Below are 144,179 nucleotides of genomic sequence, written 5' to 3'. Positions count from 1 at the left end.
CGAAGGCGAATTTCATAGGTTATATCCTGAGCTCCGTAGAGACGAAAATCGATTCTATACTTACTTTAGAATGAATTTTGAATGTTTTGATGAAATAATAAATCTTATCAAGGACGATATTACAAAACAAGAAACTACATTTAGAGAACCGATTGGCGCAACAGAACGATTAGCCGTCACATTAAGGTAAGTCATAAACATTTTGTAAGTTTATTATTCCAAAGTAATATAAAGAAATTAAAGAAAAAAACACATTTTATGGAGTTAGATGGTGGTTTTACACAGATCCTCATACCAAGTTGCACCGGAAGAATTCAGGTCATTAGAACTTCCAGGTAGATTGCTTGGGTTTCATAATTCGTGATAGGAAGATTCATTGTCAAATGGAGATCGCAAATCCATTTCGTAAGATGAAGAAGCGGAAGCCCTTGAATAACTTGTCCCTGGCCGGCTTTGCTCCTGAGCTTCCGCCTCCTGTGCGAGTTCTTCTTCCATAATTAATTTAGCAATTTTAAATTTAATTACAGTCTGCCGTCGATTCGATAGTCTCTTCACGCTTGCAGTATATCCTTGAAATGTTTGATCTATGCTGTTGCAGTTACTTTTGATGCCAGAGTGCCTTTCATTTAAGTACTTAATAACTTTATCAGCAGATGATGAATTGTTGGGTGCTGGAAGTTCCATCCATTCTCCTCAAAATTCCTTTTTTTCTCTGGTCTTCGATTATGACATGAAATTTGCTTCGATGTTTCTTGGTCAGTACTTGCTTCGCTTAGTATGTTTTCAGTCATTTGTGTAGCTTCATTTTGAAAGTCAGATGCTTCAATTTCTTCACTTACTCCTATGTTGGTATCAGCAATATTAGAATCTGTTACAGCAAATTGTAAGAAAGGTCGAAAACTTTCCATATGCTGTGCCCAAGGCCAGGCTTTATAGCGAGAGATCGACTTAGCTGCTTTTCCAGTTCGGGTTTTCTCGGAGCGTAAGTGTTTTGAGAAACAATCCTTCAAATTTTTCCAGCGCTTCTTTAAATCGTCGCCTACAAATAAAAATAGTACACCATTAAAATATGCCCGTTTAAATAAATCTAAATTAACAATGAAATATTTTTTGCTAATACCTTTTGCTAAAATATTTTTTATGTCCTACTCGTATAATATTATTTTATAACATCATAGTTACCAGACATATTAAATGCTATATAATACCCTAGGGCATTAACAGAAATAACTAATTAATAAATCATTCTAAAACCTCTTAAATTCTTTATTGTATAAGTCTTTTGACTGCTTGGGAATGAGATTTGCCACAGCTTTGGCAGCATTTAGGGAGGTTTTATTCGATATTTATGAAAAATTTATGATTTTATATGAAATTAATTAAGTTTTGACTTTGTTTTCACTTAACAATAATGAACACACTTTGTTTATTTAGCAACTATGTAGGTAAAAATTTCGTGATTTTAATTTTTCTTTTAATTTAACTTGGAATTTTATGAAGTAGGACATAAAATATGGTATGTACCACGGGCATTACTTGATGTCTATATCCTCGGGCAACTCATAAATCGGGCCAAAGGCCCTCTGCTTTGTAAGATTGATGCCTTCGGGGGCATAAACATCTTCATAATACCCTTATAACATAAATAACTATTGGTATCAGAAAGAGAGATTTAAGACACCATATTTTTTCTAGATTTTTGGCAACCGGCGACTCTTACAAAACAATCGGTCACAATTTTCGATTGGGATTTTCAACAGTTGCTATAATTGTTGAAGAGGTTTGCAGTGTTATATGGAGTAAACTGCAGCCAATTTATATGCCAGAGCCCACACAAGAGCTATGGGAAAAATCAGTTTTGGGCTATGAAAACTTATGGCAGTTTCCCAACTGTTTAGGAAGCATAGACGGGAAGCACGTGACAATCAGGTGTCCCCGAAATAGTGGATCAAATTATTTTTCCTACTTAAAAAAATTTTCTATTGTTCTCATGGCGATTGTTGACACTGAATATAAATTTATTTGTGTAGATGTTGGTGCCTATGGTAAAAATAGTGATGGAGGTATCTTCGAGCAATCTGCTATGGGAAGAAGATTTGAAAATGGCACATTTAATATTCCTCCTAACAGGCCATTTGCCGGTAAAGATGATGAGGTTCCATGTGTTTTGATAGGCGATGAAGCTTTTACCTTAAGTACTTACTTAATGAGACCATTTCCCTACAGACAAGCGAGATATGACCGTAATAAAGAAAAATTTAATTACCATCTATGTAAAGCTCGTCGCGTTGTGGAAAACGCTTTTGGCATACTGGCACACAAATGGAGATTTTTTTTTAGACCCTTAGAAGTAAAAGTTAGCACGGCTACGAAGCTTGTAAAAACAGCCTGTGTATTACACAACTTTTTACGGGAAAAAAATATTGACCAAAAATATCTTAATCTACAAGAACACAATGATATGCCAGTACAGGTATTCCATCCCTTGCCAGTTGATAGAAGAAGAGCGGTAAACCTAGCGTTTGGGATACGTGAAAAATTTGTTTCCCATTTCAGTAATTTGTAAAAGTATGTCACTCATAATAAACTTACACATATTATGTCCAAAAGTATGGAATTGTTAAGTATTTTTCTTGATATTTAGGATTTTACTTCTTGGTTTATTTAAACATACTTTAATTACTTTACAACACGACTTGAACAGTGTACAGGATGCCTCCAATTCGTGCCTCAACATGGGGAACTCCGTAACTATGGGTGATCTCCATAACAGGATTAGTTAAATTAGACAAAAGTTGCGCATTTTTAGGCCTAACTATCGTTAGGCATATTGCCATTGCCGGCATATTTGCCATTTAAAAGATTAATAAAACCCGAACGGTCCCGAAGATAAAAAGAAAAAAAAACAAAATGTTGAAAACTTGATTTAATGTTTTTCTAAGCTTCTTTGTGATCTAATTTTAAAATACGACGATAGTTTTTTCAATTATCTTCGGAACCGTTCGGGTTTTATTAATTTTTTAAATGTCATATTATTAGCCTCAAAATTTCGCAACTTTTCTATAATTTAACCAACCTCCCATAGTTACGGAGTTCCCCATGTTGAGCCACGAATTTGAGACACCCTGTACAATAAATTAATTTATTTATTTATATGTGTAGCTAAGTATAAATTAACAAATATATTATGTGTATACAAAACAATAGTTTATTACTTACCAGTATGATGATTTCCCATATCCTTGGCAATGTCGTCCCATACTTTATTTTTAATACAAACATTCTTATAATCACGATGTGCCATATCGAATAAAACATCATGTTTCTTTACATGTTCAATAAATTCTTCCGTGAAATCGGCCATTTTTTAACTTACGACCCGCGATCAACGTAACCTGCTGTGTTTGATCGCCGCTGCTCGCTTTCTGGCGAGGAACGCGCGATCGAACGCTGCAGAACGCCACCGTATCGCTAACAGGTCGCGACAAGTATGTGCGGCTACATTTCTTTACTTTGGACGCGTCTGATCGCCATCGTGATCGTGATCGCGATCGTGGTCGTGATCGCGATCGTGGTCGTGATTGCGTATATGTGTTCTCCGCTTAATGCGATAACAATGGCAACACCGGCACGGTTTTTACGTGCCATGAGTCTGCGTCGTTACAGGTGGGATAATACATGCAGTGTTGTTTTGCTTTTCTCTCACCATTATTGATTTTTTACTATCTCTCTTATACATTTCCTCAGGTTTGCAATACTGATAGCTTCGTATTATTTTATAAATTAGTCGTCGTTCAAACATTAACCTCAAAAAAATTGCATTGGTTTTACTGACGGCTTCGTCATTTTCATTATCAATACTCAATACTCAAATATTTATTTTCATAGACTCATACAAATAAGTATCGGATAATGCCAAAAAATAAAATTATAAGACCTAAACATACCACTTAAGGCTAAAAGGAAAAACAATAAAAAATCTACAGTTCACTAAAGACTAAGAATATAAGTAAACTACAGCCTTTAACAAACAAATAAATACGAATTATGGGAGTAAGGATGAGACGCTGCAATTTAAATATTCAGTTACCGTATGAAAAGAAATTTTTAATTAAAATTCTTTTCAATGAAGCTTTGAAATTATTAACCTTCTCAATTTTTTTTATTTCAATGGGAAGATTATTGTATAATTGAATGGGTAAAACTACTGGGCTGTTTGCCACTTTGGTTAATTTATGTTTGGGTAAATTCAAATTTAAGTTAACCCTCAGTTCATAGTGGGTACCTTTAGACAAAGAATAATCAGACAGGTTACGCTTTATATGCATGATCGAGTTGAAAATAAATAGGCCTGGAAAGAGTGTTCTACAAGAAAATGTATAAGTCTTAAATAAAATAGTTCTAATTATTTTTTTTCTGGGTCGTAAGAACCTCACCACTTCTAGAACAGTTACCCCAACACATTCTGCCATATGACAAACATGACTGGACATAGCCATAGTAATAAAGAAGTATCAGATCCAAAATTCTCATCCATTATTCTCTAAGAGACCAACATAGAAAATTAACGAAGAACAAAGAAAAACACAAAGTCACGGTCTCACAACATGTAATTGAACGGGCTACACGTGTTTCGCTCTAGTTAAAGCATCATCAGGCCTAAAATAAAAATACTACTTAAACAAAACTAAAAACTTACATAAAACAATAAAAATTTAAATTTAAATTATAAGAAGTATTAGGCCAATATCGATTTTATTACATAACTGCCAATCACATAGGCATAAATTGATAAATTTTTTAAAACCATATCTACATGATAAAACCAACTAAGATGTTCATCGATTATTCCTAAGTACTTGACAACCTTATTTTGTTCTATGGTTTTGTTATGCATTTTAACAAGCAAGCTTTTATTCAAATCGGTAATTCTAAAAAATATCATTTCAGTTTTTCACTCATTAAGCACTAGGCTGTTCCTACTACTGATACTTATCATTCGGTCAACTACCCCGGGTGAACCTTTAGATAGTTCTTCTAAGTCACCACTCGACGTTGATATAACAACATCATCTGCAAACGCAGCTATATGGTTGCCAGGAAATCGTCCAAGATGTTACCAAAAAATATAAAAATAACCGTGGCCCCAAAATGTGGGACACCACTAACAACTGGTAGGGACTCAGACGGAATTGAAACATTTCCATTCTTTAATATCGTTTTTTGATATCTACCGGTCAGGTAGGATTTAATCCATTTATGGGCAAGACCACGCATACCACTGTCATTAAATCTATCCAACATTAGGTTACTATTTATTACATCAAACGCCTTTTTTAAATCAAAAAATAGGCTTACACATTTATTGTTTAATTCCAAATTAGACAAAACATATGAATATAGGGACAAAATTGCATCTTGGTCGCTCTACCGTCTGAAACCAAACTGGTATTTACTAAAAAAAATGTCTTTGAGTAGAAAAGACTCCAAGCGTTTAGAGAAACACTTTTCAGAAACTTTCGAAAACACCGATAAGAGTGAAATTCCTCAATAATTGGATATCAGATGCTTATCACCTCCTTTATGGATAGCGACAACAAGAGAATTCTTCAGAGCCGATGGAAATGACCCTTCCTGAAATGACAGATTAACAAGATATGTAATCGGTGTCACCAAAAATTTAAGGACGTGCTTCCTGCATATCGCTAAAATTAGAACCGTTTTCGTTAATAAAATATTCCGGTTGTTTGGAATATTCCGAATTGTTGGTATTATTATCTTAATAATACTTATTCACTTGCCATGCTGTCTTCGAGATATTATTAAACTTAGCAAAAAGTTCATTATAATAGGTACGTTTGGCTATTTTGGTTTATAAAAAATTTTGTTTTTTTAATATATTATATTTCTTTAAAATATTTTCATTGTGTGTGTTATATTTATAGCTCTTAAGCAAATCTCTTAAAAATTGACCTTCATTAATCAAATCTTCTGTCATCCACGGCCTGCGGGTGATTCGACTTAGGATAGCACCTTTCCAAAGAAAAGGAATCATATACAGCAAACTGAAAAGTGTTAAAAAAACTGTCAAACTCAGAATCTAAGGAGTATCCATTACAAAAAATTGAATTTCAATTTATATTTGACACCATAGAATAGAACTTTTTAATAATATATTCCCGTGTAAAGAACCTTTTTTCATAAGAAGATGATATATTAATAAGTAGTAAGGGCACTGAAATAAGCTGGATGAAGTGATCAGAAAGATCACAGTGTACAACGCGAGCGCAAATGTCATCGTTATTAACAGATGTAAATATATTGTCAATAGTAGATTTCAATTGATTCTCTATAATTCATGTATGCTCAATAATAGTTTTATGCAACCCGAAATTCGAGAAAACATTTAAAATCTTTAAGGAATTTTTACAGGACGAATCTTCAAAATGTACATTAAAGTCGCCACATATAATAGCTAAAGTGGTGGGCTTAATAACTTCATTTAATAATCCCTCCAAAATATTTACATAATTATCAATACTCTCAGAGGGTGATCGATATATACAACCAATAAGATATTTCTGATCATTAATTTTTAAATTACAAAACGTAAATTCAATAGTCTTTTCTACACAATCTAAGGAAACTTCATATGCATTAAAACTGAGATCCTTGCGGATATAAATTGCAACGCCCCCATCTCTCATACCAAAACGTGAAAAGTAAGAGGCTAAAAAATAACCTTCAATACAAAGTAAATTTATATCTACATAAAAAGTTTGAGATTTATTTGAGCTACAGCAGGTTTCAAAAAGACAAACTGCGTGAGGAATATTTAATGAATTTAGGATATTTTCAAGTTCTAATACCTTATTTCTTAAACTTCGAATGTTAATATTGTAACGAAATTCGGGAACACACTTTTATTGTCAACGTCAAAAAAAACACTAACCTAACTCGCCTTGACTGTCGTTTAATTGTTTCCAAGGTAAAAACTGACTAAACAATTAAAACTGAATGATTTGTCACGAAGCGCGTCCTTTTTAAAACCCGATGGAACAGTTTCGAAATATTTAGAATTATCTTCATTGTTTTTGCCCAAAGAGACCAATAATTTTAGGAGAATACTGACAGTCAAAGCAAGCAAGTATACAAATTCTAGAAAATTAGAACTACAGGGATTTACAATAATATAACCTAAATAACCTAAATTGGGGCCAAAATGGGGCTCTCAAACAAGATGAACTACTTAAAAACTAAACACTATAGATGAAAATAATAAACCAAACGTAAGTAGAACCCTAAAGAAACCCTACGAATCAACTTTAACTACAGAATACTAATAAAATTGTACAAAAACTAGCAGAATAATTAACGTATTTACATTTTCATAATACTGCTCCCCTCTCAAGTTTGATCGTCCCGATCAAACATGAGACCACCTGAGTCATGATAGGGCGCTAGCCGGACGATGTTTACAATTTTCATCTTCGCTGTCGGATGTCGTTGGATACGGTACACCACGTCGTTGATTCTGGTGACCACAGTGAAGGGACCTTCCCAATCCTTCTGGAGCTTTGGTGACTTGCCATTCGTCCTCCGTGGATTGTATAACCAGACCTTATCCCCAGGATTAAAACCGGTAGAATTTGCCTTTATGTCATAACGTGATTTCATTCTGTTACTTTCTAGATGAAGTTTATCCCGTGCTTGTTCGTGAACAATTTGTAAACGCTCTTGTAAATGGTCGACGTACTCCTCCAGGGTTTCAGACTTATGGGGTCTTCCAGTAATAATGTCCAAAGGTAAACGAAGTTCATCACCGTAGACAACTTTTGCCGGGCTTTTTCCAGTTGACTTGTGGATAGAAGAACGATATGCCAATAGAAATGGTTGTATACAGGTATCCCAGTCGGTTTGCTTAGAGTTTACTACCATCCTTAAATAGGTTTCAAATGTGCGGTTAAATCTTTCAACCATTCCATCAGACTGAGGGTATAGTGGGGTTGTACGGGTCTTATTGATTCCCAGCAACTGGCATACTTGTTGGAATATTTGTGACTCAAAGTTCCTTCCTTGGTCTGAATGTATCTCTCTGGGTACACCAAATCGACAAATCCAGTTCTGGAACAGCACTTCAGCTACTGTCGTTGCTTCTTAGTTTGGAATCGGATAAACCTCGGGCCACTTATTAAAGTAATCCATAGCAACAAGAGCATATCGGTTTCCGGAGCTACTAGTAGGAAAGGGTCCTGCTACGTCTATGGCAATTCGTTCAAAGGGTGCACCAACAAGATACTGCATCATCTTTCCTCTTGTCCGGGTTTTTGGGCCCTTGCTTGACGAACACTGCTCACACTGTCGGCACCAGCGTTCAACATCTTGATGACTGTTCAGCCAGTAAAACCGTTCTCTCACTTTTGCCAAGGTCTTACTAACTCCAAAATGTCCTCCGCCGACACCGCCATGAACAGCGTCAAGGACTTCCGAAATACGTTTTCGAGGAAGGACTGTCAGATATGTCTTTTCTTTTCCATCTACGCTCTCCCAGACTCTTTTTAATAATCCATCTTTTATAACCAATGAATTCCATTGAGACTAATAAGCTTTAAGTTCTGGAGATTTGTCAGAAATGTCTTTCCATTCTGGTTTTGAAATTTCTCGAGATTTCAGTTCGTAAATAAGACCAAATACTGGGTCATCACACTGATCTTGGATTAAACTAGCTACATCCCACTCTTTAGAACTGTGAAGGCCAATACGATTACAAGTAAATATCTCTGGATGCTGTTTTGATTCCTTTTTAAAACAATGTTGACATGTTTCAATACAGGGTCTTCTCGATAAAGCATCGGCATTTTGGTGATATGCGCCTTTCCTATGTTCTATTGTAAAGTCATACTCTTGTAATCGTTGAAGCCACCTTGCTATTTGTCCTTCGGGATTTTTAAACTGAAACAGCCATTTCAACGAAGCATGGTCGGTTCTAAGGATAAATCGTTGACCATACAAATATTTATGGAAATGTTCAGTAGCTTTCACTGCTGACAATAGCTCTCGTCTGGTGACACAATAGTTTCTTTCTGGTTTTGATAACGTTTTACTGAAATAAGCTATCACGTGCTCGCCATCTTCATATTTTTGTGATAGAACGGCCCTAATTCCAACATTACTCGCATCGGTATCCAAAATAAAAGGTTGTCCAGGAATCGGATATGTTAAAATTGGAGATGTGCATAGTGCTCTTTTTAACCGTTGAAATGCTTCTTCACAGTCTGTTGACCAACTAAATACCATTTTGTCCTCCGTGAGCTTATGTAGAGGCTTTGCGATTAGCGAAATTTCCTACAAATCTTCTGTAATAGGTACAAAGGCCCAGAAAGCTTCTTAACTGGTGTTTGTCAGTGGGTCGTGGCCAATTTTCGATTGCCTCTACTTTATCTGGATCAGTCTTGACACCTTTTTCTGATATTACATGGCCAAGGTATCGAACTTCTTTTTGAAATAAGCAACATTTTTTAGGACTTAGCTTCAGGTTGGCCTCTCGCAGTTTAACAAATACCTCTTGAATATTCTTTAAATGATCTTCAAATGTTTTTCCCAGTATGATGACGTCATCCAGATAAACTAAACATGATTCCCAAGTCATTCCACGTAAAACTGTTTCCATAAGTCTCTCAAAGGTAGCTGGAGCATTGCAGAGTCCAAAGGGCATTACTGTAAACTGCCAAAGTCCCGTTCCAGTCGAGAATGCGGTCTTTTCCTTATCTTCTGGATGCATCTTTACCTGCCAGTATCCACTCTTTAGATCGAGTGTTGAGAACCATTGTGAACCTGATAACGTGTCCAGGGTGTCGTCAATTCTTGGTAGGGGATAACTGTCTTTCTTGGTAATGTCATTCAGTCGCCGATAGTCTACACAAAATCTAGTGGATCCATCCTTTTTCTTTACTAGCACAACTGGAGATGTCCAAGGACTCTGAGAAGGTTGTATCACTCCTTGTGTCCTCATTTCTTGAAGCATTGAGGAAACTTCTCCTTGTTTAGCTATCGGAATTCTTCGAGGTGCTTGTTTAATCGGAGCATTGTCTCCAGTGTTAATTCGATGCTGCACCAAATCAGTTCTTCCCAGGTCATTATCGTGCAAGGAAAACACATCTTGATTTTCTTCAAGAAGACGTCGCAATTTACTACACTGGTCCATGGTTAAATTGGCAGATGATTCTTCAAATAGGTTTTGTAAACATACAGGAAAAGGTCTGTTTGAATAACGACTTCTATCAGCATTTTTCATGACTGCCACTACTTCAGAGCATACGCCAATGTTCTCTCCTTGTTTCAGGTGTTGATCATATTCTTTTAAATTTACCATTCAAACCAAAACAGTAGATTTCTTCTGCGTAGATAAAGTCTTGGCTGGAAAAATTCCTTTACCATATAGTTTGCAGTTTTCCATGGGCTCAATCAAAATAGTTTCTCCCTCTTTTCCTCCAGTTGTAGCATTAATCACCACCTCTGAATTTGCTGGTATGGTAATATCCTTGAATAACTTAACGACTCTGGTATTTACTTTATCTTCATATAGGTGGTGCATAAAAATTTCTTCATTTCTCGTCGTCAATATCCGGTTATATACATCCATTTTAAACTGCTGAGCATTCATAACATCTAATCCTAATATGACATCATCCATGATTTCTGCCACTAATACTGGCTGTTGGAATGTTGTTAAGCCAATGGTGACTGTAGCTTCATGCAATCCAAGAATCGGGATCCTTTTTCCATTTGCAGACTCCAGAATTAAATTGGGTGGTGCTGAAAGCCTACAGTGTGCTACGATGTTCGGCTTCACGATAGTATGACTTGATCCTGTATCCACTACCATCTCACATTCACGGCCGCATATTTTTCCCGGTACTACCAAGCTCTCTCCAGGATGTGGCAGCCGGTTTAGTCTTATACGTGGGGCTTGGTAGCACCCAGCCAGCTTGCGCCCCATAAAGCTGACGAAGTTTGCCTGGTTCCTTGGATCTCTTAAAGGCTTGGGGCATTGACGTTTAAGGTGCCCCTCCTCATTGCAATTCCAGCATTGCAATGGTCTTTTAGGTTTCCTCGCTAATAATGATTCAATCTTCTTTAGGCGATCTTCGAGATCACTTTCCGGAGTTCTGATTTGTCTTATTCGTGTCTGCCTTCTAGTTGCTTGAAAAGCTGCCTCATACTCTAGTCCATGGGCCAAAGCTTCTGAAATATTTTTATGATGAGCCATCCTTAGAGCGTGGTTAGTATCTGGATCTCGAACTCCGTCAATAAAATAATTTATAGAAATTTGTTCTCGGAACTCTGTTGGGGCTGAAGGGTAAGCCAGATTTACTAATCGAGCAACATCGGCCTCAAACTGTTGAAGTCCTTCCTCGGGTTGTTGTCTTCTAGATTTCAATTGAGCCTGGTACACTTGTTGTAGATGGGCTTCACCGTATCTCATCTCTAAGGTACGCACCAGTACGTCGAAATTGAGCTGATCCTCAGATGGCACCATTCTTAATATTTCTGTAGCTTCTCCTCTAAGGCTTAGCTTAAGATTGATTGCCTTTTCTTCGTTATCCCAGCGATTTCCCCTAGCAGCGGCCTCAAATTGATTCAAATAGGTACTCCATGCTTCTTTGCCGTCGAACTTTGGTGGCTTTACTTTCATCATTGTTTGCATTCTAGGATCGGGATAAAGAGGGGTCTGTTTTACTTTCATCTCTAGTTCTTGGATCTTTTTTTGTACTTGTCCCAATTCTTCTTCTACTGTTGCTTCAAAGTTAGTCATTAATTGTTTCTGATTCTTCTCCAGATCTTCTTTAAGTTGTAAAACTCGTTCCTCTTGTTTTCTGTCTCGTTCTTCCTGCTCCTTTTTAAGATTATCTTTTAAATTCAGTAAGTCATCTTTCATGGTTCGAATCAGGTCTTCATTTTCTTTCTTCAGGTCAGATTTAATTGTCTTAAGTAAATCTTTCTGTTTCTTGTCTCGCTCTTCCTGTTCTTCCCTCTGTTTACGGTCTCGTTCTTCTTGTTTACGGTCTCGTTCTTCTTGTTCTTCCTTTTGTTTACGGTCTCTTTCTTCTTGTTTGCGGTCTCGTTCTTCTTGTTCTTCCTTCTGTTTACGGTCTCGTTCTTCTTGCTTGCGGTCTCGTTCTTCTTGTTCTTTCCTCTGCTTACGCTCTCGTTCTTCTTGTTCTACTTTTTGCTCGTCAAACTTCCTCAATAGCAGCTCCATCAATTTCTCGGTCTCCATCTTGGCCTGAGTTCTTGTTAAAGGCATCCACTAAAATGAGCTTCCAAATATCCTTTACTTCTGACACCAATTGTAACGAAATTCGGGAACACACTTTTATTGTCAACGTCAAAAAAACACTAACCTAACTCGCCTTGACTGTCGTTTAATTGTTTCCAAGGTAAAAACTGACTAAACAATTAAAACTGAATGATTTGTCACGAAGCACGTCCTTTTTAAAACCCGATGGAACAGTTGTCGTCGAAATATTTAGAATTATCTTCATTGTTTTTGCCCAAAGAGACCAATAATTTTAGGAGAATACTGACAGTCAAAGCAAGCAAGTATACAAATTCTAGAAAACTAGAACTACAGGGATTTACAATAATATAACCTAAATAACCTAAATTGGGGCCAAAATGGGGCTCTCAAACAAGATGAACTACTTAAAAACTTAACACTATAGATGAAAATAATAAACCAAACGTAAGTAGAACCCTAAAGAAACCCTACGAATCAACTTTAACTACAGAATACTAATAAAATTGTACAAAAACTAGCAGAATAATTAACGTATTTACATTTTCATAATAATATGATAAACTAATAGGCGATTTTTGTCGCTATTATTTTTATCAATAGAGGAATTTACTTATTTCTTTGGTGCGAGGCTTCCCTGAAAAAATGTGCCTGCCCATTACGAGCAGAAATAATCTTTGGAAAACGATATCTGTTAATACAAGCTCCAGCAGGCCAAAGTGATGGTTGGTAAACCTGATTAACCTGGTGTAATGGAAATGATGCAATAAAAGATATTCCCCTCTCCGTTTCATTCAGTTCTTTAAATTTAAAAGCTATCTCAGGTGCTGTAACTTTTAGTAGGTTTGCTAGTCCCTCTACAGATGTACTTGGATGAAGCCAATATACATGTAGGTACCCAAGTTTAGGCATTGATTGAACATCGGAGCTTGTATTAGTTCCCACGACGGGCTTGCGGCGTCGTCGAATGGTAGACGGTGAAATAGATTTACCCGTATTACCTAAATCCATGCAAGGCTTCGCAACCGTATGAGTGACTGCATTTTCAACGGCGGTGCTTACTTGGGATAGCGTGACCTTTGGTTGCTTGGGATTAACGCTGGGTTCGCTGGAAGTAGTACTGGCAGAAACGACACCCGTTGGCGTTGGCGTCGACGAGGTTCCTTGGCTGTTCAGGCGTGGATGTAGGCTTCTCCTTGATGATCTTGTCATCTCCCATTTATTACTGTCGAATGCTTTGCTGTCGAATTAATTTGATGCGAAGTAAACTGTGGAGTGTCAATAGGTTTATAGGTTTTGTTGTTCATTGAATTATTAATAGATGACATTGATGGTAACTGATCTGTGGATTTGTTAATGATTTATAACATTGAAATAAATTGTTTTTGTTCCAAAATTCTATCTTCTAGGTGAGAGATTAATTTACAAAGATCACTCACCTTAGAGCTTGTATATTTTAAATCCATTCTTGTTTTTGAGCAATCTTGTTTGATCACACATTGTTTTGATCTGAGTTAACCTCAAAGCGACGGTTATTGTCGGAAAATACATTTTCTCGCATAGAAAAAACTGCAACCAGCCTTTCTTTTAATTCAAAAAGCACTTCACTATTAGCAAAAGTTGATGTTAATTTTTGAAGAAAAATTAAGTCAATTATTTCATCTTTTTTAACTTTTTTAATTCAGCTGATAGAACAACGTCTGTTATGTGAGCCATCTTGTTCTGGCATTATCCACCGAAGAGTGATTAGTGAAGCAATGTAGTAAATTTGGTTGATCCACGATTTTTAATTTAAATTAATGTAAGATAAAAATATGTTAGTCCCTTTAAAAAAACTTCTTCAATAATACTATTACTGCTAGTTAGTTTTAATCTGTATACCCCCATAGAAGAAAAGAAATATAAGGATATGTATCATAAGCATGTTGAAGTACCTTGTAGAACCTTATGGAAATTAGCCAGGTTATTAATGTAAATATTAAAGAGTAAAGGGTACAAAATTGAGCCTTGTGGAACGCCAAAACTCATCTTGCCTTATCTAATGTTGCAACAAATTGAAATCTATTAGAAAGATAATCCATTAAAAGTATAATTGCGTGCTCTGAAAACCCAACAAAATTTGAGATTGAGAAAAAGAGTGTCTGGCTTAAAGTGTCAAAATCTTGAACAATTCTAATAGAATTAAAGCTGTGCACTTGCACTTATCTGCAGCTCTAATTATATCATCAGTTATGTTTAATAATGCGGTTGCACATTCAAAACCAGACTGATACGAAGAAAGAATTTTATACAGATTAAGGTGCTGAGATATTTGTGTAAGCATTATTTTTTCAAAAACCTTTAAACATGCTTATGAGGATACTTATCTCTGTAAATTAGCAAGTTTTAAAACAACTTTTTTGGGAAGAGGAATAATTTGGGAAATTTGTCAACATTCTGTAAAAATAGAATCTAATAAGCAGGAATTTATTAATTCGGTTAGGTATGGCAATATCACTGGACCACACAAATGCAGCATTTCAAGGTAGTCATTAGTTTTACTTTAAACAGATATTTTTTGACTTTTGATAATATAGTGACTATCTTAAAGGTAAAGAATGATTCGAAGCAACTTTTCCTATTATTTTTGTAGTAATTAAACTTTTAATCTAAAGGCCTTCTGAAATCGATATTACATCTAACAAGTTAATAGATGTAAAAGCTACTCAAGTAGGGTTATTAATAACTTGGCTTAAATTAAAATTTACTATCAATCCTGACAACGTATCCTCGAAAACATGTATAAAGATCACACAAGTAATTATGTGGTGGCCTGTATAAGGAACCTTAGGCGTATCTTGTCTTATTGAGGTCTGCTTTAATCCAGATCTATTCAAAACTGTCGTGTAACCTTGTAGATAAATGTAGTAATTGTAGATTTAAGGAAAGAGTTGCTTCAAAAGCATTTAATTCCCAAAAATTGCAAGACTTTAAGTGCTTCTATTTTAAATGAAGAACTTAAACCCATACTTTCATCTCATACCTTGAAAAATGATAATTTTCTATCAGGCATACAGTCTCAAGTAGGCATTGGGCTGTCGATACTGGGTACAGTAATTTCAAAGAAAATAGAAAAACCTGATCAAGAGCGTGCCACAAATATGATTGAACAGTTAATAGAGGTCGGTCAGTTATTCGAAAATGTACATCATGCCATGTCCTTAAAAAGAAGGTTCGAAATCAACCCCTTCATCAATGAAGAGGGAAGATTAGCAGCCAGCCAAATTGCGATAGATGAATATCTTTTCGGAAAAGAATATATTCTAAGGTAAAATCTTGCCAGGCAATGAAAAAAGCTGGTAAAGATCTTTCAATCTCCAAGAAAGTGGATTTATCAAGACCTGGAACTTCCAAGGCATCATCAGCTAATTTAAACTACCAGCGCACCTATCCCAAGACCAAGATGAGAGAAGAGAGGAGGGGGAAGAGAAGGATGGACCGTCAATGGAGGCGATACCAAGGACCGAGCCAGGGACAAAAGAGGGAATACAGGAAAGCGGAAAAGAACACACGCCCATACACCAGCAAAGCAAATCGCGATCGTTAGAGGTAAAAACAAATTTAAAATATACATAGAGTATTAAAGATAGGTTAGATGAATGGACAAAAATTAAAGTCAATAATCAAATTTTACAGTGGGTTAAGGGAATCAGAATAACTTTTAATTCTAAACCAAAACAGTCTAACATACCAGTTCCTTTTATCTCCAGAAAGAACTTAAAAATATATAAAGAAGTATTTCACCAATTATTAAAATTGAAAATTATATCTAAATGTCACACAAAAAAGGGACAATTCTTATCATCATATTTTTTGATAAGAAAACCAAATGGTTCTCATAGATTTATCCTCAATCTGAAAAAACTAAATTCTTTTGTTTTTAATCGCCATTTTAAGATGGAGGATTACAGTAATGCTTTAAGACTCATTTCATTTCGAAAGGATGTTACATGACTAGGATAGACCTCAAAGATGCCTATTACCTCCTATCTATCGACAAGAGAGATAGAAAATACCTACGTTTTTGTTTTGAAAATGAGTTGTATCAATTCAACTGCTTACCTTTTGGATTAAGTATCCAATATCCTCCTCTTGTATTTACGAAGTTATAAAAAACAGTGACTAAACATTTGAGAGAGAGTGGTTGTAAGATAATAAATCGCAACCTAGGTCTTGTCATTAATTATGATAAAAGTTTACTTTGCCCTGTTCAAGAAATAACATTTTTAGGTTTAATTTCTAATTCAAATCAAATGTTTTTTACATTACTTCAAAATAAGATATTTATAATTAAAAAACTATTAAAACAAACTAAGAAAAAAAATAAATTACAGATTCAAAATTTCGCTTCATTAATAGGAAAACTAGTCGCAGTTTCGCCTACTTTAGATTATAGTTGGTTGCATTTAAAACCACTCGAGATTGCGAAGCAGAAAGCTCTTAAGTTAAATCATTACAATTTTAATAAATGTATGTACCGGGTATACAAATAAGATTGTGGCGTAAACTTTACAATGTTACTATTTTGCCAAGAGTTTGCAGACGGTAGCTCAGAATTATCGGAGGCTTGGGATTGTTCGAAGGTTCACTTATGACTGATTATTAAAGAATATAATCTTGTTTATAACTATTAAATAAGAGGGCGCCACTTAGTTTTTTATTTTATAAATGAAAGAAAACTAAGAAAAACACTTCTATAACGGTATATAGGTTTCAATTAACAATTAAACGACCCTGGATAAAGTAGATTTAAAGAGAAAAAAAAAATATCTTAACAATACAACTAAATTATATTTACATCAAAGATAATATACACCTCATGTTCTAATCTGTTAAATGTTAATAATTTATTACGAATTAAAACATGAATAATGTTGATATGATTAAAATAAGTTTGTCAAAAGTAACATTTAAATTATGATTCCACTATTAGGTAGATTTCAGCACTTGAAAAATAAATTGCAATTATTAAAGTTTTTTAGTAAATATTTGTATTACGCAGGGGAAAGTTCATGAACCTTTTTACCTCAGGCATATCAGCCTTAACCGAGTTATATCTACTTAACTACCAAAAAAGGTACTGAAAAATACTGAACAAAAAAATAACTAAAATTATAGATAAGAAATTGACATATTAAATTATGATGTTGATTAAATATTTGTAGCAATAAATTGATTTTAAAGATATATTAATAAAAATGTAAATAAGTGAGACAAATCTATGGTTAGTAATATTTAAATAAATGGAATAGACTGGCCTGTATATTCCTCCAAGAAATGAACAGCTGGCCTTCAAAATCGAGGCTGTGAATGTATGCCATTTGTAGCTTAGCTATCTGGACTGGGAATCTCTAATATTACTATACTCTATAATATACTCTAACTCTAACTCCAGCTCCACTACTTTCAGCAATTTCTCGGGGAAATCAAAATCCTGCAGCCATCAAAACAACGGTTGCCATTGTATTCACTGTCGGTAAAAAAATGAATGGCGTTAAAAATGTGACACACTCACCTTGCTAAGTTTCATTATCTATCCATCAAAATCTCGGGCATCCTGCACCAGAATTATGAAATAAACAGTTCCCTAAAGGAACAAGATTAAGGACTATAAATTATAAACCATATTGGCCACTTCCTGCTTCACAAACTTCGGAAATAAAAAAACTGGCCTTTTACGTGTGCTTCTACCTGCAACCCGGGAACAAGTCCTCGAAAAATGGATGCAGTACCGACTAAATAATCAACGACCCCACCTCTCGCCTGAGCTGTCAATGTCAATCCAATTAGAGAAAACATTAATTAAGACCAACCAGAAGAGTGACAGAAAGCATGAATAATAAAACCAGGAGAGTGATGCGTTACAGTAGTAATGTGTCATTGACAGTGTGAATTTAAAAAAATATCGATAAAAGAAGTTGACTGAAATTATTAATATAATTATTGAAATTAATGAAATATCAATGGAGCGTTGATGAACATAAGAAATAGAAAAATAAAACGCTACATTTACCCCCTTCCTTGAAGAAAAAAAATTAGCTATGAAATAGTTGATTTTTTTTTCAACATCAAAAGTCTTTTAACAAAAAAGTTTAACTATACTAGTTACCAATATCTAATAATACCAACGAAAAATTCCCTGATAATTATTATCCCTTACTAAATAACAAACAATTCTGTTAATTATCTGTTCCTCAATTTATATATACAAATTGTTTCTAAAAATGGCATCTTCTCATATTAACTCAATTCAGGATAACTACGTGTATCACCCGTTCCTAAAGGAAGACACAATCAGTATGGACATAAATTAGGAAACTCTTAATATCGAGGAAGGACACAAGTTGGTAAGACAATAGTGATCTTGAGAATACAGAAGTACTATAAAACTAACTTAAAGTAAACTTAAATTAAAACTTAAGCTAAAATTATGTACACTCACGACATTTAACTCTACCATAAAAATCAGTTACTTTAGAACTCCAACCTAGGGGAACACTCATGGAAGTTGCAATCAACTTCTCACCAAGAGATGGTGTTGTGTGTAACAAAAAAAACTACCCTTTTTAGATGGCGGATTCCAGCAACTAGAAAGAAAACTGGCTGAAATAACTCAAGCACCAGATAATAAACACATGGGCAAAATTCATAACAGCAATATCGATTGCCACATTAGTTACCCACTACAAAATTCCATGTGCCCCCAAATCCATTTCTGAACAGCACTAGAATATATCTTACAGCATATACAGCCATAATCTAAAGTTTTGATAGGATTTTTTTTTCAATTGACTCACCCACATAAATATCCAAATTAATTTGAGGTGAGGAAGGATACCTTCGAATAGTCCTCTAATAATCCGACGATGGTCGAGACCACACCAACAAAAAAACAAATCTACTATTGGTTTTTCATCACAGCATTCTGTGATAAAAAAAAATTTGGACAAAATCCAATAATAAACAGACTGAACAGTATAGTTCATCCTCTGTCAGGTTCACTGACCCCGATAAAGTAAATAGGCCAAAAATATAACCTCAAACAGTCAAAATTGACAATGGGTTTATAACCACCACTAGGTTATAACAACCCACAAAATACGGCCAAAAAAAAATAGCCAAAACTGACATAAAGTGTATACTCATTTATGGAGTATGACAACCATCAATTGTTGGCCTTCTAAATAACGTATGGTGTATAACCATATACAGTTTATAACAACCATCAAAACATAGCCTTTGGCTATAAAAATTAAAACGTCAAGTTTATGACATACTGTACATAACCACTAATAGGTTATACCAAAAAAATAAAATATGGCCCAAATGACTAGATTATAACATCAAAAAAATAACAAAGGAAATTCCAGAATGATGTCAATACTAGAAGCAGGAATCTAAGTGAAGATAACAATATATACATAATTTCCAAATACAACTATTCCAAAGAATTGGAATCATCATCAAGACCATTATTAAAAGGCTTTAAATCTTTAATATGCCATTTACCGGCATTAGAACCATCTTCATTAGACAAAATATAAACCAGATTTGACAACTTTTTGCGGACAATACTGTGCACATACTTGGGAACTAGTTTAGAAGTAAACTTATCAACAGCGCTAGATAAAACTTTATTCTTACGCCAAACATGATCACCTACATTAAATGAGACATCTCTCTTACGCAAGTTGTAAGCTTTAGAGTTTCTCTCATAGGCAGTATGAAGTTTATTTTTTACCTCTATAAATATCTCTTTCAAACCTTTCAGGTTTTCAGCATAAGTATTCCTATCTCCTGGGCAAATTTCCTGATCAATCTGAATATCCAAATTAACATTCTTATAATAATTTCCTGATAAAGGAATATGCCTCCCATAAACTAAAAATGAAGGGGTAAAGCCAGTTACTTCATGCTTTGAAGTATTTATTGCCTGTTGAATTCTTGGTATATGTTTGTCCCAATTATCATGTGAATCTATATAATTACGTATAGCAGTTCCAATTGTACGATTAGTTCTTTCAACAAAGTTACATTGTGGTGAATAAAAAGGATTAAACCTGATATTCAAATTATACATTCTATTAAGATTTGTAAAACTTTTAGATGTAAACTGACTGCCATTATCGCAAATTAGTAAAGATGGAGGACCATGCACTGAAAATACTCTATCTTCCAATATCTGTTCAATATATTGTGATTTAGAACTTCGCAAAGGAAAAATCATAGTATATTTTGAAAACCAACAGGAAACCACAAAAATCCACTTATTCCCTTTCTTAGATCTGGGAAAAGGTCCCATAAGATCTACAGCAATAACCTGAAACGGATATGAAACATTTTTCTCTTTACCCATCAAACCCATGGTAGCAGTATTACTAGTCTTTTGAGCACCACAAACCAAACAATTTTTAACGAATTTCAAAACATCCTGGCGCATTTTTGGCCAATAATAATATCCCTGGATTCGATTTAGGGTTTTTAGAAAACCAAAGTGTCCACATTCAGGGGGACTATGACAAGAATTTATTACCTCAGTCCTTTGAGGTTTTAGTACAAACATTTTCCATTCAGGAAGATTTACCTTCATAGGGAGTCGATTTGGAATAAACTTAAAAACATAGCCTTTTTCAACCTTCCATTGGGGATAATTTTCTGGCAGAGCTACAATCTTTTGATGCAAGTTATCAAAATAAATATCTATTCTGTCTATATCAACCTCTCCAATCACCATTTCATTACTTAAAGAGTTATGATCATCCTCTATTTCTTGAGAGTTATGTAATCGAGACAATGCGTCTGGGATAACATTCTGAGAACCTTTTCTATGAACCAAATCAAATGTGTGTTGTCTCATACGAATAGACCAACGAGCCAATTTACCACTGGGATTCTTTAACGAACTTAACCACAACAAGCTATAGTGATCAGTGATAACTGAAAACTCGACTCCTTTAATATACGGACGAAACTTTTCAATATTAAAAAGGACAGCCAAGCACTCTCGCTCAACAACAGAATAATTTCTCTCAGTTTTAGTGAGAGACCTGCTTGCATAAGCAATAACCTTTTCTTCCCCATCTATCATCTGAGTCAATACTCCTCCTAAGCCTGTATCACTGGCATCACTCTGAATAACAAATCTTTTTGAAAAATCTGGTTGTGAAAGGATTGGTGACGAAACTAACAACTGCTTTATTTTGATAAATGAAACCTCTGCGTCATCATTCCATATAATTGATTGACCCTTTTTCCGTCCTTTAAGTAGATCATTAATAGGAGCCATCAAAGTAGAAAAATCTTTGATAAAACGGCAATACCAGGAGCAAAGTCCTACAAAACGCTTAATTTCCGTAGTCGTCTTTGGACGAGGATAATTGACCATAGCAGAGACCTTATCTGGATCAGTCCTAAGAGAATTCGAACCCACGATATAACCTAGGAATTTTAAAGAGGTTTTAAAAAATCACATTTTTCTAAATTGACCGTAAGTCCAGCCTCTTGCAATTTTTGCTTAATTTCACATAAAAGATTAATATGAGACTCAAAATCACTGCTAATGGCAAGAATATCATCAAGATATGTAAAAATACTCCCATTTTTGTTTCCTCCACCTGGTTCATATTGAGGACCAAAAATAGCATCCACAAGACGCTGTTGAGTTTGAGCAGCATTCTTAAGTCCAAAGGGCATAGTAACAAACTGGAAAAGACCCCTACCAATCACTGCAAATGCTGTTTTTTCCTTAGAAGCCTCATCAAGAGGAATTTGCCAGAATGCTTTCCTGAGATCTATTGATGTAATATATTTGGCATTTCGAAGTGAGGTTAAAATTCTATCTATATTAGGCAATGGATAACTATCAGATTTTGTAATTTCATTAAGAGGACGACCATCAAAACAAAACCGCATTTCTCCATTTGGTTTTTTGACTAGAAGCACTGGTGAACACCAAGAACTTTTAGAAGGTTCCACAACACCCAGTTTTAACATTTCATCCAGCTCTGCATTTAAAATCTTGGACATATATGGGGACATAACATATGGTCTTCTCCCAAATGAAGGGGAATCGTCTGTGTCAATCATACAGGTAATGAGATTAGTTCGGCCAAGCTTATCCTTGCTACTAATTTCACGAGATGAGACAACTTGATCAGCAACAGTTTGCTGTTCTTCAGAAAGCTCTTCCAATGAAAACAAATCAGGACAACCACCTGTAAAATCCAAAGAGGAACTCTCCAAGACAATAAGGTGATGACCACAAAAATCACTTCTAATATGCCACGAGCTATCATGAAAGTCGACTAAAATTCCAAACTTTTGGGCAAAATCACAACCAAAAATAAATGCTTGGGACAGAGAAGGTACAACTAAAGCATTCACAATCTCACAATGATTATTAATATAGACAGGTAAATCCACAGTTCCTTTTACCACCTGCCTTCTACCATCAGCAGTACAAACATTTTTAAGCTCTGTCTTGTTAATTTCTAGTCCCAATTTATTTGAAATATCTATACCGTTAGAGCCTACAACTGAAGAGGTAGCTCCAGAATCAAGCAAAACTGTAATGGGCACATCAAACAACTTTACAAGTATATATGGTCTATTATCTAAAGGTTTATTGATGAATAGTAGTGAAATTTGTTCTTGAGGGCAAACTTTATTTTCTATAATAGTAGTTTTCATGAAATCAGAAACCTTAGCAAGCCAATGTTCCCAGCTCAATTTGTTAAAATAGTTTTAAAATTTAAGTTTTTAAAAGATGTGTTTAATTTACATTTTTTACAATCTTTTACTTTAACATTTGGTTCTCCACATTTAAAACAAAAAACAGTCCTTGGACCCTTACAGTCATAATAAGAATGGTTAGCCAAATGCCAATTCCAACATATTAACTCTTTCTTTATTTTTTTCATGATTTTTGGAGCATTGCTGTATAGCATGAAAAGTACTAGGTTTATTCGCAAATTCTTCCACTGACTTTTTATTTTTATTATTATTTTGAAAGAAAGGTTTTCTATTAGAATAATTTTTAAAAACTTCATTTTAGAAAATTTATTAGTAGATACTTCTGAAACATTATTAATTTTGTTTTTATTCTTTAAATAATCAGATTCTTCAAGTTTCCTACAAAGCTCAGAAAGTTGAGAAATGGAATTAATTTCTGTTAAAGCCAATCTATCAATGAAGTAAGGCAACAAATTATTTTTAACAAACTTAATCTTAGTACATTCTGCTGGCGCACGAGAAAGCCTAGCAAAAAGAACCTCCAAATGAGCAATGAAAACTACAGTATTTTCTTCCTTCTTTTGCTTTCTTTTCTTAATTTGATCCCAAATTTTATCATCTATATCATCATGTAAAAAATCTCTTTTTAAGTTATTAACTAGGGAACACCAATCACCAACAGTTGATTTGACACTCCTATACCACACAAATGCATCACCAATAAAAAATTCTGCTGCAGACTGAAATAATGTATCCTCAGATACATTACACTTAACTTGCCATTCACTAATAGGAACATTTCGAGTAGCACAATGGACTATTGGAGCAGCTACATTCACAACTGGAGCAGAGGAATGAGTTACTGGTTCTGAATCAGCATTGGGAAAAATTTTGTCAAAAAGATCAGCTTCAAGAGCTAGATAAGTTGCTATAATTTCCTGACTATAAGCTTGAATTCCTTCAGCTTTTTCTTCAAACATAGGAATTCTTTTAGCCCTACCAGCTACATGAGACAAACGAGATTTCATTCGAGCAACAGTTGAATCAGAAGCTACACCCTCAAATTTTTCAATGACACTTGCAATGGAATCTAAACTCTTTTTAATGTCAGCTCTTTCCCTATCATAATCTAATTTAACTTTCTGTAAGGTTATGCTAGATCCCGGAGAAGTTTGTTCCTTTTTCAGAATTCTCAATAAAATCCTTCTTTTATCAGCAACATTTCGAACAGTAGCAACTAAACGAATTTTCAATTCGTAATCTAGTTCATGTTCTAACAAATGATTAGGTTGGAAATTATACAAATCCACGGTGTCAAAAAATATTGTTCCAAAGAATTCAAGAATAAAATTAAATCCAAAAAAAAATTAAATGTCTGAAATGACCTCACCTAAGAAACTTGATGGAATGAAATGAAATTGATCTAGGTTGACTTTATATGACAAAACAATATGAGACCACAATATCTCTCAAAAATTGTAGAATTAAAACAATGTCAGTAGCACAATGATGCATAAACCTTGGTTTAAGGGATGACTGTAAAAAAAAATCTGTACAGAAGTATTTAAGCTTTTAGTGATCCAAAACTAATGTTTTTTTCCAAATATGAAATTGCTTAATTGTTCAAATCAAACACAATTGTAAATAGTATGGGTTGGTTCTACCCTGTAGATTTGAAAAATTGCAGTATTAAATGTTACTGTATGTAATAGCACTCATTAGTTTTGGGTATATCAAAATTGAAGAATAATAGTTTTAAAACAATTTATTAATCTGTATCACCTTGTATAACACATGCTTATGTTACTCATAAATTATGTTCCTTCCAAAAACTATAAGTCAGAATAGCATTTCAAATCCTAAATACATTTGCCATATAGAAACCTAAATGAAGTGGTGACACCATGTATATGTATAATTAAAATGTGAATTTCCACAACTATCCAAAAAATTTTACATTTACTCAGCAATACTTCGAGAATCCAGAATAATAAAGGAAGTGAAATGTTTACAAGTATAAACTTCTCAAAGTTTAATTTAAAGATATTTATAATAAATATTTTACTTTTCTAATTGTGATCCATTACAATTCGAACATTAAAGATATCTTGTCCCTAAAAAATTATTAAAACCCTCTTAATGTCCCTGAACACTATGCAAGTAAGTACATACTTTGTTATACACCCAGCATATACTAAACACACTGTATTGTCGCAGATTGTCAAATCATAGTCCTTAACAAGGATACCTCAAAAAACAATAAATATCAAAAATATCATATATAAACACTTTCCTAGCAAGGGTTTTCCTTCAAATTGTATACACTCTGTATACCAACAATTACTAATAAAATTATGGCCAATAAATTATAACCAAATTTGATATTTGCTTTACTCAAAAAAAATAAGCATTACTTGAGATTCAAAGCACTCTAAAACTCCACCCATCCAAGGTATTATCAATATTTTGAAAAAATTAAAAGATTATTAAAATAGTTCAATAAAAATAGCCAATCTGGGCTCCACGTTTATGGGCGTCATTTTCTGTGGCGTAAACTTTACAGTGTTACTATTTTGCCAAGAGTTTGCAGACGGTAGCTCAGAATTATTGGAGGCTTGGGATTGTTCGAAGGTTCACTTATGACTGATTATTAAAGAATATAATCTTGTTTATAACTATTAAATAAGAGGGCGCCACTTAGTTTTTTTTTTAATAAATGAAAGAAAACTAAGAAAAACACTTCTATAACGGTATATAGGTTTCAATTAACAATTAAACGACCCTGGATAAAGTAGATTTAAAGAGGCAAAAAAATATATCTTAACAATACAACCAAATTATATTTACATCAAAGATAATATACACCTTATGTTCTAATCTGTTAAATGTTAATAATTTATTACGAATTAAAACATGAATAATGTTGATATGATTAAAATAAGTTTGTCAAAAGTAACATTTAAATTATGATTCCACTATTAGGTAGATTTCAGCACTTGAAAAATAAATTGCAATTATTAAAGTTTTTTAGTAAATATTTGTATTACGCAGGGGAAAGTTCATAAACCTTTTTACCTTAGGCATATCAGCCTTAACCGAGTTATATCTACTTAACTACCAAAAAAGGTACTGAAAAATACTGAACAAAAAAAATAACTAAAATTATAAATAAGAAATCTCTTGATCTGACTTGCCTAGATTTTTATTTGTGGGGCAGACTAAAGAATATCGTTTACCAAACCAGACCTACAATACGAGATGATATGATAGCCAGGATTAGAAATGCGGTAACAAGCACAACAGTTGCCAAAGTGGAGGCTGCAGTTCACGCGACTATATTAGTAACGATGATGGACACTTCGAACATCTTGAAAGAAATTGATTTAGTTATATATTTTATTTATTTTATATTTAGTATTAATTTGCGCTACTTGTTATAATTGTTTAGTCAGAAGGATTTTGAAGATTCAATAAGAGGTAAACGGATATTGCCATTTTCTGCTAACCGAGTAGCTAATCTTGCAAATGTCCTTTTCGTATAATGTCTTTATTCTGGATACCGCAAAGCAAATATATTATTCTAGAGGCATCCGTTGAGTTCTGATTGCATTTAAAATAAACTGTTATTAAGTCGGAAGAGTTTAATTTTTGTAACGTTTTTTTTTCAGATTGATCGGCATTGCCATTCGCCTAAAACGTCTAATAGGCCATCTACCGTGAATCCCCGGTATATTAATGCAACTCAATATATGTAAAAACGCTGAGACAAACTTATTCCGACTTATCTAATCTGTCAATTCCTGCTAATTCCGAATCATTTGTTAAATTAATTATAGGTACTTATATTTAAAATTTGAAAAATAGGTTATTTTAAAATTACTCGAAAACAAATGGAGATATCAAAACGCGGTTTTTACTGGTTTATTAGTATGTTTAAAGTCTTCGAAACCCCAGTAAAAAAATTATATCATTGCATTTAACTTTTTAGAGAAAATCTCTAAAAACCCAGCCTCTGTTAAACAACGCCCTCTGACGACTTCACTGAAAACAAAGTGACATTGACAGGTGCCTATTTTGAAAGCCCTTTGAATTTTTCCTTTTAAACGAGTACCCACTTGAATTACTTTTAATAAAGAATCTGAGTACAGGCTGATTAAAAAGTTGCATTATTTATAATCTTCCCCCACCCTTCTCATTGGAGATATGAAGAAAATTCTTTAGCCAAATTAAGGCAAAATTAATGAAGATTGTTCTGATGTTTTCAAAATGGTACCTAATACTGGCTATTTTAAACGAAATTTGATTTTTTTTGAAATTACTGTGCAGTTACGCTCTCTTGTGGTAGTCTTAGGAACTTGTAAATATTTTCCAGCCATTTTTTTTGGCCACTTTTCTTAAGAAAATTTTTTTTCAGCGCTGTGCGATGAATAGTTTCCGAGATACAGCTGGCGTCCTTTCTTATTTGGACACCCCATACATTTCAGAAAACATAATCCCGGAAATCGATTGGTGGCTGGCAAAAATTTCTAGAGCTATAAAACCAATAAAACCACCAGCCTTTCGTTTTGAAATTTATTCTGATGCATCAGAAACAGGTTGGGGCGCATGGTGTGGTGATATAGAAGCAAAAGGTTTTTGGTGAAAAGACGAAGTAGGGAGACATATAAATAAACTGGTTGGAATTATGCGCTGCATATTACGGTCTTAAATCTTTGGCAAGAGAATACTTAAATTGCAGAATTTTGCTTCGAATTGACAACGTTACGGCAATTGCGTGTATAAATCGGATGGGTAGTATTCGACATCCTCATTTAAACAAAATAACAGGCCTCATCTGGGAATGGTGTGAATCAAAGAATATTGTTATATCGGCTTCATATATTAACACTTCTCGAAATACTAAAGCGGATATTTTATCTCGAAATAAAACTCACAATACCGAATTTCAGTTAAATGATGTTGTAATTTCAAAAATTATAAAAACATTCGGGTAACCAGAAGTTGATCTATTTGCCTCAAAGCAAAATATAAAATGTGAGAATTATATTTCTTAGGGCCCCGATCCAGACTGCCTTTGTGTGGATGCATTTACTATAAGTTGGCATCCATATTATTTTTATGCATTTCCCCCTTTTTTATTAATTGATAGAGTTATACAAAAAATTATTTATGAAAAAGCCACTGGTATTTTAATTGCTCCAAATTGGACTATGCAGCTATAGTATCCCGTATTTTTAGAACTTCTAATTGAAGAACCTATACATATTGCTCCCGATAAATATTTAGTATTTTCTCCTTTCAGAGGAACTCACCCCCTTTATTAGAACCTTTCCCTGGTAGCAGAGAAGTTGTCAGGGAATCGTTAAAAAGAAAAGGGATTACGGATACTGCTCTTCCAATTATGTTGTAGCATTTTTTTTTGTTCCCTTAGCATCATGTTAAAAAAATACTGCATACTTTCTTTTTATTTAGTTTACTTTAATTTGGAAAGAATATTGTTTATTAATTATTCTAATTTATTTATGTTAATCTCGGCAACATCGCTTTCGGAGGTATCCGTAATTTAAACAAAGTATGTACTGTGTGTTGCCTAAAAGTTCAAGGGACTTTTAAATAATTAAATAGACTCTTGAAGTACTTTTAATTTATTTCGACATCATTAAACCTGTTTTTTATATTGTGTTACATATTTTATTATTAACAACACAGTTTACGTTTGTATTTAAGTATTTTATCATCAAAAAATGCATAAACAAAATCCAATCTAACTTGACCTTGCTTTAAACAATCAGCGCATATCGATCTTCGGGTTAAGGTTCAGAGTTGCCATATTGTGCTGGAACGGAAAAGCGGCTGATCTTATTATTTTCATTATTCAAAATGAATTAAAATCATTATCATTATTGATTGAGAATCATATCATTATTTGATTTGGATTTTGATAGGTACTGGTTTATGTTCTTCAGTTAATAATTATTTATGTAGATTTCCTAGTAGCTCTATTCCTTTTCCTGGTAAAAGGTACGTTGGCAACAACGGCAATGGTTCGGTGGTGGGAGGTCACTAAGCACCAAGATGAACCTTGATGCCCATCCATCTTTTTTTTTGGCGTGCGACCAAAGATCTGACAAGTCGTTCTAATTTTGCCTAGAAAAAAGGGCGAATCAAGTAAAGTTTTCCATTTCGGGATGTGTTAGTATTTTAAACTTACTTATTTTTCGCACTGCATCTACCGATGTAGTTTTCCTTTTGCTGACGGGCGTGGTTTATCTGATTTTGTGATTTTTGAGTTTTTCCATGACATCACGTAAGTAGCACGTAGTTCCTTTGTAAGTGTCTTTAAATCAGGTATTCGTTCCTTTATTTAGAGATTCCTTCGTCCTGCGTTGCTGCCCAATCAACTTTAACGAAGGTTGATAATTCTACGCCACAAAATATCTTTGATTGATATTTTTGGGGGGTCCTTCTTACTTATTGCTTAGTCCTTAGTCCTTATGTCATTCTGTCTACTTTTACCTGCCCCAACCACGTGATTGCTGCCATACTGCCTGACGCCATTTTCAACGCCGAGCCCTGCCTTCAACCCTTACTGCTTCCAGACTGCTGACCTTCATCCTCATCCACCTAAGGCCATGCCTTCAGGCCTGTCAATCGCTGGATAATGCTTCCCTAGCATTCCTACGCAGTAACGCCGAGCAGGAAGTGTTTAAGCTGCGTGGCGGAGTTGGTAAAATTTCATCATACTTATATGAACTTGGTTTAATGATTTATTTATTCTATTTTGATTGATTGTGGTATTTATTTTTGTGGTACACATATTTTGATTTATAACTAGCCCTGTGCGTACTGTCTATTTAATCCTTTTTTCCTGCGCAGAGAATTCATGAATTTTCCCCAGGTTTAACGTCATATAATTAATGTCATATTCCCATTTTAATTTAATATAAACCCATAGAGCTACACGTTCTCTTTGTGATATTTGAGTGTTACTATCACTATTTTCAGTATCTTTTTTATCCATTTTTTTTTATCATTATCACACCACCATTTGTAAATAGTTGTAAGTATTTTATTGACCGCACGGAATGCAATGTTTCAGTTGACATCTAGGGTATAAAATAAATTTTGTTAAAAAATTAAAATAAACCGTTTCACTTGAAGTTGATACCAGTCCAGACTATTGCTTTAAAAAAAAAACATAATTAAGTTTCTTGATTTACTTAATTATAAACAACATCTTTAATTATAAAATTTAAATAAACTTTAATTAAATTAAGTGGCGTCCAAAGATGAAATCAGTAAGTATAAAAAGGGAGGGATGATCTGCCCACCACCACGCTCACCAGACTAAATGTTGCCGTGCATTTATAAGGCAAAAAAAAATATCCATAGGGTAGAAAAATTGCCACAATGTTAGCTTCAGTAGCAGACGATACCTTAAAACAATACAACATTTGATACAAAAGATGGTGGAACTTTTGCTCAGAAAAACAATTAGATCCCTAAAACTTTAATACTAATTTAATTTTGGAATTTCTTCTTGAGAATTTCAATAGAGGAGACCTGCTTTTTCTTTAATATTTTCATTTTAAAAGTGAAGAGGAAAGTGTTTTAAAACGATTTTTTAAAGGAATTTACAATAAAAAGCCCAGTTCTCCTCGTTATTCGACTACATGGGATCCTAGCCCCGTTTTAGGATACTTGGCCTCGTTAGTTCCTTTACAACAATTAACAATAAAAGATTTAACATTAAAACTGGTTACACTACTATTATTAACATCTGGTCAACGAGTGTAAACAATATCAAAAATTGAAATAGGTAATATTTTCCGTAGTTCCGAAAAAATTCAGATCAGAATACCCGCTAAATTAAAAACTTCAGGTATTGGCAAGAAACAACCATATTTGGTTTACTCATTCTTTAACGATAAACCAGAACTTTGTGTAGCTACCACCTTAAAACATTATTTAGAAATTACTTCTCAGTATCGCCTTCAAGAGGAGGCACTTATATTAACTTTTAAAAAACCTTTTCATCCTGCCTCTACACAATCTATAAGTAGGTGGGTAAAAGAAGTTCTTGGGAAGAGTAATATTAATACCAAAATATTGAAAGGGTATAGCATAAGGCCTACCTCGACTTCTTCAGCCGCAAGAGCAGGCTTAGATATTGATCTAATTCGCAATACAGCAGGATGGACTGAGAAGTCGATGGTATTTAATAGGTTTTATAACCTACCTTTAGTAAAAGACCCCAGCAGTTTTACAAATTGTATTATAAATAGCTTAATATAAAATGTTCATAGACATACAGGGTGTCAATTTGAAAACTTCCCACCCCTATTATCTCGAAACGGGTTAGGTTTTTATAAAATCGCTAGGACACGTCGATTTTATTATCGAGGGGGAACAATTTTTATGTAGAAATCACTTCGCCTCTTTCAACCCCCTACCCCCCAGAACCTCCCTCTCAAAAATCTTAAATGGCAATAGGGGTTGAGTGATACCTCATTTGAAAGAACTTTTTATTCTCTACATTTTGGCACCTTATTTTTTAAATTTGAGTGCTGCGTTGCCAAGTTAGGGTTATTTAAACATTGTTAAATTACTTATTATTAAACATTATTCCTGTAAGTGTTTTAATTACGTTAAAGCTATGATTTGCATTGAAACATGTTATTTAGGTTAATATTATTTTTACTAAATATTTGCATAGCCGTTACAATTATGGTCTTTACAAAAGCACGCCTAAAATTTATTTTATTAACACATCTACTTTAAGAGGTGTTCAAAGTGTTCTCCATTTTTCTCCAAACAAAAATAAAGTCTATTATCAAATTTTTCCCGAACATTCTGAAATACCTCTTCTGGAATAGCCCTACTTGCCTCTGTAATTCTTCTTTTTAAATCTTCGATATCATCAGGCTGAGTTTTGTAAACAACCGATTTTATGTGCCCCCATAAAAAAAAATCTAACGGCGTTAAGTCTGGTGACCTAGCAGGCCATTCTATCGGTCCCCTTCTACCAATCCATTGGTTAGGGAATCTGTTAATTAACCACTCCCGCACTGGCCGAAAATAATGCGGCGTAGCTCCATCTTGCTGAAAGTGTAGTTCGTTTTCTTGCAAAATGTTACCAACTTGATTTTCCAGTTCAGTTGTTATCAAAGGATCAATTACATCTTCAAGTAGGTGTAAGTAGAGCTCTCCAGTTAAGTTTTCTTCAATAAACAACGGTCCTATAACAGCATTTCCAAGAATACCGGCCCAAACATTAATTTTTTGTGGCCGCTGTGTAGCACCCTCTCTGAAAATGTGGGGATTGTCCTCACTCCAGTATCGACAATTCTGTCTATTGACATGGCCGTTTAGGAAAAAGGTTCATTCATCACTGAAGCAAATGTTGCTTACCACAATTGCACGAGTGTTTATTAAGTTGGACATAATTTCGCAAAACTCTATTCTCCTATCAAAATCGTCCTCATGAAGTTCCTGTAAAATTTGCATCTTGTACGGATGATATTTATGTAACTGTAATGCTCGTCGTACAGTTTCATGTGACATTCCAGTTAGACGTGCTACTGTACGGAGAGAATTGGTGGGTTCTGCAACGAATGTTCCCAAAATCTCTACTTGAGCATCTTCGTTTAAAACACGCCGACTTGCCCTTTTTTTGTTTCCAACTGAACCCGTTTCATTAAATTTAGCTACTACGTCCAAAATGTATCTGTGACTTACATTACTATTAGGATTTCTATTATTAAAAACTTCTGCCGTTCTTCTTGCGCATCTTCCTTGCTCGCCATAAATAAAAATCATTTCAATTCTTTGCCTAAGCGTGTATACCATAGTAACTAACAATAACACACAAATTATCGAAATAAATTTTAACTGATTTAAATACCTAGTGACATTGACTGGTAGGAAAGTTCACTAAATACTATTTTAAATTTCGGATCATATCATCGAACTGTATTGAGACGAATTTCATTGCAAACGAAAATAAACAAAAAAGAAAAAAAATTAAATGTTTATCTTTCATGACCAAAAGAATTTGTCGGATTCATAAACACTTTCAGTGAGAAATGCACCGGTTCGCTTTATGGTCAAACACGTTCCAATAGAAATCATAGCTTCAACGTAATTAAAACACTTACTGGAATAATGTTTAATAATAAGTAATTTAACAATGTTTAAATAACCCTAACTTGGCAACGCAGCACTCAAATTTAAAAAATAAGGTGCCAAAATGTAGAGAATAAAAAGTTCTTTCAAATGAGGTATCACTCAACCCCTATTGCCATTTAAGATTTTTGAGAGGGAGGTTCTGGGGGGTAGGGGGTTGAAAGAGGCGAAGTGATTTCTGCATAAAAATTGTTCCCCCTCGATAATAAAATCGACGTGTCCTAGCGATTTTATAAAAACCTAACCCGTTTCGAGATAATAGGGGTGGGAAGTTTTCAAATTGACACCCTGTATATGCATATATATATACAGTGTGGTGACTTTAACTGGAATAAATTCAGTTAAAACTAATCAAATTTTATCTCACAAATTTCCTGAGACCCGTCGATTTTTGTTTATTTTTTTTCACATTTCAAGATAGTTTTTGTATTTTTTCACCTACAGGGGGGGTCCAAATTAACCCCAACTTTTTTTTTTCAAATGGAAAGCCACTTTTTTTAAACTCTCATTGAAAAGAGCCTTTTTTCCTGATTGAATTGCCCTATTTACTTTTGTGATTATCTAAAGGAGAAATACGAAAAAAAAAAACCATTAAATTATTAAAAGTCTCGAAATATTTTGTGTTGGTAAATTTTTGGCGTGTTTGTTTATTCTATTGGTATCGAGACATTTCTTGACATTGTTGTAGTGTCACTGTTAAAGTGAATTTCAACCATTTGCTAAATAAGTTAACTTATATTGAAAAAATGCCCTATTTATCCGAATCCCACAAGATTGAAATCTTAATGATGATTGGTTATGGGGACAGAAGTGGTACTCAGCTAGAGGTTGTCCACTTATTCAGGCAGAAATATCCAGATTTGCCACCTATTAACCAAGGTACGGTTAGTAAAATCGAAAGCAGATTTCGAGAAGTTGGGCACGTGAGGGATGTTTCAAGACAAAGGTCTTCTAAAATCGATGAAAACACCCAATTAAATGTATTGTTAGCGATGGAAGAAAATCCGGTCAGAAGAGTAGCTGCAGCCGGAAGAGTAGCTCGCGAAAACTCTATTCATCATAAATCTGTGATAAAATTTTTAAAAAGTGCAAACAAACGACCTTATAAAATGCAACCCGTTCAAGAATGATTGGAAGATGATCCAGATCGCAGAGTTCAGTTCTGTAAATTAATGATGAACGCCATTGACAAAAATCGCATATCTTCGGAGTGGATCCTTTTTTCTGATGAGGCTACATTCACCCTAAATGGCCATGTTAATAAGCAGAACTGTCCCTACTGGTCTGACGAGAACCCACACTGGGTAAGGGAAACTAATACACAATATCCCCAGAAAACTAATGTTTGGGCTGGCATAATTGGCAGGCAAGTTATAGGGCCCATATTCTTCAATGATACTTTAACTGGGGAAAGATATCTAGAATTTCTTGAACATGAACTAGTTCCAGTCTTACGTGCCTTATATCCGAGTCAGCTCGATCCAGATTTGTATGCTGAAAGAATCTGGATGCAACAAGATGGTGCTCCCCCACATTATGCTCGTAATGTACGCCAGTATTTAGATGACAATTTTCCAAACAGATGGATTGGTAGAAGGGGTGCAATCGACTGGCCGGCACGTTCTCCCGATCTCACCCCACTTGATTTTTTTCTGTGGGGACATTTGAAAAGTCAAATTTATATGAGTAAACCAGGAAACCTAGACGAACTCAAAGAACTTATTAGGCAAGAAATCCGACAAATATCTCCAGAAGTGTTAGAAAATGTCAGAAACGAATTTTATTATCGTCTTGGGCTTTGCCAACAAGTAAATGGTGCTCATTTTGAGCATTAAGTAAGGCAGTGCGGTTTCGAGGCCTACTTGCAACATCATGGGTATGATTCCGTCAGGTCCCGCAGCCTTATATGGACTAAACTCACCCACTGCCCAAGCGATGGATTCGTTTGTTACTATGTTTTTGGCGAGGTTCCAGTCCGGCTCCGGATCTGGTTCCTCGCCCCAAGGTGCAGCATTTCCTTCTCCAGGAAAGTGAGTTTTAAGGACAAGCTCGATGGTCTCTTCTTTGTTTAAGGTCCATAGTTCACCTTTCTTCAGGCATCCTATCTCGGTTTTCCTGACAGAGTCCAGTAGCTTCAGAAGACGGGCTGTGTCTGAGAGAGATTCCATCTCTCCACAGAACTTGCGCCAGCAGTCTCTTTTACATCGTCGGACTTTGTTTTTGAATTTTCTTCTAGCTGTTAAGTATGAATCCCAGTTCTCTTGAGTTCCCCCCTTGAGAGCGCGGTGGTGCGACCTACTTACTTTTTTTTTGAGACGGTTCAAAATGTCATTCCACAAGGGAGTCTCTTGTTGCCAGCTCTCCTGGGAGGACATGTGGCCTCGTAAGAACTGATGAGTATACTGTTTAGCCGTACTACTTCTGTATCTAGTTCCTCTTTGGAGGATATGGCTCCACCGAGAGTACCCATGGACTGAACAAGACCCTCTTTAAATTTGGTCCAGTCAGTAGCCCTGGGGTTTCTCTTAAGGGGCTGTTCCTCCTTATCCGAACCGATTTCAAATCGGATCATTCTATGGTCGGACATTGTTATGTCCTGTGATACTCTCCAGTTTTCAACCCTTTCCGCAAATGACCGTGTTACTAGCGTTATGTCGATAACCTCTTGTCTAACTCTATTGACAAAAGTCGATTCCGCATATACGTTTGTTACCTCAAGGTTTTCGGATACTACATAATATTCTAATAATGCCGTACCCCTCGCTGGTATCCGTACTTCGCCATACAATGTTGTGCGCGTTTGCGTCACACCCCGCGATTAATGGAAAACCACTATCCCTACTATATTTTATTACCCTTTTTAGTTCTTCCGTCGGGGGAAGTTGTCCATTATCATACGGAAGATATAAACTGCATATTATTAACTTATATTTTGTGCCATTTACGGTGTACTCCAGCAGAGCTGCCGTAGCATCCTTAGAGCTTACTTGTGGTAAAGATGTTAGTTGAAGCTCCCTGGATGCTAAGAGACTTGTTCTGGGCCTCTGGTCTCCTTCAACACCGGCTATAAGTTTAAATGGTGGCCCCTAGTCCTCTTATTTGTTCCCTAAAAAAGTAAAGTTCTTGTATTAATACAATTTCTCCAGCCTTACCAGTCATGATGCTCGCCAATTCGGCAGTTGCATTTCGACTATGTTGGAGATTGATTTGACTTACCCTTAATTGCGCCATGGGGGACATCCACGGGTGTAGGGGTAGCCCTCTTACCTGCCTAAGGCTTCCCTTCTAGTGGCTTGGAGGTTACGGCTGCGGTGGGCGTTTGCCGAACGGTCACTCGAAGAGCTCGGACAGTGACTATTTCGAAGAAGAGTGTCCACCTGGCCTCCTCGAGTCGAGCAGCAACCTCCCTGCTCACCATGATGTGAAGATTAAACCTTCCAGGCTCTCCTTTCGTCCTCAGGTGTTTCCAGCTGGGGACGCTTAAGGCCCTATTCTGTATGTCAAGAATTTCCCTGACACACTCTAAGTCTGGCATCTCCACTGGCCATGGGGCGTCGGATGACTTCACTGCGGTGAAGGTGTGACCCCCCTCGGTCAGTGGTTGACAGGAGCTCAAAAGCCAGTCTCTTGAGGGTTCGTCCTCCGCCGTGACCAGAAACCAGCCCGTCTCTGTGAGTCCGGAGTTTCGAGAGTGAAGCTCAGCCTTGGTCCTCCTCATCTCAGAGATGAGATGGAGCCTTAGGCGGTCCGCCTCCTCTTTGGTCACCCTTTCACCTTCTCTGTCTGACCTAAAAACGACCTGGTTTGCCCTGTTGACTGCTATAAGAGCCGGAACTGGGTTGGTCATTTGTCCCTCGTGGATGCCCTGACTGGGTATCTCTCCTTTGAAGGGGAGACGCGCCTGCCTGCACATCTTTTTGAGGGATGGACCTGCCCTGTTGCCTAGGCTTTTTATGCTGGCGGTCGGGTGAGGTGTCCTTTTTAATTTGCCTCTTTTTGCTAGAGGCGCCGGTGCTGGGTGTCCCCTTCATCATGGTGCCGTGGGCAGGATGATTGGCTTCAGTTTATCTGCCTCTCGTCTTACATCTCTAGCCCTTGGTCCACGCCCTTTTACTAGCTGGCGACTCCTCGGGTGTTGCCCGCTGTTCGAGGCTTTGGTGGTGCCCTTAGAGCCGCCTCCTACAAGAGGATTTGTAGAAGCGGAAGCTGGTCCTGGCTTCGCTTTGTGCGGTTGCGGTTCCTTGCCTGCTTCTTTTTTCCTTGAGTCGCAGCAATTTTTCGGCTTCGGTAGCGTTAACTCCCGCCTGATCAAAACCTTTTGGTTCTGCCCTGGTCGAGAAGTTTTCGCTTACTTCAGCTTCTGAGTTGCTGGCGGCTGGTGACCTTAGCAGGTCCTCCTCCTAGATGGATGAAAAGTCCATCCTGGCTTCGGGGGATTTGGGGGTAGGATCCCCTGTCTTGTTTGTGGGCTCTTTTTCTCCTACGTCCCTTTCTTGTAAGTTCATGATACTTTATTATTTGGGTTGGTGATGTGTGTTGTTATGTTTTGCACGAAGTGCGTGTGCTTATGTGTGTGAGATGGATGCAGCAGAGTCCTACCACAGGTGCCACCTGGCATTACTACATCCATCGAGATTTTTCGCCAGTTGAAAGGGCAGCCCCCTACGCTGGCTAGGCAAGGGTGGGCCCCTATACTAACTGACGGCCCAAGGAAGCCCTGAAAACCCTGCTTGTTACGTTGCTACCTCTCCGGCTTAAAACTTTAAAACTCATTTATTTAAGCATTTTCCCTAGAAAGATTCTCTGGAGAACTGATTTAAATAGGTACTCCATGGTTATCATTTATTTTTTAAATCTGCTCGTTGTAAGTTGTAGATCTTTTTTTTCCTTTCTTCTTCTTTATAGTCGCTTTATAATATCCACTTTTAAATTCATTAGGTTTTCTTTAATAAAACATCAAAAAAATTACGAAAATATTTTTATATTTAATCTGACTTATTTAAAAATGATGATCATATTATTCTGGTTTCGGCAGTTGTGAAACGAGTTGTAATACCCAATGACTTATATGTGTTAATAATCTGACCGAAAAAATTACCAATACTTATTCCATAATAGGCCCTCGAAGATATTGAAATTTTATACATATCATCATTCTTTTCAATCAATATCAGAATATCAATTGCTTAAGAGAACTGGTTATCATAGGATTTAGGTTGATTTTTACAATTCTCTAGAAAACTCATATTGCCAGAATTTGGAATTTCTTATTTTATAAGTACCTCTAAAGATTTTGCTTCTTAATTCTGATTCGATAACAATAAAAATATTGAGAAAAAAAAGTTAAATAGACTGTAACATTTATACCGTCAATGTTTTGATTTACATATTTTGGATTCCTGATCTTAAACCTCTATACCTATATGACAGTAAGAGCTTTTATTAATCAGATAGCAGTAATAATGAGCAGTGAGGAGAGCGAACTTTATAACGAAAATATATAGATTGAGTTATGCTATATAATATTCACTGCTTCGTAACTCACTGAAACTCATGACTCAGCCGGGCATAAGATACTCCACAAAACTCCAAGTCCATGAGGTATGTCCGACAATCCAACTTGTTACTTTAAATTTCAAAATAATTACTAGTTATATTTTTACAATCAGGAGGAGGGTACTTACCCTTAAGTCTCTTAAGCAGCTATCTTTAGCTAAATAGGTAAAGAATGAAACAACCAAGCTATGTCAGTATCGGTTTCTCTAATAACTTTTTAGAATTTACATAATTAACAAACTAACAAGCGTCCTTAGCTTGTGATTTAGAAGTGCGATAGATTTCTTTTTTAAAAGAACTTGAGAATGATTGAAATATAATTCTTATCTTAATTTAATATTGATTGAAATTAGATTTACAAGTTTCAATTACTTAACGCAATTGTGGAAAGCTTACAAATTACTTATATTTACTTTACAGAGGCAATTAAAGTTTTATGAAACTTATCACTTTATGAAACTAATTTAATTATTCAATGATTGAGATTGACAAGAATTGTTTAACTTATTAATTAAAGTATTGTTTACTTATTAATTAATAAGTAAACAATATTTACATACTTTGCTAAAATCGCCGTTTCTTAGGTTCCTTAGTTGGTGGGCTGCCTCAAGTGCCTCATGCTCCGTATTCTCTGAATGTAACAACTCCCCAGGAAGAATTTGCAAGGAAGATACGATACGAGGGAAATGGTCGGTCGTAATTTAGCACAAATAAAAAAAATCTAAGAAACAAATGACCCCTATAATACACCCCTACATACAATTTGAAATAAAATACACTTACCCTGAATTAACAGGATTTTCAATTAGGTGACGCAGGTGAAGAACATTGAAACGACATAAAGTCGAACATCGAATTTCGATTTACAAAAACTAAATCTCCCGAAGGGAATTTTTCAAAAATATTATGCTCGGATAATACCTCGAAACATTGCCGATCAAAGAAATCCTACTACATTAGCGGATGGTAAAATTTAATCCAAAATTTTAGCAGATAATTTCAATCTGACATTTCTTAAGGTTCGCCTTTCACTTTCCCACACCAGAATACTTTCAATACTCAATACTCATCAATAGACAGAAGATCCGACGAATCAAAATAATCCTATTTACATTAGCCTCCGCTCATACTGAAGCTACTAAGCTAACGCAACCTTGCATAACCATCATTATCATAATCAAACTCAGTAAATATAAAAAAAATCAATGATTTACCATACACATCACTAAATTCAATAGGAAAGCTTTATCGGTAAGACATCATTAGTAAAATAAAATCTTAAATTTGCAATACATACAGCTACTCTGACTTGTCGGGTTCTGATTGAAACGTCAATGTCTAAAATTTGAATGTCAAACATAACCTGTAAGAAAGTGACATGTTTACCTTTGAAAAATCTCTAATGTTTATTGTGATTATTTTCTGTTAATAAAATATGGGAAATAAATTAATACAATTAGTTCTTATAGAACACTTCCGATCCTAAAGGTCTTTTCCTCTAATGAAGAATAAGGCATGAAAACAAAACAAAACGATAATTCAGCAATTGATTCCCTAAATTATTCACAGAATGGATGAGACAAATAGCTATGATATTTTCTATTACACAAGACATTCCCCGACTGCTGCCTGCTAGACAATACTTACTGAATTGAACAATTGTAGAGATTCAACAATGAAGACATACAACATCAACAATAAAGACATGAAATGGTAATAGTGCGATGTGTGTGAAGCTAGCGTCCGATCGATATCCAGCAACCAAAATCGAGAACGCAGCATATGCCGGTTGACAGCGACCAATTTATAGTCCGCGCTCCCTGTTATTTAATCAATATAATGCCCGTATCTCCTGAAATTCCCAAGGGATTTTAATAATTTTTTGTCCAGATATTAACAATGAGTACCTAAATCGACTGACGATGGTCTCAAGCCTCTACAAATTAAGGTTTTGTTGTGAAAATTAATTAAAAAGTCAAATGTTCAAAAAATGTAGTCCACCATGTACTATTAGGCAATCATTTTTACAATTTTCAATTATTTCCATAGATTCGACTAGAGCAAAACCCTTTTCTTCAAATTGCGTTGTAGCGCGTAACTCGGTTCAAACCAATTTATTTCCAACCCGTGTGAGTCATACCTACTATCCAACCACAAAAAAATTACAGTCCAGACGTCCAGACAAGCAAATTTTGTTTTAAAAGATTCAGAGATTTGGTGGCCGCCAGCTTTTAGACAGTGGAAAAGGTAGTGGGAGAAATTTTAATAAGAGCGCCACTTGATTTAAATATTTTACACCAAACCCTGATATATTATGATGGTAATATAAGCCCCCCTTAATCAAGAAAATGATGCCTGTATCTAGATCCTAAAAGCTGAAAATAATTTGGGAAAAAGAAAAAACTCAAATAACAACCCATAGGTCCACCAGATTGATATAATCATCCAAGAATTTACATAGTCACTTCCATTTATATAAAAAAATTAAATTCCACTGAGATATTTAAATTTAGATAATTATTCAAAATGTAATACTGTAGTAATTTTAAATAAATAAAAAATTGATAAAAGAATTAAGAGTTACTTGAGGTATGCTTAAGGCGAGGAATTAGTAAAAAAAAATCCGCACTGAACTACTGTTCAAGGGGAAAATCTAAAATGTGATCACGTGTTGTTTACAAGAAGTATATGTTTGGAGCCTAATTCACAATACCTCACTGGCCCTAAATACCTTTTACAAACTATAGTCAAGTCACATTAATCTAAATAAAACTTTTAAATAGTAAGGTTAGAATTTGAAAGCCTATTAATGGTATGTTGCTGCAATAAAACCTATTAACCAATCACCAACACTATGACTAAATATGTTATTTGTAGCAAATAGCCGATCCCTTACAAGGTGATCCAGGCTCAATGTCAAAATCAATTATGTCGATGCACGATTCAAATGAAAACCCTTAGGTTAATATTAATAGACTTAGCAAGAACCTCTTAACGTTTTTGTTTTACATAAAAGAAAATAAACCCATAAAATTCAAATCAATAAATCAACCCCCAACCCTAAATCAAATCGTTCAATAAGAGAATAATAAAATAAAATGTGCAAAAACTTGCGTGTCCTCTAATCTCTTGTGTATTTTGGCTAAGGTAGCTTAACTCGACAGCTCTGGAACCAGTCAGCTACAACCAGGGTAACGACCACATGGGCAAGTCGATTTCAGGCAAGTTCCAATCCAAAATCGCAGAGCCACAGTACAATGCTCAGTCCAGGCTGTGTTGAGGCTCCCTTAAGCCGGTTGCCAACAGTGTTGGGATGACCAGAAGAAACCAGAAAATAGGTAGAGACCAGAGAATAGAGAAGAGAATGAGAAAAAGGAGAGGCCTCTAAAATAGAGGACAAAAAAAATCAGTAAAATAAACACACAATCAATTCTATGGCAATTACCAACATGTTGCTACATACCTAAGGTGGTGGGCGAGGCCTAGAGTCTCGTTTTGTGGTTAGAAAATTTCAAAATCCCATAAATGGTGTGGGAGCAGCCGACCAAATCCAAAAATATCAGGTCAATCCGAAATCCTCTCGGCTACAACTTCCCACTAGACGTTCATCAAATTGAACCCCAAAACTTGGGAGGAATATTTTTCCATTCAACCGAATTACCAGCAAGATGAACTTAAAATTTCCTTAAAACCACAAAATGTCGACTGTTCTTTCTGATAACGGGATGGCTACCGGCTGGACAAGGAACTGACAACCTACCAGACATTGACAGGTGACACTGGCAGTGAACTTGTCACTCTTTCTCTTCGACACGATCTGACCCTGCCTCTTGGTGCAAACTACGCGGAGCCTCACTCTATCAAAATAGAAATTCCGCAATACCACAGCAAAATGATACTGCTCGGATACTAAAACATGGAAAACTAACAAAATTTTCCCAACGGGGCTACGAAATTCCAATTTGCCTCTTACGTCGCTCTGCCTGATTTATGACGCTCCGTCATCCGCCAAATGGAAACCAAACTTTAATGGGAAACAGCAACGCTGCCAAACCTCCACAACAACAAGTGTGTCAATAATCATTACTGTCAATCACAGTCACTGTCAATCGGCTAGTAGGGTTAGAAACCAGATGTCAAGGCACGTTTATTTACTAAAACTTAACTTGAAGAATTGAAGGGAAATATAGCAAGCAAAACTGGGGAGGCCAATTTCAAATCAATTAGAATATCTTGCCCAACATGATTCCGCTATAGAAGAAAGTATTTATAAGTTTTCCTACACTAACGGATCACCATCTAAAAGGTCTTATTTACTCCACTCATAGCGCAATCTGTGGCACAACAGCACCCTCTAGAAGTCCCTCCATACCCCAGACATATACCGTCCTCATAGAAACTCTTGACAAACAAATCAAAGGTCAGAAAGTTCCCAACACCAGGTACATGAATAGGGACTAAGGAAACATAATACGACTAACTCCACAGAGGTGTGCTGACAGGATAGGGTAGGTAAATACATTCCTAAAAATAATCAAACCCCAAAAGCCTTAAAAAAAATAAATTGCATTACTATCAAACCCCAAATTCCATTTATAAAACTGTAAATCACACAACCCTTTCAAGCCGATACCAAAACCCATAAACTTTTGCCGAATTTATATGAAATCCCATGTTACATGCTTAGGGCAAAATCTGCATATAACAGCGTGATGGCCTTGCTTACAAAGTTATAGTTTGTGTTAATAAACGCCAAATTCTGCTTAAGTTTTTCATTTTTGACTATCTTTTGACACTTTAAAATTGATTCAAAGGAGGATTCGGAAAGATCTAATACGATTTCCCTGAAAGATCCAAAATGGTTAGCATAATAGTAAGCAGCATCCAGCCAAGTACCCCACCTTGTAATAATGGGTGGGGTACTGGTATACCCGGCATCCTTTCTCGAAATAATTGAGCTCTTAATGGTGCTTTTACAAAAATCTTTTTTCCTGTATTTACCAAACTATTTACCAAAGGGAACTGGGTACGAATAATTTCAGCTACCCAATTCAATCCATGTGCTAGATATGTACAATGGACTAGATGTTGATACAAAACTTTTAAATTAGAATATGCCTTTACCATGTATGCAGCTGCATCAGAGAGCATTAGTAATATTTTTTCACTAGGAACAGGGTCTGGCAAAAAGAATTTTGTTAGCTCATCATGAACAAATCTAGTAATGGTATTATTATTTGTTTTGTCCAGCTGCTTTGAGCTAATTAAAAAAGCATTACTTGAGCTATTTTCGCTCAATATTCCAATCATTAAATGAGCCATGTATCGACCACATGAATCCGTCGTTTCATCTACCCAAAACCATATGTAGTTGCATCCTATTTTTGTTTTAATTTCTTGTATTATATTATTGTAAACTAGATCAATATAGTTTTTGCGCAAAGTTGATTCGGCTGGAATATGTCTACCAGTGTATTTCCGCAGAAAGGAACTGAATATTTGACTATTTAATTTATAAAGTGGAATATTGCAAGAAACCAGAAATTTACACAAATGTAAAACAAAATATTCATTGAGTCAAGAGGACACCCTTAATATTACTTGGCCAAGCAGTCAGAAAGCAACGTTTGAGAGAAATGTGTGTAAGTTGGTGTGTTGGAAAAAGAGTTGTGTTTACTGGTTAAATCAGGCTGCTAAATTTAATAGTGGTGAATGTGTGAGAAATAGTTGATTTTGAGTAGATGTGTGGCCATTATGAGTAAGTTTGTACAGATCGGTTTTTATTTTGCGCATCTTGAAGATGCCCGCACAAGTAGGTGTGAAAGCCTCTGTTCAGTTAGGAACGAATGCGCAATTCCTCGAGCGCCGTCAGGTAAGACTGGGGGCTCGATTGACATGAATAAACAGAAGGTTATAGTAGAAATATATCCTTTGTCTAATTCGACGAAAAACAAAGAAAAACGCAAAGTCACGGTCTCACAACATGTAATTAAACGGGCTACACGTGTTTCGCTCTAGTTATAGCATCATCAGGCCTTTAGAAGCCATCCATACACTTCACAGTACATAAATAAACAACAATATGTAAAGGCCTGATGATGCTCTAACTAGAGCGAAACACGTGTAGCCCGTTTAATTACATGTTGTGAGACCGTGACTTTGTGTTTTTCGTCAATTTTGTATGTTGGTCTCTTAGAGAATAATGGATGAGATTTTTGGACTTTGTCTAATTCGTTGAGATGCTTACTGTTTAGCGGCAGTGGAGCGTCTGGGGAAAGCCCTTACTATTCTAGGTGACTCTAACTAGTCGTCAAATAAAGGAAGATAACATGTTTGACATATGTATATATTGAAATGTGACATTGTGTAAATTGATGTTGACTGAGATGATGCAAGGGAACGAAAGTTCCCCGGTGAGTATATTTTATTATTGCCAAAAGTTGACAGAACAGTAAATATTATTTTTTTATTATTTTTATGTGATGTTCGAGTTTATGACTAACAATATGAGAAGGATGACTGTTGAGTGAATTTGCATTGTAGAGACCCATTGGCTAAGAACAACTCTGACAGGTAATAAACCACATTTTAAAGCGTATTTTACACAAATCAAAATAAAATTGTTTTTGCTCATCCTGTGTAGATGAGCTGACCATTGATTGCAATAAAGTTTGTTGTTGAGTTGATTTATCTTTCAATTTTTCTACATGTCCTGTAGTTTTTAAATGCTGCTGTATATTATATTTTTTTTAGCAATTTATCTGCAAAAATTATCTTTTATGAGCTGTTTTTTAAAAACACAAAATAAATAAAAAACTTACCGTTTTTATACAAGCTCTGCAAAACAATTTATTGTTTTCATACTTTAATTCTGAATGGCCTCTTATCCATTCCTTCACAGTTGGTTTTACTTTTGGCATTATTCTTGTTAAATGTTAATAAATAACTCACTTTAAAAGCTAATTCTGCGATTTAACATCTTACGTCGGCAAGTAAATTCGCAATACGAACGAAACTCCTACACGATAAACAATATTTACACGCACTGACCTGACTAACAAAATATAAACTATGAATTTCTCGATTGGCCTCTCCTTCAGGGATTCCCGAACTGATCCAAAACAGAACGCGCGAAACGATGCGACGTAATGGCTGCAGAAGGATAGCAGGCTCTACTTAGGCCAGTTAAACTAAGGTGTTTACATGGGGTAACCCGGAACAAATTTGAGACAAGCTGAAACTTTCAGGATACCTTCTTTAGATGGTCGACAGTGTTTCCTTAAAAATCGCACTAAATCGCATGGGTCGTACTCGCCCAATCGGACTTTAAACTAAAAAATCGTATCTTTTTTTATTTCTTTGAAAATATCTCAAAAATTATAAACTATTTAAAAATTTTATAAGAGAGAAAATTTGTTGCCAATAAGAGTAGCTACAAAACCGCTTTTTGTTTTTCAAAATTGCCTTAAAAACAAAGAACCGCAGCAACACAGACCGATCAAAGTCAATCTAATGTTTTTGTTGTTGGACAAGACACAGATTTATTTGTCTTGCTCATTGAATATTGCAAAATACAAAATCTGTATCGGCATTCTTTAAAAAGGGCAAAAAAAGTGCTTTAATTGTTTTGTCTAAAAATGAAAAACTTTCCGAAGATTTACTTCAATTTAAAGGGGTATTCAGTGATATTGCCACTTTATTAAAATTAGGAGAAAATTTTATTCTAAAATGGTACGGCAGTAGGAGAAGCCAAAATTTAAATTCATTTAGGTATGCAAAATACAATCAGGTAATTGCACGCCAAAAACTGTGTAGTAACTTTGAGCTAGCTTCTTTACCCTCGACAACTGAATTTGCTCAATTACATCTTAAAAGGGTTTACCTTCAGGTGCAGTCATGGTTGGGAAATAATTTAGATCCAAGAGAGTGGGGTTGGGTGGAAAAGGACGGTTACTTAGACCCACAAAGAAACAGTAAGGACATCGCTCCCGATTTTATTATAAAATTATTATTTTGTGGATGCAAGTCAGTATGCTCCAAAACGTGTATCTGCAAAAAGGTAGGAATTAAATGTTCATCAAGCTGTACAATTTGCATTGGACAGTATTGTGACAATGCAACAAATGTGTCTTTTGTTGAAAATGATGAATGTATAGACTAATTTCTTTTTCTTTTATTAAAATTTGTTTTAATAAAGTAAGTATACTTTTTGTTTATGACTGTATGACATGATTACTGTGTTTGGTATCAAATTTAACTCTTTAAAAAGTGTCATTTAGGTACCATGCCATACAGACTTTAGTTTTATAGTATGTTTCTGTTTTTTTTTCAAATATTATTTGAGAATATTATTAAACGAGTAAGAAGCAGCACATTTTAGCATAGTATTATTTACCTATTTTTGCGTTTAACGCTTCACCTAAAATATTAAATCATACCTAGTGATTTGTATATAATTTTCCACACTGATTTTTTATGACAACTACCATATTTTTGTTATAAAAAACATCCAATTAATTTGCATCAGCGTTAATAAAGTCGAATTTACCAAAAGTAGTTTAATAGAATCCAAGCCAAATCGGCCCAATTTTTATAAGCCCATAACTTTTTTGTTTTTAGGCCGATTTTAAAAAACAAAAAACCATTTTGTAGGTATTTTTATTGGCAATGATTTTGTTTTCTTGTAGATTTTTAAAAAAGATAATAGTTTTTTAGATATTTTTGAAAAATAATAAAAAAACACGTTTTTTTTTAGTTTAAAGCCCTATTTGGCGAGTACGGCCTATGCGATTTAGTGCGATTTCTTAGGAAACATTGTCGACAACCTACAGAAGGTATCCTGACAATTTCAGCTTGTCCCAAATTTGTTCCGGGTTGGACCCATAGTTTTACTGGCCTAACCAGATATTTGCGTGCGTTAGGCATTTATTAAGGAAGGAAAATAAGCTTTGTGATGGGGATTTGTTGCTTAATATTTCCCTGTTATTAAAATAAGATATCAGATTATTTATCAGGAAAAAAATTTTGGCACATCAAGTGCAAAATATGCATCATATATATCACTTCTGCTCCAAATATGCCTGAAACTAAGCACAAATAAAAAATATGCATAAAAACTAAAAAAGTTACCAAAGGGCTTCATTTCTTGTAATTCATATGTATGTATGTTTGAATTAGCTTAGCCATCAGAAACTATGTATGGCATTATTTCTATGAATCCGCGCTTTACTTATGACTTTTATTATGGATCAAAGGAGTATTAGTACAAAAAGTCAATAAATATGAATAGTTAGGAACAATGGTCAATGAAGTTAATGAGTACAGTGAGAAAATTAAATCTTTTTTAAAATTATTATTAAATCTTTTTAATTGGAGAAACCTGAAACCACATTTATCAGAATGAGAAATTTTTTATGCAGTAGAGATCTTAACTGACAACTTAGAGTCAGAATACTGGGATGTTATATATTCTCATTGTTGGTATATGGGATGAAATCCTGTACATTAAAGATGAATATAAGGGATCGACCAGAAGCATTTGAGATGTGATAGTTTAGAAGGATCTTAAAAATAAAATGAGTGGAGATACTGGGGACAATAAGAAACAGAGAGGAATAATTGAACATAGCTAAGATAAGGAAGCTGTAATATCTGGGCTCCATGATGAGGGAAGAGGCATATGTATTGTTGCATCATATTATGCAGAGAAAGATACAAGGAAAAAGAAGACGAAGAAGAAAACGCATTTCCTGATTAAATAATCTGGAGAAGAAAATGGTACAACTGTAGTTCCGTCGAGTTGTTTAGAGCTGCAGCATCAAAAGTGAGAATAGCTATGAAGATAGCCAACCTTTTAAAAGAAAATGGCACTTAATGAATTATTTTTAAAACACTCCGTCCTGACATTGCCATGCCTTTTTATTTTAAAGACTGTTTGTCTTATCCACAAAAAATATCGCCATCAGCTTGGCTCTCCCTCCTCGGGTTACAATCTCCGAACAACCTTCTCTTTACCTCTGCCTATCCCAAAAAGTGAGCAGATTAAGTCCTCTTTTGTGTACGGGGGCAGAAGGCTTTTTAACCACCTACCCCTTTATATAGGGCTAATAAATTGTGGAAAACGTTTTAGGAAAAATATAAAGAAACTTTTGCTTGCTAAAGCATTTTATTCTCTAGACGAGTTTTTAAATACAATTTTTTGACAGTGAAGAGTTTTGCGCAGCGTAATGTGACTTCTTACTACCTTTTCTTTGGGTGTGTTCTATATTCTATGTATATAAGAATTGTTAAAATTTTTATATTTTTTTAAAAGATTATGTTGTCAACTATCTTTAAGGTTTTATATAATGCTTTGTTAACAACAGATGATGTTATGTAACAATAAAGCTATTTTTGACTTTGACTTTGAAGAAGAATAAAATCAGTGAAAATTAAATTAATTTGTTAACAGAAGAGAGAAATAAAACAATTAATTTTTTTTTAGTTATTTATATATTAAAAACATCTCGAAATTTACATAATAGCGAAATTATTTTCAGACTTAATATAAATCCTAAAAAGTATAAAAATGTTTAGAAAAAAGAATCATCTTAACACAGTTAAGAGTTAATTTTAAACAAAATATAAACAATATTCATATCACTAATTATTTTATTAAATCTATATTAAGTGTCGTTTCTTAAAGTCCTATGATCTAATATGTTATAAGCACCACCTTTTTACCACCCTTTTTAAATATTTTTCATATAGTCATTCTATTTCAATATAAAACCTAACATTTACTTGGCTAAAACATAATTACAGTTAAAACAATAAAACAGTTATTATGGCAAATCAATTTTGTTAAATTTTTCAGACTTTATTTCAGGTTTACTTTTAGATTTCAGGGATTGCTGTATTTCTTCTAAAGTTTTTCCTTTTGTCTCAGGGACTACATAAATACTTAAAACAGAAGTCAAGAGACAACTTATAGCAAACACTAAAAATGGTGCATATAATCCTATATAACTATCCATTAGTTTAAAAATAAAGTTGCTAACAAAAAGAGCTGTACCAAATACCATATTCATTATACAAAGTGCCTTGCCTTTAATACTTGCTGAAAAGAGTTCTGAAAGCATTAATGTGGGTACGACTCCCATTCCAAAAGAAAAAAATATCATATAAATTATCATGCCTACTAAAGGTAGCATGCCGAATTTAGACAAATCAATTGTAGTATGTTCATCTAAGATAAAATATATCGATAATGTTAAAAGCGATAATCCACAGCCAAGAGGCGAGTATATATAAGATTTCTTTCTGCCAAGTTTGGCAACAACTGCGCTTCCAAAAAAATTTAACACAAAACACAACCCGAGGAAAATAATGGAACATAGTTGTGGATTGAAGTCTCCTCCAGCTTTTTGGAAAATAGGTTGGGTATTAGTAGCAAATGCCGAGATACCACCAAGCAGTTGAGAAAATCTTAGAAAAACTCCAGCCAGCAGAGCTCTTCTGTTGCTTCCAATAATAAACAGATCCTTCCACGTTCCTGATTCAGAAATTTGCCTTGCGACATCAGCTTGCATCTTTTGAAACTCTTCATTTACATCTTCTTCTCTTAGCCATCTTAAGGACTTTTGTGCTTTGTCCAGTTTTTGTTTTTGGATAAGGTAGTAGGGAGACTCGGGCATTTGAATGAAGAGTAAAACAAAAAGTATGGGTAGTGCGCTGCATACAATGGCTGTTTTCCTTACTGAAAGGTAGCTACCTAAAATAAAGAGAAATATTTAGATTAACATTGGTTTGCTTTGCATAATATTTAGATGTGTAAAATATATCGTAGACTTCGAAATTATGTAAGTATGTTAGATAGTTAACACATAATAATCGTCTAGTCATAGAGAAATGAATATTAAAAGAGTGTTCGAAAGGTAGCCTAACCTGATCATCAAGTTCTAAAACTTAACCTAAAAAATTTAGTTCGGTTAGACCGAATCGAGGGCCAACTTCCGTCATAATTGTCATTAGATTATCGATTTTCTTTCGTCCTTTCCCACCACCCACCTTCGCATCATTGATCGTCGCCATTGCTTATTCCTTTTTATTTTGGCGCTCATTGGGTGTGTTCTTTTGTTTTTTACTCAACAAAAAATAGTTAAAAATGTAGCTTAAAGTCATTAAAGTGTAATTTCATCATATAGAAGCTTTTTTGTTGTTTTATTGTGTGGTTTCAGATCCCTAGGATGGGGTAAGTGCAATTTTTTTTTATCAAATAGTTTTCACCATGTTGTAGGTCACCTAAAATTGTTGTTTACCATTTTAAAACTGCCCTAATGATGTTATCACCAGGAAAATTCAATGCAAGGCACCTACTTGTTCTAATACATACTATAGGCCTATTGAGAATTCATACAAAAATAAAATTTTCTTTAAATTTCCTGAAAGTGACATTATTAGGAGTTCCGAATGGTTTAAAATACTTGGTTTAAGCCCAACCTCAACAAGGTGTTATTTATGTCAAGACCATTTTGATGATATTTCATTTACTAGTACTATGCATACTCGTTTAAGAAAGTGTGCTCTCCCAATTGCTGGCCCAAGTATTATTCAAAATGCCCCAGTACTGGTTGAGGCACAAGTACCTTGAGAAGATACATTGACTTTATTACCTGCTGTCATAATCCAGCAATCTCAATATAATGTTCAGAATGAACATAATTATGCTAGGCCAATTTTTACTAGGTCTGACGAAAGGTATCATCAGTGCTTTGCTGCTAGGAAGTACCAAAAGCACAATAAGTGAAACAACTTCCATTCTACCAGGTCACTACTCAAGGAGGTACCTCACCTCGATAAGATGGGAGTAAGATCCAGAGATTCTCCTTGAATATTTAAGAAAAAGGACCGATGACATCTAGAATTTAGGGTATACATCAGTGTCAACTAATTTTTAATATTATACTCTGCATAAAGAATATTTTAATTACAGGGTTAGTTTTTATATATTACCACTCCCCAACATTTTTGGGTACCCTCTGTACAAAAAAGTAGGTAGTAAACTTAAAATTTTTAGGGCATATTTTTGAGAAATATAGTTCTTATGTCTATAAATAATTTATTTATCAATTTGATAAATTGTAATTTTTGTATCATATCCTCTAAATGTAGAAAAAGCAAAATACATACCATGTACAGTGTTGTTGTGTGACAAAAACAAATTGTATCAGGATCCCTTTTAAGACAATAAATTATAAACTTACTTTACAATTGACTTTAATTCTACCCCTACCCTTGTTAATTTGTTGATAACAGTGAAATTAACATTGTTAGTATCGAGCATTTAATTCTCAAAATAGGACTTAATATATTATACTTAAATCTCTAAAATATTGTCTTACATAATTAACCCATTAAATCTTTTTTTGATAGCGTATTGGACTGTAAGATCTCTTTCACATTTGTGGAAGGTAGTTACCATAGGGTGTATGAAATAAGACCATAACAAGGTTTGGTAATAGACTGATTTATTGTATGCTTGATTCCTCTGAATACAGTTTGGTTGTGACGCATTATAGCAATAACATAACCTCGGAACAAGGTTATAATCGAGGTTATAATAATATAACATAATATAACAAACCTTGATGGCACCACATCTTTCCCTTTCGAAAGAACGGCTTTCATCCGCGCATGATGGAAGATATTCGTTGTCCATTTGAAAAGATGTAGCGTTACAATAACACCTTGACCCTGAATCTAAATTACCTTTTTGATTTTTTTTTTCAAACTATTATCTAAATTATACAATTTTAGGATTTATGAAATAAATTTTAATCTATAATAATAATTCTTGATACGAATATAAAGTAAATAAAACAATAGTTCAAGTACATAGTAATGATAATAATAATACTATTTACATATTATTATGACATGCTCCTCCGCCCTTGAGGGAAATGTTTGAGAAGCAATTTGAAAACAAACTACTACTATTATTATATCATACTATGACTTCAATCTGTAACTATTTTGCTACTCACTATCACTTTTGGCACTTTGGCAGTACTTTTGCACTCAGTTTTTATGCACTTTAAGTTCTTTTCCGTTTTCACTTTTCACTGTACAGTTAACATTATCAATACTTATTACTACAAAAGGACTTTTGAACCAAGGATCAAGTTTTGTGCGATTTTCGTTGTTAATCATAATCAAGTCACCTGGCTCTAAATTGAGACCTTGAGATGTTTGATCGTATTTAACCTTGCGTTTTTCTCTCGATTTGACCAAAAATTCTAGTTCGTTGTAAGGAAAATTGCATGCGTTGTCGAACTTCTTGGTAGTAAGCGTCAATGTTATAAACCGGGTCAATTTTATTTGTCAGTTCGTTAGGAATTTCAGGGTTTTTTGCAAAAACTAGCTCAAAAGGAGTATAGTTATGCAAAACTTCTGGTGTTGTATTATAACAAAATGAAAAATATTTAAGACAACTGTCCCAGTCTGTCCGCGTTTCATTAACGTATGATCGCAAGTATTTATTTAATACCCTATGAGTTCTTTCGCACCCCCCAATGCTTTGATGGTGGTAAGCGGTAGAAAATTTGTGGCTAATATTCAGTAAGTTAGACAACTTCTCCATAACTTCCTAACTTGTATTCGGTACCCAAATCCGTTCGGATCTCTTTCATGGGGCTGAAAACTAAAATAAAGTTGTCCATGATAGCTCTTGCTACAGTTGATGCCTCTTTATTTGGCACTGGTACAGCTACGAGGTATTTTTGCAGTCTGCAACTGTTTTACTTCACGCACGTTTTAAACGTTCCCGAATTTGCCTTGGATCTTTAGGCAGGGTCGCCATGTGGAAGGTAGTTACCATAGAGTGTATGAAATAAGACTATAACAAGGTTTGGTAATAGACTGATTTATTGTATGCTTGATTCCTCTGAATACAGTTTGGTTGTGACGCATATTATAACAATAACTATTCCGTCTCAGTAAATAAGAATTAGTGAAAAACGCGACAACAGCGCGAGTAACTGAAGTGCGCTGGTTTGATGTTGCAGCGGTCCTGTCAAAAAGACAGACTCTTCTCGCTTCTCTCACGTTACGTTCGCGTTCACGACTCGATTTAGAACTTTAGGCTGTAGGAAGCATAAAAGCATACAATTTGTACTTTAATTTTAAATAAATACATAAAAAAGTAAGGAGAGTTTAGTTCCCTCATGGGTGGTCCTTCAAAGAAGATAAAGTGAACCTCGACACAACATTTTGGTCCAATCGAGCGGATTCAAGATCCAAGCAACACGGCCTATGGTGGTAAACAATGGCGGCGAATGGAAAAATCTGAAGCTTGCATCTCGACACACGAATAAGGTTAGATCGTTCTATGCTTCCTATCCAGCCTATCCTTTACGTTAATCCTTCTTTCACGTATTTTCTCGTAGTTAGTCTCGTTTCCGTAGTATATTATGTAGTTAGAAATTGGTATTCGTAAATTTCATAATTTTATTGACTCGGCCATTTTGCAAAAATTCCTTGTTCTCGTTGTGTGTACACGTAATCGGAGCGTCAAGCGATGTTGCCAAATCACTCGATTTTTCACGTATGTATTTGTATTTATCGTATATTGTTAATTTACACGAATTTTTGAAACGGTCGTTGATTTTACACGGTGTATCTCGTTTGCCTAAGCATTTGGCATATTGACACGAAAGTATTATTGAGTTGAAGAGCCATTTTTGACAAGAATCGAGCCAAAAATGGGTAAGAAAAATAAAAGTATAACCATTGCCGATCATGAAATTCAGGAATATAAGCACGCACGTAAAGTAATATGTGAAAGATTAGATCGGGTTTCTAATTTTTTGCGCGAATATAAAAACGAAATATTTCAAATCGAAATGCGTTTAAAGAGTGTTGAAGACGACTTCTCGGAATTTGATCGGATTCAGACACGGTAGGAGTTCTTATTGCCGGAAGAAAAAGACTACCGTTTAGACACAGAATCTGAATTTTACAGGGTTATCTCGTAGGCGAAGAAACTTTTATCCGAATCCGAATTTAATCAACGCGCGAAAATAAATTCTTCCGGTTTGGCAACGCCTCAACCTCAGCAAACGTTGGCATTGGGCACGGGCCTTAGAACATTGAAAGGCTAGAATTAGTAAACAACAACTTTGTTTGAGTCCAACATGTGCACAGGGGCAAGAGGGGTGTTTTATTTACAAACATATGTGCCGATTCTCTGTTGTCAAGTCGACACAAATTTCCAACGGAGGAAATTTTTAGCTATATTTTAACAAACATTATAACGTTAATTTAACTTATTTCTGTTATATTTTATAGGAAAATTTAAAATAAACAGTATAAATACTACAATTAACCTATTTTAAGAATAAATATAATATCCTTAAGCAAAAAAAAAAACAAAATTATTAACATTCTTATTCCTAAAACTGCTTCTAAAAAATTTGAAGCGACAACACCGGAGCTTAAGCGCCTAAACCATACGCGTTGTGTCATCTGTCAAACGGCTCTTTGTTTATATTCGGGATTCGTGTATTTTCTTTAATTTTTGGTTTAAAAAGGAAAAAAGGCCACGTTTTAGTGTTTTTTTAAATTGCTAGGATGGCAAAAACTTGTGTCGTTTGTCCCGCATCATGATAAAAACGTGATTCAAGCCGATCTTTTCACAAGTAAGTACCGATACTTTCATAACATCACATCATGGGGTAACCATCATCATAAACGTAGAATAGGGGATCTTATAGATATAAACCTAATAAAAATTTGAATGTGAAAGTGTGCGTAAAATACCAACATATTTATATTTTTAAATCTAAATATTTTTTTGAACATATTCATCTATTAATAGGCTATAAAAGATATAAAACTAGAATTTTGTCCCTGGTTTTATTACAGGATTTTATGTTTTTTTTGTTGTTTTGGCAGAAAAAATGCATAATACCTATGTACCTATCTATATATAGTTTGATATCTATGTATAAAGTTAATTTTGTCTTTCTTTAAAATTTGTTCCATAATTTTTTTTTGTTTTACCTTATTGCAACTTACAATAATATATATAGTAATTGGCACCACATATTAATTTATTACTGTAATTTTTTTCTGCTTTTTGATTAAATATCAAATACTTATTATAGATTGCCCAATGATTATGCCCAAAGGGAACAATGGGTTTCATTAATGGAAATCAACACATTTAAAAAGAACATATTTGTTTGTTCAGATCACATCCTTAGAAGTGATATAAGGGAGATAATATTATCAGTAGCCAGACTTTATTAAAAAAATCAGCTCTACCTCAAAGGTAATTTTTTTAAATATATTTTTCTAGTATATTTATAGGTATGAGTATATTTTACCTTAGAATTATTGATAAAGGTTTATTTACTATTACTATGCTTTTATTTACTACATTATGTAAGCTAAAAAAACAACCTTTTAAAACTTGTGCTTGGGCTATGTTGTAAAACATACAGCTTCTTCACAAAAAGTATTAGTGTTACTCATATAAGATTTATTTATACCTAATACTTATTAAATTAGGTATGTGTGTAAAACTATTTTTTTACTAGGATTTCTGATGCACTGGTTAAAAACACAGCAGCCAATAATTCAGTTAATTTACCAAGTGATTTACCCTTCAAAGCTACAGGGGTAGCTTTCCTGAAGAGTGCAAAAACTTCTTTAGCTTTCAAAATGGTATATAGTACAAACAGTGAAGCTAATATACTTACTTAGACACGTATGGATAATTAAAATAGATTAATATTCTTGATACACCAAATTTTGTATAATTACAGATCTGATCATTCATCATCAACAATAACTGCATCTGAGAATTATAGTTCTACAGTAACCGTGGAGTCTAGGTCAACAATTACTATTTCTCATCCAAGCCGTTTTTGTTTAACTGCTACACATTCCCTGACTCTGCCAAGGAAAAGGTATAAATACACTCAAAATAGACTACTAGTTTTATGCCATGTATCATCCTATTCTATATATCTTATTTAAAAGTGATATGGTATTTTATTGTATTATATTTGTTTAATTAAATGCAATTAATCAAATGTATGATATTACAAAGATTCTCTATAATAACATACATTTTATTGATCAATTGGATTATCATAATACATTTTTTTAATTTTTTCTTTTTAATTTTGGTAATACTATATTTTTATGTATATTATTCTAGGGTAAAATCAAATGATATCCTGAGGACCTAAGCACTGATGATTCCACCGTTTCAAGAGCTTAATCACTTGTCACCAGATTATGGAAAAAAAATAAAGAACAAAAAATCAAAATTCGAAGATTGCAACAAGCAAATTTGCGCCAAAGAAATTAAATTAGATGTCTCAAGTCATTATTAAAATACTTACGTGAAATAATAACATGATTTTATGGAAAAGCCCAACATACTACATATTTTATTTGACTTGTAAAAGCACTTGTTTGTATATTACTACTAATAAACTCTCTAATCTAATCTATTGTACATAGTCTTTATTCTTAGCTTTGTTTTTTAGTATAAATTAATATGATATAATATTTGGTATTAGGTATTATATAGGTCACTATTAAATGTCTCAAAACCATTATACAGGCTAAATACTCATAATACAAATCTTATAACCTACAAAAAACCTGCAACTCCTTCACAATTTGAACATCCTTGTAGTTTTAACTTTTTCGGCTGAAGCAATACTGTCCCTTTGAAAAAGTCAGCAGCATAGAAGTATATATTATGTGATGTAAGTAAGTGATGTAAAACTGAGTTTTGTCCAATATAACAATAACAATAAAATTTTGCAAAATGTTAAAAATTTGTGTCTTAAAACATGATTTATTAAGAAATCTATAATATTAAATTAATAAAATATTTAATTTTCATAAAAATGCTTTGACAAAAATGCTGCCTTTCATTAGGACCTTCCTCTAATGAAGTCCATTAAAAAAAAACACATAAATAGCTCATAAATGGTAATATTACTTATACTCAAACTCTTTAATTATTAATTAATAAAAATTTATCAGGTAAATATTTGTTGACGACGTCACTGGTAAAGAGTGCTTGTATCTGTGACATAAACAATGCGATCGAGCGGCGTTGCGATGCCATTACCGTTTTCTCGTTTCTTCGTACTTTATTTTCATTTACTTAACTGATATTGACTTCAATATAGAGTATCTTATCAAATTTATTTTTAAAAAATGCTTGATATTTTATTAAAGGGGAGCAGTAGTATTATTTTGTGCCTTCGGAAACAACTGAAAATTTTTATGATATTATAAAGTGATTTTTGCTATTTCTCTATAAGCACTTGGCATCATTGCATCAGAGATGTTGCAAGCAAACAAACCTGCCTATAGTTCCACGGCATGCTACTTCTAGCCTTTCAATGTTCTAAGGCACGGGCGCTGTAGCCAAACTACCAGAGCTGGGGTTGCCAAGTTTTCATGGAAAGTACGAGACTTGGTATGGGTTTATAGATATTTTTAATTTGGTGGTAAATGATAGACACGACCTCAGTGAAATCGATAAGTTTTTATACTTAAAGATTTGTTGTAAAGATGACGCGCTAAAACTAATTGATTCTTTAGACGTAACCGCGGTAAATTACACGATCGCGTTAGATTTACTGAGAAACCGCTATGAAAATAAAAGGGCAATCATAAATCACCATGTAAATAATATTTTGTTTAATCTGCCAAACGTAGTTAAAGAATCATCCGCCCAGCTACGAAAGCTACTCGACACTTTACACCAACATAAAACGGCCCTTGAAAAGTTAGAATTACCCGTGCGATATTGGGACACGCTTCTAATTCCCATCGTTTTACAAAAGCTTGATGACAGAAGTAAAAGAGAATGGGAAAACAAACAATCGAACAACAGTTTACCAACTTTGCAAGAATTATCCGAATTTTTAAGTAAAAAATGCTTCACGCTTGAGGCAATTAACATTAACTTTGACAGTACAAAATCGGAAAATCGCGAAAATACACATCCTCAACCTCAAAAGAAAACATATATAGACAACCCAAAGTATTTTTATTCCACCCCTAACCCGAATGCCTTTGAAAACAAATGTTATATTTGCCACGAAACAACTCATTTCATCTATTGTCCTCGCTTTATAAATCTATCGTTATCCGAAAAATATAACGAAGTAAAAAAGCACAGGTTATGCACGAATTGCTTGAGACCGGGGCATTCAAAATTCGATTGTAAATCCAGTGGGTGTAAGAAATGTGAATTAAAACACAACACATTTCTGCATAATGATCAGTATCGACCCGCAACGAGAAAACCTCCGCCTCACAACGGCAACACTTCCTTTCACTAGCGCCACTTCGGACGGAGAGAAACCGAAGTCACGCCGATGACGTCGCAGCGAGAAAATCAGCAGCAGCAGCAAGCGCAGCAGCCGTCAAGACACGGCGAAATAAATCAAAGAGATGGAGAAATAAGAAACTTCGATGATTCACGCGACTCGGATGGACGAGCTGATGTCATGAGGGATCAAGTCAGGCCGGGCGTTCATAGTTTCTGCAGTATGGATGGTTTTAATTGTAAGGATGTAAATAGGAACGATAATAATGAAATAAATGAACCAAGAATGTCTGATGATTCTATTTCTTACTCGACATTTAATAAAAATCACGTCCTATTATCAACTGCAACGATATTTATTGCCGACAATATCGGGTGTTGGCATAAATGCAATGTTTTACTCGATTCGGGAAGCCAGTCAAATTTAATTAGCCAATCCCTATGTAAAAAATTAAATGTATCATGTGAAGAAATAAATTTACCTTTATCTGGAGTTAACCAAATCATAACGAATATCTCGCATCGTGCTTACACAAATATAAAATCGCGATTTAATACTTTTCAGATAGGTTTATCATTTTTAGTTTTACCCCTTATAACAGAAAAATTGCCACTTTTTAAATTTCATAAGTTCTTATTAAATTACCCTAAAAACATTAACTTAGCAGACGAACAGTTTAATGTGCCAAAGGAAATAGACGCGTTACTCGGTGCTGGCATATTTTTTGAATTGCTCGAAAGCGGAAAAATAAAACTAGGAAATCATATGCCAATCCTACAAAAAACCTGTTTAGAATGGATTTTTAGCGGGAATTTAAGTTTTAACAAACAATACGAAAAAACAGTTTGTAATTTTGCGAAAATTACGAATCGGGACTTAGACGAATCTTTAAAGAAATTTTGGCAACTCGAAGAATTTTCGGATGAAAAAATATTGTCAAAAAATGAACAATATTGCGAAAACTATTTTAAAGAAACGACGACGCGCAGTACCGACGGAACGTTTATTGTAAAATACCCGTTCAATCAAAATGTTAAAGGCGAACTAGGCGACTCTAAATCAGTGGCTCTCAAACGATTCAGACACTTAGAAACGCGATTAAATAAATACAAAAACTTAAAGGATCAATACACGGCTTTTATGAACGAATATGAAACTTTGGGGCACATGACCTTTAAATGTTATTTAGACTCGGACCAATCGATCGCAAATCAATCATTTTTTATGCCACATTCTGCAGTTTTAAGAGACTCGGTAACGACAAAATGCAGAGTAGTTTTCGACGCGAGCGCGAAAAGTGAAACCGGTGTTTCATTTAATGATATGATTTTGGCCGGACCGACGATACAATCAGATCTATTCTCGATTCTTTTGCGATCAAGACTTAGAAAATATGTTATTTGCGCGGACATTAAAATGATGTATCGATGCATTTTAATCGATCCTAGCGAACGCGAGTTTCAACAGATTTTATGGCGAACGAATCCCGATGAACCGATTAAAGTTTATAAACTAAATACGGTGACGTATGGGACGGCAAGTGCACCATTTCAAGCGACCCGTTGCGTAAAAGAGCTTGCTATAAAAAATAAAGAAAAATATCCCAGGATTTCAAAAATTATTGAAGACTCGCTTTACATGGATGATCTATATTTAAGCGTAAATTCGATTAGTGAAGCAATAGAAATTTATCACGAAATCACGGATGTTTTATCTCAGGCCAACTTAAACTTAAGAAAATGGTCATCTAACGAAAGGTCAATTTTAAACTATATTTTACAGACAACCGAAAAACCAGAAGAAAACTTAGTTATATTTCACGACAAGAAAGAACTTAAAACATTAGGGATATTTTGGGATGCAAGTCGGAATATATTAAAATATTCTGTAAACATTAAAATTAGCAATAATAAAGTTACAAAACGCTCAGTACTCTCTGTTATATCGCAAATATTCGATCCCCTCGGACTTATAGGTCCAGCCATAATAAACGCAAAGTTGCTTATTCAAACATTATGGCAACTTCAATTAGATTGGGATGAGGAATTACCGGATGAGGTGTTCTGAAAAGGCGTACGGCGCATGTGTGTATTTGTGCTCTGTAAACGAAACCGGCGAAAAACAAATACAACTTTTAACGGCAAAATCTAAAGTAGCACCGATTAAAAAACAGACTTTACCTCGATTAGAGTTAATCGCAGCGCACTTACTCGCGGAGTTAGTATACAAAATTAGGAAAATTTTCGATATTGACATTTGTAAAACTATTTATTTCACGGACTCAACTATAGTGTTATCGTGGCTTAAAATTGAACCATGTAACCTCAAGACCTTTGTAGCTAACCGAGTTACAAAAATTACAGAAATTTCTAGTATAAGAAATTGGAGGCACGTCAAAAGTGAAGAAAACGCTGCAGATATTATCTCACGTGGGTTAGACCCAAAAGAACTAATCGAAAACCAAATATGGTTTTACGGACCCGAATTTCTAAGACACGGTTTTCAAAATTGTGTGCTCGATGAAAATTTAGATATGATGGATAATTTACCTGAGTTAAAAACAAAAACAATATCGTTAAATGTTACGAGTAAAGCGTTAGAAAATGATATAAATATTTTTGACAAGTTCTCGAATATGAACAAATTACGTAGAGTGGTAGCTTATATTAGTAGATTTAAAAATCGCACGTTAAAGAAAATAAAAGCTTCTTCCGATGTATTAACCGTCGAAGAGCAACATGAGTCTGATTTACTTTTAATTCGAAAGGCACAAGGTGAATGTTTTACGCAAGAAATCGCGAATCTTAAAAAATTGGAAAATGTTTGCAGTAATAGTAAGATTCTCAGTCTACACCCCTTTTTAGATAGCGATGGCATTCTCAGGGTAGGAGGTAGATTGACAAACTCTGATATAGACTATTATCAGAAACATCCAATAATCTTGCCTTACAAACATAAGTTAACTGACCTTATTATTTTAGAGCAACATTTAAAAAACCTACACGCGGGTGTTCAAAACCTGTTATCAGTTATTCGACTGAAATTTTGGCCAATTAACGGCAAGAATGCAGTTAAACGAATAATTCACAAGTGCGTACGATGTTACCGCGTAGCTCCAAAACCAAGTAAGTTTTTAATGGGGTCTCTACCGCGTTCACGAGTCACACCAAGTAGACCGTTCACGAATTGTGGGGTAGATTACGCGGGACCGATATATGTAAAAGAGGGTACATTACGCAGAAGTAAGTTAATTAAAACATACATATGTATTTTTATTTGTTTCGCGACGCGAGCAGTCCACGTGGAGTTAGTAACGGATATGACGACAGATAGCTTTCTTAACGCGTTAAAACGATTTTGTTCTCGACGCGGCAAACCTAGCGACATATATTCGAACAACGGTTCCAATTTCATTGGAGCGAACAATTATTTTATGGAACTCTATACACTATTAAATAGCAAAGCGCACAATGAGACGATTACCTCATTTTTGGCTCGGGACGAAATAAAATGGCATTTCATACCGGCGCGATCAGCCCATGTAGGAGGCTTGTGGGAGGCATCAGTGAAATCAACGAAGTTTCACTTAAAAAGAGTTTTGGGCAATTCGTCGCTGCGTTTTGATGAAATGTACACATTACTAGTGCAAATCGGGGCATGTTTAAATTCTCGTCCTCTCGTACCGATTTCTAATGATATAAATACTACATTCCTTTGACACCGTCCCACTTCCTCATAGGCGATTCTTTAGCCAGTTCTCCTGAAGCCGATGTACGAGACATTCCCGTATCCAGATTATCCAGGTATCAGAGGTTGCAGCAGCTGTATCAACAGTTTTGGACCCGATGGTCGAAAGAATACCTGGCCAATTTCCAGACACGCACGAAGTGGAAGAAAAACTTCGAGAACACGGTGAAGGTGGGCACGCTTGTGGTTTTGGTGGAGGACAATATGCCACCCTTGCGCTGGCCTATGGCGCGGATTGTGATGTTGCACCCAGGAGCGGACAACGTCGTGAGGGTTGTTTCAGTTCGCCCGGCTAATGGGACAACGTCAAGAAGATCCTTATCGAAGGTTTGTGTTCTACCAGTGGAAGACTTATAAACGTTAAAGTGCTTAAATTATGTAAATTTAAGAATCCATGTTTTCGTTTATTTCATGTTATGTTATCATAGATTCTAGCTATTTTTAGTACTATTGTATAGTACTATAGTATACTTGTTTTGAAAAGTAGGACTTTTCAACGGGGGCGGCATGTTCCGTCTCAGTAAATAAAAATTAGTGAAAAACGCGACAACAGCGCGAGTAACTGAAGTGCGCTGGTTTGATGTTGCAGCGGTCCTGTCAAAAAGACAGACTCTTCTCGCTTCTTTCACGTTACGTTCACGTTCACGACTCGATTTAGAACTTTAGGCTGTAGGAAGCATAAAAGCATACAATTTGTACTTTTAATTTTAAATAAATACATAAAAAAGTAAGGAGAGTTTAGTTCCCTCATGGGTGGTCCTTCAAAGAAGATAAAGTGAAACTCGACACAACAATAACATAACCTCGGAACAAGGTTATAATCGAGGTTATAATAATATAACATGATATAACAAACCTTGATGGCACCACACATTCTCTAAAAATCAATGAAAAAGTGCATTATTAACAATTTATTTTTTTGGGGTCTAGGGGCCTAAATGCTTTAACTTAAAAGCTTAAAAGCAAATTTGATGAATTTAATGTCAAAAACACTAACGAGTTCAATTAAAAAATGTAAAAAATAAACTTAAATTACATACATTATCACTCTTAGCCTCTTCAAAAATTAAATTAATACACTTGCACTATTTCATAATTTTTTAGAGTTTGTGATCGAGATTCACAGCCTTTACGCTGTTAAAAATTGATTTAATGGGTCAATAATTTTAAATTTCGCGCCATTTTAAAATTTTGAATAGCACGCCTTTCATTTTTATGACGGATCGGTATTACAGTGAACTATTTTACCGACTGTGACAAATGTCAATTATTTTAGTTCGGTTAGACCGCATCCGTGATGCTGCAATCGAGTTTAGGGTAAAGATGGTGCCTACGTGTTACTATGGGATTGAACCCTCTTATACTTTTAATTACTCTATGCCTCTAGTATGCTCTGCCTGTCGTAAAAGGCAGTCGCATTGGTCGAAAAGGGCAACCTGGGTTAAATAGTGGCACACACCCATGAAAATAGAGACAAGGAAAGAAAGACGCCTTGGAAGAAGGTCGCTGCCTGGGGATCGCCAGGGCATGTCTGGAGCTGGCGCTGGACAGGACATGTAGACAGCGGGACGTCAGTGACAGGAGGTTAACGAGGCGGACACCTGACGGTCAACAAACTACAGCCCAACAATCACAACTACAAAAAACGCAAAGGAGTCAAACTCAAACACCGATTCCATCTATCGAACGTGCTGAGCTTCAGCTAGCTCTCACCCAGATAGAATTGCCTAAACAGCGCATGAAATAAATATCTGCCATAAATGAAATGATTCTGCGCATTTATTTCAGGGTGACGAATTTAGGTTACGACACTATTAATTAGAGAAAAAAAATCTTTAATCTAACTCAGTATGCAGGGGGAACTAGAACAAAACACTGCAAAAAAAGAGCAAATAATTTCTAAAAACTGCATACACACCTAACATAACGCAGAAAACACAACTGTGCAACACTGCTTAGTTATACTCTAACAAAAACTTCTTTTCTTCTTCTAGGCACCCGACAACTACAAAAATAGTACATATCCTACTAAAGAACTTATTCAGCAGTTCGGGAAAGACTAGCTTGAAATACCGGCACAATGCAATCAACGCGCCAAGTGAATTAATGAAGAGAGAGAAAGTGTCGCTAATGTCCCTGGAATGAGACATAATCCCTTGACAACCAACGAAGTCACAAATATTATAAAAAATGCACACAACTGGAAACCACCAACAAAATACACAATTTCTGGATAAAGAAGTTAGGGTATACACACGACCGATTAACTAAGTTTTTCAATGACATATTGATTAATCCTTAATTAATGCCCTTTTTTACACAGAGATCGACTCATCTTCTGCCCAAAGACGATCCTAATAAACAGGATCCTGCAAAATAACGCCCATTTTCCTGCTTACCAACGATGTATAAGATTCTTACTTCGTGTATTGCCCAAAGCATCTACGAGCATTGCCAATACAGCCAAATTATTGCAGAGGAGCAAAAGGGATATACAAAGAATGATATGGGATGCAGTCCTCTTTGGTTTTGTCTGGCAATGAACCCTCTATCACGAAGATTAAACTCGACTAACTATGGATATTCTATCAGAAACAACAATGACGATATCATTTAAGTAAACCATCTGCTTTATAGAGATGACCTCAAACTACTCGCAGCCACGCAACATCAACTGGACCAAATGCTTAAGATCGTCGATGAATTTTCGACAGCAGCATGAATTTTGGGATGGATAAGTGTCGGACTCTTAATATCCAAAAAGGTAAGATTATTCCAGGTAATTTTCAGATGGAGAATGGAAACTGGATCCAGTCAATGCAAGTAGGGGAGACTTATAAGTACTTAGGGGTTAAACAAGTACAAAAATCGACCATCGGACTATGAAAGAAGAACTTATAAGAGAATTTCAAAAAAGAATGGGAAGGGTGCTAAGTACTAGATTTAACAGTAAATATCTTTTTAAGGCATACGTCTGTTCAATGCTGGGCTACTCATTTGGTGTAATTACATGACGTAGAATGGATATTGCAAACTTACAAGGAAAATGAGTTTCTTACTTAGTACAAATACCATCATCCCAGAAATGCGGTTGAGAGAGTCATGCTACCACGATGCGAGGGAGGAAGAGGATTTGTCGATCTAGAAAAGCAATTAGACCAACAAATTAATAATTTAAGAAATTATTTTTTTAGAAAGTCTGTGCTTCAAACTATTGGCTGATCTCAGGACAAATGGTTCCCGAAACAGAGGGTTTACTTTTAACCATCCAAGATTAAGTTGTTCCCACGCGTAATTATCTAAAGTTCACAGCAAAAGATCCAGTTATTGAAGATAACCGATGTAGATATAAATCTCAAACGATGTGATGTGTGCAAAAATTATACATCAAGAACTAGCTCTAAAACTGAAACTTCTGCAGAATGAAAAGCGTTCTTATTATAAGTATGTTCCAGAAAGGTTTCTGGAAAATGCAAACCTTAGGCTTTATTGGGATCGTACTATTTTAACTGATCAAAGTGGCTATTCCCAATACTAACAATTTAATTGAAAAGCATGCAGACAACATTTCAGAGTACCGCAACCTAGAAGGACGGCTACAGAGGCAATGGCAAATGAATATTGTTAGAACAATACCAATTATAATGTCGACTACGGGAATCATACAAAAGCACCTGGAAAGAATCATGGAAGAACTAGGTTTTAATCAACATATATACAGAGAACTACAGAAAGTGGTGCTATTAAATACAGTCCGAATTGTAGAAAAAATTTCTGGGAACCAACACCATTGATCGTCACCACGGGCCCGATAACTTGGTAAGGACCCCCCTCAAGCTCATTCCCTTTGATACTTGAGTGTCTGGGATGAGTGAATGTTCCCCTCTGAGGGAGTCAAAGCCATTTTGGCCTAAAGTAATAATAATAATAATAGGTTAAAAAGGTATAATTCCAGTAATAAAAGGAAACAAGATAATTTGCTTTTTAAACGCTTAAAGAAGCAATTTTATTAAAAGCTCAACGACACTGCTCCAACAAACGATGACAATAGCATTTACCCCACTAAAGAAAACATCGAGTTGTGGGGCACTCAATTAACAGTACCTACTGAATGCAACCTCGACACTAAATGGCTGGATGAAGAACGAGCAAAGTGTCAAACATTTAATCAAATGGTATTGTTACCATTTTCAGTTGACGGAGTGATTAACGTCCACTTTGGTTCTGCCTTGCCATAAACCTACTCTCTAGCCAACTCAATTCAACTAGGTACGAATTTCGCCTAAAAAAGAATAATAGAGAACTAACACAAGTAAACCATCTACTTTATATGGATGATTTAAAGATTCTTACGGCAACACGAAATCAACTAGAACAGGTGCTTAAGATAGTGGAAAAATTCTCTGATGATATAGGAATGACCTTTGGATTGAATAAGTGCTGAACTGTGCACATTAATAAAACGGTCAGATTAATGTCATTAATGCAATGGACAAAGAAGAATTCTACAGTACCGTAGAACGATCTACGCTACCTCGACATATAGGAGGAAGAGGATGACGTAGACAAGCAACTAACTCAGCAAATTAGTAACATGCGATCCTTTTTCATAAGAAAGGCTGAAACATCAAACATTCATCATTCTGGAGCTCTATATGGTCAAACGAACCTCACTATGAGGTGGAGTATGAATGGATACCAAATGCCAAATAAGACTATCGCAAATTGGAGATATGCTTGAAAATAAGTTTACAGCTGAGGAAGTTTCATAGATCATCAGTAAGGCCAACAACCAGAAATCGCCTGGTCCAAATCGACTAAGTAATTTTTTGCTCAAGAATCTTCCAGCATGCTTTCCAAGTTTGGTTCATTGTTCAAGATTCCTGATTTTCTTTCTAAAAAGAAAATATATATGCTGTTTAAGAATGGAGATCATAATATACCAAGCAATTACGGTTCAATTACTTGCCTGTCAGTTGTGTACAAACTATTTACGCGACTTCTCAACAACAGAATATATAAGCACTATACTAACTTCTTAACTATTACTAACTGCTAACGAAAATACTGGAAATCTACAAGGTATGTCTCAAAGTGAAAGTGAAACTACATTGTCTTACGCGCACTTGGGGAATCAATATTCTCAATAACAATACAACGAGTAATGTAAAGTGACATATGTATATTATTTGGACTTCAAAAGGCATAGTGGAGAATCGACCAGTTTCAGGACATTTAAAATCTGCATCCAGAAGATACTTATAAATATGTGGGAAGGCCGCAAAACCAATGTATTGAACACACGCAACTTAAGAGGATTTTATCTGAAAAATTATTAGAGATTAAAAGAGAGTAGTCAACATTTTTAATACCAAACTCTTTACCAAATATCAAAACGCTGCCCTGAACACTTGGGCAGTATCTACTGTAAAGGATCATGGATAATAATGGAGTAATAACATTCCCAGGATATTGAGTACGATGACACCAGTTTATTGCTGAACTGTTAAAAAGTATATTCAAATTAAACCGAATGTAAGAATAGAATAATTATTAATAAAAAGTCATTACACCAAGTAACATGGGACTTTTATTTTACACTACCCTTGCATACACTTTTGGAATGTTAAAATGGTCCGATACTGATGTAAATGAGCTAGGCAGAACGACACGCCGAATGCTGATGAAGTCTTAATATCTACTCACGAATGCGCCAATAAAAAGACTTTATCTATCTTGTAAAGAAGTTGGTCGGGGAATGGTGAACATCTACAAGTTATGCAGAATCCAAGAGCAAAGTCTCAGTCAACGACTCCTTGAATCCAACAATAAATGATTGTAATAACCCAAGATAACCGAGGGTATTCACCTATAGATCTTCAATATAGAGATGTCGAACTTAATGTAAGCTCATTCCAATAAAAACAAGACTCATTGATGAAGCAAGCTCTACAAAGAGTTTCACGAGCATGGTTTATAGCCAGATAATGCAATGTTGACAAACCGTCTTCTTTAGCATTGCTCTAGGTTACTTCTACTAAGAAACCAAAGGCTTCAAATTCAAATCTTTGTTATCCAAAATTGATACAATACAGTGTATGGAATTCGTCCATGTTCAAAGAAGCTAAAATTTCAAACATTATATACTTAAATCTACCTACACTATCAAACCTTTCAATTTCTATTAAACCTTTCAATTTCTTTTTAAATGTTGACAACTATTGCAATTTTTTTAGTCATTTGGCAATTTATGAAATACTTTTGGACATATTTTCAGCATAAAATTTTTTGAAAGAGTTAATCTAGTACGCAACAAAGATAAATCATTTATTAGTCTAGTTGGATAATTATGAAAAAAACCATTTGTCACAAATAAATTAAGATTTTTAAAAAATAAATAAACACACTTGAAATATATACATACACGGAACAGTTAAAATCTCAAAGTGATTAAAAAGCGATCTACAGGAAGTTTTAGGGGGTACTCCCGCCATACATCTAATAACTTGTTTTTGACCAATAAATACACGACACGCATACGATGTAAAACCGCAGAATTGGATCCCATACAGAATCCTAGAGTGGATTATGGCATAGTATACACAAAGTAACTGGTTTTTATCCATTAAGGACCTAATATTTCTTATGGCATAACAAATGCTACCTAATTTTAATGCCAAATAATTGCAATGTTCCTCCCATGAAAGAGTGCCATCTAGTGTCAAGCCAAGAAACTTTGTTGTCTGTTGACGTTGCAAGAAACTACCATTATTGCTCAAATGCATGTCAAGCATCAACATTTAATTGACTTTGATGAGTGCAAAAAACCATATAATTTTTTTTTTTGGTATTAAGGAAAAGTTCATTTAGAGCAAACCAGTTATTTAGCTCGTGCAATGCATTTCCCGCAGTAATGTGCATATTTTCTGTACCTTGTTGGCGAATAAGGGCTGATGTATCATCCGCGTACATAGCAACGTGACTATACAGTAAATCTGTAGGCAATGAATTTACAATATAAGAAACAACACAGGCCCGAGCACCGAACCTTGAGGTATTCCCAAATCAGTGTGAAGATTGTTTGTACAATATGAACCTAATTTATTCCTTATTTCCACGTATTGTGTCCGAAATGCTAAAAAAGAGGCAAACCAATTTAAGACGACACCTCTAATGGCGTATGACTCCATATTGCACAACAAACCATCATGGCTGACACAGTCAAACGCCCTGCTTAGGTCGCAAAAAAATACCACAGGGCGCTCACCTGCCTCAAGTGCATCGATAACCTCAGATAAAAATGACAAAATGGCAGACGAGGTAGATCTACCCAACAGAAAACCATGTTGTCTTTCCGAAAATATTTTGTTTTTTATTAGATAAGCTAAAAGCCTATCAAGCATTGCATATTCAAATATTTTTGAGAAACAGGAGTTAAAGCTATTAGCCTATAATTCTCAACCAAATTAGAATCCCCTGTTTTAAACACAGGAATAACCTTACACTTTTTTACTGAGTTTGGAAATATTCACTTTTCGAATGACATATTAATAAGATATGTTAATGGTCTGATGCAAGCCTCCGCGGTATTTTTAAATACAGATAATGGTATTTCATCAGGTCCTCCAGACTTTTAATTTTTCATTTTATTTTTTATAATATTTAGGACTTCACCCTTACTGAAAGGCACAATGCTCATACTATGCAAAAAACATGCAAAAGAAACATTCTGGATATTAGATGAAATATCTTTATTTTGTTTTAAAGTGCTTAAAATATTTTTGGGTTCTTCAATAAAAGAGATATTAAAATAATTAGCTATTTCTATAGGCCATGGAAGAAAGACTAATAAAAACAGGAAGTTACGAGAAACACTGCCTTCAACTCAAAGTCAAAGATAAATGCCGAAAATATAATACAGTAGACGAGTCGGTAGAACAAATCCTTGCAGGTTTCCGACTACTTGCAGACATCGTCTTCTTCTTCTTCTTCTTTACGTTCCTTCTCCTCGTCGGTACTTTAGTTACAGCTGTTCTAAATAACTGATTTGATGTTAATCTAAATCAATCTCTTAAGTTCTTAAGTCACGATGTTCTTCTCCTTCCCTGGGTTCTTCTTCCTTTAATTGTTCCTGCCATGATGTTCTGGAGAAGCACATACTTAGGTCCTCTTACATGTCCAAAGTATTCGAGTTTTCAAGTTAAGAAAACTCGAATATAATAAAGATGTTAATTACAGAGTAATTAACATCTTTAAAAATACACTTTTTTAAGATGTTAATTATTTCTTCCTCTTTTTGGATTCTCAGGCGCAATTCTATGTTAGAAAGTCTATCGGTTCATAATATTCTTATTAAACGTTGATAACACCATCTTTCAAATGCCTCAAGCTTATCCACTTCGACCTTCCTCAGTATCTAAGCCGATCTGAACCGTCACAATCTGCTAAAATTATTCACCAAGAACTGGCTTTAAAAAATGGTCTTTTTACAACCTGTACAGCCACAAGCAGTTCTAAAAACAACCACAGTAGTGGATGGACAGTTGACACAGACGTGATATTCTTAATATCGAGAAAATAGGGAAACCTATCTTATTATGGATGTAGCGATGTCATTGACTAATAACCTTAGCGAAACTGAAACAGAAAAAATCACAAAATATAAAAACCTAGATATAAAACTTTTTAAAAGCTGGCAGTTGATAGAAGTCTCTAAAATTCCACTGGTAATTTGGGAAGCGGAGATAATATTGACAAAACTCTCCAAAAACATTCAGGACATTGCCTTAGCACCGAACTCTAAAACTCTCTAAATTAAAATTGTATTGTCATCAGACATATATGGAATACTTTAGGTGTATGATTTGCACCCAGTGCTACTAATGTACAAAATATCTTAGCCCCAAAAGAGCTACGCGTATCCTAGAATAGAAGGCTTTAGTATAGCCATTTAAGACCCGACGATAGGATTTGATAAGGTATAGAAAGTGTAAAGAAAAATCAGCTTGATTGTCTAAACCATGTTCAAGCTAGTCATTGACATTTGTAAGTTCACATCGATATTGCTAAATTTTTGTAGGTAAACATGCATACATACGCCGCGAATAGGAACTGATTCTGTTCGTGAACGTATTAAATATAGAAGTGAAGTATAGCGGGTTAAGTATTTCACTTCTACATCTATTGGAGAAACGCTAATTTTTGTACCATGTATTAAATATATAAAGACAGAAGAAGGCAGCACCATAGATCAACAATGGTCGCAGTGCAAAAGGCCACCCTAAGCCATAACCATTCCACTATATTATAAAAAGCAACTTATGTTTTTTTAAAAACCGTATACATATTTTTCCTATAGTGGATCTCCTATCGGAGGCTTACTATTATCACAGCAATCCAAACCTTGTTGACTGCAGATCTGAACAGTTAAAAATTGCTACAATTAAACCATTCTCTTAAGTACTTTAGCGAAACACCCGGCGTCTGCCAATGCTCCCGCTTTCCACTGATTTTTCCCTGGACTATCGGTTGAAGAAGTGTGTGTTTTCTAATTATATGACACAAATATTGAAGCTTTCCGGTTGTCCATGCGGGTTTTCATGAGGGTTCGTACTTTAACTCTATACAAAAATGTGAAAAAAACCTAAAACCGCAACATCATCATCCTAAGTTCCATGTTGATTTGTAAATAACTTTTTTATTTATATAAATGTTGATCTCGCTATCTCTATCTTCGTTCTTAGTTCTCTTGTCTGGTCACCCGATTGTTTTATCCAAATTCCTAGATATTTAGATTTTGGCATTAAAAAATTACTTTTTCATTCTCTATTTCTTCTGTTGGTTAATTTTCTACCTGTATATTGCCTTTTTGTCCCCAATATAGTTTAGTAATTATTTTGACTTTATTGGGATCATTGTTTTTGCTAACCAGCAGCTGATGTAACTTATCATGTTTCATTTTCTCAAGGGCTTTCTCGAAATCCACATAACATGCATACACCACTTGGTTTATATTGATACAGCGTTGGAAAGAATGCCAATCCCAAAAAGCGCTTCTCGTGTTTTAAGTCGTTCACGAAATTTAAATTGTGTATTACTTATGTCTTCCTCGAGTCATCTGTAAATTCTACCTGAATGATCTTTAAGAACAACTTTAAATTGTGGCTCATAAGTGCCACAATTTAATGCCACAATTGCGATGGTTCGGTAGAATTGCTGTAGCTCTTGTATTCGGTCTCTTGGGTATGAGCACAAAAGTAGATGATAACCATTGTTTACGAATTTCTCTCTTATCATAAATACGATTGGAGAAGCTCAGAAAAATATCAATTACATTATCGTCAGAAAGTTTGATAAGGTCTATGGGTATTTGATCAGAACAAACAGTTTTACCGAGTTTCACAGTCTGCAAAGCTTGTAGTATTGCTGATCTTACTATTTTCAAGTATGCAGGTATTGCCTTGCCTCTAAGACCGGTTCTGGACGTCGTTCATCATCGAACAGTCCCGACAGATATGCTTTCGCACATGCCAGTTATTATATGCTTATTTGTATCTCTTATAATATTACTAGCTACCCTAAGCCTGTTACACGCAGCCATTTGTTTTATCTTTTTTTTGCATTTAAAAGTGTCAAATACTTCTATTTTTACATAGTAGTACCCCGTAATTAATTGGGTATAGGTTAATGTATGATACCAAAGTCCACTTCTTTAATCTCGAAAAGTAATTGAATCTCTAGCCATTTTTTAAATAAAGGCATTTTGTTGGTTACACCTAAAGGTATCGTTCAAAATTGAGGTTTCAATTTTTTCTAAATACGTGAATAAGAAATCTTTTTTTTTCAATAATTGAGCGTATAAGAATTTTCTAAAATAATATTTATTTAAATAGTGAGTTAATACCCAAACAAATAGGTAACTAATAAAAATGCTGTTATTAAGTCTCAGCAGTGAGGTTATTAAATGTTATTACCACTTAATGAATAGACTATTAGTTTTTTTTATTTTTTAAATAATAAAAATATGAATAAAAATATGTACATAACTTGGTGTTTCCCATTAGACGTAAATACATGATAAATTTGTTGATGTTAATTATTATATTCGCAAAACATAAAAAACAATATGCCTCTTTCTTTGAATTGGTTTTATGATTTATTTAGTAGTGCTAATACCTGAGGTAATTCCCAGCAGCCTGCTTAACATATTACTCTACCGATTAATCTCTGCAAATATTATAATACGGGGAATATATGAGTATATATTAAATTAACATTGCGGTTGTATATTTATTTTCCTAGTAAACAGAAACGTATGGAAATTAAATAATGGGTACTAATTGTTAGAAAATATTTCATAGTAATAAAGAAATTAATTATTACCTACATCACTAGGCACTTGATTTACAAAGATTCGATTTTTCAATGATTGCATCATATTATCAGGTATCTGAAATTAATTCGGCAATATAACTTTTTTATCCCAGGGATACAAATATGGTAAAATTAGCAAAGTTTATGCATTTTCTGCTGATTAGCATAGAAAAAAATGAAAAAAAGGGATTTAGCGTCATATTTTATGGTCATTCAAAAAACGCCCTTTTCTTAAATGGGACATCCGGTATATTATGACACGAAACGAAAGCAATGTTATCTGTAACAAAACAAGGACATATCATACAGGAACGGATACGCATTAATACTGCTTTTTCCGTATATAGCATGTAAAGGGAGCTTCAATTAGAGTGCAAGATTTGAATTACGTGCATGAACTTAATAAATATACCTGGACTGCTAATGCATATGGCCTTGATACCCAAAAATGACCATGGTGGCCAAAATAGTGGTTGTGTCCTTTTGATGTTGGTCACTCTGAAGATTTTTAGTGTTGCCAACAAAAAATATATTAAATAACGGTAATGAATTTGACGACGCTGACGTTTGACGTGTGAGCATAGCGGATTGCCTAGTTTTTGGCGATTTGTAAAAGACGCTTGGGTGTATCGTCTGCAACAGACGATATATCTTCTTCCTTATTTAATACGTGCGTAATGTGTCGGCATCCTTTTTTAAACGTATTTGTTTCATCGAGTGTTTATCAGGTTTTTATTCAATAACTTATAAATCTAATTCGACCCTATTTTCCACAACATCCTGTCTAATCCTGTAGAGTTACCATTGAATTAGCAGTTTTAGTATGTCAAGATTTAATGCCACAGGTTGTTACCAAAGAAGCATTGGACAAGATTTTAATTTTGGAATTAGCGAAACTACTGCAAGTCGTTGGATCCATAAAACTACTAAAATTATGGACAATCACCTTACTGACCGATTCATTCATTTTTCAAATACAAGATATGAGAGACAACTTAATAAATTAAGATTTATGGAGAGATTCAATTTTCCTGGTTTTATAAGTCCTATTGATTGCACCCATGTTGCCATATTAAAACCAAAAGTGTATGAACACAACAAATTTTTGTGATTTTCCATGAATTCAATTATTATTTCCCTATGAGTAGTGGTGGTTTTAAAAGATATTGTTTTTATTTTAAAGAAATAATGTAGGCATATATTTAAATATAAAAACACGGAGACGAAAAAATTAACAAAACAAATGAAAATTCTTAGAGCGTTTATTAACAGAAAATACAATTGACGTTTCCATCAGTCAAATATTAGGGAAAATAACAAATATGTACCAACAAATCTAAATCAAATCAAATAAAATGAGTTTAGCCGACGATTGAAATTTAAGGTCGAGGCACACATATCCGTACCGAGACCGCACCGTGGCCGCAACGTTGCTCGGCCATGTCTCGGTGCGTTATCTCCCAAAACACACATCTCCGACACACGGCCGCATCCCGCATCGCATTGGACGGTCACGACGCATTTCAAAGCATTTAGTTTGGATCGAAACTTAATTGGGTTGGTACATTAAATTTGTTTCAAAGAAAAATGTTCTCGAAATTTGGTAATAATGAATTAGCAACGCTAACTATTGCATTGAATGAAGAGGAAGAAAGCAACGTCAGAAATAAAAAGGAAAACTTGAGAAGAAAATGGATAGACGGTGCTTGGAAAGCAAGGACTACAGAAGGAGAATTCAGCACACTATTTCTTCATCTGATGGATGACGAAACAAAATTCTATCAGTACTTTAGAATGACACAATCCACGTTTCATAGGCTACTAAAAAAATTGATGAGGAAAGATACCTGTTGGAGGTTATCAATAACACCAAAAGAAAGGCTAGCGGTCTGTTTGAGGTAAGTTATTTACATTATAAAATAAAAGATAAAAGCCAAAAGGGTCAATCTTTCTAATATCAACTTTTAAATTTTAGTTTGTAAACATGTAAACTTTTTAATTTTGATTAATGTAAGAATTTTGAATTGTGTTTGTCGGTATGTGGTGTTGTTTTGATGTCGTTCCATTTCCGTACGTAAGAGGAATTTAGTAGAGGCAAACAGTATTTGCCTTTTTCTTACTTAATTAAAAACTCTATGCAACGCAACGCAACGCAATATGAACTATTTCTGATGAACTATTTGATCATACAGTGATGGAAACTTCTTTATTTCTTCTATTAACCTTTCAATTTCCATTTTGAATAGGTTATTAGAAATTTTATTGCTCGTTCGAGACCGTACAATGCACCGTCACCGTTGAAAATTAAACAAAACTATTCCCACTCGTCACGGATGCGGTGCGTGCTACATGCTCGGGCACGAAGCGCTGATGTTAAGACTTCGCCATATGATTACTATAGTGTTGTTGACAACCGAGACACGGCCGAGCTGCGCTGCGGGCACGGTGCGTCCTCGGTTCGGATATGTGTGCCCCGACCTTTAGAATCACCCTGCTCGTCACGACTGAGCACGATCGAATTCGAAGTCGTGATCGTATCGAGATCGAGTCGTGATTTTAGAATCCCAGCCCAGGTATATTTATTAAGTTAGTGATTGCGTGCCATATGCCAGAATGTCACATGATTATGACGTGATAGTTGAAAAATTGACAGATGGGAGTTAGTAAATATGGAGCAATCATAGAAATATGATAAAGGTAAAATGACATAGACCACTGCGCATCCAATTTAAGGCGAATACATAGGGCGCCGCCATTTGTATGGTCTTCTTCTGTTACTAGTCTGTTACTAATCAGCAATAATCAGCTGCTTTTGGCAATTAATTTTGTTTTGAAATAGAGCAGGATATTTATTTTGTTCTTTCTGCATACAAATCGAAATTTCAATATGTTTAATGTTTGTTTTGTATTTAGTGCGTGTTGGTTTTTTTTTAATATTGATATGGGACAGAATTCATGCCCCAAGTGAAGTTTCATATATATTATCATGTAAATTATTATTGATTTAATTCTAAAAACTGTCGAAAATTTTGACACACTAAAAGATAGTGGCAGATATCTTTATTTGATCTACGAGCCCCATCCGATTTTAGTTATGTAAGACTCATGTTAAAAAAATAAAAGATAATATTATATTATCGACAACAGAAAACGTTTACTTATTAAAAGAACTAAACTCGGCGTGACCCGTCACAAAATTATATTTTTAATACCTATTCTGGCCTTACATCCTATCTTCAGTCACCAGTTAACATAAACATAAACAAATCCCGATTATTATGGTTATTTGATATTTTCTTTTATTCTAACTGACAAACGAGAACGTATTTCTTAATTTAACCCACGGTCTTATTTAATCTACCGTCATTACGGTTTTATAATTTTTAAATCCTTCCCTTAGGTCTTGCACTTTAAACTTAGGAAAAAGTTTTCGTCTACAACCTGTAGCTGGATAATCCATTCTAAAAACCATTACCACATCATCCTGCTTGCATTGTTTAACTTCTGCTCTGGACTTGTCATATCTCTTTTTCTGAGCCAACTGCTCTACCGTTAATCGACTTCTTACTTCTGAACGTAATTGTTCCAAATTAATCTGATCCCAAGAATCCTTAATACTACTAAGTATTTTGGATTCCGCCATAAATCTGTCTTTATATCCGGCAAGAAGTTCTAACGGTCATTCCTTTGTAGACTTATTATTTGTACAATTCAGAACACTTTCTATCTGCTTGAAATAGCGATCCCAGAGAACTTCTGGTTGACCACCCGCTGTAGCAGCTAAACGATTTGGGACCGTTCGATTCACACATTCACATTGCCCGCTAGCCCTTGGAATTGCAACAGTATTAGGGATATGCTAATTTCCGCAAACCAAGCAAAATGTCTCATATGTCTTTGAGGTGAACTTCCTCATTGTTGGGAATCAGTAATTCTCTGACATCCGTTTTAAAGTTTTTTCCAAGACAAGGTGTCCAGTATCATCATGGCATAGTTTAAATATTTGCCATCTTGCATCTTTTGACACCACCCATGCTAATTTTCCGTTCACCAACATCCTATATAGTTTACCTTCTCGCAAGCTATATTCCTTCCAATTCTGCTTAAAATTCGTTTTTTTTCTTATCTAAGATTTTTTTAATCTTTCGTGTCAAACCTGCATTAACTTCTTCTTCTTTCTCTTCCCAACATAGGCGGGCGACTTAATGCAACATGACAAATGTTTTTTTTATATTATTTACAGCTTCTTCTTGTTCATTAGTCCAGGAACATCGGATTTTTCTGTGTGTAAGGCGCGTTAGTGGTTCAACAATGTATGCAAAGTTTTGTAGAAATTTCTGGAAAAACCCTGCCAGGCCTAATAATTGCCTTACTTCTTTTACATTTTTAGGTGAAGGCATATGTACTAAAGCAGTTATCTTTTTACTCCCTGGACGTACACCTACTTGACTTCATTCTCTGCCGAAATAATCAATAGATGTTTTGAAAAATGCACATTTATCTAACTTTAACGTTAAATTATTTTTGCATAAAGCGCAAAGTACCAGTTTTAAACTTTCTGAACCTTATTTGATGGTTTATTGCTTGGAATGATTATATCATCTACATATGGAAACGCTATAGTGTTTTTCAAGTTTCCTAAGGCGTTATTAACTAACCGCTGCAAAACTGCAGGAGAATTCGCAAAACCGGAAGGCAATCTTAGGAATTCATAATGCCCTTCTGGAGTTATAAAACTTGTTATCTCAATAGAAGTCTCATCCATAGGTACCTGATGAAATCCGGAAGCTATATCTAGAGTTACAAAATACTATTTTTAGATTTAGTCTCCTATAATCTATTGCTAGTGGATAGCTTCCAGTATTCTTCTTTACTAAGAGAACCGGACTGGCATAGGGTGAAATAGATTCACGGACTATATTATTGGACAACAATCCATTAATAAGTTCCCAAAAAATTGGTCTCTTAAAAACGGACATCCGTTAAGGATTATAAACTACTGGTTCTTCACATTTTAACCTTAATGTCATTTTTGTGGCAAATGTTTTACCAAGGTCTCTTAAAGAAAATGAAACACAATCACGATAACTTTTCATTAAAGTTACCAGCTTTAATTTTTCATCTTCTTTCACTTCCTTGCCCACCTTTAACAAATCCAGGGATATTGCATCCATTGTATTAACAGATATTGGGTTTACATCAAAACCATTCAAGGCAGCCGTCCAAAGTGGTTTTAATAAACTGAGACTTAAGTTTTTCTAGTTTTGCTAAGTACGATATGTTCTTGATTTATAAAATCGGCACCTAGTAGTAAGTAGTAACTTAGCTGACAATCATCTAATATTAAAGCTGTGACAGTGGCCGCCACTACTTCCACCTCTACATTGATTAATACTGACTTACTATTAAATGATTTTAATGTTTTGGAAGGTCCACTAACTATAGTAAAAACACTAAAACTATGTACTTTTAGAGTTAACATTTCCTACACTACTTAAATAACTGGCTAGTTCCCCAATATACTGGAAATTAGAAGCTCTAGCCGCTAAAGCCACATTTTTGTCAGTGATACTATAACACTATAAATTTGGAACAACCTAGGAATGGACAAGTGAAATTTATTTAACTTTGAAACTTTTTCAAAACAATAATCTTCTAAATTTTGGTTTAGCAAAGGAGAAAAATTTGCGGCTTCTTACAATAATATATTAAGTCTTATAGTTCCTGGAAAATTAATTCCTAATTATTTCTCAATGTCTTCCCAACCCGAACTAGCACCATCATACCACCAGCGAGCATTTCCCCGAAATCTACTGGTAGATAGTCTTAATAATAATGATTCATCTCGGTTATGAAATGTAGCCAGTTCTTCAACATTCTGAATCCACTCAAACTGTCAACGTCTCAGCACTCGGGTGAAGTATCGGTAACAGTCTCATTAAAAGCTGAAAAATTGTTCATAGACGAAACTCGACTACTATTACAAGAACTTTCTTGTTGTGACAGCTTACTCAGCCTTCTAATTGTCCTCCTTTGTGTGGATTTCTCTGAGGACGAATTGGAGGAAGACGATCTATTTCGCTTAGATTTTTCCTTAGATTTTATAACTTTACTAAATACTAAACAGATAACTATTGACAATTGTTGAAAATATAGTTATTAGTTATAATAGTTATTTCAACAACAAGAGTAAGCCTGAGTAATTCAATAGAATACACAACTCAAAAACTTGAGTCTATCCCACCGCTGCTATGTAAGGCTCAAGTTAAAAAAATAAAACACAATATTATATTATCGACAACAGAAAACGTTTACTTATTAAAAGAACTAAACTCGGCGTGACCCATGACAAACTATATTTTTAATACCTGTTCTGGCCTTACATCTTCTCTTCAGTCGCCAGTTACATAAATATAAACAAATCCCGTTTATTATGGGTATTTGATAGTTTTTTTAATTCTAGCTAACAAAGCACTGACAAACGAGAACGTATTTCTTAATTTAGGATAAATGGTGCATTCTTAGAACATTGAAAGGCTAGAATTAATAAACAACAACTTTGTTTGAGTCCAACATGTGCACAGGGGCAAGAGGGGTGTTTTGTTTACAAACATATTTGCCGATTCTCTGTTGTCAAGTCGACGCAAATTTCCAACGGAGGAAATTTTTAGCTATATTTTAACAACCATTATAACGTTAATTTAATTTATTTGTGTTGTATTTTATAGGAAAATTTAAAATAAAAAGCATAAATACTACAATTAACCTATTTTAAGAATAAATATAATATCCTTAAGCAAAAAAAAAACAAAATTATTAACATTCTTATCCCTAAAACTGCTTCTAAAAAATTTGAAGCGACAACACCGGAGCTTAAGCGCCTGAGCCATACGCGTACTGTCATCTGTCAAACGGCTTTTTGTTTATTTTCGGGATTCGTGTATTTTCTTTAATTTTCGGTTTCAAAAGGAAAAAGGCCACACTTTAGTGTTTTTTTAAATTGCTAGGATGGGAAAAACTTGTGTCGTTTGTGCCCCATCATGATAAAAAGGTGATTCAAGCCGATCTTTTCACAAGTAAGTACCGATACTTTCATAACATCACATCATGGGGTAACCATCATCATAAACGTAGAATAGGGGATCTTATAGATATAAACCTAATAAAAACTTGAATGTGAAAGTGTGCGTAAAATACCAAAATATTCATATTTTTAAATCTAAATATTTTTTTGAACATATTCATCTATCAATAGGCTATAAAAAATATAAAACTAGAATTTTGTCCCTGGTTTTATTACAGGATTTTATGTTTTTTTTTTGTTGTTTTGGCAGAAAGAAGGCATACCCTAATACCCATGTACTATGTACATGTATCTATGTATAGTTATGTTTTTTTAATATAGACATTAGGTAGATAGATGAAATTACTAATTTTTTATTGCCTTTAAAGAATTTTGAAATTTATTTAGATATTGATATCTATGTATAAAGTTAATTTTGTCTTTCCCTAAAATTTGGTCGATAATTTTTTTTGTTTTACCATATTGCAACTTACAATAATATATATAGTAATTGGCACCACATATTAATTCATTACTGTAATTTTTTTTGCTTTTTGATTAAATATCAAATACTTATTATAGACTGCCTAATATATGCCCAAAGGGAACAATGGATTTCATTAATGGAAATCAACACAATTAAACAGAACATATTTGTTTGTTCAGATCACATCCTTAGAAGTGATTTCTTATATAAGGAAGATAATATTAATACTATAAAACAAATCAGCTCTACCTCAAAGATAATTTTTTTTAAATATATTTTTCTAGTATAAAAAAATCACCACAAAAAGGATTAGTGTTACTCATATAAGCTTTATTTATAACTAATACTAATTAAATTAGGTAACTGTAAAACTATTTTTTTACTAGGATTTCTGATGCACTGGTTAAAAACACAGCAGCGGATAATTCAGTTAATTTACCAAGTGATTTATCCTTCAAAGCTGCAGGGGCAGCTTTCCTGAAGAGTGCAAAAACTTCTTTAGCTTCCAAAATGGTATATAGTACAAACAGTGAACCTAATATAGATAAGTATGGATAATTAAAATAGATTAATATTTTTGATACACCAAATTTTGTATAATTACAGATCTGATCATTCATCATCAACAATAACTGCATCTGAGATTAATAGTTCTACAGTAATCGTGGGGTCTAGGTCAACAATTACTATTTCTTATCCAAGCCGTTTTTGTTTAACTGGTACACATTCCCTGACTCTGCCAAGGAAAAGGTAAAAATACACTCAAAATAGACTACTAGTTTTTTGCCATGTATTATCCTATTCTATATATCTTATTTAAAAGTGATATAGTATTTTATTGTGTTATATTTGTTTAATATTAAAATATTTAATATTAATTAAATGTATGATATTACAAAGATTCTTTATAATAACATACATTTTATTGATCAATTGGATTATCATAATACATTTTTTTAATTTTGGTAATACTATATTTTTATGTATATTATTCTAGGGTAAAATCAAAATGATATCCTGAGGACCTAAGCACTGATGATTCCACCGTTTTAAAAGCTAAATTACTTGTCACCAAATTATAGAAAAAAAAATAAAGAAAATTAAAATTCGAAGATTGCAACAAACAAATTTGCGCCAAAGAAATTGAATTAGATCTCAAGTCATTATTAAAATACTTAAGAAATAATAACATGATTTTCGAAAAAGCCCAACATACTACATATTTTATTTGACTTGTAAAAGTACTTGTTTGTATATTACTACTAATAAACTATCTAATCTATTGTACATAGTCTTTATTCTTAGGTAAGCTTTGTTTTTTAGTATAAATTAATATGATATAATAATTGGTATTAGGTATTATATAGGTCACTATTAAATGTCTCAAAACCATTATACAGGCTAAATACTCATAATAAAAATCTTATAACCTACAAAAAACCTGCAACTCCTTCACAATTTGAACATCCTTGTAGTTTTAACTTTTTGCACTGAAGCAATACTGTCCCTTTGAAAAAGTCAGCACCATAGAAGTATATATTATTTGATATAAGTAAGTGATGTAAAACTGAGTTTTGTCCAATATAACAATAACAATAAAATTTTGCAAAATGTTAAAAATTTGTGTCTTAAAACATGATTTATTAACAAATCTATAATATTATATTAATAAAATATTTAATTTCGAAGGACCTTCCTCTAATGAAGTCCGTTAAAAAAAAACACATAAATAGCTCATAAATGGTAATATTACTTATAGTCAAACTCTTTAATAATTAATAAAAATTTATCAGGTAAATATTTGTTAACGACGTCACTGGTAAAGAGTGCTTGTATCGGTGACATCAACAATGCGATCGAGCGGCGTTGCGGTGCCATTACCGTTTTCTCGTTTCTTCGTACTTTATTTTCATTTATTTAACGTATATTGACTTCAATATATTCGATATCTTATCAAATTTATTTTTAAAAAATGCTTGATATTTTATTAAAGGGGAGCAGTAGTATTGTTTTGTGCCTTCGGAAACAACTAAAAATTTTTATGCTATTATAAAGTGATTTTTGCCATTTCTCTATAAGCATTTGGCATCATTGCATCAGAGATGTTGCAAGCAAACAAACCTGCCCATAGTTCCACGGCATGCTACTTCTAGCCTTTCAATGTTCTAAGGGTGCATTTATATAAAAAAATAAAAATTAGAAAACCTTATAGTTAGCCCAAAAGAAAAAAATCTTAATTATTGCTATACAAAAATAGACAAAGAATTATGTTGTTTTGTGCACTTTTTATAATTTTTAAATAGGTGAATTATGAAAACTCCAAACTTTCCCATCCATAACTCCACACATTTTTACACTAACGTCAATACACCAAACATGCATCTGTCATTAAAAAAACTTGTGCTGTGCGATACAAGAATACTTGGATTTGCGTCCTTGGTCTAGTGGATCATAGTCCTAATGAATAGAACCTTTATGTATGCGTAAAGAATTTTATTATCAACAAGACATTTTTGACGTATTTAATATTGTAAATATCATTCGAAGTATTCTTCAACATTCAAAGTCAATTTTAGAGGTAACACTTAGGTAATGTTTATAACATATCCATACGAGTTACTTTTTGGTACTGTGGAATAAAGGCTACTAAATTAATTTTTTACTAATTGATGCTATAGTAGTTAAGGTATTTAGATATTGTAGTTATTATAGTGGTTTAAAAATTCTTGAGAAAATCCTTTGGTTTAATTGCCTTTTTGTTATGCTAAAAACTTCACAAATGCCGAATGTAAACACAAGGCCGTTTGTCAAGAAGACATCAGCTGAAGCCTGCGGTGTGGCCATTTCAAATTTTTTAGAAGCGGTTTTAGGAATAAGAATATTATTATTTTTTTTGCATTGAAGATGTTATTTTTTGCTTCTTTCACTATTAAGCTTTTAGTTATTATTAATAAGTAATTAATTTTCCTTTTATCGGAAAAAATGGAAAATTTTACAAATGACGAACTGTCAGATATGCATTTTATCTATGGCCGAAGAAATGGAAATGGTCGACAAGCTCGAAGATTGTATGCTGAGTTGTATCCAGGACGTAGAATACCCCATCACATAAAATTTGATCGTCTTCACCAACGTTTGCGTGAAAATGGTACGTTTAAGAAACAAACGGCTGAGTGCGGACGCCCTCGACAAGTACGAATGGTGCAACTAGAAGAAGCAGTTCTAGAGTTAATTGCCGAGTCGTCTGAAACAAGTACTCGAAAAATTGCCAACTTGCTTTTGCAACAAGTTTTGAAATTCTTAAAGAAAATCATTTGTATCCATTTCATATTCAACGTGTGCAAGGTCTACTACCTAGAGATTTTTTTCCGCGTCTATTTTTCTGCCTATGGATTTTCCATCAAATCGCTTAACTTTCTCATTTTTTTAATGGTATTTTGTTTACTGACAAGGCTACTTTTGGAAGACGTTGCATACGAAATATCCATAACATTCACTTATGGGCTGAGGAGAATCCACATGGAACCTTTGAGGCTCATTTTCAGCATCAGTTTTCAGTAAATGTATGGCTTGAATTAATTGACGATCATTTAATCGGCCCATATTTCCTTCCACAACGCGTATCAGGAGAATCTTACCTTCATTTCCTACAGGAAGAATTACCTGTTCTTTTTGAAGAAATTCCTCTACAGCTGAGGCAACACTTATGGTTCATGCATGATGGTGCACCAACCTATTTTAGTATCTCAATGTACGTAATCACTTAGATACAGTATTTTTAAATCATTGGATAGGTAGGGGAGGTACAGAAAATTGGCCTGCTCGATGGCCAGAATAAATCTCTAAATTTTTGCATTTGGGGTTTTCTTAAGTCATTAGTTTATTCCACTTCGGTCGAAAATGTTGGTGACCTGAGGAATCGAATTATAGCCGGCTGTGAGATAATAAGAAATACATTAGGAATATTTGCGCGAATACGAGAATCAATGAGCAGAAGAGTTGAATCTTGTGTAACGCCTGAGGGAGGTCATTTTGAACACTGGTTGTAGGTTTGCGCCAAAATTTTAGTATTGTTATTTTCTATTATTGTCCTGATTTAATGTTGTTGTATTAGGTAATTCTTGATAATGTATTAAAGAAATAAAAAATACGCGTCAAGATGTTTTTTTGCATAAAAACGGCGCCACATACGCAAAAAGGTGAAAGAGGTTTTCTTGTCACAAATTGAACCAGGAATTCAAAAATTATTTTTAATTTAAAAGATTTCAGTGCGTACTATTTTTTTTTTAAATCGAGATCATTACCCGTAAGCGCACCAATAGTGAACATAAAATCCTTAATTGCATGTCAAAAAATACGCGATAGCTACCTCTTAAAACCCTCCAAATTTCATTTGCATAACTTGACCGGTTTCAGAGCAATAAATAAATCGTCAATTTTTAAGAAAAAACTTTTAACACCCCGTATCTTGGAAATCGAAGCATTTGCGGACATATAGCAATCTGTCCGTATTTTTCAATGGCCAATCACTCCCTAAAGTTTGTCGCAATTATTTACTAACACCCTGTACAGCTGAAAATTTCCTCTTTTGAAAATGCGTGTAAACTTGACAACAGGGAATCGACAAATATGTTTGTAAACAAAACATCCCCCTTGCCCCTGTACACATGTTGAACTCAAACAAAGTTGTTGTTTACTAATTCTAGCCTTTCAATGTTCTAAGGGTTTTCCAAAGTATGCAGTTCAAAGAAATCGGCCTTTCAATCATTTGAAAAATCAAAATCGTTGGCTCAGTAGGGGAAATATGCCTATGATGGACCACTAGTTAAATATTTAAATTTACCTCGCAAAATACATTTTCATCGCATTGGTTAGGTTGATTAAAGCTTTTCTTTAGTTGTTTATATATACTCGTGCAAATATAAAGTAATTTTATGAAAATAAACAGAAATGTTAAAATTGGTATAACAAAGTACTGATATAACAAAGTAGGTTAACCTAATGTTAGATAACTTTTGTTTTATTATTTGCAAGAATCTGTTTTTGTCACTGCTGTTTAGGAAAACTGTTTCGTTTTAACTACCGGGAAAAAATTGAGGTTATGGCAAAGAATTTTTTATTTTTTTTATTTTTATGTGATTTGTGCTAAACAGCCTATAAATCCTATGATGGACCCCTTGAAATTGTCTTATGATGGACCAGGGGTCCGTCATTGGCAACAATATATAAATTTAATTATTCTATAGATATATTTTTTACTATTTAGGTTTAAATATGGCAACCAAAAAAAGGCAACAATGGGATGAGGATGACATGCGGCAGGCTATTGAGAATGTAAGAAATAGCAATATGGGCTTTAAGTTAGCAGCCAAAAACCTTCAATGTACCGAAGATAACTTTAAGAAGACGTTTGGCTAAGCGGGACTGTTCTAAAGGATATTTGGAAGGAAGAAAAGCAACGTTCTCTAAAGCCATCGAAGAGGAGATTGCCGAACATATTATTGAAATGGAAAAACGATTTTTTGGACTAACTTCTAAAGATTTGCGACAGATGGTATTTGAAGTAGCCGAGAGGAATAATATAAAACATGATTTTAATCGGGAAACAAAAATGGTAGGTTGGAAGTGGGTTAGGGAATTTTTAAGACGTAACCTACGAATATCTTTGCGATGCCCAGAAAGCACGTCATTGGCCAGAGCCCAGGCTTTTAACAAGCTAAATATTCAAGCCTATTTTCAAGCACTATCTAATACTCTAGAGCAGTTCAACTTTCTTCCGGAAAACATATATAATATGGATGAGTCAGGTTTGACTACAGTCCAAAAAAATGTCAGAAAGTTTACGCTGCAAAAGGATGCAAGCAAGTTGGGGCACTCAGCTGTGCAGAGCGGGGGCAACACGTCACTGTAGTGTGCGCACTGAATGCCAACAAGAAGCTCAGGAGCCACAATGCACTTTGCTCTTTTGCTTGCGCATACGTAGTACGTATACGAACCTAACCTCAGTTTGTCTTTTGTGTATTGCGGTTGTTTAATGTTAATTGTTTACGTTTCGGTTATGTATATTAATTATTCGTTTTTGCAAGTGATATAAAGATTAAAGTATTAGATTTTTAGATTTTGTGCTACAGGGTGGTAAAGTTTTAACAAAAAAATTATTTTTTTTTCGTTAACTTAAATACCCCTGTAGATATTTGCCCAAAGATTGATATGCAGGGTCTGTGTATCCAGAGCCATTTACCAACATACTTTTAACATTTTTATGTTCTCCAGTGGCGTGTGTGCGGGTTTTTCGCTGAATACTTTCATAAAGAAAAATGGTACGCCACTGGTTTTTCTTGTATTAAAAAATATTTTTAAATTCCCCGTTTTATTTGCAACATTTTTGATCCCTTGGACTTTGTCTGTTAGATGCACGGTTTTCGCACAAAAAATTTAAAAAACATTCTTCTACTTTAACTGATCACTATAATTTAATGTAAATTTATGTATTTATTTTTTTTGTCTAGGACCTATGTTTATAGGAACTGTTTTTCTTATTTTTGTCTAAAGAACACGTTCCTGAATTTTGTCGCAATATCTAAAAAACACCCTATATACCAGACTAGTGATGTAAAATAATCAAATAACTACAAAGTAATCATTGCTAGTGAAGAATTTAAAAAATGAGCCCCGATTTATGAAATGTAATGTTAATTTGTGTTACTTCTTTACATCAGTAATAACTCAGAATGTATAGGTAAAAATAAAATAAACTTTAGTAAATTTGAACGATGAACCACCTCGTCTGAAACTGACTTCCAAGTAACATTAAATAGAAATAAAATTAACGAAACATTTTCTACTTACCAGGATGAATTTTTTTTACATGAGCTCGCAAAATAGAACTTTTGGAATAATGTTTATTGCAAACATTGCAAAATGTTTTAGTCTCCATTCTAAACACGTTATTCGACTTTAATACTTTAATCTTTGTATCACTTTCAAAAACGAATAAGTAATATACATAAACGAAACGTAAACAATTAACATTAAACAACCGCAATACACAAAAGACAAACTGAGGTTAGGTTCGTATACGTACTACGTATGCGCAAGCAAAAGAGCAAAAGTGCATTGTGGCTCCTGAGCTTCTTGTCTGAATCCCATAGGTACTTATATTCCACCTGCTCTTATTTATCCTCGTCAAAGAATGAATGATGAGCTTATGAATGGTGCTCCCGCTGGTAGCATAGCTTTTATGCAAGAAAAAGGATGGATGAACACTGAAATTTTTTGTAAATGGCTAAAGCACTTTGTAAGGTTTTCAAAACCATCTAATGAAAACAAGGTTCTTTTACTTTTAGATGGCCACAGTAGCCATAAAAGCCTTGTCTCTAGACAGTTTTCTAAAGAAAACGGGGTTGTAGTATTTTGTTTTCCGGCGCACTGTTCCCATCACGTTCAACCATTATGGCTGCGTCAAAACCCAGGAAAGGCAGTCACACAATATAAAATAGCAAGCTTTCTTAATCGAGCCTTTTTGAAGAGTGCTATTCCATCTCACGTAATATTTTTGAAGATTGGGAGTTTGCACCAGCTTTAGCAACGGATAGGCACATTCCATTGGAGGCTCAACTCAGTACCATCGAGTTAGACATTCAAAATCAACCAAGTACTTTTGGTCTTAACACCTCTTCATCTTCAGTTTTAAATGTGTCACTGAAAGAAATTTTACCTCCACCTCAAGCGGTACCTGGGGGCGTTGAAAAAAGAAAATAAGAAAATGCAAAACTCGTGCAAAAACTGGTCATTTAAATTCCACTCCAGAAATTCAAGAACTCAAAGAAAAAGTTATTGAAAAGGAAACGAAACTAAGAAAACAACAAGGTAGGGCAGTAAAACGACAACTTGTCATTGAAAATGACAGTTCTGACGAAGATGAGTCTATCTTGGAGGAATTCCTTAAAAAAGGTAAAGAAGACACATATGATGCCAGTTGCATTTACTGCAACGAGTTATTCTCTCACTCACGTAGCAAAGAAAAGTGGATTCGCTGTCAAGTATGTAAATCGTGGTGCCACATTGAGCGTGCGGGTGTTAGTTACCGTTGCAAATAATTTATTTGTGAATTATGTACTTAATTTTTTGAGTTTATAATAATATGTATATTTTTGTACCCCACAAATTATTTTTTTTATTAAAGCTTAAAAAAGAAGTTAATAAGATAAGATAATATTTATTTACAATAGGGGCCAACATGGGCATATAATGTGCCATTGATGGACCCCCCATATTTTTTTTAAAGGCGTTCATTATTAAAAAAAATATATATTAATACAAAATTCACTCTTTCCTATATTTGACATCCAGTGATAGATTGATTTTTGTATAAAAAAAAATGGAAACAACAAAACTAAAGAAACGGTAACAATAATTTCTTAAGGGGTCCATCACAGGCACACTTCCCCTATATACCCCCTCCGGTATCTAACACAGCAAGAATAGAGACTTTATATTATTATGAATCTTATAAAATGGACCAACCATAACTAATCAATGAGAAATAAACAATGCTTTTTACAAGAGGTATAGCTTTTACTTTGGCCTATTATTTTTTTCTGGTTTATTATTGCCTTTTCCTTAAGAAACCAATCGGCAGAACCACGTGCCGGTCAGTACTACCCTTACTTTTTCTGCTTCACAGTTTACAAGGTATCCCGCAAAAAACTTAATAATCACACTTCATAGACAAGTGATTTATATTAAGATCATGTTAAACATTGCAAAAGAATATCCCCTTTATCTAAAAATAAAATTAATTAAAGTCAAGTACGTACAAAAATAAATATATGAGTTATAATGAAAAACCCAATATATCCTACAATGATTTGTACTTTACACACTTTCATGTAATTTCATCACGTAGTAAATATTCTTCCATTTATAAATTCATTATTCGAAAAACAAATACTTAGTGAACCTTGTTATGGCATGAGTTACACCTGTTTACAAATTATTTATGCCTTTATACTTAATATCATTATACACTTGTACGAGAAAAAGTTTTAAAGAGTAATGCATTTTAAGTTTTAAATATTAGATTCTTAATTTGTCACTTTTAAGTACTTAATTTGCGGAAATTCTCTAAGAAAATTTACGGTAAACATTGACTATAAATATTTCTCATATTAAATAGCTTATTATAAGTAATTTATGGTAAATATAAGTATAATAAAAGATGTAGATGCATAAAAAATAATATTTTACATGCCAATAATATACATTTGTCTTCTACCAGCGAAAAAAACGTCACAAAAGGCACAAAAAAATACTACGCATTAATTCAAACTTACTTTCTAATAAGAAGTGTAAAAATATAAAATAAACATAAAAAGAAAAAATATTTCTATTTTTTTATGTTATTTTTAGTTTTCATTCGTTTCGAGATACTAAATCTAATTTTTGAGAAACTATATTGTATATGATAAATGTATTCCATGCTTCCACAGGCTTGTTTAGCGGTTTAGGTACTCTAAAGGTCTATTCACACACGTCAGTCACGTCTCAGTTCCGTTCTCGTTCCTTCTCAGTCTAATTCAGTCAACATCTATGACGGCTATTCATACATATCAGTCAATAAATTGTTCACTGATTATTGTTAAGTTGTAGTGGGTTTCTCTAAAAATTTGCGAAATGGCTAGTTTTACAGACGATGAATTAGCAATGCTTGCTATAGCTCTTGATAAAGAAGAAGAAGAAGCGACCCAAACCCGAAAGAGGAAGCGGGTACATAAGGCGTGGTTGAAAAGAGAAACTGAGGGAGAATTCAGTACACTGTACAGGGAATTAGTCGATGATGAAACCAAATTTTATGGGTATTTTAGAATGTCTAAAGATTGTTTTTATGTACTAAGTAAATTTTTGAAACAGTCTTCATGCCCGCGAAATTCGTTACTTTGTGACAAGTATGACATATTACCTGAATATTAGCATTATTTTACCATAATATAGGCGCCAAAAAAAGGGTAACTATAGGACCATGCTTGACTTGCTCTGTTTGAAAAATACCTTGTTTTTATGGGACTGCATATTAACGAAAACAAGAAATAATGTTTAATTTAAATTAAATAGTAATTTATTTCAGTTATGACAGCAAATATAAGTTTAGAAAAAATATTTTATTTCAAAAAAATGTATATTAGTTTTATAATAATATAATTTATATTTATATTATTTATATGAGTGAAATTTTTATAGTAATTTTGTAACTGATTTTCTGCATGCTGATGGGATTGCTGTGAATCTGAACTGTTACTATACTGTTCATTTCCATCGGTGGGTGAATTCAGTGGAGTAGCAACTACTAATGAACTATTTGAATAGTGTGCTGTGGATGACCTATTATCGTCAGATATTGGTTTTTGTCGCGGTTGATTCCTTAACATTTGCATTTCATATTTTTGCGTAATATTAAATATTTCTGCTTTTGCCAAATGTAATGAATATGGATCTAAAGATTTTAGAGTTGAACCTATAGAAGCTAAGAAAGTGTCAACGGGATCTATGGCAGTATAACTTTCATTTTTCTTTAACAAGTAGTCCATTAATTTTCCAGATGCACTCAATTGGGTTTCCACTTTTTTTGCTTTTCCATATTTACTCCATTAACTCCATTAATTTTTCGTCATTCATATTTTTATTTAAAAAAAACAACAAACTTTTTAGTCAGTCAAAACAAGAAAATATCGTGGCCGATGAATTTAAATTATGACTGAACGGACACTGAACCGGAACTGACGGTAAAATCCGTAACTGCGCCGGACGGGTGTAAACATGTCGGCTTAAATAAAGGCAACGATATATTTTTTTTGTCGTAACTGAGACTGTTTGACGGAACGGAACTGAGACTGAACTGATGTGTGTGAAAGGTCCTTAATCGTAACAATTTCAGAGCTTTTACGTAATTATCCTCACATATTTCCAAGGATTGTAATACATGTAATGCTTCGCCATGGAGAATATGATTGTAAATGATTTTCGATAATTCCTCAATTTTATCGATTAATGTTTTAAAGGTTTCAAAAAATTGTAATCAAGCCTCATATGATAACCGCTAAATTATGCCAGCGAAATCATTTGATGAGACAACTTTGTACGGTCTGCTGTGGAATATTTTCATTTATGTTTGCATATCGCGTGTTTATTTGAGGTTTATTGAGGTAAATCTATGATACAAATATAGAATTTGCTGAAAGATTGTATTGGTCGTATTCAAAAGATTCTCTCTCGAATTTACGATCCGAATCTAATTCTTCTAAATGCGACTGAACTTCTTCAAACTCAACCTAAACTGTTTCAAGTTTTTCTAATCTTAATTTTAACGCGATTCTATCTGGATACTCACTGTTTACAAAATTGGCGAAACAAGTTAAACTACTTTTTAACTAACCCCACGACTATTTTATCTAATTATCTGAAATAAATTATTTCAGATATTCTAATGTAAAAAATATTAAATATTAATATAATGAAACCAAATTTCACAGTAAAAAATAAAAAAACATATATGTATATCATTAAAAGGATTTGAACCCAGGATCTTTGCAATGCTAATCGAATGCCGAAATATGCTACAGAAACTGACAAATGAATTTTTAGAGCAGCATTAATTTATATTGCTATGTCTTGTTTTTTTCAATCTTTAAATTTCTTTTTACCTTTGTAGCATTTTATTTTTCCATTTAAATGCTCTATTCATTACTTAGATAAATCACAATATGAATTGTTTTTAATTATCAAGTAAATAAGGCATTAATTTCTCATGATTAATATAACTGAGATACATTTTTATTGCTCATTTTAAAGTGGAACATTTGTTCGGTATACTCGCGGCGCTAGTATCGCTACGCCGCGGATTTCGTGATTTATTGGGTTTTGCTCCCTGCCTTGGTTCTTCATGGGTCTGTCACTTGCCAAGATCGATATCGATTGCCACTTCCGAATTCCGATATTTCCGCTGATTTGGTTCCTGTGTTGGTAGGAGCGCACGTAAAACTTTAGGGCCCAACCAAAGAAGTGAAAATGCAACTTATAGAAAATATTCCTCACTTTTTAATAATTGGAACCTCTTTTACCTTATCAAAACAAAATTCGGTAATTTCTTGGCACGATGCCTAAGATTTAATTGGAAACCTAGCGAGGTGAGTGATAGACCAGTTTTTTGCTTGTTGCCGGCATTGTGACATTGAGCTTGGTTATTATCACTGAAAAATTGTTTCAGGGTTTTCTTTTAATTTCTTTTCCGTTCTTATCTTCGATTGCTTCTTAACCTCATCACTGCCTTGAGGGTGACCACTGACCACTGACACCCGAAAAGTCTGGCTTTCCGGTCACTTACGGTGAGGAAACTAACCTAACTATGAGCCCCATTTCATACAGATAGGACTCGTCGGAGAGACTTGTCTTGGTAAAGCTCCATGTGTTCCTTACTGGAAACTAGGAGAATTCAGGCCTATTTTATAATATTTGTTAATCTTTTAAACCTTTCTTTCAGTGGCAACGTTGCACTAAAGAAATAGATTGTTTATATTTTTTGGCTATTTTGAAAACTGTTTTTCTAGGAGTAAAGAGTACATGGATTATTATCTCTTCATTCACCCAAATTATTACTGTGCCTGAGCACCTGCCTGGTGAGTTTCTGTTCAACTATCGGCTTATTGTGTACTAAAAACCAACAAATTCTACATTATTGGTATTGGCATTGGACTTTGGACAAATACTAGGGTTTTACCATACTGCTTGAGCAGTTTTAATCGCAGCATTGCCAAGTTGTGTAAAGATTCCTAAATTACAATATGGTTAATAGAACATGCCGATCGTGTCGCAAACAGGTCGGCAAGGCCTTGAAGCTGCAGTGAGGACGATGTAATGGCTACTTTCACCTCGAATGTGGCAATATTTCGGAGGTAGATGCTAGGCTTATGCAGGCTCAAAAATTTCGTAGACTTGCATGAAGTGCGAGAGCAGTATGTGACGACGCACTTCGTTGGCTTATGCTTCTCCCCGCAACTCGGATGGCGATATGGCGGAATTAAAAGGTATGATTCGAAATCTTCAGGGGGAAATTAGGAAGTTTAGAAAATCTATGGATTTTATGAATGAACAGTTTGAGGAGGAAAGAGAAAAAAACAGAATTTTGGCAAATATGTTTTCTGAACTCTCTAAAGAGAGTCCAAGCTCTTGAAAAAGCAATCAAAATGGAGAATACTTAAAAGATCAGGCACAAGCATCGACCGATGATGTAGTAAAACTATGCACATCCCTAAAAGTTCGTACTACTGCTCAAGATATTACGCAGGTCCAGTATTTTTACACAAAAAATGGTACTACAGTGTCGGTTACTTTTACTAACATAGACATAAAAAATCGTATCCTTACCGCTCGTTCTCAAAAGGAAAAATCCCACAAAAAATATCCGGACTAAGCGCATACGATACTCCTATTTTTATAAATGAAGAGCTTACCAGAGACGTATATACTCTTTTCAAATCAGCCAAAAGACTAAAAGATGTAGGATTTAAATATATATGGCATAAGAACGGGAAAATACTTGCACGTAAAGAGGAAGGTAATAAAGCCATTTTAATTAATTCTGATGATGTTATAAATAAACTAATGGCGTAAAGCCACACGTTACACATACCTTTTTATAGGCATATACTAATTTACTTTGCTTTATATTATTAAATGGCTGACCAAAATACATTATTGGATGTTTATCTGTTACCAAACTGTGAGTACTATAAAAATATTTCGAATCTCAGCTTTACAATTAATGACTTTAATATCATACATATTAACATCTGTAGTATAGGAAAAAATTTCGATAGTCTTCTAACATGCTTAGGCTCTAGCAATATTAATTTTGATATTATAGCGATATCAGAAACTCACTTAATTCATTATGAAAATAATTTTCAGACTTCAGGATATGAATTATTTTATAATAATATTCAAATTAATAAATGCGATAGATGTATGTTATATACAGGGTGTTAAAGTTTTATTTTTTTTTTCGTTTTTAATAAATTTTTCAAATACGGTTTAAAATATTGAACTGAATTTTGGCACAGGATATTATGGTATAAAAACAAATTTTTTAGATGTTCACCTACTTTTTTTTAGCAACCAGTAGCGTAGCTATGATGAATTGTTAATACAATTTTACAAAAAAAATACTACGCCATTGACTTACGAAAAAAATTATGATTTTGTCTTAATTATCAATCAATTATAAACGAAAAATTCCTCCATGACTTTTGCTGTCAATCTTACCGTTTGGGTGTAATCGTTAATTAAAAAAACGTCTTTTATGCATAAAATGCGTGCTTATATTTTCTATTTGTAAATAATTTATTAATATGTACTATTTCCCATACAATTAACTTTTAAATACTGTCAAACTGTTGGATATTACCTAAAAATTCCATATTTTGGTAGTAATTTTAATAATACACCCACTAAACAAGGTTTATGAATTTTCCCTGTGGTATATTTATTTAATTATTTTCATTTAAATTCAATCTGATTGAAGTGAAGTATTGAATATCCATAAGCTATAATCTAACCTAAAGTGTAAAAAGGGGTTTATGTGAATAAAATGGGTTGTTGTTGAGAACTATTGCCTCTGATGAAAATAATAAACCTTCTCACTGAGATGGAAAAACATATATGGAAACATTGACCTGCTCGATCGCCGGATTTAAATCCTCTAGACTTTTTACTAAATTGTTAGTTTATGCCACTCCCGTTTAAAATGTTGATGACCGACAGAATCAAATTATAGCCGACCATAAGGTAATTAGAAATATAACAGGAATATTTATTATCGCCCATACGACAATCAATAAGGCGACATTAATGTTACTTTCTGTTATTTTTCTGGTTTAATGGATTGAATAGTTCTTGATAATGTATTAAAGAAATAAAAAATACTTATTAAGATATTTTATTACTTTGCAGACAAATTGCACCTTATACGAAAAACATGCGGAAATATTTAAATCACAAATTGACCGAAAAAATCAATTTTTACTTTAATTTAAAATATTTAAGTGAATATATTATAACTAAATTTTTTTTAATAAAATATAAAAATTAAAACCCTATTTGAAAAAAACTAAAATTATTATATAATAAAAAAGAAACCAGATCGAAAACTGTGTGGATCTAGGAAGAATTCAGAATCAGAATACCTGTATAGTTTCATAGAACCTGTTATAGACGGCATTCGTTATTGACTAGAATTATTTATTGAGAACAGGTGAAACAGTGAAATGGTAAAATATATTTTTAACATTATACTTCTTTCAATTTAAAAGAAAAAAGTTACTCTTCATTTATTTACACTTGTTACACTTATAAATATGATATAGAAGTGGATCGTAAAGTAAGGAATAAATTCATTAACTCGTAAATTTTTTTTTCAAATTGCAACCCAATTTTTTTATTGCAATTTTGGATTGCTCTTACAATTCAAAACATTTTTTATGCAGCTTGTGCTATACCTAAGTCTAAGCCTTTTAGAGTTTTCTTATTTAAAATTGAAAGAACGCCATAAATAAAAGGAAAAGTAAGCGTGAACTTAAAAATAATTATGTTTCAGCAAATGTTTGAAATGTCCTCCATTAGTCAACTGAACATAGCCTAATCGATCTACAAATTCCTGGTGCACATTTTGAACCATTTCGGGTGTTATTCGATGTATTTCTTGACGGATGTGTTGCTTTAAATCATCTAGATTTGCCGGTTGGCTTTTAAATCCTTCACTTTTAAGGTATCCCCATAAAAAAAGTCTAGGGGTGTTAGATCAGGTGGTCTTGGTGGCTACTTAATAACATCGTTCTTTTCAATCCACCTATTTGGGAAAGTTTCATGCAAATAAGTTCAAACTTCTACAGCAAAATCGAAGGAGCACCATTTTGTTGGAACCAGATGTTATGGTGTGGCAAATCCGGACGTTCTATATCGGAGAAAAGTGTAGCAGAGCTGGAACAAGTTTCATTTCTAAAAAACTAAGGTATCTCTCACCTGTTAAATACTCTTCAAACAAGAAAGGACAGATAATAACGTCACCAACAACGCCAACTCACACGTTTATTTTTCGATTGAATTTTGTATGTCCTTCCCTCATCCAGTGTGGATTTACATCGGACCAGTACCGATAGTTCTAGGTATTTCCGCCACCATTTAAGCAAAAAGTGGAAAAAAGTATATTTTTTGTATGTAGTATTTAAAGGATATTTGTTTTTCCAATATCCATTCGCTTCCTACTTGCTATATCTTCTGTTCTAGGATCTCATATGGTATATATGGATTTGGAGATATGCTGCCTCAACAAGCAGGATTTTTTTGTCTTCAACGGTATATTATAAGGACACTTTAAAATCGACACTAAAGAACTGAACTGATCCCTTGCTTACATTTTTTTGTTTCCATACTTCACGTAGAAACCAGCAGAGGGAATTACTTAGTCTTCGAAAATGTCCGTTTTGATTTAAACAGTAATAATCTAAATATTTATTCCTTTTATTGTATAAATATGGATGTTTTATAATAAATTATCTCTGCACATAAGATTCATTCAAAGCTTTAAGCTGGGAATCAAAGAGCGTTTAATTTCGAAATAATTTTGTAGTTTTCATGAATTTGGTGGTAGATGTTGTCCACTTGCATCGCCCGGCTCAATACCACCACATAGGACTTAGGCGGCGTGAAGTGGTTCCATGGAACTCACGTTTCGCCGCCATGTCGATGTGTCCGGTTTCCAAAGGGGAAGTGGAGAAGAAAAGTAAATGCATGATGGCGCCCTCACGACCAAAACTTTCCGGAGGTAAACTCGCCTCCCATTCGGATCTCCGGGCGGAGGCTGGTCGGGAGGGTCCATCAGGCGGATCAAAAAGCCTAAAAATCAATTTCTGCAACATTAGAGGCCTAAACACCAATATTAATGCAGTACACCAATACCTGCAATCAAATAAGCTTCACATTCTGGCATTGGCAGAAACAAAGGTGAAACCTTCAACAACAAATGTTCACCTCATTTATCCTGGATACGATCTGCACACCCGATTTCGACTAAACTTTGAATTGGCAGTATTTGTCAAGAACGATTTGAGTTGCCAGCGGGAGGAAACGCTTGAACCTGCGGACTTCAACGCCATGTGGTTTAAAATAATAGCCAGTGGTGCCAAGAAATGTATCTGCTGTATCTACAGACCACCAAGCGACACCCAATATAGACGGCTCTTTTTGAACCCGGTTGATTGCATTAACCATCTGCAAATTGACTACCCAAACACAGATCATCATCATGGGTGATTTTAACGTTCACAATATCAACTGGCTGCGCTTCTGCAACAAGAACGACGATGAAGAACGAGAAGCTGAGCTATTTGCCACCATATGCGGGCTTACGCAGCTTGTGGAGGAATCTACCAGAATTCCCGATCGAGACGGCGAGTTCGCGAGTCTCCTAGATCTGGTCTTGGCTTCAGACCCTGACTCGTACACAGTATCAGTACATGCCCCCCTAGGAATATCGGACCACAAATTGATAACAGTTTCTTGCCAGTTGGAGGTTAAAACGCAGGATCCTCCGATGCCGCGGAAGGTATTCCTTTGGAAAGAAGTCTGCTTTAGAACCAATAACATCTCAGAATGTGCAAACCAAATTTCAGAGACGATCTTGGCAGGAATGGAAGCTTATATCCCTTTTTCTACTAAATGTGGATCAAACAACAAGCAATGGTTCAACCTGAATTGCAAAAAGGCAGTAAACACTAAAAACGCAGCATATCGCAAATGGCGTCAGCATCCTTCCATCGAAAATCAGAGGAACTTTTTAGCCTCCAGAAATAGCTGCAAGCGAATTATTGATGAATGCAAAGAGAGTCACAACAACAGGATCAAAAACAAACTGCTAAACTGCCCAAATGACACAAGATCTTTCTGGTCGGTATCGAAAGCCGTTAGTCAAGGATTTGCTAAGTCGGCCTTGCCACCCCTAACAGCAGATGATGGTTCTATCGCGGTAACAGCAAGGGAAAAAGCCAACTTACTGGGTAAACTCTTCGCGTCCAATTCTACTCTGCACTCGCAAGGCAAAACACCGCCATATTTGCCAAGGGTAAATTCATCGATGGGAGAAATTTCGTTTCCCCAACGAATTATAAATAAAATTCTTAAAAGCGTAGACACCAACAAAGCTTCTGGACTCGATGGAATTCCAGCCCTAATACTAAAACGTTGTGCAGACGAATTGACTCCTCCCTTATGTAGACTGTTCACGGCATCGTATAAGCAGGGCCAATTTCCAACAAGCTGGAAAACTGCTCGAGTGCAAGCTGTACCCAAAAAGAGTAAAAAGACGATGCCCTCCAATTACCGCCCGATTGCACTAGTTCCAGTAATATCGAAGATTATGGAGAAAGCAGTCAACCAACAACTGTTAAGATATCTGGAATCATCTGGACTAATCAGCGATCATCAATACGGCTTCCGAAAGCTTAGATCCACCGGCGATTTTCTGGCCTACGTCACACACTTGTGGACGGAGGCCATGGAGAAGCACGGCGAGTCCCGCTCAGTCGCTCTTGACATATAATTGACATTAAGGCATTTGACAGAGTATGGCATGAGGGACTACTAACCAAGCTCACCTCAATCGGCATACAAAACTCATTATTGAATTGGATCAAAAGTTTTTTTGAACAACGAATAATTCAAGTAGCCGTCGATGGATACCTCTCCGACAAATTTAATATTAACGCTGGAGTCCCTCAAGAATGCATTCTATCCCTCACCCTTTTCTTGATATATATCAACGATTTGCTAGGAACCACTGTCAATCCAATCTACAGCTTTGCAGACGATAGCACACTTATTTCCACATTTAAGTCCGCTAAACCAACGACAGCCGCAAGTTCTTAGAATCTTAGGCAGCAACAAGTAGCTTCAACCAACAACGATATTAGAACAATCTTGGAGTGGGGCGATAACAATTTGGTCAATTTTAACGCTAAAAAAACGCAGGCTGCAGAATTTACGATGAAGACTAACCTTGGTGGCCCGGAGCTGGTTATGGTAGGGAAAACATTGCCAATGAAATCATCTTTACATCTTCTAGAAGTCGAGGTCACCAACAGCGTGTCCTGGCATAAACACGTTGCCGAGGTCGCCAGGGCGGCTTCCATAAAACTCGGAGTGCTTTTCAAAACGAAAAAACTGTATATACCAGAACAGCTGCTGACTCTTTATAAGGCTCAAATACGCCCTTCCCTTGAGTATTGCTCGCATGTCTGGAGCTCTGCACCCAAGCATAGTTTAAACCTGCTGGATTCTATACAGAAGAGGGCTATTCGTCTTATCGACAAACCAGAACTGACAAAGAGTCTGGATAGTCTGGAGCACAGGAGAAGGGTGGCTGATCTCTGTTTATTCTACCGTTATTATTACGGTAAGTGCTCCTCTGAGCTGGAAGGCCTGATTCCACCCAGGGCTGTTCCCGCAAGAAGAACGCGTCTAGCAGTTGCGGCTCATCAACATCGAGTCCACCTGCCTACCCCAAGGACGTCGCTGTATCGGGACTCATTCATCTGGAGAACACCTTCTTTGTGGAACGGGCTTCCACCTCACATATTTTCCGACGCATACAACCTACAGCGATTCAAGATAAATGCCCACAAATATCTTCGCGCAAGCACCACTCCAAGAGTCACATAGGACTTTCCTCTTGTGCTTGTGTTTACCATAAAAAAAAAAGAATATTTCTACAAACATTTGAATGATTTTGTTAATTAGTAGGTCTCATTCTTGGTATGTTCCTAACTAAGTATTTAATCAAACTTAAACAATGAATTTATATTTGTCAATAAGAAACGTTTCACATATTTTATTTATTGAAAAAAATTAGTTGCTAGACTAAGATCATGTATTTTTTATTATTCCTATTAGATGACGTATTTATTTATTATTTATTTAAAATGTATTCCCAGGAGCCATTAACAATATTTTCTGAAAAAAATACTAAGTATAAGTCAGCTGTTAGATAAACTTTTACTATTTCTATGATCCAAAAGACCCTTCCAAGTCATAGGTTTTAATTAATCTTAATCCTATTAGAGTTAGTATACTTGGTCTTGTTTTACTACATTTTCAAAAATTCAAATTTTAAATATTCGGTAACTTATTAAATAAGAAGAATATTGAATAATTTTTAATAACTGCCGATCATCCACTTACCAATTATTGTTACAAGAAATTGTCCTCCATAGTGACAAAATGTATTGAAGTTTCCCCAAAAACCTCTCACTTTTGGAGTAGATATTTCTCCCACATAAACAGGTAAAGAAGCAAATAATGCCGCATCACCAATTCCTGCAATTATCCTGGATATGAAAAAAGCGGTAGCGTTCTTCGCAAAATATATTATTAACCAACAGATTAGATGCGGAACTGATACTAGGAGCAATGTCAATTTTCTGCCTATGATATCTGTTATTTTATTAAAAAATAACGCACCTACCACCATACCTGAAAGCAAAAAAATATATGAATAAAAAATTGTTTTGGCAACCTTTTAATATAATCAGAAATTACTCATTACCCAAATGCAAAAGTTAAGTGAAAACGCGAATCGATTTCTGTTACCCCAAGCATGTGGTCTCAGACAAACCGCATAAATTTTGAATATGGTTATTGTAGTGCATTAATATAGTTCGTCTAATGGTACAAAACTATATAATTATCAATACATGTAGACACAAATAAATAAAGAAAATGTAATATAATAATAATAATAATAATAATAATAATAATAATAATAATAATAATAATAATAATAATAATAATGATTAGATGCTGAACATCGTGGAGGAATTCTCTGCTGATATCGGAATGAGGTTTGGGCTGGATAAGTGTCGTATTAACAACATTGTACGAGGAAAGATGCAGCCGGGATCCTTCGAGATGCAGGATGGCCAAACTATAGATGCCATGGAAGAGGGTGATACATACAAATACCTGGGAATGGTGCAGGCAGCGCGAATAGACCACCGAACAATGAAAGATAAACTCACTGCTGAGTTTACAACAAGAGTAAAGCACATAGTGAAAACGAGCCTCAACAGTAAGAATCTATTTAAGGCGTTGAATACCTATGCCTGTACAGCACTAACATATTCCTTTGGAATTGTGGGATGGAGCAAGACGGACATCCAGAACTTGCAACGGAAGGCACGAACATTATTGACTAAGGCTCAAAAACACCACCCTCGAAGTGCCACAGAAAGAACTACGCTACCAAGACATCAGGGAGGTAGAGGATTGGCAGACATTGGCAAACAGTTAGACCGACAAATTTCAGTTCTGAGAAATTTCTTTCATGAAAAGGCTAGATCGTCCGCTCTGCACCGTGCTATATGCGAGGTCGATGACTCTACACCTCTGAAGCTAAAGAATCGCGAAATCGAAAGTCACCACGTCACTGATGAAGAAAAACATCGATCATGGGCACAAAAACCACTGCCCGGGAGACACGTCAATGAGGTTAGCCAGGGACATGTCGACACCAACGCGTCGAACTACTGGTTAACTTCAGGACAACTGTTTCCCGAAACGGAAGGTTTCCTCTTGGCCATACAAGACGAAGTTATTCCAACTAGAAACTACTTGAAGTGCATTATTTCGGATCCTTCAGTACAGAGTGACAAATGTCGATATGGATGCCAAGTGACAGAATCCATCCAACACATAACGGGACGATGTCAAACGTTTGCCCAAACTGAGTATAAGGCACGTCATGACTGCGTGGGAAAAATACTGCACCAAGAACTTGCAGTTAAACTGAACCTCTTGAGGACGGACAAAGTTCCATATTACAATTATACTCCAGAGCCAGTTCTTGAAAATGGCGAGTATAAATTGTACTGGGACCGAACTGTTCTCACCGACCAAAGAACTGTCAACAATAGACCAGATCTTATCCTGGTGGATAAGCGACTAAGGAGAACCACGCTGATTGACGTTGCTATACCTAATAACAATAACCTCCAAGGAAAATAGAACAAAAAATCATCAAATATCGAGATCTTGAAAGGCAAATCAGACGGCAATGGGAGATGGAGCATGTTCAAACAATTCCGATAATAATCTCGTCAACTGGACTTATACCAAAAACCCTTGTAGAGAACCTCAAACAACTGGGACTAAGTGAGCACCACTACAAAAACATGCAAAAAGCGGTGCTACTGGAGACAGGACGGGTCGTCAGAAAGTTCATGGGTACAGAAGACCGAACACCATCCAGGGCCCGACAACCTGGAAAGGGTCCCCTCAGAGCTTAATCCTTTTGATATCTTCGATATCCGGGATAAGTGAATGTTCCCCGTAAAACGGGAGTGTGATTGCCGCAAGGCAAAAATAAATAATAATAATAATAATAATAATAAATAATAATCTCCTGAGCTATTCTTTTAACTGGAAAGCAGCTGGTAACGACCGAATTCATAACTTTTGGTACAAACGGTTTAAATACACTCATACACATTTAGCTCGTCATTTCAACAGATTTTTGCAGGAACCAACCACAATACCAACTTACATTGCGCAAGGACTAACATATTTGCTGCCAAAAGATAACGATACCGAAAATCCTGCAAAATATAGGCCTGCTGCCTACAATCTAAAGTAAAATATTAAATTTATAAACATTAATAAAAATATATTTACACATTGTCAATAAAAAATAAACTAATAAGTTTTAAATTTACTAACCTGTAGAAAATCTTCAGAAAACCACTTTAACACAAATTAAATCAATAAATTTTTTTTAAAGTAGTACCACAGATGTAAATAGCTCGTGCGGAGCTATTTACATCTGTGGTAGTACCCTCGATGGCTGTGTTTTACTTTCTGCCGTTCCCTCACCACGCGACCGAAACATCTCCGGAAAGCAACGCCCAGAAATGCTAACACAAATAACCCTCGGCGCATGAATAGGGCTGTCGTTATACAATCAAAAAAATTAAAAAGATTTTCGACAAACAACGCAATAAGCAACATGACATGCTGAATCCCAAATACAAACGAATATACCATACTACGCATATAATTTAAAAATAGGTGGTTTTCTTCAATATAATCATCTTAAAGTTCAATTCTGGACGACCAATAATCACGATAGCTGGGTATAGGTTTTAATCCCATCAGAAGGTTCAGACCAAGGAACACTTTTATTTCAACTGAAGTTGTTGGCAAAAATGAACTTCAATTGCCACCTTGTTTTTGAACGGCATAAAGGTTAGTTTCGAGTACAATTTTTTCGATCAGATTCAACGAAAACAAATGCAAAAAAATATCAGTAGGACTTTCTAAATCTAGATGGTATAACGGATCCAGTATTTTCAGTAAATGGGTCAACCTGTGTACAAAATGTTGTCTGCTTTGTCCACTGTATTGTAGTATTTCTAAGCTATAACTGTAATTGCGCCAAAGGAACCTCATCTTCAGATTCCCATTCATAGTTCGGTATAACTATAGCTGCAGGTATATCTTGCTGTTCCTCGACATCTTCTAATATATCAACATCCATTGCCATAATATCCAAAATGTCCTCACCGTCACAAATATCATCTTCGGTAACGGAAGACACCACTTAAACTTAAACACACTTAAACTTTTCTGAAACCTCTCAGATTTACTGATGCCTGGTGGTTAGACCGGGATACCACATATTTGTTTTACAAAAATAAAAGTAATGGGCATAACAAATCGATGATAATTATCAAAACAATTAATTTCTAACAAATAATTATAAAGAAAATATGTTTTACACTAACCAAATATCGAAATAAAAACCGAATTTATTGCCATCTAGAGCATGCATGTAATACTTCCATATAATATACTACTTAGACAACACACTATGCATTGTGGTTAGATCAAATGACCGCTAGACGTTTACGTACAAATTTAATAAATTGTGGTTAGCTCAGCTAACCACTGGTCCTGAAAGGGTTAATCAAACAACAAATATTAATGTTGAAAAAAAGGCAGTGGCGTACATTTTTTTGCCAATAATATTTGCTGAGATGTCCCCCAAGACGCCACTGGACCTTATAATTTTAATCTAATTAGGGCTACATTAGCCTCTTAATACAACAAGTAATACTGCCAAATGTTAAAAGAATCGAGTAAAAATTTTTTTGTAATATTAATAAAAAAATAATATTTAAAAAAAAATGTATCACCCTGGATCTTGAAAACTGTGCATTTCCGGACCCATGTTTATAAAAACTTTTTCTCATATTTTTTTACAAGGAATCACCCATTGAAATATCTCCATCTATTTTTCGAACACCCTGTATTCTGTATAAATTACCAATTTCAAGTATTTACGAATTATAAGTCCTCTAAAAGCTCTGCCACAGATGTAAATAGCTCCGCACGAGTGCGGATTTAACTATAACTATTATCACAGATTTAACTAGCTACGAGCGTAGCTAGTTAAATCTGTGCTATTATTTACATCTGTGACTTGGGTCTTTATTGTGTGCAGTAGTTTTTATAGTAAGTATTGTGTGGCCCTTTACTTAAATTCTATAGGTGCGGAGCTATTTACATCTGTGGCTCTGCCTCTGGAAATTAGGGTCAAATAAAAGCTTTAAAATTTATTTTCAAATGACAGGTAAATTTAATTCAAATTTAGGTTGTTAATTATATAACTTTAATAGGGGGAAAAACCGTAAGGTTATGAAAATATCAACACTACTAAAAAAACGAGCTATTATACTATGGTATCACTTAATAAAGCTTTTAAAGAAAAAACAACGAAGATAAACCCACCTTATTGTGATCACAATTTGGTTTACACTTCTGCCGATATAAAAAATAAAAAAACTGTGTTATCACACCTTTTGTGTCGATAAGAAATATTTTAAGCACTACTTTTGAATAAAATTAACACTTGCAAAAATTACACTTTGGACACGGTAAGTAAAAATAGGTTAGTTTTCAATTATAGCCTTAATTTAAATTACAAAAAAAAATATATATTAATCTTTTGTTTTCAGCATTCAGGCTGCACCAAATTTACAAAAAAACGACTTACCTGGGAGCCTGGGACACCACAACAGACTCAAGGAATCGAGGACACCATCAAATAACTGGACATATCTGGAACTTCATCATACAATTTCTATAAATCTAATCAGAAGTTTCCACCATTATTTTCTTTTACACCAGTGGATGAAAATTTAGTATCAAATTTAATTATTAAACTTAAATCTAAGGCGTTTGGGCCTGATAATTTAAACACAACATTAATAATTCTTTTTTGTCCATTTATAGTACCCTTTATTACCCATATTATAAATAGTTGTTTGTTAAACTCGTACTTTCCAAAATCTTGGAAATCTGCTTTTATTTTGCGACTTCCTAAAAAAAATAATCCCTTAAATTATGGCGAACTTAGATCAATTTCAATTTTACCAGCCCTTTCAAAAATCTTGGAAAAAGTAATGGAAAAACAAATTACCGCCTATGTTACTGATAAGAATATTATATTACAAAAACAGTCGGGATTTCGAAAGGGATTTAGCTGTGTTACCGCTCTTACTGACGTCACTGATGAGGTTGTCGCCAGTTTGGACAGGGGTGATGCAATGATTTTAATACAGCTTGATTACTCTAAAGCATTTGATATGCTAAATCACGAACTTTTGATTAATATTTTACATTATTTCGGTTTTAATACTACAGCTACTAAATTAATTTTATCTTTTTTAAGTAATAGAATACAACGAGTTTCAATTGGAGAAGATAAGTCTAGGGTGGCAATAGTAAGGTCTGGCGTCCCACAGGGTAGCATTCTGGGTCCTTTGTTGTATAGCATTTTTACGTCGGCTTTTATGGATAAATTGCAATTCTGTAAATACCATCTCTACGCCGACGACACACAATTATATTTGTCATTTAATGCTAGTAATATTGAAAGAGCTAATTTTTGTTTGAATGCTGACCTTGCTCTAGTAAATAGAGTCTCGACAGATCATTCTCTTAAAGTGAATCCAGCCAAGAGCGTGGCAATGTTATTTTGTGGTGATAATAGCAGAAGGGCGGTTTTGGATCATGTCCAGCTAATTCTTAATGGAGAACTTATCCCTTTTCATGTCTCAACTAAAACTCTAGGCCTAATCATAGACGTCAAGCTAAAGTTCACAGATCACATTACAAGTTGTCTTAAGTAAGGATTTTCAATGCTAAAAAAACTTTACAAGCATAGATCTTATTTGTCAAAAGAAACAAAAAAATTTTTATGCGACTCATTAATTCTATCCCATTTTAATTATGCAGATACAGTATATGGACCATTTTTAGACTACGCCAACTCTGCAAGAATTCAAAAATTATAGAACTCGTGCATAAGGTTTATTTGTGGAATTAGACGTAGGGAAAGGGTATCACATAAATTAGTCGATCTTAAATGGCTTAATATGTTAAATCCATATCTCTATAATACATATCTCTATAATAAGCTCAGATACCGTACTGACGTTCACAATATAAATATTCGCAGACATGACCTTTTGTCTATACCTTTACATAAGAAAGAAATCTTTAAAAAGTCATTTTCTTACAATATTGTGTCCAAAATTAATAAAAACAAAATTTGGGATTTTTCTAAATCTACATCGGCTTTTAAAAAATCAATAAAAATGGTTCTTTCATCTAAACAAAATAATATTTAATGCATTGAAATAATTTATGTTATTTCTTTTTAATACTGACATCTCTGGTAAATCAGTCGCCCTGGTTTTGCTCTCTTTTGTGTCGGGATTCCGTGTTTGGATCTGGCGCGCGTTTGGAAATATAAATTTTTATATGTATATTTTTCTCTACTATAAGAGTCTACAACAGAAATATAGTTAATATACCTGTACCCCTCGTTCCTCCTTTCCTGCCTCTTATTAGTAAATAATAAGTAAGCTAGGCTAATTGAGATTTCTTTTCTTTTCGGTTAGTTATGGATGTAGGGTATGCATGCTACTCGTACAGTTTATAATGCGGTTCGCGATTTTTTTTTTTAAATTATAAGTGTAATATTCAAGGTCTTAACAGCTCCTTCTTTTGAGGGTAGCTGAAACATGACCTTTATTTCCTCTTTACAGTTACATGCTGAATTAATATACACTGATGGATTTCTTTTTCTTTGTATTTATCTTGTAAACTTATTTATATCTATGAGTGAGCATATCTAATATCTTATGAGGAAATATAAACTGTCTATTATTATTATTATTATTATTATTATTATTATTATTATACCAAACTAACTTTTATCCAATCTGGAAACCGGAGACCAACGAGGAAGAATAAAACTGCTTTGGATCTTTCTTTTCACCCTATCCTTCAACCACAATGGTGGAATTTTGTGGCTTTTATATACTTTTTTTTTTACACTTTCAGAATTCAGCAATGGGAAAGCAACAGAATTAATAAAATTGTTTTAGCTTTCGAGTTCTCCAATATAAATTGATTTATTTAAGCGAAAGATTTTCTATGCTACTATAAGTCCAAAACCATTTATCCTGACCAAAGTCAGCAAATGAATTTCAAAAGAACTCCTACAGAGATATAATTCATTTAATTTGCTAATTTTGTAGCTATTAATCCACAAAGGAACAAAAATTACTAAAGTGTTAAATTGCCACAAAACAGCGATTTTAGTCTGTACTAGTTGCACAGAAGTGGATCTGGGCAGAAAATGACCGATGCTCGGCGGTTTACCGTGAGCGAAAAACCCAAAAAAAAATGTACTCAAAAAAAAACGAAGAACGCGTACAAAGAATGCTAGACCAGGATTCTTTTCAAACGAATATTATTTATACAGGATGGCTGTGAATTAAATAGTAATATACAGTTCGATAATTTTTAATGGTTTGATTAAATAGTTAAGAAACTTTGTTTTTAAGGAATTAGATTAATATATAAAATAGTTTAAGCAAAAATCAACCGTTACAAAATATCCGCCCTTCCGTCATTTATTCTCAGACCATTTTAATCATTCAAGAGACTGGTTGTCGGTGTACATGTCATAGAGCCCATCTCAAATAATAGTCAGTGATAATACTACTTAAAAGCAAAGGAATTACTGCACCTACCCTTCCTAGTGGACATTTTCATAACCCAGCAACTGCTTACGCTGGTAAGAATCTTTATTTTAAAGAAACTTAGTCTTAAGTATTTATTAAGATTGTAGTGTTTTATTTTTCTATTTCTTATGTTCACTAACGCTCCATTGATATTTCATTAATTTCAATAATTATATTAATAATTTCAGTCAACTTCTTTTATCGATATTTCTTTAAATTCACACTGTCAATGACACATTACTACTGTAACGCATCACTCTCCTGGTTTTATTATTCATGCTTTCTGTTGACGGTCCGTCACTCTTCTGGTTGGTCTTAATTAATGTTTTCTCTGATTGGATTGACATTGACAGCTCAGGCGAGAGGTGGGGTCGTAACTTATTTAGTCGGTACTGCATCCATTTTTCGAGGACTTGTTCCCATGTCGCAGGTAGAAGCGCACGTAAAAGACCAGTTTTTTATTTCCGAAATTTGTGAAGCAGGAAGTGGCCAATATGGTTTATAATTTATAGTCCTTAATCTTGTTCCTTTAGGGAACTGTTTATTTCATAATTCTGGTGCAGGATGCCCGAGATTTTGATGGATAGATATTGAAACTTAGCAAGGGTTTTACTTTTCCGTTTTTCCTCTTTATTCTTCTTCAATTGTTGATGGCTGCAGGCTTTTGATTGCTCCGAGAAAGTGCTGAAAGCGGTGAAGTTGGAGCCAGAACTAGAGCTAGTATTAGATATTCCCAGTCCGGATAGCTAAGCTACAAATGGCATACATTCACAGCCTCGGTTTTGAAGGCTAACCGTTCATTTCTTGGAGGAATACACAGGCCAGTTTATTCCATTTATTTAAATGTTATTAACCATAGATTTGTCTCACTTATTTAAATTTTTATTAATATACTATTTATTGCTATAAATATTTAATCAATATCATAATTTAATACGTCAATTTCCTATCTATAATTTTAGTTATTTTTTGTTCAGTATTTTTCAGTACCTTTTTTGGTAGTTAAGTAGATATAACTCGGTTAAGGCTGATATGCCTTAGGTAAAAAGGTTCATGAACTTTTCCCTGCGTAATACAAATATTTACTAAAAACTTTAATAATTGCAATTTATTTTTCAAGTGCTGAAATCTACCTAGTAGCTTAATCATAATTTAAATATTACTTTTGACAAACTTATTTTATTTAATCATATCAACATTATTCATATTTTAATTCATAATAAATTATTAACATTTAACAGATTAGAAAATGAGGTGTATATATTATCTTTGATGTAAATATAATTTGGTTGTATTGTTAAGATATTTTTTTTGTCTAAATCCTCTTTAAATCTACTTTATCCAGGGTCATTTAATTGTTAACTGAAACCTATATACCAAGTATTTTTTCTTAGTTTTCTCTCAATTATAAAAAAAAAAAACTAAGTGGCGCCCTCTTATTTAATAGTTATAATCAAGATTATATTTTTTAATAGCCAGTCATAAGTGAACCTTTGAATAATCCCAAGCCTCCAATAATTCTGAGCTACCGTCTGCAAACTCTTGGCAAAATAGTAACACTGTAAAGTTAACGCCACAAGATCTTCTTTTTTTAGATGATCCACCAACATCGGCTGTTGAGGATATATTATAAATATATAATGTTGAGGAAATTTATAGGACGTTGCAATTGTAAAATGAATTTGATCAAAAATAGTATGTTATTAAAATTTTGGTATAGCGTTTTGAAACTTAAATTTATGGTCTTCTTATAGATGACGAATGCAATTCTAGAAGTTTATGAATTAAAAAATGCGCTAAGCTATGTAAATTTTAATCATGAATAATTGTAAGAGCTTATAATGTGTTCATGTGCTTGTTTGAGCTTAAAAATAGCATGCTGTATTTAACAAATCAAATAGGTGATTAGGTTCAGTATGTAACATACCCACTTATATTTAGCAAATTATACCTATTGTATCATAGAATGCCTGTAACCGTGTCTTAGCAATTAGTAGAGGTTTGTTAAAACAAATTAAAGTTAATATAATCATAAACTACCGCGTTAAAAAATGCATAAAAATTTATGCAATTTTAAAAACGCAAACTATGTAGCAGCATAATTAAATTTAATTTTATACAATTGACTATTAGTGTGGGCTTGAGATAAATAATTATAGAGATTCACTATAAAATATATCTATAATAAATATGATGTATGATAATAAACGTACCATAGACTGCTTTTAATTATAATTTGTTACCGGCCGGTATTTTCGCGATACTTTTGGAAAGGTTGTATAAAATTAATTGAGGTTATGACAATATCGGTATTTATTTGTGAAATCGGTATATATTGTGAAAAGATCGCCTTTTTCCTATGGTGCGGCACAAACGACACAAGTTTGTACTATCGTAACAATTCACAAAAACACTGAAATGACTCAACCTTTTTTCTTTTTTAACCAAAACTAAAGAAAAAACACAGAACTTCACAAATGCCGAATGTAAACACAAAGCCGTTTGTCAAAATGTAATTTGACAAGATGATATCAGCTTTTGCCTACGGTGTTGCCATTTCAAATTTTTTAGTAGTGGTTTTAGGAATAAGAATGGTAATTTTTTTTTTGCTTTGAAGATGTTATTTTTGCGCTTAGAATAACATATATCTATTTCTACTATGGTACCTGATGGTGTGTTACTACAATTTTTTGGTGAAAGCAGAAGGTTCGTAGAGAACATATTAGATGGGGCGGTTAACATAATGATTCGTACGTTGTGAAGAAGGAAAGCAACGGATTAGTACTATATGAAAGAAATTGTAAAGAGCAAAAACGGTATATTAAGAGACTATTAAGAGTTAAAACACACTGAGTTGAGAAAATGAGTACAAGAAATATGTACTTGATCATTAACGCTGTAATGGTGGTTGTTTTGTGTAGCTTTATTTATTTCGAGTCATTCCAACAGATCAAGTTTATTGCTTTTCCGGCAGAAATGTAAAAGCTTTAAGTCTTTAAGTCAGTAGCAGGGTTAAAACTGTGGTTGTTAGTATAAACATTCCTTGCAAAGTTAGATTTGATGCTTGTAGGGCAAATATTTCGGTTCTTGCTGTTCTCAATCTCTCGACAATGTTCACTGATACGTGTAATTATTGCAATTGTTGTAATTGTAATATTGCAATTGTCACTCGAGCACCCTATCTGATAGACTCCTGATTTTTGTTCCGGCGAGATTTTGTCCTTACAGTTGATAACAAAATTTTGAATTAAAGTTGATTATGAGATTTTTATTTAAATGTTTAAAATAAATTTTATTTATTAATTTTAAAGGAAACTTAATGTTAGCTAAAGCTATTTGTTTTATAATATTTAACTCTATGTTGAAGTCAGCTTTATCTAGGGGAATCAAGAAAAGTCTAGAAAAGTGGGAATGGAAAGCTCCGAATTTCTAGCTATTAGGTTTATTTGAGTTATAAGGGATGGTACTGTCAGTGGATGTAGGCTTACGGTATAGTGAAAATTTGATCTTATTGTTTATACGTGTTAGTTGTGCTAAAGATCGTTGGTTTCAATTTCAAAAGTAAAATTAACGCATGAGTGTAAAGAGTTTAAGAACGTAATAAAATTTTGAATACCCGAGGGGCTACCCTTAAAAATGGCAAGATATCATCCACATATCGTTTGATAAAGAAAATGTGTTGAAAGAGGGGACTATTTTTTTTTATTTTCCAAGTTTGACATAAACATTTCAGCTTAAAGAGGGGATAGGCTGAAACCCATTGCAATACCTAAGTTTTGTTTGTAATATTTATAGTTAAATTGAAAAAATAAATTGAAAAAGAAAATGGAAAAAAGTGAATTTCGTGTGCTCATTAAGCATTATTTTTTACGGAAAAAAACCATCACTCAAACCAAAGCTAAGCTTGATAAATATTTTGGGGACTCTGCACCATCCATTTCCATGGTAAAGAAGTGGTTTACTGAATTTCGATGTGGCCGTACAAGTACAGTCGAGGTCTCTACATCAAAACAATCGAAAAAATTCACGATATGGTTTTAGCCGATCGGAGATTGAAAGTGAGAGAGATTGTCGAGAAGCCATAGGCATCTCACATGGTTCAGTAGTTTCAATTTTGAATGATCATTTGGGTACGAGAAAGCTTTCCGCAAGATGGGTTCCGCGTTTGCTCACAATCGACCACAAACGCAACCGTGTGACAATTTCCCAGAAGTGTTTGGCGTTATTCAACCGCAATATGGACGAATTTTTGCGTCGTTTCGTCACCGTGGACGAAACGTGGATCCACCACAACACGCCGGAGACCAAACAGCAGTCAAAACAGTGGATTTCTCGGGTTGAATCGACGCCCATGAAGGCAAAGGTGGGTTTGTCAGCCACTAAAGTCATGGCAACCGTTTTTTGGGATGCACGCGGTATAATCCACATTGACTATCTTCAAAAGGGGAAAACAATCAATGGAGAATATTATATCAACTTATTGGATAGATTTAATGAGGAACTGAAAGAAAAAAGACCACATTTGGCCAAAAAAAAGTTCTTTTCCACCAGGACAATGCAAGGGTCCCCACATGTGCAGTTTCCATGGCAAAAATCCATGAATTAGGTAACGAATTACTTCCTCATTCGCCCTATTCTCCAGATTTAGCCCCCAGTGACTATTTCCTATTCTCAAACTTAAAGAAATGGCTCGGCGGAAAGAGATTTGACTCCAACGACGAAATCATCTCTCAAACAAATGCCTATTTTGATAACCTCGACAAATCATATTTTTCCGAAGGGATAAAAAAATTGGGGAAACGTTGGGCTGAGTGTATAGAACTCAAAGGAGACTATCTTGAAAAATAAAATAACATTTTATATAAAAACCTGTCTTTTATCCAAAAAGTCACGGACTTATTGACCCGCGAGAAATAAGTTGTTTTAATAAAATATAATTAAACCTCCCGTTATCACAGTATTAGTATTGTGTATATTGTACTGCACATATTTATTAGTATTAGTTTTAGTCCGCCTTAGCTTTTAAGACCTTATTTTTATATAGAATAAGATATAATAAGTGAGGTAGATATAAAAAATCTATATTTCAATCTAAATAAATAAATGTTACAAAGTAGTCAAAATTAGTAAAAAACAAGAGGGGTCTGGGAATCTCGTAGAAAACTTATGGGGTTTACGAGTCACGTTCCGCTTTTGGTAGGAATACTACCTTTGCTTCGCTTCAACTCTGGTACGGCACTAAAAATGAACAAATAGCCAAATCCTTTCCAACCACAAAAGTTACTCGACTTAGGCTATGCGGCTACTCAGTATGGTATCCTGCGACCATACGATCAAAGATCGGGGTAGCGAACACAAAGGTTGTCAATATGGACTTTCTCAAGATCAGTATTTTTTTTAAGTAAGTCTGCAACTAAAGGTAAACAGTCCTCAGGACAAATGCTAGGGAAGAGGTTAGAAATGTCAAAAGATACTAGAAAAGATGAATCGAGTAGAATGATATCTTTCAACTCTTGAGCTAGTTGAGTGGAATTTTTGATAGAAAATGAACTTTTAAACTTAGTGAGATAAAGTAAGGTGTGATTAAGCCAAGGACTCAGCTTGTCACATGAAGAGCCGCAATAAGAAACCACTGGACGAATAGGCATATCATGCTTGTGGATCTTGGGCAAGCCGTACAATAAAGGGATGGACGGATTGATAGGTGTGAGTTTAAATTTATTTATGTTAAAATATTGTAAAGTTGCATTTACTTGTTTTAATATATTTTAAAATTTAACAAAAAATTTGTCAGTAGGACAAAGGTTATCTGTGGAGAAAAAGGTTTCAACTTTTTCACCATATTGAACCCTCTTCAAGCTCACAAGACAGTTGCCTTCATCTGCTTTAGTTAAGGTCAAGTTATTCGTAGTAATCTTATTCTGTAAAGATTTCTAGCGTCTTAAGATTAGGAGAAACACTCGAGAGAGAAAAGCTATTGCGCCTATGATATGTAATAATACAGGAAGCAGCCTGGGATCTGAGTGTCTCCTTTAATGGAAGATCATTGATAAAGGTCAAGTTGTTCTCGCACTCGACCGCCAACAGTTCCAAATCCCTTCTTTGATGTGAAAATTATAGTTTAAACCTTACTTCAACATACTGTTTTCGTTTTTTGTAAAAGTAACATGTAAATATTGTTAGGCGTGTTATGGCGTTCAGATATAAAAATTGAACTGTCAAAACTTAAATTTATAATAGATCTGTCAAACTTACAGACCGTGGCTATTAAGTTGAACACATCGTCTTTCTTAGTTATTTTGTTTTGTTCGAAAGGGAAGTTTAGTGTGCTGTTAGTGGTTTTGGAGAGAACATTGATTTTGTTTTTTAGACGTTGAATTTTAATTTTTTTTAATCGTATACATAGTTAAGAAGTTCTGAATTACGAGGGTGAATCAAATATGAACCGGACTTTGGTTTTAGTAATTTTATTGGTACAGTAAATAAAAGTTTGAACACATGTTATTTTTCTACATAATCTCCTCTCTTATTTACGCATTTTTCCCACCGGATCGGAAGTTTTTTAATTCCTTCATCAAAGAATGAAGCTGGTCGTGTCAGTAACCAATTGCGCACAAACGTTTCCACACCTTCGTCGTCGTCAAAGTGATAACCTCCCAATTCTTCTTTTAGTGGCCCAAACATGTGGTAGTCACATGGTGACAAATCGGGACTGTAAGGCGGGTGTTCAAATCGTGCCAAAAGCCTTTCACACACGGCAAGACGGTTTGCTTTCTGATCTTCCGTCAAAAGGCGAGGAACCCATCTTGCACACACTTTGCGGTAACCCAAATTTTCTGAAATGATTGATTGAGCACTTCCGTATGATATTTCGACGTGTGCAGCAATTTCCCACAATGTAAGGCGGCGGTCACCTTCAATCAGCTCACGGATCGCACGAATGTTCGCCTCATTGATGCTTGTCCTGGGTCGGCGTGCATGGCTCTCGTTTTCCACTACCTCTCGGCCATCGGAAAATTTTTTGTGCCAGTCGTAGACTTGAGTCCTTGATAAGGTTTCATTACCGAACTGTGCAGTTAGTCGACGCAAAATTTCGGAAGGTTTTACGCCCTCACGCGACAAAAATTTTATAATAACGCGTTGCGCAACAGACGTGTGTACCTCTTGTTCAGACATGATGCTACTAACAGCTCATCTACTCCGGTGCGCCAAACCGACTGACTCCCCTCCTCTTGACATCCCTATCTAGCATATATCAGGACGTCGCGCCACTCGCTTCACCTATGGCGCGCTAAACAGAAAAGTCCGGTTCATATTTGATTCACCCTCGTAAAAGAATCCCACTCGGCTGCATGCATCAAATCATTTAAATGTAAGTTTTTTCACTATTATGATATGTGTTGATATATAGCTAAAAATTTCCCCTTTTGAAAATGCGTGTAAGCTTGACAACAGAGAATCGATGAATATATTTGTCAAGAAAACACCCTCCTTGCCCCTGTGCACATCTTGAACTTAAACAAAGTTGTTATTTATTAAGTCTAGCTTTTCAATGTTCTAAGATCAACACATATAATAATGTTAATTTAACTTATTGATGTTAGATTCTAGATTAAAAATAACAAGTAGAAATTAAAATCTTCGAAGCAAAAAAAAAAAATTAACATTCTTATTCCTTAAACCGCTTCTAAAAAATTTGAAATGGCAACACCGCAGGCACAAGCTGATGTCATCTTGCGGAATGTCATCTTGACAAACGGCTTTATGTTTAGATTCGGCATTTGTAAAGTTCTGTGGTTTTTCTTTAGATTTTGGTTAAAAAGGTAGAGTCATTTCAGTGTTTTTGTGAACTGTTACAGTAGTAAAAACTTGTGCCGTTTGTGCCACACAAGCGGCACAAGTTTTTTAATATTGTCATAACATCATATCAAGGGACAACTGCCGTCATAAATGTAGGATAATAAAAACTTATTAAGAAATCTATATTTATTATAAAATATTTAATTTCTATAAAAATGCTTTTTATTGAATAATAAGTACCTTTACTCTAATGAAGTACGTTAAACAACGCACAAAGAGTTCATAAACGATAATATTATTTATAATTTAAAGCATAATCTATTAATAATACATATATTTATTATGTAAATATTTTTTGACAACGTCACTAGTAAAGATTACTTGTGTCGGAGGAATCGACAACTTTTAATGTTGACTTTTTTATAGAGTATCTTATCATATTTATATCATATTTATATTGTTTTGCGCCTGTCAACATAAAAACTGCCAATAGTCCAACGGTAATGCTAATTCTAGCCTTTCAATGTTTCTTCCTGTGGCGAGGATCACGTTTTCTAATAAATTCATAGAAAATGTGCTTAGCTTTCCAATGGCGTTATCAAATTTATATCTTAATTTTGTAATTTTGGTTAAATTTTAAATTTTTATTTAATGATCTTGCGACCACTTTGCAAAGTTACAAATATTAAGGGTTTTTGAGATTGTGCACATTAACTCAGCACTCTGAATCTAATTATAAATATTACGTTTGTTGTATATAGAAATAATTATTACTGTGTTAAATAAAAATTAATTTTTATTACTAATGTACTTTTAGTATCGCAATTAAACATGTATATATAATAATTTCTAAAATGGTTTTTGCTAATGTTACCAAATGTTGCAGGTTTAAACAAAATGAATAAAAAGATCATAATTAATTAAATAATTAAAAAATGAAACTTACCAAGTGGGGGTAAAATAGGAAAATATGAAGTTTCTTCGTCTGTAATATGGTAAGTTACATTGTCTTTTTGAATTTGCAATATGGATGGCGAACTCCATGCATATAATATACCAGTCGTGATAGGAGCAAGCCCAGCTAAAAAAATCAAATTATGTAATAACTTAAACAACACGATGTGATTAACAAACTATATTAAAAATTTTTATTTATGAACGTGAAATGATTAGATTAAAATGGATTTTTTTAGATTTTCCTAGAATCTAGCTTACTGCGGTAGTACTATTATTAGGGACGTAACTTACTTAGTTTTACTTATAACTTTAGTACGTTAAAATTAATCATTTATTAAACATGTATTAAATGGTTCCCTGTGATAAGATTACTTTACAAAAGTAGACTTAAAACTTACAAAATAAACATCTATATTAAAAAGAATCATATACAGATTGTGTTTTCGTTCGTTACTTATAGGAAACCGCATAGAGGCGAAATTTTGCAACGTCGCGCGTGTACGAGTGCCTGCGACAGAGCACCGCCCCGGCCGGCCCGAGGACGGGATTAGTAAACATCTGACTTTCGAGGGAGCTGCGTCGTTTGGCGACAAAATGTCCCAAAATATTACGTGAAAATCCAGGCATTTTTAAAATATTTATTCTAATGCGGGTTTTACAGACATCACAATGTGTAAAACCCGCAAAGAATTGTAATCTTAAAATGTTTAATATGCTGTGTTTTGCATAATGAAAATTAAAGCGTTATTCTAATAAAAAATAAAATGTCAACTCTTATAAAAGTATAATAAAAAATCAGAAATAAAACTCTAATAAACAAACTTAACAACATATAATTTTTTAAATGAAAGGCTCATAAACCGCCTTCTTTCGCTAAACAAAAACTCAACCTATCGTAAAAGCTATTTCGCACCTCCAAAAGAGTTTCAGGTAAAATGGAATTGGCACCTTCGACAATTTTATTTCGCAACTCCTCTAAATTTGTTGGCCTACTAAATTCATGCTTGTAAATGGTCTGCTTAAGGTAACCCCACAGATAAAGGTCATTTGGAGACAAATCTGGAGATCTAGGAGGCCATTTAATATCGCCAGTCCCACTAATAAGTCGGTTAGGAAAAGTATTTGTTAAAAATTCTTTTACCCTAGCCGCGTTATGAGCAGGACAGATATCTTGCTGAAAATAAACCGATCCCAGGTCTACATCAGGTAGGATTTGAATGGCAGGAAGAACTTGGTTTTGCAGCAACTCAAGGGGCTGCTTTTGGCCACTTTGGGCTACTTTTGGGCGTTTCAAGTGCCATCAATAAAAAATGGCCCTATAACATTGTCGCCCAAAATACCCAAACATTAAATTTCTGAGGATACTGGGTACGAAACTGAAAACTTCTGTGCTCGTTTTCCTGAGACCAATAACGAACAATGGAAGGATTATGTTTGCCATGTAATGGAAAAGAAGATTCATCAGAAAACAAAATATTTTTTAAAAAATATTGGTTTTCATTTGCCTTTTCCATCATGGTTTCACAAAATTCCATTCTTCGCCACTAGTCTTCAGGAAATATTTCCTGAGTTTTTGAATACTTGAAACATTGGTACCCATATTTTTTCCAGATACGAGCAACAGTTTTATTGCTCATCCCCAGTTTCCTCTCCAACACTTCTAGTGGACTGTGTCGAATCAAGTTCTAGGGTACTGCAAACCATTTCTTCCCGCCGTTCTATATCCTGGACCACTTCAACAGGTGGTTCTTGACATTTTGTGTGGCATTTTTTACAATCTTGAAGACAAAAAAGATGTCTCAAAATTTGACTATTCTCAAATGTCACTGAAAACAAATCTCTACATTGTACTGCCGAATTGCCTCCATAAAACCATTTAATTAGTTGAACTCTTTCGGAAGGGGTATAAACAGCCATAGTGAAAAAAACGTGAAAATAACGCTCAAAAATTATTAATGCAACGTGCAGTAACACAGCAAAAATAAAAACGAAAAATTCCGCCGCCTGCAAGCCGCAACCAAGCAGTGTTGTCATTATTTTGAGTAACACGTAGCTCACGATAACACGATCTATATAATCGTGTGGATTACAGTGTTTCACCTTCACCGGGGGTTACCAGAGCCCAACGGCCTTAGAGAAACCGATAAGGCTCTCTGGTCTGAAGGACTTAAAGTCACTCGGTACACTGAAAGTGTTACCCAAGTATTTGAAACTGGCGCGCGTGAGTGCTACACACTCCCCGACTACATGGTCAACGGTTTCATGAGGAGATGGCTTCTTAAGTGCCAGTGACCGGTTAAAAAATTTGTCACTAGCTGAATTTCGCGTCCTTTTAAGCCTGGTAGATTTTTGGTGAGACAGGCAGAGGGCCCACCTATGTGCGCTTTGGCCTGTCTCATACCAGGGGACTCATTTATTGTTATTCCTGTTTTTATAATTCTAGACGGGTGTGTCTAGTGATGCTTTATGTTTTTGTTTTTTTTAAGTAAAAAAGAGATTGCTATTTTATGCGTGTGAATTTTATATGTTTTTTAATTGACAATATTATGCATCTAAGCAAACTATTCTAATAATATTGGGTTCTATGTCTTTAAACTGGGAAAGGACTAATAAAACTTTACTGGAATTTAAACAAGGGGCTATAAATAATTCCAAAAGGGCTATAAAAAAAGCCGTACCAAAAAATCCGGAAACAAGAGTCGATATTACGGACAATTTAGTAGAGTTATTCAATGAAACGACAGCCTTTATTAAGGATATTTGGGTGCAATTAGATAATCAGCAAAAGAATCAAACTAAGGACGTATTCCTTTTTATTAGAGATAAAGTAGTTAGGGCATTTGAGATATTAAAAGTTCCATATAAAATACCATTAAGTTGTATAGAAAAAATTGATCCGTTAATTTTGGACGAGTATTATATATCATCGAGCGACGAGGAGGAAATAAATATGCCTTTGTCAAATTTAGAGTTTTTTAATTTAGCTGGGAAAATAGTACCTCAGGAGTTTGATGGCTCACATGACAGGCTACAATCATTTTTAGATGCTCTTACATTACTTAATGAAAATTCGGGCGATCATGGAGCAAACGCAGTAGCCTACGTTAAAACACGACTTACAAGTAAGGCTCGAGGTTTAATAACTACCGAAGCATCCCTTACAGAAATTATAAACACTTTGCGTTTAAAAATTAAAGGAGAGAGTTCACAGCTGTTAACAACAAAGTTATTAAATTTTAGGCAACATGCTAGAGATAACGTAAGTTATGCTTCGGATATTGAATCTCTAGCTGAAAAATTAAAAACGGCATATATTAGCGAGGGTGTCCCCGCCGATGTCGCAGCAAAGTATTCTACTGATCAAACAGTAAGAGCCTTAGCTCAAAATGCTAATTCCGAAAGGGCTAGGGTAGCTATAGAGGCAGGTACATTTACCACAGTGCAGGAGGTTGTCAATAAATTTATAAATATAAATAATAACGCACAGGCTTCAACTTCGAACATTTTTTTATGCTAATTCAGGTCAAAATAATTTTAGAAATAATAACAGATTTTTTTATAATAATAGAGGTAGGCGACCTAATAACAATAATAATAATAATTATTACAATAACACTCAACGCAGCCAAAATTTCAATAGGCACAATAATGAACGCGGTAGAAATAATCGCGGTTATAATAATAATACAAGTAACAGGTATAATAATGACAGACAAACTAATATCAATAGAGCGAACAACTCATTTCACAGGTCAGTTAGGGCAGTTAGCACAATACCTGACCAGGGAAACGAAATGGACCCCCAAACCGGGAGGTTGGGGGATATCTCGTAAATAATGTGTTTAACATGAACCTTTCCTTCTCCAACTTTGTTATATTTTTTACAGAAATGACTGGTCAGGAAAACACTTTTTTAATCGATACTGGTGCAGATATTTCTATATTTAAAAATGACACAATTAATCCAAACAAAATTATAAATTCACACACCCCTAGTCAAATTAAAGGAGTAACAGATGAAGTTATCACAACTTTAGGTATTGCAAGAACGCTCATTTCTGTTAATGGACACGAAGTCGAACATTCCTTTCACGTAGTAGATTCCTCATTTCCGATCCCGACAGATGCAATATTGGGTCGAGATTTTATCGCTAAATTCAAATGTAATTTAAACTATTCGGATTGGACTATGACTATTAGGCCAAATGACAATAATATTATTATACCGATTCGAAATAGTATTTCTGAAGACTCTATTCCAGCTAGGTGTGAGGTACTACGAAAGATAAAAAGCCTACAATTTGTTAAAGAAGATTCAGTAGTAGAAAATGCAGAACTAAGGTAATCTTTGTTGCGAGAACTATTGTCTCAAAAAATTCCCCTATTGTTAAGATTATTAATACAACAAGCGAAAACGTTACTCTTAATAATATTCAGCTAAAAACGACAAGCCTAGCAGAATTTAATATCTATAAAATCGATAGAGAATATAACGATAGAAATTCTAATCTCATGACGCAGCTTAATGTTAAAGATGTACCTGAGTTTGTCAAAGAAAAATTAATTAAGTTATGCAACGAATTTTCAGATATTTTTGCCCTTAAGTCAGATAAAATAACAGTTAACAACTTTTATCAACAAGAACTCCGACTAACTGATAGGTCACCAGTGTATATTAAAAATTATAGAATTCCGCATACTCAAAAAAAAAAAAGAAATAAACAAACAAGTCAATAAATTACTGGAACAAAATATTATAGAGCCATCAATCTCCAACTATAATAACCCAGTTTTGCTGGTACCCAAAAAATCTCCTAACGGTCAAAAAGCATGGAGGTTAGTCATTGATTTTCGCCAGCTAAATAAAAAACTCATTGCTGACAAGTTTCCACTTCCTCGTATCGATGATATATTAGATCAGCTAGGAAGAGCTCGGTGGTTTTCAGTAATTGATCTTATTAGTGGTTTTCACCAGGTACCCTTATGTGAAAACTCTCGAGACGTAACTCAGTTTAGTGTTGATGCGGGATCTTTCAGATTTACACGTTTACCTTTTGGACTATCAGTTAGCCCAAACAGCTTTCAGCGGATGATGTCAATGGCATTCGCCGGCATTACCCCTGAAAGAGCTTTTTTGTATATAGATGATCTTATCGTGATCGGTTGTTCTGAAAATCATCATTTTGAAAACCTGTATAAAGTTTTTGAAACATGCAGAAAATTTAACTTAAAATTAAATCCTGAAAAGTGCAAATTCTTTAAAAATGAAGTAACATATCTAGGTCACAAAATAACAAACAAAGGTATATTACCCGACGATAGTAAATATGACATCATAAATAAATATCCAGTACCCAAAACTGCTGACGAGGTCAAGCGGTCAAGCCTTTACAAATTACTATCGCCGATTTATACCTAGGTTTGCAGAAATATCAGCTCATCTTAATAAATTAACTAGAAAAAATGTTACTTTTACATGGACGCCAGATTGTCAAAAATCTTTTGATGAATTAAAAAATTCTTTAATTTCACCTAAAATATTGCAATACCCTGACTTTACGAAATCATTTATAATAACAACAGATGCCTCAAAAATTGCATGCGCTGCAGTTCTTTCACAAAATTTTAATGGCAACGATTTGCCAGTGGCGTATGCCTCCCGGTCATTTACCAAAGGAGAATCCAATAAACCAGCCATTTTACAAGAATTAACAGCAGTTCATTGGGCAATTAAACATTTTCATTGCTATATTTACGGTACAAAATTTTTAGTGCGCACAGATCATAGACCGCTGGTATATTTATTTTCCATGAAAGATCCTTCATCTAAGCTTACGAGAATCAGACTAGACTTAGAAGAATATAATTTCGATATTGAATACGTAAAAGGTACCCAAAACGTTTGCGCCGATGCTCTTAGTAGAATTAGTATTCATGAACTTCAAGACGTTTATAGAGGCATTACTCAGGTATTGGCCATTACTCGATCTATGTCTAGAACTACCGAATCAATTAATAAACCAGTGTTGCAACAACCAATGTTAAAACCATCTGTGTACGAAGCAGTGCGTAATGTTGACATTATTAAATTACCTTCACTGCATTTTCAAGATGGACCTAATCATCTTAGGATGCTTATTAGGTACAAAAACAAGTTATATGCACAAAAAACTTTTAAAATCTCAAATGGCAACATTGCATTAGAGTATATGTTGTCTCAGTTGGATAATATAGCTGGAGATTTAAATATAAACAAAATAAAACTAAGCTTAGGAGATTCAATTTTTAATTTATGCGCAATTAATAAGTTTAAAGAGATAGGCCTTAAAATTTTAAAAAATACTAGTATTGCTCTTTCGCAAGTAAAGAAATTAGTTACAAATCAAAATGAAAAAATAAAATTAATTGAGGATTACCATGCTAACCCTATATTGGGCGGACATTGTGGCCAAAAACGACTTTTAAAAAAAGTTGAAGGCTAGTTTTACTTGGAAAAATATGTCACGCGACGTCGCCAATTTTATAAAAAAGTGTCATAAATGCCAAGTAAACAAAATTAAAATTAAACTCGATGAACCACTAGTAATTACCCCAACCCCCCAAAAGACTTTTGATATTGTCTGTATAGATACAATCGGTTTCGAATATGCGGTAACCATACAATGCGAACTAACAAAATACGTAGTAATTATTCCAATATCAGACAAACAAGCTTCAACTGTTGCAAAAGCTATTGTTAAAAATTTCATTCTTATTTATGGTCCTATGCGAGAAATTAGGACAGATATGGGAACCGAATATACAAACCAGGTACTTGAAAATGTACCTAAATTCCTAAAAATAGATCATAAAATCTCAACAGCTTATCACAGCCAAACAGTTGGAGGCTGTGAACGAAATCATCGCGTTTTAAATGAATATCTAAGGATGTACATTAACGATTCAAAAACAGACTGGTCTACATGGACTCAATACTACGCATTTTGTTACAACACGACACCAAGTTCTTATCATGATTTTACCCCGTTCGAGCTGGTATTTGGGAAAAAAGCTGATTTTCAAGATTCATTGAATAACTCTCAAGTTGATCCATTGTATAATATAGATGCTTACGATCAAGAATTTCGTTATAGGCTACAGTTGGCACATAAAATGGCAGGGGAGTTTCTTAAACGAGCAAAGTTGGACAGAAAAGCCCAACTTGACATAAACGCAAAAGTATCCAATTTGAGTCCAGGTGATTTAGTTACGGTTACAAATGAAAGTCGGCATAAATTTGACTCGTGGTACAATGGTCCTTTTTCAGTTATCGGCACAGAAGGCCCAAACTGCACTATAAAGGACGATAAAGGAAAATCAATTACTTTACACAAAAACCGCGTGAGAAAATATTTTCTATAAATAACATTAATTTGATGTTTTTGTAGTTACATTATATTCATGTACTTATAATTTATTGTTTATGTACTTATGGGAGTATTTTTAAGTAAAAAATTTAATCATATATACTGACTTTGCAAAGTCGCTTATAGGTATTTTAAGGTTTAGGATTAAGTTTTTTATAGGTTTTTCAAGTCTTTTTTTTATTAAGTTAAGTTTAGCTTTAAGAATCGGTAGGTTAAGTAATAAATGTAATTCAACATTTAAAAATGTTTAATGTTTTATATTTTCCCAAAGAATTTGGGAACCTTCTCCAAAAGGGGATGATGTAAAGGAATTATTTATAATATTAGGCAAATTCTTTAAAAGCAAAGTAGGTTACATTTTATTTATTATAAACATTAATAGTTGGTTGCAATAATTAGTCGACCTAGTATAGCAGCTATTTGCAAAATAAGCTATATCGCGGCTCGTGTCTAATTAGGTAACTGTGACGCTGTTCAATTGCTTTTGTATGGAACTATTTTTCAATTCATTCAATAAACAGTTTTAGATGGGGAATCTTCTTTGTTTTACTTGCCCTAAGTACCCAGCTATTACACGAGCTCGAGGGTTTGATTGTTGGACGGGCCGTGGTTTTACATATGCGGGGCGGCTGGGGATAATATTTTATTTCTAATTTCTATTATTTTATATTTAAATATCTGTTTGGCAGGTACTTAAAAGTGTGCTCCCTTATTGTCTTTTCTTTATCGCTTTATTTTGTAGTTTTTGGCAGTTCTTTTTATAAGCTGTTTTTTGTTCTGTTTTTGCTGTGTTGTTACTGTTGTTGTTGTTGTTGTTGCTGCTGTGTTGGTGTTTTTGTTGTTGTTGCTGTGTTGCTATTTTTGTTGCTAAATACGTTTTTTTTGTCGTTAATTTTCGTAAATTATACGACCAAGATGGCATTGTGGAGACCCTTTGATGTGTCAGATAACGGAGCTGAAAGGCCGGAACATAACGAATTTTTAAGCGGCTAATACTAAATATTTTTAATTGCTTGAAAAGTGAAATGCCTGAAGCCTCACAAAATCAAATTTTAACAAGAATTTGTGAGCTTACTAAGCTGGCTCGTACCACCGTTTACAGTGTGATAAAAGCAGGAAATGTCATTGATCATTCTGTAAAACGAAAAAATGTGATAAAAAAATTAGAAAAATTGATGATAACGACAAAAATGTTATTCGTCGATCTATTTATGAATTTTATAGTGAAAACAAAGTTCCATCATTAGAAGACATTCAAAGAAAGCTATAACGGATTATCCCGACTACAAATATAAAAGTCTTGCTACATTACGTTGTGTATTAGTACAATGCGGATTTAAATATAAAAAGTTAGATAAAAGGATGGTTATTATGGAATCTCCTCGAATTGTAACAGGAATTGGCGACAGAAATATTTAGAAAAAATGAAGGAATACCGTCAATTAAACAGGAACATAGTTTACCTAGATGAAACTTGGTATGATACTCATGATGTCGTTAAGTATGGTTGGGTGGACGACACTAAAAAGTGCTCACTAAGTGGACCAAGTTCTCGCGGTAAACGTGTATAATTTTACACGCAGGTGGTGATAACGGCTTCATCCCCAATGGGTTGTTGTTGTTGTCGGCCAAAAATATAAAGAATTCGTCGGCTGATTACCATGAGGACATGGCAGTCAATCTATTTGAAAAATGGTTTGCTGAGCAATTGATTCCCAATTTACCTGAAAACTCGGTGATTGTAATGGATAACGCGTCGTACCATTCGCGTTTACATCAAAAAATCCCAAATAATTCCACAAAAAAGGATGAAATTCTTAAATTTATGGAAAGCAAAAATATGAGCATTCCACAAAAAGCCACAAAGAAAATTTTATTAGAATCCATAAAAAATGAACATTTAAAAAAGAATACGTTATCGATAAACTCTGTGAGGCAAATGGCCATACCGTATTACGTCTACCGCCGTACTACTGTATTTTTAATCCCATAGAGATATTTTGGGCTACTTTAAAGGACCGAATTAAAAAATATAATCAATCTCCAACTAACGATACTATCGTATTAGAAACTATAAGGGCGGTTGTAGAAGAAATTAATAAAACAGACATATGGAGGAATTGTGTCCGGAGTGTTATTGAAAAAGAAAATAAATATGGTATTTTACCTCATGTTAACCCCATTATTATAAATCCAAGTTTGGACTCCAGTTCCGAAGCTTCAAACAGTGATTTTTGAGTTTTTTTATAAACATTTTAATTACTAAGTATAATGAATAATAATAAACATAATAAGTTTATAAATCCTCGCATAAATCATTTGAATTACATTATCCATACATCGCTTACTTTTACTGAATATAACTAGTTTTTATCTATACAGGGTACCTATTCAAATTTAAGTTCAATATGTTATAACAAAACTACTAAAAAAAAGTATATAAAATATTAGCTAAATAATAAAACATGCGTAACATTACAGGCAATAACTATCCTAAAATAGAGTGATTTAAAATTTTAATAAATATAACCAATTAATGGATTTTTAAAATATTTTAAGAAATAATAGCTCTCTATTTTTTGCACGCCTATGCTTTATAAAGAAGATGCCGCTTATTGCCGGATATTAAAGTTGACGCCCAAATGAAAAGTGCTTAATGGCAAAGTTGTAGACAATATAAAAATCTATAATTTTTGTAGAGGGCACTTTTGAACATAACCTCAAAATGTTCAAGATAAATGCAAAAATTGCGAAAAATTTTTTTTTTCGTTTTTTATTTTTCATTTATCCAAAAATTATGCAATTTTCATAAAACGTGGTATAAATATACCCCTTAGTATCCTAAATAATCTCTATTTTTTTCAGTACTAAACAATAACAATTTTTCAAGAAATTCAAGTTTTTCAAAAAAATTACTTTTTTTTTAACGAAATTTGTCCTTCAGAGAATTGTCCTAGGAAGTTCATATGGATCTCATTTTTTTGTTTTTATTTCTACTTTTTAATAAAATAAAGAAAGGTTATACTTCCCATTTGAAAATAAGCCATAACATGCAAAAAACTGAATTTTTTTTTTTTGCAACAATGAACTTTTTAATATTTGTTAATAATTTACTAACAATTTTTAAAATGTCAAAAAAGTAATAGCACCACTAGATTCTACGAAAAAAAAATACATAAGAAAATATATATTTCATCATGTAAAGTTCAATAGATTGTTTTATGCAGGAGACAATTCAAGCTTACCCCCCAGTATATATCACGTGCCTCGACACGTATTCTGTATATTACACTAAATCAGCCATATAAGTCGATGTCGCTATATAATTATCGACGTGCAGAATTGATTTTTCGAACTTATCAATCCCAAATAGGTTTTTTTCAATTCAATTTGGCTACTTTTTTATCGAAATCGGCGATTTTCACATATTTCAGGACCTCTAAATTAAAACGCGATATAGTGTGTACATTTTTTATGTGTAATATCCCGTTTCTGTTTGGAGTTACTTATTATAGGTATTTATGTTGCAGCTCGGAAAGAGATTAGAGCAGATCGTCATTGTAGGCCAAGATGTTGATCTTTTAGTTTTATTGCATCAATTCAATTTAAACAATGCACCGATCTACTTTTTGAAAGTAGGTGCAGGAAAAGTAAATGATGCAATTTATTCATCAAAAAGTTTCAAATCCGGCACTACCAATCTATTGCTTTTATCCATTGTTTTACTGGCTGCGATTGAACATCTGGGTTCGCAGAGAAAGGTAAAAAAAAACAGTGGAAGCGCTCATGAACTCTCCGAACTTGGCTGAATTAGCAAAGCCATTTTATGAGCCTGATTCTCATCTAACTGTAATAGCTCACAATGGTTGTAATATGATTGCACATATTTACAATTACACTAAAGGAAAAGCAACTTTGAACGATCTGAGATTTCAGCGTTACGAAATCTTAACTGCTAAATCTACATTCAAATTAGAAAAGTTACCACCAACAATTGGAGCAGCTACACAGCATTGTTTCAGAGTATATCATCAACTTCAAATGTGGCTTGGTAACAACTTAAGTGCAACCATGTGGGGATGGAAAGAGTCACTCGTGAATAATAGTACAATTCTTATGCCTCGATACACAAGCGACACGATGATACCCGAAGAGTTGTTCAAAAAAATCTTTTGCACCTGCAAAGGTAATTGCAGTACAAATCGATGTGGGTGTAGGAAGCATGGGCTATCGTGCACATCATTGTGCACTAATTGCCAAGATACAGGCAACTGCTCCAATATCGATGAAATAGAGGAAGATTGCAGTGATTCGGAAGAGATTTTAAATGAGTTTGAACTTCCAAGAATCTCATTAGACGCCGAAAATGAAGAAGAATGTGAAGACTCTGATATCAGCGATTATGAAGATGCGGAAAACGCTGAAGAACCAGATTATACTGGAGAGTCCGACCATGAACAAGTTTCACAGCGTGTAAATAAAAAAAAAACTAATAAATCAATAAAACAATACGTCGTATTATATAAACTGTACATAATGTAAAAAATTTTCTTGTATCATAAAATGTATAATGTATTCATAAAATCAAATACTGCAATAAATTTTCAGCAATTTTGTAAAATTTTAATCAATTTTGTATAATTATTTCATACTTCATTAAATATTTTTTATGGAAATATGTAAAAACCGCTGATTTCGATCAAAAAGTAGCCAAATTTTGTTTAATAAAATCGATTTGGAATTGGTAAGTTCGAAAAATCGATTCTACCCTTCGAAAATTATAAAGCGACATCGATTTCTCTGGCTGATTTAGTGTAATATACAGAATACGCGTCGAGGCACGGGATACATACTGGGGGGTAAGCTTGAATTGTCTCCTGCATAAAACAATCTATTGAACTTTACATGATGAAATATATATTTTCTTATGTATTTTTTTTCGTAGAATCTAGTGGTGTTATTACTTTTTTGACATTTTAAAAATTTTTTGTAAATTATTAACAATTAATAAAAAGTTCATTGTTGCAAAAAAAATTTTTTCAGTTTTTTGCATTTTTTGGCTTATTTTCAAATGGGAAGTATAACCTTTCTTTATTTTATTAAAAAGTAGAAATAAAAATAAAAAAATAAGCCCCATATGAACTTCCTACACAATTCTCTGAATGACAAATTTCGTTTAAAAAAAAAGTAATTTTTTCGAAAAACTTGAATTTCTTGAAAAATTGTTATTGTATAGTACTGAAAAAAATAGAGATTATTTAGGATACTAAAGGGTATATTCATACCAAGTTTTATGAAAATTGCATAATTTTTGGATAAATGAAAAATAAAAAACGAAAAAAAAATTCGCAATTTTTGCATTTATCTTGAACATTTTGAGGTTATGTTTAAAAGTTCCCTCTACAAATTATAGATTTTTATTATATCTACAACTTTGCCACTAAGCACTTTTTATTTGAGCGTCAACTTTCGCCGGAAATAGCGATAGAAAAATGCTCCGGCTGTTTTTTTTCAGTTTTCACCCCCGCAACTACCCCAGGTATGAATTTATTTTTTTGATGTTTCTTATGAACCCCTTTACCACATCCAGTCGTTCATTTGCGGGTTGCAATTTTTTTGTTAAAAAGTACAGATTCCCTGGACTAAATCCTGTTGATTTTAAACGATCTAAGCATATAGATATTAAATATCATTTTACTAGAGAGCAGGTACAAAATAAACCATATTAATAAAATATGTTCCCACAGGTCAACAGTTGGCTGACATTTTTACGAAGCAACTTCCAGCTCCAAAGTTCCACGAAGTCCTATTCAATTTGAGGCTACAAAAACTATCGAATAAATAAGATAGTATAGTTTTAAGTGGAACTAAATGGTTCCAAAAAAAAACTGTACTTGAACAAACAACTCCTTTAAACTAAATATTAACGCGACAAAAAACATCATTACATAATAATGTAATGATGAAATTTATATATTTCCTTTTTTGTTTTCGGAATCAAATTTGATCTTTTTCTTTTAATTGTCTTTGACTCCTTGTTCCAAATCAATGACAATAATAATTGCTTAAATTTTTATATCGAATTGGCTTGCATGGTTTACAATTCAAGGGTCAAAATGCAGGACCTCGTAACTAACATTTTTGGCTAAATTAGTTTTAATATACCATTATGCGTAAAATAGATGGTGGCATCTGTTGACCAAGTTAGATATTAATCAGTTTTTAATTTTAGCGGCAAATCGCAAAAATCATAACCTCGTATTTACATTCGCGTCAGTTTTGAAAGCATTACCTCGTATTTGTCAGTTAACCCTTGTTAGCGACCGTTACTGATGTTGTTCGTGGAAGTGCTTTGTGTTTTTGGCCGGTAAGATGTTTAAAATAGCTAAAATTTTATATCATTTTGAAAATAGTTGTTTTAAAGTTGTTGTTAGTAGTTTGTGTTTAATTTATTTCATAATAAATATAATTTTTCTTTACCTAAACCACATTTTTTTCCATGTAACACTTACGAGGTCCTGCATTTTTTTAAATTTAAATTGTATTACCACTTACCAGTTGCTGTTTAAGACTACTAATACAATTATAATGTCTAGCCGAGCAAGAAAAATGGTGGCAATGACTAAAAATCTAAACTCAAATAAATTAAATACAGTAACTAAATGCCTAGGACAAGAAAATGACCTGAACTTGTCAAATATAAGTGATTTTAACAATAAGTCTTTACTTGAGCTTGACTTGGACCAAATTCTAAGCCCTAAGGATATTTCTAAACTAATCAATAATGCGGAGGTCGTATTCGAAAGCTATTCAGAGCCAGGAATTCTCAGCACCTCTCCCGATCAAATGACAAATATGGAAATCAAAGAAGCTACGATATCAGATCCCATCCTTAAAACAAACTCTATGAAAGCCAGTTTGGGTGAAAGCGTTACAAATTCATTTACGGATGACGTACCCGAAGAAAACACATTGTCTGATCCTGATTACGACGCCACTATAGAGCCCGATGACCCCGACTCATCTGAGGAAAGTATGGTCGAAGACAATTCAAATAAAGCCCTTTTAAACATCACCGACAATATAATACGAGCTCTTGACAAGAAACTTTCAGCTGTTATGGTAGCCCTTGATTACTCAAAAGCCTTTGATGTTATAGATCACGATTTAATTGTTGCTAAGCTAAAGTTTTATGGGTGTAATGACATTGTCTTATCTTTTTTTTAAAGTTATCTCTGGAATCGAACTCAAAAGGTGCGACTGCAGGATAGCTTTTCGGATCCCAAGCATGTGGTATCAGGAGTGCCGCAAGGGTCAATACTTGGTCCGCTTTTATTTTTAATTTACACGTCAGACTTGCCTAATATTGTCAGTACATCTGAAATTTACCAAAATGCTGACGACACGCAGCTGATTCACTACTTTGATTCCAATGAATATGAAGAGATAGGCAACAATATAAGCACTGAACTCGACCTAATATCGAATTACTCAAAGGAACATAACTTAATCATAAATCCTAATAAAACGAAGATGTTGCTATTTACTAATAAAAAGTCTCGTAGAATTATAACTTCAACTATAAAAATTAAATTAGATAATACATTAATTACTTTTTCTGAGAGTATAAAAGTTTTAGGTCTGACGTTAGATGCCTCTCTTAGATTCAGAGAGCATGTTAGTACTATTTTTCAAAAGAGCTATTTGCATTTGCGTATGCTTTATGCTAATAAGTCAATATTACTTCAAGACTAGGAAAAAACTTGCCGAAACTTTTGTTATGTCAATTATCCAATATTGTTTGATAGTTTTCTTTCCGTGCTTGGACCAGCAGACACAATATCGGTTACAACGTGTGCAAAATACCTGCTGTAGACTTATCTTTGACCTAGGAAAGTTTGATCATGTGTCCCAATGATTTGGGGTGGTTAAAAATACCTTTTCTATATAAGTTTTTGTACTGCATCTTAGTATATCGCCTTTATAAGTCCAAAGCTCCGATATATTTATTTGAGAAACTTATACCTAGAAATCCTGTACATGCTCGAAATATTAGGCATAACACTTTGACTATGCCCCATCACTCAATGGCTCTCTTTGAACGATCATTCACTTACAACGCAGTCAAATTTGTGAAAGTCTTTAGGCCTGATTTTACCAATTGCTGTTTCAAAAGATTTTCTTATTTCTGTTAAATGAATATTGTTTTATTTTTTATTGATTTATGTTTGTTTATTTTATTTTTTAAGGTTAAGAGTTTAAGAGTAGCTTTTAGCTAATCTTCGCCTTCGAAGGCAAAACTATGTATTTGCTAAATAAAGGCGCTTTATTATTATTATTATTATTATTATTATTATTATTATTATTATTATTATTATTATTATTATTATTATTATTATTATTATTATTATTATTATGAAGGACCGCAAGGGCAACTTTCAGAAGAGGATAGCGATTTAGAAGAACAACCTGTAGGTGAACATGAAAATAAAAAGCGAAAAGGATACAATAAAAGGAATATTAATAAAAAACTAAGGCTGATAGGCAAAAGCTACATGGGATTCACAAAGCCCAAAAAACAAAAAAATACGTTTCAAAACAAAAATCGCCAGGAAAGGAAGATAAAAGAAAGGTATAAATGTTTAAACAAAGAAAAAGTGAAGAATGCTACAAAAAATGTTTTCTTAATTGAAACGAGAAAAGTTATTCAAGAAGTTCTGGGAAGATTTGACTTGGGAGCAGCGAAAAGTGTTTGTTGGAAATACTTTCAAAGTATGCGATAAAAAGAGGCCGTCGAAACAAATCGATTCATCTCGTAAATCCCAAACACTAAATTATTTTATTATCGGTAATCAATCCATTACTGTTTGTAAGAAAATGTACTTGAATACCCTTAATCTCGGAGAATGGTCCCTACGATCCTGGGCGATGAAATTCGAAATTCCTGTCAATTATTACAATTACTAAACTTGCCGACGAAATGAAAATCTCAATATTCCGACCTACAAAGAACCAAGGTGATGTCTGTTTTAAGTATAAGAACGAAAATATAGAAGCGGAAGAATATAGGAACACATTGAGAAAAAAAATTCAACAAGACGTGAAAAGGAAATAGATAAGGAGAAGGCGATAAATGATGAGTTTCACATGATTATCATGGGTGTGCAAGCTGTGAAGCTATCTCCGCAAATACCAGCTAGCACGTTGTACGATAAACAGATATTGTGTTGCCATAACTTCACGATTTATAATTTACTCAACAACCAAGCCGTTTGTTATTGTTTTAACGAAACTATTGCCGATGGGCAAGCATCTGTTTATGCTTCCTTTTTAGTAGACTACTTACAAGAGCAACTTTTAACCCAAGAGGCCAAAAGACCTATCATTATTTATTCTGATGGCTGTACGGCGCAAAATAGGAATAGTGTGCTCGCTAATGCTCTTCTTTATTTATCAGAGAAGCATGATGTTTCAATTACGCAAGTTTTTGGAAAAGGGTCACACTCAGATGGAGTGTGACTCTGTCCATAGTGCTATTGAAACCTGCTTAAAAAACAAAGAAATCTATTTACCAAGTGATTATTTAAAAATCATTAAGCAAGCACGTATTAAAAATTCCTATTTGGTAAAGAATATGGGCTACGAGTTTTTCAAAAACTACGGCCATAAAGATTTTTTAAAGTATGCCTCGATTCGGCCTTCAAGAATGAATAATGATAGGGCTATTGTGACCAATATTAGAGCGTTACAATATTGTAATCCAAAAATGGTACATTGGATGTACACGACAATGGTTAGATCACCCATCATTACATACGTAGCACCTATATGGTGGCATGCGGCAGAAAAGAGGACTGTAATACAGACACTCAACAAAACACAACGAATAGCATGTCTGGGCATAACAGGAGTGTTGTCAACAACGCCGACTGCTGCCCTAGAGAACCTGATAGGACTAAGTCCGCTACACTTAGTGGTACGGGCTGAAGCTATATCGGGGGCGAGAAGACTGCTGTCAAATGGCGCAACAATCCTATCGAAAGATGGGCACAATGCCTTATTTGACAAGATACATGACCTTGGGCGCCTGGCCCTAAGAACAGACAGAACCAAGGTCACATACTTAGACAAACCTTTTGTCATCAAAGAGAAAAGGGGACCACTGGACGCAGAAGCGGACAGGCTCAGGCAAAGAGGTTACTTAGTATGGCACACGGCAACCAAACGATCCAAGATCGGGGTAGCTGTGGGCATGGTGGAGAACGAACAACAGGGCAGACAACTTATGCTAAACCTGGGCCTGGAAACAACAAATTTACAGGCAAGCATAATAGGAATACAAACCTGTGTCCAACTGATGAGAGAAGGGCTGCCAAGAGGCAAAACCTTCGCAATTTTCACAGGAGACCAGGCTGCAACACTTGCACTACAACAGTTCGAGACTAAGTCAAGGACTGTGCAAAGCTGCTGGGAGGATCTCAGAAACCTCGCCAAAGCGCAAAATAGGCCAGAGATAATCCTAGCAGAGAATATGGGCAACAATAAGGCTGCAAGAAGGGCTATCCAACTTGCAACTCAGGGAGCCAGCAACAGCCTGGTAGGCCCTGACCCAACATGTTGTGTCAACGATAAGACCTGGAAGAGGGAAATCGGCAACTGGCTAACAAACCAGAACAAATCCTACTGGGAACAGCTGCCAAAGATGGAACAATCCAAACAACTTATAGGCAGCCCACTCTTCAAGAAGGGTGAGAACATACTGGGCCTCTCCAGACAACAACTGCGAAGGGTCGCGGGGCTATTTACAGGCCATGCGCTCAGCAGGAAACACCTGCATACGCTAGGGAAATCAGTTACCTCGCTATGTAGGGGATGCAATGAGGAGGACGAAACAACTCTTCACATACTGTGCTTCTGTGAAGCATTTAATCAAACCAGGGCAACATTCCTGGGGGAAGAGAAACCCTCGCCAGAGGGTATAAGAAATGTACCACTGGGCACAATCCTGGACTTCCTTGAAGCTACAGAATTGAACCTGTGGGACTAAACATATGGGACACAATAGGACTGCTTCTTAGCAGACCGCAGTGTAGGAAGCCACAAGGCACCATCCAGCGGTGAAGTTTTAGTGGGTACAGGACGAAACAGACTCGACACTGAGTCCCACACTACTGGGGGCGGCGCCGCGTAACCAGTGTTCATAAAGAATTTCTCCATCGACCCCAAAAAAAAAAAAAAAAAAAATATTGTAATGGGCAAATTTCATTCAAGTTAAAATTTTCTGACGAAGACTTTCACCCCCTTCCCCTAAGACCAAAATATGTTGACTTTAATAATGTAATATTTCCGCCTCTTTACCAATCGCCTCTTCTAATTACGAAAAAAAAGTATGATAATTTACAGAGCATTAAGGCTACAATTCCTAAAGATTGTTGGAGTTTTTATGAACAGTTGCCTTACAAGTAAAAATATTTTGCCAAGAAAATAAAATTTGCTCTGAATATACATCAGGTTTGATTGATTTGTAAGAAAAGTTTTGTCAGCTTTTATTTTTCATTTTTTTAATTTAATTTTATTTGTATTAGGTTGCTACATAAAAAATACTTTTATAAAAAGATGTTGTTTTTAAATTTAGAAAAAGACCAGATCAAAAACTTTTTGAAGTACCTGATAATGTGATGATATTATTAGAATAATATGATGAATTAATAATTATATTAATAGGTATTTAATTATGTTAGGAAATAGGTTTAGGGTATTAGTATACAAATTTTTATAATGTTTAATACTCCTTTGCAGAAAATATTGAATATTATCTTATTTTATTTTCTGTAATAAATACACAATATTTATTTGTGTTTTTTTCGTAGTTTTTTAAGAATGCAATTCCTCGTATCAGTATTATTTAGACACAGTACCTCGTAAATGTAGTTTATTTTATAAAAAAAAGAAAATTATTATTTTTTTCTAGACTGATGTCATTATGTTCCTGCTAAATAAATAAATGTATGAAAAAAATCATTACTTGTCGTTTATTACAAAAATTAAACAGTTTTATTGCTCTCCTGAAAAATTTCCAAAATGTTACTTACAAGGTCCTGCTTTTTGACCCTCGGACATTATTAAATGTGCTTTCCTTTAAAGCCCTGTCGAAGAGCTTGTAAATGCGTGATAAATTCTAAATAATTTTTCTTATAAAGACCTATTATTTTAACACTGATAAAGCCAGCAAATACATAAAATTTAAATTCTACTCAAATAATGAACTATTTTAAAAACTACTTCCTATAGGTTAAAATATTAAATTATACTTAAGAATCTAGAAGTAAACTTAACAGACGAACATGAGCTACGAACTAGAAACAAAATAGTACAAAAACTATGAAATTATTTAACTTATATTTATATTTAATTTTTTAAATTAAAATTTTATTTTATATTACTCTTAATTATTTTTTTACTATATATCTCAATGACGCAATCGCATGAAAAAGAAAATTGATTGACTAATTTGTGTATTTATTATTGGTGTATCATTAAATGAAAGAAAAAATTGTTAAATATTTTTATCTATAAAATCAAATAAAGTGCCATAAAATTATATAAATACTTACCTATTATAATGGCCAAAATTTGAGTTAAATCCTTATTATTAAAAATCCGAGCAACTATATTAATTTGTACTGTCATTCTAAAAATATTAATTGATCTATACTAGCAATTGGTAGAATCTAAAAGTCTAAGTTACACCTCTTCACTACACTGGTCAAAGCAATAGACCTCCGTAAATACTTAAGCCGCGATCTGACTGCACGACTTTTGCAAAAACGTTTAACAATATATTATAAAAAAAATCCCCGCACTTAAGCGACAAATATTATTATTGATAAGTATTCCGCCAGAACAATATACTTGAATATGTTGCGGTTTGTCGTCCTATAATTCATGTACCTATATTATTTAATTAATTCTTTGTTTTTGTAATTCTACGAAAGACTTAGGATTTGAAAGATAGTTTTAATGATAAACATGATAACCTATACCTATTTTTAATTCTGGAAATAGCAAATATTCCAATTTTGTTCTTCCTTGCTACAAGCATGAAACCAGAAAGTTAGGTTTTTGGGGAGTTGGAGGCGCTTATTTTTTCGTATTTTAAATTAAAAATTGTATTTATTCATTAAGCAATGAAGATCTTAAATGGTAACAAAATATACGAGCTGAAACAAGAAACACTATAAAAAAATGTATACAAAAAGTGTGTCCAAAAAGTTTGAAAAAATACCTTTTACAGGTAAACAAATTACCTGGTTGAAAATGCTCAGACACGTCAATTCTCTTTTATTTTTTGCATGTTTTCAGATTTCTGAAAAGTATACAGGGTGCGTCAAGAAGACTGAGCACCTGTCGATTTTTTTATTTTAAACACATCATTATTAATTTATTTCTGGATTCTATAAATAAATTAAAGGTTTTTTTTTTGTTTTTTTTTTCTGAATTGCAATATTTTGTAAACAATAAGTTGTAGATAATATTCATGATTGAAAGCTAGATACTAATATTGTTTAATGATATTTCTACGCTAATGATTACTAAATATATATGCGTATAATAACAATAAAGCCAAAAAATTGAAAATGTTAAATAATTAAATGCAAATGATTTATTTTTTAACGTATTTATAGGTACTATAATTTTCTGTTTTGCTTAAAGTTTCTTTGTATTGAGTAGGATAGTACAAACACGACAAAAATAAAACAAATAAGTGTTTAATTTACTTAAATCGGTGTTCATTAAAAGGGAAAAATATATGTATATGTATGTATGTGTATATAATTATAGATAGTTGTTAGGTTTAATTTTGTTTTTTTGTTTCTTTTTTTTGTAAACATATACTCCCTATTCTAACCCTTTTTCCCTTTTTTTTTCTCCCTTTCCTGTACTTACTTACCTTAATTGTTTAACAAAAAACTTTCTATTTTGCTTTAAAATAATGTTTTCATGTGCACACATTAACGCAAGGTCCATCTTAAATAATTTTAATATTTTTCAAGTACATGTAGATAGTTATCAATATGATTTGATTGGGGTTTCAGAGACATGGTTACATACAGGGGTTACCAACGAAGTCATAGAATTGCAAAATTATAGCCTCATACGGCAAGATCGATTAAGCAGGGGAGGTGGTATAGCTGTTTATGTAAAATCATGTATCGACTATCGTGAAGTTCTTAAGGAAACATGCGATTATCTTGAGCATGTCTGGATCAAATTAAAATTAAATAATCAAAAAGTCTTAATTGGTAATATATATCGTCCTCCCAAGAGCGACATACATCTATTCTATTCCCGTCTTGAAAATATTATGACCGACTTTTATGTTAACTATGAGTCTATTTTACTTTTGGGTGACTTTAATATAAATTTTTTAGATTTGAATTTTAAGGTATCATTAAGCGAAATTACTGAATTATATGGTTTGCAACAGCTTATAACTGACCCTACCAGAATATCCAACACCACTATGTCTTTAATTGATTTACTTTTCTCAAATTTAGAGTCGGTGGAGAATTGTGGAATAAGGGATATTGAAATATCGGATCATATGCTAATTTACTGCAATATAAACTTTGATATACCTAAGCCTCAAATTTATAATTTCACTTATAGAAATGTACAAAATATCAACACTTGTTTATTTCAGTCTGATATTGAATCGATTCCCTGGCATAATATGTACAATATGGCTGATTTAAATAATAAAGTTTTTTTTTTACTCAAGCTTTATTAGAATTAATTAACTTACATGCTCCTATAAAAAACGTAAAGGGTAAAACTAGACCATATTGCCCCTGGATTACTCCTAATATTAGATTTATACAAAGACTTCGCAATTCGGCTTTACGTAAATTTAGAAACACCAAAAGTCGCGAGGATTGGGAAAATTATAAGCAGTACAGAAATCTTGCAACTAGTTCAATTAGGGCGGAAAAAAAGGCATACCTGGCTCACAGATTTAGAGTATGTAATAACAAAGAAACATGGCAAGAACTTAATAAACTAAATATTTCTAATAAATCAAATATACAACTTCCTCCTCTTATGCAAGATGTAGATAAACTTAATTTTTTTTTTCTAATATTAACAAAAACAATAATAACCCTGACCAGCGCCGTAGCAACAACATAACGGGCCTGGGTTCGAGACTATATCCGCGGGCCCCTAAAGAGATACTAACCTTCGTCTCTCCCTAAATCGACGGCTTAAGGAAAGAAAAAATTAAAAGGCATTTATTACATGTTAACTAAACTTTTATGAAATTAATATTAAGACAAAAATACTAATAACAGTAGTTACGGAAAAATATAAAAATATTAAAAACATATGTACATAATTATAAAAAACATTTACAAAAGGATACAAATACAAAGTTGATATAGAAGAAATACACCCATTAAAAAGTTACTTTTTGAGATTTAGCAGTCGCAAATGATTTAATAATTTCCTTTAAATCTATAGAGCGAGCAACTTTATTTTCAATGGACAGCATTGCCAAAGAAGATAATCGATTTTGATTCATCGAATTAATTGTAATTTTGAGAACGATCGTTCTGCCGATGCAACCGTTACAGGAATTGTCAGATATAAGAATAATGTTATTATTTCAGCAAAGCTACTACTAGACGAATAATTGTCAACCAGGATAAATTTAAGCAAATCTTTAACTGACCTAATATTTTTAAGTTTTTCAGAAAAACATGTTCGAAATGCTAATAATTGATTAGAAAGTATATCTGATATATCATCTTGATATATTTCACGAATATTTTCAGCCATTTGGTATATTACTGTATCACTAGAATTTAATAGAACTTCTGTATCCAAAATATTGAAGTTAGTAGATATTTGTTGTAAACTAACTGTTCTTCATTGTAACTGACAGATTTAAATAACGCTAGCGCTATTTAAATCTGTGCTAAGGGCTAAAGGCTAGAAAAGATTTTCTTCGGATGCGGATAGGCACATCGATGTAAAAATTAATAGCTGAGTCTTGGATTTTTATGTTTTTTATGTGGTTTGTTAGATTATATAAGTTCACAATATATTATTGAGTTTTAGTTTAAATTTACATTCTCTGTTTATTTATTTATTATTATGTTTATTAGCTGGCTACGGGCCCTTAAGAGTGGCGGGCCTGGTTCCACGGAACCCGTGGAACCATTGTAGCTACGGCGCTGACCCTGACGAAGAATTTGTTGGGTATTTTAAAGAACATAGGTTAAATTATTTGGCTGAATTTAAATTTAATTTGGTGACACAAGATATAATAATAAATTACTTAAAATCTATTAAATCTAAAGCATTTGGCGTTGATCAATTAAACATTACCCTGATTTTGCTTTGTTGTCCATAATTAAACCACTCACTCATATTATAAACGTATGTTTAGAACAAAACTGCTTTCCCGATCAATGGAAAGAAGCCAATGTTATTCCTTTGCCCAAAATAAAAAATCCTGTTGAATTTAATGATGTTCGCTCAATATCTGTACTTCCTATACTATCAAAAATATTAGAAAAAGTTATGGAGTATCAAATAGTTCAATACTTAAATGTAAATAATTTAATTCCTAAATACCAGTCTGGGTTTCGTAAGGGGTATAGTTGTGCAACCGCTTTATCTAAAGTGACTGATGATATTTTTAAGGAACTTGATAAAAATAAAGCTACGGTGTTGGTTCTCTTAGATTTTTCTATAGCCTTTAACATGGTAAATCACAGAATATTACTGGCTATATTAGAATATATGGGTTTTGCTGAGTCTGCGTTGGCATTGGTGTCTTCTTTCTTGTTTAATCGAAAACAAAGAGTAGTGCTTAATAACAATAAATCAAATGTACTGGATGTTACCTCTGGGGTACCCCAAGGTAGCATTCTTGGTCCTTTGTTTTATACTCTTTATACTTCACAAATTACTAAAAAAATTTTACACTGTAAGCACCATTGCTATGCAGATGACACCCAGCTATTTTATTCATTTCATCACACTAATGTTGTCCAAGCTAATCAATATATAAATGAGGATTTAAATACCTAAAATATAGAAACTCAAAAATTACTTCTAAATGGACTATAAACTTAGATTCAAAGAACATGTTACCCTTAAACTAAAAAATGGATATTCTGCGCTAAAAACAATATATCGTCAAAGACATTTTTTAAGCTCAAGTATCAAAAAACTGCTCTGTGATGCTTTAGTACTATCACCGTTAAATTTTTGCGACACAATTTATGGACCATGTCTCGATAACTCCGACTCAGGTAGAATTCAAAAACTTCAAAACTCTTGCTTAAGACTTATATTTGGTATAAGAAGACGGCAACATATTTCTTATAAATTAAAAGAAGCAGGTTGGCTAAATATGCACAATAGACGAATATTACATATTTTATGTTTTTCTTACAAAATTCTTAAATCAAAAACTCCGCCTTACTTACTTGAAAAGCTTACCTATCATACTGATGTGCATAATCTTAATATAAGACGTAAAAATCTTTTAACAATTCCTTGCCATAGCAAAGAACTCTTTAAGCGATCCTCTTCTTATGTCGTACCAAATTTGATTAATAAGTTCAAAATAATTCATTTTACTGTCTTTGAAAAAACTTTTAAATTAAAAACCAAGCTTCTTCTTTTAAATCAAACTTAATTTTTCTTGAATGCCTTTCTTTATTAAAATACTACGCACATGCTAACTAACTGAATGCAACGTAAAATATTCTATTAACATTTGTTATTCAAAAATTAACTGTTTAAAAAAAATGGAAGAAAAAAGATGAATTTTTTTCATTCCGTTTCATCCATTTTTCCCCCTACTGCTTTTTCCCCTCATAAGTATATGCCTACCTATCTGTTTTTTTTTTAGTTTGTCTATAAGAATTGTTTTTTTTTTCTCTCACTTCTTCTATTATAAGCCTTAACAAAATCCAGGAAGT

General features: G+C 34.0%; 2 protein-coding genes and 1 long non-coding RNA gene across 4 annotated transcripts; 2 read left to right on the top strand and 1 right to left on the bottom strand.

Annotated features, from left to right (window-relative positions):
* The first annotated feature begins 908 nt into the window (after nucleotides 1-908).
* On the top strand, nucleotides 909-2,703 carry LOC126734665 (uncharacterized). Its single transcript, XM_050438366.1, has 3 exons — nucleotides 909-982; nucleotides 1,696-2,162; nucleotides 2,232-2,703. The coding sequence occupies exons 1-3, from the start codon at nucleotides 909-911 to the stop codon at nucleotides 2,564-2,566; spliced, it is 876 nt and encodes a 291-aa protein (XP_050294323.1). The 3' UTR covers nucleotides 2,567-2,703.
* Nucleotides 2,704-49,330: 46,627 nt separating this feature from the next.
* LOC126734596 (facilitated trehalose transporter Tret1-like) lies at nucleotides 49,331-139,019 on the bottom strand. 2 transcript variants are annotated; one of them, XM_050438288.1, is made up of 4 exons: nucleotides 138,798-139,016; nucleotides 118,767-118,901; nucleotides 102,111-102,401; nucleotides 49,342-50,561 (listed from the first exon to the last, which is right to left on the bottom strand). In XM_050438288.1, the coding sequence occupies exons 1-4, from the start codon at nucleotides 138,871-138,873 to the stop codon at nucleotides 49,633-49,635; spliced, it is 1,431 nt and encodes a 476-aa protein (XP_050294245.1). In that variant the 5' UTR covers nucleotides 138,874-139,016; the 3' UTR covers nucleotides 49,342-49,632. The 2 variants fall into 2 exon arrangements, with proteins under 2 accessions (XP_050294247.1, XP_050294245.1); XM_050438290.1 differs by lacking the exon at nucleotides 102,111-102,401 and having other exon boundaries at nucleotides 49,331-50,561; nucleotides 138,798-139,019.
* LOC126734597 (uncharacterized) lies at nucleotides 54,946-57,154 on the top strand. Its single transcript, XR_007660096.1, has 3 exons — nucleotides 54,946-56,120; nucleotides 56,389-56,558; nucleotides 56,617-57,154. It is a non-coding gene; the product is annotated as an uncharacterized LOC126734597 (long non-coding RNA).
* Nucleotides 139,020-144,179: the final 5,160 nt, after the last annotated feature.

The sequence above is a fragment of the Anthonomus grandis genome, chromosome 3 (assembly GCF_022605725.1).
Source record: "Anthonomus grandis grandis chromosome 3, icAntGran1.3, whole genome shotgun sequence".
NCBI lineage: Eukaryota > Metazoa > Arthropoda > Insecta > Coleoptera > Curculionidae > Anthonomus > Anthonomus grandis.
The sequence above is the reverse complement of the archived record's forward strand: the minus strand, read 5'-3'. Positions and strand labels throughout refer to the sequence as shown.

What these genes read in the sequence shown, in the direction of transcription:
- LOC126734665 (XM_050438366.1), top strand. Translation starts at nt 909, where the DNA reads ATGCTGTGCCCAAGGCCAGGCTTTATAGCGAGAGATCGACTTAGCTGC. An exon ending in AGTTCGGGTTTTCTCGGAGC is followed by an intron (nt 983 to 1,695) that starts GTAAGTGTTTTG and finishes TATTTTTTCTAG; the next exon opens with ATTTTTGGCAACCGGCGACT. An exon ending in TAAAGATGATGAGGTTCCAT is followed by an intron (nt 2,163 to 2,231) that starts GTGTTTTGATAG and finishes CCTACAGACAAG; the next exon opens with CGAGATATGACCGTAATAAA.
- LOC126734596 (XM_050438288.1), bottom strand. Translation starts at nt 138,873, where the DNA reads ATGACAGTACAAATTAATATAGTTGCTCGGATTTTTAATAATAAGGAT. An exon ending in TCCTATTTTACCCCCACTTG is followed by an intron (nt 102,402 to 118,766) that starts GTAAGTTTCATT and finishes TTTTGCTTTCAG; the next exon opens with GTATGGTGGTAGGTGCGTTA. An exon ending in ATTTCTTGTAACAATAATTG is followed by an intron (nt 50,562 to 102,110) that starts GTAAGTGGATGA and finishes TCTTTATTTTAG; the next exon opens with GTAGCTACCTTTCAGTAAGG.